The 135,923-nt window shown below is 46.6% G+C and overlaps 45 protein-coding genes across 45 annotated transcripts in view; 19 read left to right on the forward strand and 26 right to left on the reverse strand.

Annotated features, from left to right (window-relative positions):
* Window positions 1–727, reverse strand: part of GLAREA_01901 (PLP-dependent transferase) — a gene marked incomplete at both ends in the record, with an annotated part of 1,760 nt that extends 1,033 nt beyond the window's left edge. Inside the window, 3 exons of the mRNA XM_008089117.1 lie at window positions 1–299; window positions 348–448; window positions 497–727. The exon at window positions 1–299 is cut by the window's left edge and continues 212 nt beyond it. Coding sequence (XP_008087308.1) covers window positions 1–299; window positions 348–448; window positions 497–727 — 631 coding nt within the window. The remainder of the gene's footprint in view (window positions 300–347; window positions 449–496) is intronic.
* Window positions 728–1,402: 675 nt separating this feature from the next.
* GLAREA_01902 (uncharacterized protein) lies at window positions 1,403–7,323 on the reverse strand (the record flags this gene model as incomplete). The annotated part of the gene is made up of 3 exons (XM_008089118.1): window positions 1,403–1,712; window positions 1,765–7,068; window positions 7,118–7,323. 3 exons carry the CDS (start codon window positions 7,321–7,323, stop codon window positions 1,403–1,405), a joined length of 5,820 nt encoding a protein of 1,939 aa, XP_008087309.1.
* A 4,097-nt stretch (window positions 7,324–11,420) lies between these two features.
* On the forward strand, window positions 11,421–13,173 carry GLAREA_01903 ((Trans)glycosidase; the record flags this gene model as incomplete). Its single annotated transcript, XM_008089119.1, has 3 exons — window positions 11,421–11,522; window positions 11,584–12,406; window positions 12,455–13,173. 3 exons carry the CDS (start codon window positions 11,421–11,423, stop codon window positions 13,171–13,173), a joined length of 1,644 nt encoding a protein of 547 aa, XP_008087310.1.
* A 778-nt stretch (window positions 13,174–13,951) lies between these two features.
* GLAREA_01904 (GTPase activation, GAP) lies at window positions 13,952–19,584 on the reverse strand (the record flags this gene model as incomplete). The annotated part of the gene is made up of 8 exons (XM_008089120.1): window positions 13,952–15,083; window positions 15,131–15,226; window positions 15,278–16,222; window positions 17,132–17,288; window positions 17,337–18,930; window positions 18,984–19,232; window positions 19,279–19,412; window positions 19,464–19,584. The coding sequence occupies 8 exons, from the start codon at window positions 19,582–19,584 to the stop codon at window positions 13,952–13,954; spliced, it is 4,428 nt and encodes a 1,475-aa protein (XP_008087311.1).
* A 5,828-nt stretch (window positions 19,585–25,412) lies between these two features.
* On the reverse strand, window positions 25,413–27,070 carry GLAREA_01905 (amino acid permease; the record flags this gene model as incomplete). The annotated part of the gene is made up of 2 exons (XM_008089121.1): window positions 25,413–26,490; window positions 26,538–27,070. The coding sequence occupies 2 exons, from the start codon at window positions 27,068–27,070 to the stop codon at window positions 25,413–25,415; spliced, it is 1,611 nt and encodes a 536-aa protein (XP_008087312.1).
* A 737-nt stretch (window positions 27,071–27,807) lies between these two features.
* Window positions 27,808–28,956, reverse strand: GLAREA_01906 (uncharacterized protein; the record flags this gene model as incomplete). The annotated part of the gene is made up of 3 exons (XM_008089122.1): window positions 27,808–28,028; window positions 28,105–28,782; window positions 28,851–28,956. The coding sequence occupies 3 exons, from the start codon at window positions 28,954–28,956 to the stop codon at window positions 27,808–27,810; spliced, it is 1,005 nt and encodes a 334-aa protein (XP_008087313.1).
* Window positions 28,957–30,277: 1,321 nt separating this feature from the next.
* GLAREA_01907 (uncharacterized protein) lies at window positions 30,278–30,626 on the reverse strand (the record flags this gene model as incomplete). Its single annotated transcript, XM_008089123.1, has 3 exons — window positions 30,278–30,376; window positions 30,441–30,526; window positions 30,596–30,626. The coding sequence occupies 3 exons, from the start codon at window positions 30,624–30,626 to the stop codon at window positions 30,278–30,280; spliced, it is 216 nt and encodes a 71-aa protein (XP_008087314.1).
* A 944-nt stretch (window positions 30,627–31,570) lies between these two features.
* Window positions 31,571–33,256, reverse strand: GLAREA_01908 (uncharacterized protein; the record flags this gene model as incomplete). Its single annotated transcript, XM_008089124.1, has 1 exon — window positions 31,571–33,256. The coding sequence occupies one exon, from the start codon at window positions 33,254–33,256 to the stop codon at window positions 31,571–31,573; it is 1,686 nt and encodes a 561-aa protein (XP_008087315.1).
* A 1,677-nt stretch (window positions 33,257–34,933) lies between these two features.
* On the reverse strand, window positions 34,934–36,017 carry GLAREA_01909 (C2H2 and C2HC zinc finger; the record flags this gene model as incomplete). The annotated part of the gene is made up of 2 exons (XM_008089125.1): window positions 34,934–35,873; window positions 35,911–36,017. 2 exons carry the CDS (start codon window positions 36,015–36,017, stop codon window positions 34,934–34,936), a joined length of 1,047 nt encoding a protein of 348 aa, XP_008087316.1.
* Window positions 36,018–36,704: 687 nt separating this feature from the next.
* On the forward strand, window positions 36,705–37,693 carry GLAREA_01910 (Ankyrin repeat-containing protein; the record flags this gene model as incomplete). Its single annotated transcript, XM_008089126.1, has 2 exons — window positions 36,705–37,245; window positions 37,296–37,693. 2 exons carry the CDS (start codon window positions 36,705–36,707, stop codon window positions 37,691–37,693), a joined length of 939 nt encoding a protein of 312 aa, XP_008087317.1.
* Window positions 37,694–39,152: 1,459 nt separating this feature from the next.
* On the reverse strand, window positions 39,153–41,000 carry GLAREA_01911 (Ferredoxin reductase-like, C-terminal NADP-linked; the record flags this gene model as incomplete). The annotated part of the gene is made up of 1 exon (XM_008089127.1): window positions 39,153–41,000. One exon carries the CDS (start codon window positions 40,998–41,000, stop codon window positions 39,153–39,155), a length of 1,848 nt encoding a protein of 615 aa, XP_008087318.1.
* Window positions 41,001–43,529: 2,529 nt separating this feature from the next.
* Window positions 43,530–44,145, forward strand: GLAREA_01912 (uncharacterized protein; the record flags this gene model as incomplete). The annotated part of the gene is made up of 3 exons (XM_008089128.1): window positions 43,530–43,585; window positions 43,638–43,695; window positions 43,747–44,145. The coding sequence occupies 3 exons, from the start codon at window positions 43,530–43,532 to the stop codon at window positions 44,143–44,145; spliced, it is 513 nt and encodes a 170-aa protein (XP_008087319.1).
* A 360-nt stretch (window positions 44,146–44,505) lies between these two features.
* Window positions 44,506–45,465, reverse strand: GLAREA_01913 (uncharacterized protein; the record flags this gene model as incomplete). Its single annotated transcript, XM_008089129.1, has 2 exons — window positions 44,506–44,955; window positions 45,025–45,465. 2 exons carry the CDS (start codon window positions 45,463–45,465, stop codon window positions 44,506–44,508), a joined length of 891 nt encoding a protein of 296 aa, XP_008087320.1.
* A 1,341-nt stretch (window positions 45,466–46,806) lies between these two features.
* Window positions 46,807–49,770, reverse strand: GLAREA_01914 (RNA-binding, RBD; the record flags this gene model as incomplete). Its single annotated transcript, XM_008089130.1, has 5 exons — window positions 46,807–47,046; window positions 47,105–47,428; window positions 47,479–47,541; window positions 47,589–48,011; window positions 48,058–49,770. 5 exons carry the CDS (start codon window positions 49,768–49,770, stop codon window positions 46,807–46,809), a joined length of 2,763 nt encoding a protein of 920 aa, XP_008087321.1.
* Window positions 49,771–50,675: 905 nt separating this feature from the next.
* Window positions 50,676–51,579, reverse strand: GLAREA_01915 (Arp2/3 complex subunit; the record flags this gene model as incomplete). Its single annotated transcript, XM_008089131.1, has 6 exons — window positions 50,676–50,684; window positions 50,749–50,793; window positions 50,843–50,968; window positions 51,031–51,357; window positions 51,421–51,526; window positions 51,575–51,579. 6 exons carry the CDS (start codon window positions 51,577–51,579, stop codon window positions 50,676–50,678), a joined length of 618 nt encoding a protein of 205 aa, XP_008087322.1.
* Window positions 51,580–52,196: 617 nt separating this feature from the next.
* On the forward strand, window positions 52,197–52,511 carry GLAREA_01916 (uncharacterized protein; the record flags this gene model as incomplete). Its single annotated transcript, XM_008089132.1, has 1 exon — window positions 52,197–52,511. The coding sequence occupies one exon, from the start codon at window positions 52,197–52,199 to the stop codon at window positions 52,509–52,511; it is 315 nt and encodes a 104-aa protein (XP_008087323.1).
* A 1,170-nt stretch (window positions 52,512–53,681) lies between these two features.
* Window positions 53,682–56,837, forward strand: GLAREA_01917 (ARID-like protein; the record flags this gene model as incomplete). Its single annotated transcript, XM_008089133.1, has 1 exon — window positions 53,682–56,837. One exon carries the CDS (start codon window positions 53,682–53,684, stop codon window positions 56,835–56,837), a length of 3,156 nt encoding a protein of 1,051 aa, XP_008087324.1.
* A 591-nt stretch (window positions 56,838–57,428) lies between these two features.
* On the reverse strand, window positions 57,429–57,929 carry GLAREA_01918 (uncharacterized protein; the record flags this gene model as incomplete). Its single annotated transcript, XM_008089134.1, has 2 exons — window positions 57,429–57,506; window positions 57,564–57,929. 2 exons carry the CDS (start codon window positions 57,927–57,929, stop codon window positions 57,429–57,431), a joined length of 444 nt encoding a protein of 147 aa, XP_008087325.1.
* Window positions 57,930–58,311: 382 nt separating this feature from the next.
* On the forward strand, window positions 58,312–59,665 carry GLAREA_01919 (Winged helix DNA-binding protein; the record flags this gene model as incomplete). Its single annotated transcript, XM_008089135.1, has 2 exons — window positions 58,312–58,701; window positions 58,751–59,665. The coding sequence occupies 2 exons, from the start codon at window positions 58,312–58,314 to the stop codon at window positions 59,663–59,665; spliced, it is 1,305 nt and encodes a 434-aa protein (XP_008087326.1).
* A 580-nt stretch (window positions 59,666–60,245) lies between these two features.
* Window positions 60,246–61,316, forward strand: GLAREA_01920 (PUA; the record flags this gene model as incomplete). Its single annotated transcript, XM_008089136.1, has 5 exons — window positions 60,246–60,467; window positions 60,566–60,761; window positions 60,808–60,825; window positions 60,879–60,995; window positions 61,045–61,316. 5 exons carry the CDS (start codon window positions 60,246–60,248, stop codon window positions 61,314–61,316), a joined length of 825 nt encoding a protein of 274 aa, XP_008087327.1.
* Window positions 61,317–61,594: 278 nt separating this feature from the next.
* On the reverse strand, window positions 61,595–62,209 carry GLAREA_01921 (uncharacterized protein; the record flags this gene model as incomplete). The annotated part of the gene is made up of 1 exon (XM_008089137.1): window positions 61,595–62,209. One exon carries the CDS (start codon window positions 62,207–62,209, stop codon window positions 61,595–61,597), a length of 615 nt encoding a protein of 204 aa, XP_008087328.1.
* An 832-nt stretch (window positions 62,210–63,041) lies between these two features.
* GLAREA_01922 (uncharacterized protein) lies at window positions 63,042–63,821 on the reverse strand (the record flags this gene model as incomplete). Its single annotated transcript, XM_008089138.1, has 1 exon — window positions 63,042–63,821. One exon carries the CDS (start codon window positions 63,819–63,821, stop codon window positions 63,042–63,044), a length of 780 nt encoding a protein of 259 aa, XP_008087329.1.
* A 563-nt stretch (window positions 63,822–64,384) lies between these two features.
* GLAREA_01923 (uncharacterized protein) lies at window positions 64,385–64,801 on the reverse strand (the record flags this gene model as incomplete). The annotated part of the gene is made up of 1 exon (XM_008089139.1): window positions 64,385–64,801. The coding sequence occupies one exon, from the start codon at window positions 64,799–64,801 to the stop codon at window positions 64,385–64,387; it is 417 nt and encodes a 138-aa protein (XP_008087330.1).
* Window positions 64,802–65,399: 598 nt separating this feature from the next.
* On the reverse strand, window positions 65,400–66,173 carry GLAREA_01924 (uncharacterized protein; the record flags this gene model as incomplete). Its single annotated transcript, XM_008089140.1, has 1 exon — window positions 65,400–66,173. The coding sequence occupies one exon, from the start codon at window positions 66,171–66,173 to the stop codon at window positions 65,400–65,402; it is 774 nt and encodes a 257-aa protein (XP_008087331.1).
* A 1,147-nt stretch (window positions 66,174–67,320) lies between these two features.
* Window positions 67,321–67,893, forward strand: GLAREA_01925 (uncharacterized protein; the record flags this gene model as incomplete). Its single annotated transcript, XM_008089141.1, has 1 exon — window positions 67,321–67,893. The coding sequence occupies one exon, from the start codon at window positions 67,321–67,323 to the stop codon at window positions 67,891–67,893; it is 573 nt and encodes a 190-aa protein (XP_008087332.1).
* Window positions 67,894–71,733: 3,840 nt separating this feature from the next.
* On the forward strand, window positions 71,734–73,210 carry GLAREA_01926 (uncharacterized protein; the record flags this gene model as incomplete). The annotated part of the gene is made up of 3 exons (XM_008089142.1): window positions 71,734–71,769; window positions 71,851–72,469; window positions 72,522–73,210. The coding sequence occupies 3 exons, from the start codon at window positions 71,734–71,736 to the stop codon at window positions 73,208–73,210; spliced, it is 1,344 nt and encodes a 447-aa protein (XP_008087333.1).
* A 4,742-nt stretch (window positions 73,211–77,952) lies between these two features.
* GLAREA_01927 (Mss4-like protein) lies at window positions 77,953–78,454 on the forward strand (the record flags this gene model as incomplete). Its single annotated transcript, XM_008089143.1, has 2 exons — window positions 77,953–78,166; window positions 78,252–78,454. The coding sequence occupies 2 exons, from the start codon at window positions 77,953–77,955 to the stop codon at window positions 78,452–78,454; spliced, it is 417 nt and encodes a 138-aa protein (XP_008087334.1).
* A 1,080-nt stretch (window positions 78,455–79,534) lies between these two features.
* GLAREA_01928 (WD40 repeat-like protein) lies at window positions 79,535–81,450 on the reverse strand (the record flags this gene model as incomplete). Its single annotated transcript, XM_008089144.1, has 2 exons — window positions 79,535–81,335; window positions 81,392–81,450. The coding sequence occupies 2 exons, from the start codon at window positions 81,448–81,450 to the stop codon at window positions 79,535–79,537; spliced, it is 1,860 nt and encodes a 619-aa protein (XP_008087335.1).
* A 1,369-nt stretch (window positions 81,451–82,819) lies between these two features.
* GLAREA_01929 (MFS general substrate transporter) lies at window positions 82,820–84,965 on the forward strand (the record flags this gene model as incomplete). The annotated part of the gene is made up of 7 exons (XM_008089145.1): window positions 82,820–83,277; window positions 83,328–83,522; window positions 83,571–83,671; window positions 83,723–83,762; window positions 83,813–84,003; window positions 84,052–84,140; window positions 84,195–84,965. The coding sequence occupies 7 exons, from the start codon at window positions 82,820–82,822 to the stop codon at window positions 84,963–84,965; spliced, it is 1,845 nt and encodes a 614-aa protein (XP_008087336.1).
* A 1,041-nt stretch (window positions 84,966–86,006) lies between these two features.
* GLAREA_01930 (DPP6 N-terminal) lies at window positions 86,007–88,304 on the forward strand (the record flags this gene model as incomplete). The annotated part of the gene is made up of 2 exons (XM_008089146.1): window positions 86,007–86,591; window positions 86,637–88,304. The coding sequence occupies 2 exons, from the start codon at window positions 86,007–86,009 to the stop codon at window positions 88,302–88,304; spliced, it is 2,253 nt and encodes a 750-aa protein (XP_008087337.1).
* Window positions 88,305–89,007: 703 nt separating this feature from the next.
* On the forward strand, window positions 89,008–94,866 carry GLAREA_01931 (uncharacterized protein; the record flags this gene model as incomplete). The annotated part of the gene is made up of 2 exons (XM_008089147.1): window positions 89,008–91,912; window positions 91,961–94,866. The coding sequence occupies 2 exons, from the start codon at window positions 89,008–89,010 to the stop codon at window positions 94,864–94,866; spliced, it is 5,811 nt and encodes a 1,936-aa protein (XP_008087338.1).
* A 1,951-nt stretch (window positions 94,867–96,817) lies between these two features.
* On the reverse strand, window positions 96,818–97,336 carry GLAREA_01932 (uncharacterized protein; the record flags this gene model as incomplete). Its single annotated transcript, XM_008089148.1, has 2 exons — window positions 96,818–97,026; window positions 97,156–97,336. The coding sequence occupies 2 exons, from the start codon at window positions 97,334–97,336 to the stop codon at window positions 96,818–96,820; spliced, it is 390 nt and encodes a 129-aa protein (XP_008087339.1).
* Window positions 97,337–98,619: 1,283 nt separating this feature from the next.
* GLAREA_01933 (Sec7) lies at window positions 98,620–103,455 on the reverse strand (the record flags this gene model as incomplete). Its single annotated transcript, XM_008089149.1, has 3 exons — window positions 98,620–98,832; window positions 98,879–100,638; window positions 100,689–103,455. 3 exons carry the CDS (start codon window positions 103,453–103,455, stop codon window positions 98,620–98,622), a joined length of 4,740 nt encoding a protein of 1,579 aa, XP_008087340.1.
* A 4,757-nt stretch (window positions 103,456–108,212) lies between these two features.
* Window positions 108,213–109,300, forward strand: GLAREA_01934 (uncharacterized protein; the record flags this gene model as incomplete). The annotated part of the gene is made up of 4 exons (XM_008089150.1): window positions 108,213–108,353; window positions 108,428–108,515; window positions 108,625–108,780; window positions 108,828–109,300. The coding sequence occupies 4 exons, from the start codon at window positions 108,213–108,215 to the stop codon at window positions 109,298–109,300; spliced, it is 858 nt and encodes a 285-aa protein (XP_008087341.1).
* A 1,318-nt stretch (window positions 109,301–110,618) lies between these two features.
* GLAREA_01935 (uncharacterized protein) lies at window positions 110,619–110,945 on the reverse strand (the record flags this gene model as incomplete). Its single annotated transcript, XM_008089151.1, has 1 exon — window positions 110,619–110,945. The coding sequence occupies one exon, from the start codon at window positions 110,943–110,945 to the stop codon at window positions 110,619–110,621; it is 327 nt and encodes a 108-aa protein (XP_008087342.1).
* A 1,610-nt stretch (window positions 110,946–112,555) lies between these two features.
* Window positions 112,556–114,399, reverse strand: GLAREA_01936 (uncharacterized protein; the record flags this gene model as incomplete). Its single annotated transcript, XM_008089152.1, has 6 exons — window positions 112,556–112,804; window positions 112,856–112,976; window positions 113,140–113,249; window positions 113,306–113,414; window positions 113,464–114,298; window positions 114,357–114,399. 6 exons carry the CDS (start codon window positions 114,397–114,399, stop codon window positions 112,556–112,558), a joined length of 1,467 nt encoding a protein of 488 aa, XP_008087343.1.
* Window positions 114,400–115,240: 841 nt separating this feature from the next.
* On the forward strand, window positions 115,241–116,259 carry GLAREA_01937 (uncharacterized protein; the record flags this gene model as incomplete). Its single annotated transcript, XM_008089153.1, has 2 exons — window positions 115,241–115,820; window positions 115,877–116,259. 2 exons carry the CDS (start codon window positions 115,241–115,243, stop codon window positions 116,257–116,259), a joined length of 963 nt encoding a protein of 320 aa, XP_008087344.1.
* A 221-nt stretch (window positions 116,260–116,480) lies between these two features.
* Window positions 116,481–117,325, reverse strand: GLAREA_01938 (Ankyrin repeat-containing protein; the record flags this gene model as incomplete). The annotated part of the gene is made up of 3 exons (XM_008089154.1): window positions 116,481–116,612; window positions 116,770–116,910; window positions 117,143–117,325. 3 exons carry the CDS (start codon window positions 117,323–117,325, stop codon window positions 116,481–116,483), a joined length of 456 nt encoding a protein of 151 aa, XP_008087345.1.
* A 540-nt stretch (window positions 117,326–117,865) lies between these two features.
* On the reverse strand, window positions 117,866–118,941 carry GLAREA_01939 (ClpP/crotonase; the record flags this gene model as incomplete). The annotated part of the gene is made up of 2 exons (XM_008089155.1): window positions 117,866–118,460; window positions 118,523–118,941. 2 exons carry the CDS (start codon window positions 118,939–118,941, stop codon window positions 117,866–117,868), a joined length of 1,014 nt encoding a protein of 337 aa, XP_008087346.1.
* Window positions 118,942–119,178: 237 nt separating this feature from the next.
* Window positions 119,179–121,288, forward strand: GLAREA_01940 (heterokaryon incompatibility protein; the record flags this gene model as incomplete). Its single annotated transcript, XM_008089156.1, has 2 exons — window positions 119,179–120,543; window positions 120,671–121,288. 2 exons carry the CDS (start codon window positions 119,179–119,181, stop codon window positions 121,286–121,288), a joined length of 1,983 nt encoding a protein of 660 aa, XP_008087347.1.
* Window positions 121,289–123,013: 1,725 nt separating this feature from the next.
* On the reverse strand, window positions 123,014–124,238 carry GLAREA_01941 (uncharacterized protein; the record flags this gene model as incomplete). Its single annotated transcript, XM_008089157.1, has 4 exons — window positions 123,014–123,806; window positions 123,863–124,009; window positions 124,061–124,160; window positions 124,217–124,238. 4 exons carry the CDS (start codon window positions 124,236–124,238, stop codon window positions 123,014–123,016), a joined length of 1,062 nt encoding a protein of 353 aa, XP_008087348.1.
* A 4,110-nt stretch (window positions 124,239–128,348) lies between these two features.
* Window positions 128,349–129,290, forward strand: GLAREA_01942 (uncharacterized protein; the record flags this gene model as incomplete). The annotated part of the gene is made up of 1 exon (XM_008089158.1): window positions 128,349–129,290. The coding sequence occupies one exon, from the start codon at window positions 128,349–128,351 to the stop codon at window positions 129,288–129,290; it is 942 nt and encodes a 313-aa protein (XP_008087349.1).
* A 2,735-nt stretch (window positions 129,291–132,025) lies between these two features.
* Window positions 132,026–133,655, forward strand: GLAREA_01943 (PLP-dependent transferase; the record flags this gene model as incomplete). Its single annotated transcript, XM_008089159.1, has 4 exons — window positions 132,026–132,088; window positions 132,146–132,196; window positions 132,260–132,624; window positions 132,674–133,655. 4 exons carry the CDS (start codon window positions 132,026–132,028, stop codon window positions 133,653–133,655), a joined length of 1,461 nt encoding a protein of 486 aa, XP_008087350.1.
* Window positions 133,656–133,888: 233 nt separating this feature from the next.
* Window positions 133,889–134,755, reverse strand: GLAREA_01944 (HAD-like protein; the record flags this gene model as incomplete). Its single annotated transcript, XM_008089160.1, has 3 exons — window positions 133,889–134,481; window positions 134,530–134,567; window positions 134,622–134,755. 3 exons carry the CDS (start codon window positions 134,753–134,755, stop codon window positions 133,889–133,891), a joined length of 765 nt encoding a protein of 254 aa, XP_008087351.1.
* A 363-nt stretch (window positions 134,756–135,118) lies between these two features.
* Window positions 135,119–135,923, forward strand: part of GLAREA_01945 (uncharacterized protein) — a gene marked incomplete at both ends in the record, with an annotated part of 923 nt that continues 118 nt past the window's right edge. Inside the window, 3 exons of the mRNA XM_008089161.1 lie at window positions 135,119–135,349; window positions 135,407–135,842; window positions 135,911–135,923. The exon at window positions 135,911–135,923 is cut by the window's right edge and continues 118 nt beyond it. Of these exons, the coding sequence (XP_008087352.1) occupies window positions 135,119–135,349; window positions 135,407–135,842; window positions 135,911–135,923 (680 nt within the window). The remainder of the gene's footprint in view (window positions 135,350–135,406; window positions 135,843–135,910) is intronic.

The following is a 135,923-nucleotide window of genomic DNA, read 5'->3' on the forward strand; positions in this document are numbered from 1 at the left end:
CGATGACATCGCCTCTTTTGCAGAAAGCGGGAATGACACTAGAAATCGTAGAGAAGGCTTGGGCGTAGACGATACATCCTTCCGTCCCTAAACAAGAAGCAATGTCTGCCTCCGTCTTCATGTGTACATCTTGAGTGCCGTAGAATTGAGGAGGGCCGCAGGGTCCAACACCATATGTTCGGAGAGTCTGAATAGCTTTCTCTTTGACCTGCTCATTTCCGACGAAATTGTAGAAGTTATAAGATGCGAGGTTTGTAACGGTTCGGCCGTTGGAGAGTCTGGTCTTTGGACCTGAGGGTCTGCTATAGTGTTAGTAGGAATTCCATGGACCCCACACAACATCGTACCCGACAATAACTGGTAGCTTTTCTGCTTCTTCCTTTTCGAATGCCGTTTGAGGCGCAACCAGAGGCTCAGGAGTCCATTCATCCACGAGGTCGTCGATTTCCTAATTTCCAGTCAATTGATGCGCCGCAATTCTCTGGTTCTGACATACCTCTTCCGTCAAGGTTACAAAGTTGCCAGTATGTGTCGCGTAGGATGGCGCAAGCAGATATCGAATGAAAAAGATCACTAAGATCAGTTCAATGGCGGAGCGGACTGGGTCGTCTTGATAGCTGGATTGAATGTACCGGATCAGCATTGCTGACCCAGGTACTTTCTGGAAACGGTTGGTGATCTCGTCGATCGACCTGGCCACGAATTTCTGGGCATCGTGAAACTCCATGTTGTCACTTGGTTTACTAGAGAACGACATGAGATGGCTAAGAATTATGGTATACTCAAAATCCCCTATTGTCTTGGGAGAATCTCGGGGCGGCGCGTCACGAACAAATGCCGACAGCTCCGGACAAAAATCACGTGCTATTATATAGGAAGACAGCCACTCAACAAACCGCCCGTCTGCGCTATTATGCATCCAATATAAACAGCATAATATCGTACATTTAGTAATATACCTACATCATTTAAAATAGAAACTGGCCTACAAGTGCTGATAATTATGGTCGATACTCTTTCTGAAACAGAGACCATCTATAGGTTCCGTCTTATGCACAAAATTCTCCAATTAAGCAGAAACTTCATCACAATATATTTAAAATTGATAACAACAAATAATATACCATTGTAGAACATTTTATTATGATCATGCCGCATAATACAACACAGCCGCGTACCCAGTTGCGAGAATGATACCTTCGCATACTGGATCAGATATGTAATCCCCATAAGAACGCTTATGAGAAAAGAGAAAGAAAAAACATGTCTAAAGCCGTGTACCATGCAAACACCAAAACAATTACTTAGACACCGTCGCCTCCCATCAAGCCAAAAGTCATTGTAATGTACTACGTCCCTCTTATATTATACAGAACCGGCAAGCATCAGATTTCGTGATAGCTTAAAATAATCGAACCTTAGCATTAGAGCCGGCAGAGGTCTGCGCAGCACCACCTGAAGCGGCAGCGCCAGTTCCCGTCTCGTTTCGGCCACGTGTGTCGTTGTTGTTGAGGTTGTTGGGTTGATACAGATCCATTGGGATGCTTTTGATCAAGCTGTCGCTCAACACCTTCTTGCCCGCTACGATCGGGCCCACGATTAACGCGAGTCCAACAATGAGGAGGACAAAGTATAGGATGGCGAAGCGCCAGACACGTCTCTTACGAAGTCTAGATTGCTTCATGGAATAAATTGGAGGACGAATTTGTCGACTAGATTCAGGTTAGTAAGTATGCAAGATACGGTCATGGAAGGGAGATTTACCTAGGACGGAGCCAGAAGAGCATGACGGAGTGAGCAACATCCACCTTTGGAATAGCAATGACAGGCAACATCAGGAACAACAACACATGCCCAAGGACGAAATCACCAGCGAACATTCCAAGTTCCGTGATCTTGCAAAGGAATTCACGAGCTGGTTGGGAGACGGAGTGCCATCCCATAGAGTACCACTTTCCGGTCCAGAATGCAATGTTGGAGGTGTCAGTCTTCATCTCTCTGGTCAAAGCCAGACCGATGATCAGCTTGTAGATAAATCTCTGAATGGCTGTCGCAGCGATCATTCCGAGGAGAGCCTTAGCAAAGACGAATCCTTCCAAGAAGAACATGATCTCAAAGGATACAAGGAGCATGATGACGGAAGTAGCATGGGCGATAGCTGCGAGGACGGAACCGAACTTCTTACAGCACATGCTGAGAACAGGTCCCATACAGCATGCCATTCCGAACATGCCAAGAAGGACACCAGCGTTGACGGCAATTGGGGCAAACGCAACGATCCCAACACGAATGAGAGCAGCAGTTGGCTTCAGGTCAGCATCTGGGTTGTGTTCCTGAGTGACGCCGGTTTGTGCATTGATGAAAAGGTAAGGAATCAAGGTGACGGCGACGATCAAAAGAGGACCAACGATCTCGGCGAAAAAGAGGTTCGAGAATGAAGCCCGGGGAACGTCACCAGACATCTTCGAGGATGGATCTCCCAAGATTTTGCGCTTATAACCTGTGACTCTTGTACGGGACAGACGGCAGTATGCAATCCATGAGGACGAGTGAGAGCGGGAATTTCCACGAGATAGCCATCTCAAGAAATCACGATAATCAATGAAGAAGTCATTCCATGCGAACTGATGAGGATTGTAGATGAATGGCGATGTGCACATGGCTAACAACGTGATCCAGAAGTAGACCAAGGCTGGTTGCCAGATGGTGAGGGTTGCAAACAACAACATCATCAGAGAACGAGCACCCAGGTAAATGGATGGACCCGCAAATCGAGAGTACAAGACACCGAATGGAATACGAGCAGTGGCGAAGCCACGACCTGTACCGATATATCTAGCACCACCGAATGATAGATCCTGCTGAACCGAGTTGGCGTAGATTTGGCAGACAAAAACTTCGAAGAAAGGCGACAAAGAACAGAACTGCTTTCCAAGACGAGTAGCAGCGCGCCAGAATCCACGCTCAGTCAACTCTTGTACCACCAGTGGGACGAAAGATACGACGAAGACGGTCATGATGGAAATAATACAACGCCAAACCCAATCGGTGATAGGTGTAATGTTGGCACATCCGGTAGGGAAAAGCGAATCCGTGATTGGCACGTCTGGGTTGTACTTGCAAATGATGGTCTGGTTGCGAAGAGCACCAAGATTGATCAAGCAGATCATGAACATCTGCACAGACAACATAATGAACATGTTGTTCAAATGGAAACCAGGATGAGCGTAGTAGAAGGACAGGAAGCGATCCAGAGGAAGTTGGGTGCCCAAGTAGTAGTACTCGCGAGAGAGCATCTGCTCTCCCATTCCGGTTCCAATTTTCGTTGTGAAGTTCAAAATAGATCCAAATCCAAGATCACGACCCTTTCCACACTGGTAGTACTCGCAGTGCTTGATGCGACCGCCACGGAGAAGTGCAGTCATACCGGCGTAAATATCTTCGTTGAGATGGAGACCCTTTTGAGCTTTTGAAACACCACCACGAGTTGTCATGAAGGTACCGTTCAAGAAATCAGGATGTCCATAATGAAGTTTTCCACCAATGGTTGCAAGAGTACGAGCAAAGAGAGTACCGAACGTTTGTTCCTTTCCAGCAGCAATATCACCAAGGATACCAATGTTCTCGGAGAAAATGTATTCACGAGCACCAAGAATGGCCACTGGAGCAATCTTTGGGTTGTCGACGCCGGGAGTATATGGAGAGACGTTGTCAGTGGTCATTTCTTCGAATTCAGCGAGGACACTTCGGATCTTCAAACACTCTTCGAGGTAGTTGTCTTGATTGGCATCAATAAGTTGAATGTATTCACCACGGTAGAAAATGATGGCATGATTCTGGTTGTCGGATTTTCCATCACCAAGAATTGGGTTACCGGAAAGCTGAATACGGAACTTTGGTCGTCTCATACCGTTCTCCATGATTTCAGAGTGGCCATCGATGAGGGCAGAATAGAGGCGAGGTTCTTCACCCTCAACGAGTGGAGCTTCTTCATCCAAGTACGCAATCTGGAGATCGGGATAAGCACGGAGCAGGAATTCGGTGTTTTCCATCTCTTCCTTCTTGAATTTGGCATAACGTTGCATGGAAACAACAAGTTTGAACTTGCGGCGGGCCATTCGCTCCAACTCACGTTCAAGCTTATCAGAGTTGCCACCGAACATTTGTACGACCTCGGGGTTCTCTACACGGTAAAGAAGCTTGATGGCTCGACTGTAGTTCATGAAACCAGAGATAGTACGGTAGAGAGTTTGCGATCGCAGAGATGCCCAGATCCGGGTCCTAAGAGTATATTCTGGCGCGGCAGATTTGAAACCGATGCAGTAGAATGGAAGATCATCAATCTTGCTCTTGGCCGTATCCTTTTCATTCTTCTCGTAATCTCCGTTGAATTGGGAAGTCTCATCCGCAAGAATTTTGGTGTCCTTGACGAAGCAGTCCCATTCGTGAGGGTGAAGCTGTTTAAGATATTCCAGAAGAGTGACACGAGAGTAAGGGTCGTCCTCGCGGATAATTTCTCGAAGGGACAGAAGAATCTTCTCGCTGTAGTGGGGAATCATGACGGTGAAGGTTGGCATATTGTCGACCGGAAGAGGCTCTGGAATAGGAGTCGACAAAGACTGAGCGAAGAAAGAAATACGTCGCTCAGCCTCGCTCTGGGCTGGGAAAAACTCTGTTTTGAAAGAATGATCTTCCTGAGAAACGAAGAATGTTGGCGCCCTGAGCGTTCTCTTACCCTCCTGTTCCGAAGGAACCTGATGATATAGAAGTTTTTGGACGTGGTCGATTGCAAGGAGATGTTCTCTGTACATGGAAATGACGATAGCGTTCCAAATTTGGGAAATGAGCACCTTTGGCTTGTACTTGATCTCCATGTCGGTTGTTGCCAGCACCTTTGAGTAGATACGTTTTGGCAGGCGAGAGAAAATATTTCTCCAAGGAGTCCAGATGGAGACTCCGAGGTAGAAAGATCTGGCGACGGAGTACACAGTATTCATAATAATGTACCACAAAAATGTGTCTAGGAAGAAGAGACATAAATCGGTGATGAACATCAGACCCAAGAGAATCTTTGGCTGGTAGGGGCAAAGATATTTCTTGAGGATTGTGTCGCCCATGCAGGTGGAAATCTCCATTGAGGCCAAGATTCGAATAGGATCACGGAAAGACAAGGTCAAGGCAAAGTAGGATTCTGCAAGTTTTGCACCAAAGACAACCACCCAAAGACCGTAAGACATCCACATGTCGTTTCCACTGAGCCGCGGGTAGCTCGCCGTGAATGTCTGACTGGCGACATATTGGCGAGTGTTTCTGGTCAAGTAGCTTCCAAACAACCCGCCAAGTGGCATGACGGAAAAGAAAAGGAATGTAGCCATGGCGATCAAGAACTGTACGATACCGAGGATCAGTGCAATCTTGCCATTCTGTGTATCTGGGATGACGAAGATGTAAACACTGGGTCCAGCATTGATAGCGAGAACAACGATAAGGAACAGCAGTCTTTTAGTGAGATGCTGAGCGCCGGACCATCTGCGGGGAACATAGGACCATTCGGCGAGTGTGGCGGCGATCATGATAAGAGTTGCAACAGTGCCGCCCAATGCGACAGCTGACCATTGTGCAGAGGCAGGAGGCAGGTTATTTCTTTGCTGTTCGTAGCCTCGGACGAGAATTGTTGGGGAGTTCTTAGCGGTATAGAACCAGTATGCGGTGATGTGGATAACCCAAATTCGGTTGAAGTTGACCAACATATGGAACCAGGATCGGGTCTCCTTGTAGGTCTTGAAAAAGACCTTGTTCCATTTGACGTCCTTAAGCTTCAAGAATCGCTCGGCTGGTGGGAAATCTACGAGACGGGTCTTGTCCTCCATCACAATTAATTCAATTCCTTCCGGATACCAGAAAAGCTGGTTGCAATCATCGTAACCGATAATCTTGTTGTGATCTCTTTCACGGCGAACGTACTTGCCCTCGTCAATCTCGTATCCTTGGTCTCTGCAGTACTGGTACAGAGGTGTGATGACTTGATTCAGGTAGGTAAATTCCTCCACAGGCTCTACCAGATTCTGGCAAGCTGGCGAGTTGAGGTAATCATCGGCGCACTTGAAGATGAAGCACAGACACTCTGGCATGAAACGAGTCTGATTGGCTTCACCCCAGCAGAGGAGATAAAGAGCAATTTGACGGACTCGGTCGTGCTGAGACATGCGGTTCATGCGCGTTTTCCATCTGTACTCGGCAGCCTCTAAACTGTTATCACCTTCGAGTTCTTCCAACGTTTGGGCCTCGTTGTGTGGGTCGGTATCGGTCTTCTTCTTGGCTGCTTTTCGCGCCTTGCGAGTCTTGCGAGAACCTTTTCCGAGCTTCATGTTTGCAAACCCGACGGCATCATCGAGATCGAGATGAGCCGCAAAGTACCATTTTCGGTAGTTCGCATTGTCTCCTCCAATGTAATCGGCGTGAAGAGACAATAGGGCTTGATTTGGTGTCATGCGGGATGCACGAGAGTCCAACAAAGTCATCAAATGATCGTACATGTTTCGCATGCTGTCCCGTTGAAATCCAAATTTGGCGGTCAAATCGAGGAAAATGTCCTCTACCTCCTCTTTGGAAAGCGGGATTTGTGCATCGGAAGTCCATGCTGGATAAGGTTCGCGGGATCGCTGTCCGGCTGGAAGAACGTTGTTATAGTCCATACCATAGTTTGGAGTGGATGCTCCAGATGACCGGTTGCCACCATAAGAAACCTGGGATGAAGGAGGTCTATAACCTCGCCCGTCCATTTGACTCTCGTTGTAGCTGTTGTAACGCTCATCACCGCGTCCATAGTAATCCATGTCGGTGGCCCGAGCCATGTCGGATCTCATGGTGAAATCGCTGAAGGTCTCGGAATCTTCCTCCGAGTCCCCTCGACGCTTTGGTTGCGGATGCTGACCAGCAGCAGGCGCTCCCTGGTCATAGTATTGGTCATTGTAATATTCGTCTTGATCCTGACCACCATGCTCTTGACCCTCGTAGTAGCCACCCTCTTGCTGGTACGGGTTGTTGGCGTCCGCATTGTAATATCCCCTGAAATGCTATTAGTTGTGTTCTCAATGTGAGGTTGGGGAAAACGAACGATTCATCGTAATATCCATCACCACCTTGTGGGTGTTGTCCTGGTGGGTGTTGTTGGTCTCCATATCCGTCATTGTTGTCGTAGTATGGTTGTCCGTGATCATCCTGGTAATAGGAATCTGTGTTCCCTTGTTGATGTTGACCGTAGCCTTCATCATAATGGCCTTGAGCGGCCTGGCCCTGAGGCTGCTGTGGGTGTCCCGACATAATTGCGTTCTATCGATATGCCTGAAGGAGACAAGGTCAGCAAGAGTCGTGAAATATTTTTCTTACGATTGGTAGATCGTGGCAATGACAGTCCAACAGCAGGCGGACTGAGAGGAGTACGTACTATTAGTTTGACATTGAATTTGCAATTAGTTTTTGATACGCTGGTATAACAAGGTCGAAAAGACACAAGTCCTGGCTATCCGCAGATGTCGATCGTAAAAAAGCGATTCCTGAAGATGAAAACAACTCGTAACGGCGCTCTGCGAGGGAATTGCGGGAGAACGAGCGGCGTCCCAGATCGCAAAGGTCACGAAAGAACGTACTTGGCGTAATGGCCGGAAGTCGAGGGTTTGTGTACAAGAGACCGAAAGATGGTTGTGGAGGAAGGAAGAGGTGCTTGCGTGTTGCTTGGGTGACAGTCCGTAGCCCCTTCTTGGATGAGCTAGAAAATTATAGCCACTCCCTCGATCGCCTCGAACTCTAATTAGGAGAGAAGGTTGAATACGCAGTGCAATCGAACGAACGTGGTAGAATCAATCGAAAAGACGCAACGAGAAGAGCAAACAAACACTCGCAGCTGGACAGTTCGAGATGTCCTGAAAGCTGGGAGGATGAGGATGTTTGAGATGAATTGGAGGGAGACGGGGAAGAAAAGACAGAAGACGTGGGCGTGGATGGGGGGCGTTTTTCGCTCGCGAGTGCTGTAGCGGAGAGGTGGGTCGTCTCAAGCACGATGAGCGATCTGTGATTGGGTGGGTGCTGCGGTGCGTGGAATGAAGGGGGTTGAGAGGCTTGATCGGGCTTAGCTCTGCTCGAGGATGACCTGGCGACAGGTACGGACAGCTGGGATTCACGGTCGAAGCAGCAGGTGAATGTGTCTACGATGGGTTAAGGGGTAGAGGATCTTGATGCATTGGAGACTTGACAACCACTGCTACAAAGCCACTATCAATCAAGCCTTGCAACGGAACCCAACGGCCGGTTTAGCAACCCACCGGTGTCCACCTCATACTTGAACTTCGCAAGTTTCTCTGCTGTGCTGACACCAGCCAACTCACTCAAAGACACAAGCAGCGGTTCATTGGCCAAGCGGGCATTCAAGATTCCCGTAGGCCGTTTGCTGCATACTTACGGTCGAAGGTAACTCATGAGAGGAGGTGGTTTGAGGTCAAAACCCAATACTACTTTACTCTCAATTCCTTGAATCTACAAAGTACTGCAAATCCGGGCAGATCCCCTTCGCAATGAGCTCATCGAAATGCAACCTCAGAGGGATCATCTACAGCTTACCACAGTTTGTCAATTATTCTATCTTCAGTCCTCGCCACCAGCACAAGCTCTACTACTTCTCCCACTTGGTACCACAGTGCTGTATGTTGTGTCCGGCCGACAACGCATCTCTCGACATCTCTCGAGAATCGTTGGAGTATATAATTCTTAGACAGCGGCAGCGGGGGACTAGCACAACACAAGTTCATTGGCGTAGAAGATCAAGCCGTCAATCGTTAGCTTCATATTTGTTCGCATCGACTCTGAACAACAGCCTTCTTATCCCAAACCTACACCAGTCCCAGCCATGTAGATGCGGATACGACTGGCTGGCTCGAATGAGAGACACTGGCAAATATTTCGTCTTCGCCGTCCCAGCACTCCTTTTCAATAGGATCAGTATCCCCGCTGTCAGATCCTTAGTCGAGCATTCAAACGATGTTTCGTGGGGAACCATTGAGGGATCTGTGTTCTCGCTCTTGCGCTTAAGAACATTCTCTGAGCCATGGGAGCCGTAAGTAAAGGAACGGGAATTTGCCACATCGTAACAATACCAGGCGTCAAATCAACAGAGCCTGCCACTCTCTGAATACCGGCAGTCGAGCAAACGAGTCAGTTTTGGGTGTGGCATTCTACTATTCCACCATCATCATACGACATGCTCGTAATTAGCCGCGGCCACCCTATTCGGTATACATTGTAAACCCAAGCGACTACCGCAGGTACCAAGAATATGCATCCTGTATACAGTACGTACTCTCCGAGTTGCTTTCCGAGTTTTGATACGAGTCGAGATGGTTGGTATGTCAGCGTGCAGATAACCATGCTGCTCACCAATTAATATGTCTTGCTACCAGAAGTCTCCTCGACCAAAGCAACAAAAGATGGATTCCACCCAAAAATCAGGACAAACATCGGGCAAAAGCTGTCGAAATTTGTCGTCGCCATTGATTCCAAAGCTCGCCGTGGTAGTCGTCGACGACGTTCCGGATGGAGTGGCAGAGAGTGGATCTCCCATCGCATCTAATTCATGAATTCGATGATTGCGAAAGCCCCTAAAATAGAATTAGCCTACCTGGCACAGTGGCAACAAAACCACAGCCCCTTATCGGCCCTGTCAGGGCATTCTAGATGACCGCTTATCCAGTTCGCTCAACATTTATGGATGGGCTCAGCGAATCACCGGAAGCAATGAGCTTATGTCCGCGATCCGGGGCGATCTCAAGCTGCAACTAATTCAAGGAGAATAGGGGCACGCACAACCCCTTGTTGAAAGATATGCACAAATCAAGGTAATTTTTTGCCGGATAGGGGTGATTCTAGGAGTTGTGAAATGAGATATACTTTGCCTTGTCCATCCATCAATTGCTTTCAAATCATCTGAACTGACCAGGTGGTTCGGCAGTTTGTCCTGGATACGTCCGGAACCTCGGACCCATTGGACTTTCATCGCTCCGGTCGTCTTGTTTGAAGTCTCGATTCCTTCATGCCGTGAGCCAGCTGGGCCGCAGTCATCCACTTCCTGACACAGCTCTGATACATCAGCGCTGAAGCCGGTATAGAGGCTTTCTCAGCTGCCTTGAATCCTCGAAGAATCTTTGTGATAATTGATTTGGTGCAGTGTGCGAGCTGCCAATTGGTATCGAAAGCCCAAACGGTAAGTTGTTGTGATGAGCTGCTGTGGAAGGAGTGTGATGGAAACAACAGAACAGACGAGGATTTGACAATCTGCTAAACAGTGGAGGCTAGAGTATCGCAGTGAGATCTTTTCTATTTCTCTCCTCTCAGCCGGGCTGGTCCTCACTTAGAATGCAAACGAGCATCCTCATCTCGGTCTCGTTCCCAACACAGTGAGATATTGTTGGCAAAGTCATGGCAACAACCATCTGTAACCATTTTGGGCGACAGCTCTCCAGTCAATCTCCCAGCAACTCTCTCTTGTTTTGAAAAGCGCGTCACGTGCGGCGTGTAATTATTCCTGCTGGCGGCTACATTTCGTACACCGTAGGGCAGTGGAGGGCGTGAGGATCACGACGGGAGGAACGGAGGATCTGCTCACTTCTCATCCACCACGCAGAAAGAGAAACGTCCCACGTCGAGAGATTCCAACATCACCAGTTGTACGACACCAGGATCGACCCAATGCAGAACGTATGATGGGATGATCTGCTGTGTGGCGCACCCAAAGGTGTAAATTTCCTGGAGACAAGATATCACCAGCAAAGCCGTAGTGGCCGTGAAGCTTCTGGCAACGATATCAAGCTCATCCGAGAGAAGCGTCCGTCAAAGTCTTGATCTTCAGCTCCACGCATGTGCATGCTACGATTCACCAGTTGGATCTGAAATGGCTTATTACCTACGGTTGTTTCTGTTGTGATTGCGCGGACAATCCACACAAAGTCTTGGGTGTGGTCCCAAGAGTTGCCCAGCCCATTTCTGGCATCGCTGTCCCTTGGTATTCTTGGGTGCGTCGAAACGAGTCTCCAGATCACGGCCGCCACTCCTTTTGTTTGAACCATATCTCACGGCGCTCTCGCTCTTTCCTCCTGGTTTCTGCATTCCTCAATCTTCTATTTTTGTCATTTCCAACCTCTTCTCCGCCGTCGTGCGATTTCATCTCCACAAACCTCTTCTATACGCTCACTCACTACACTCGTTGACTGGCAATTGCAGCCTCCATTCACGCTGGTTTTCTTAAATTAAACTGATCTCAATTACGACACCAACACTTAAGCGACCATTGCGCGGATTCTGGGGATATCAAGTGATTGTCCATTCCAGTGCTCGCTTTCTATTATCCTTCTCATAATACTCATATCACAACCATGAAGACCTCCGGGCTTGCTTCATTTGCGGCGACGGTGCTCAGCGGGGCTCTCTTCGCTACAGCGGTAGCAGCAGCGGACCTGCCTCCAATCGTCATCAAGGTACGCGACTAAAACCCCACCCTCTTTCAATCATTCTTTTCTCACATGGCTTCTAATATAGGGCTCCCATTTCTTTTACGAGAATGGCACAGAGTTCTTCATCAAGGGAATCGCATATCAACAGGATGTCAGCACCAATGGGTCAACATCAGCAACTGGCAAATTCACAGATCCTCTAGCCGACCAAGCTGGATGTACGCGTGATGTTCCTCTGATTGCTGCCTTGGGAGTAAACACCATCCGAGTCTATGCGATTAACGCCTCCGCGAACCACGACTTCTGCATGAAGTTGCTTGCAGACAACGGCATCTACCTTATTCAGGACCTATCAAACCCGGTCGATTCGATTATTCGAGATGATCCTAAATGGAACACCGAGCTCTTTGCAACCTACGCGGGCGTTGTTGATGCTTTGGCTGGATACACCAACACCCTTGGATTCTTCGCTGGAAATGAGGTTTCCAATGATCGCACCAACACTGATGCCAGTGCTTTCGTCAAGGCTGCCGTCCGTGATATGAAGGCATATATCAAGACCAAGAATTACAGAACCATTGGTGTCGGATATGCTACCAACGATGATGCTGCTATTCGTGATGATTTGGCGTCTTACTTCAACTGTGGAGATGCTTCTGAAGCTATTGATTTCTGGGGATACAACATCTACTCCTGGTGCGGAGATTCCTCTTTCACCGAGTCTGGATTCGATCAACGTACCAAGGAATTCGAGAAGTTCTCTGTCCCAGCTTTCTTTGCTGAGTACGGATGCAACACTGTTCAACCTCGCGTCTTTACTGAAGTTGCGGCCATCTACGGTCCCAACATGACCAATGTCTGGTCAGGTGGTATCATGTATATGTATTTCCAGGAAGCCAACGATTACGGTAATAGCTCTTTTCTAGCAATCACTACGAAATACTGACAAAACCCAGGTATCGTCTCTCTCACAGGAACAACTGCCTCCAAGCTTCCAGATTACACAGCCCTCTCCTCGCAACTAAACGCCGTCCGACCCTCTAACACCGCCTCAGCCGCTTATGTCGTCTCCAACACCGTCGCTTCAGCCTGTCCAGCAACTGGAACCGCCTGGGCAGCGTCCTCCAACCTCCCACCCATCGCCAACGCCCAACTCTGCGAGTGCATGGTCTCTTCGCTCTCCTGCGTCGCCAACTCAGGTCTCACCGGCAATCAAACCGCCGACCTCTTCGACACCGTCTGCGGCCTCGACAAGAACGCCTGCGCCGGCATCTCTGCTAACGGCACCACAGGCGTCTACGGCGCCTATTCCGTCTGCACTGCCTCCCAACAGCTTTCCTTCGCCTTTAACCAATACTACGTCTCCCAGAAATCCGCCAAGACGGCGTGTGATTTCGGCGGAAACGCAAAGGTCCAATCTGGCTCCACCAGCTCTTCGTGCTCGAGTCTCGTTTCCGCTGCTGGTGCCGCGGGAACTGGAACCGTCACCGCGGCGCCTACGGCTGCTGGGGCTTCTGGAGGATCGGGAACTGGATCGTCCGGCGCGTCGACCTCCTCTACATCTAAAGCTGCGGCGGGTATGATTACCGTTCCGGCTTTGAACACAGGACTGCTAAGTTTGGGTGTATATGTGGTTGTTGCGGGCATGGCAGGGATGGGAATGATCTTGTTGTAATCTTAAAAAAGAACTTTGCTATGGATGGAGAGATTTGGGATTTTTAATACTACATTATATGTATTGTATGGGGTTTTTGGATAGCTTTTTTGGCTGATGCATTTTTAGAAGGCGTATTTTAGAATATCCTATTTTGATTCTATTAAATTTGAGAGATTTTTGACTTTGGTGTACTCTATATTGAGTGGTTTTTTATTCTTTGTGCTTTGGGATTGGGGGTTTAGATACCTGAAGGTCTTAGTTTGTTGAAGTTTGGGATGAGAAAATAGATGGGTTTTGTTTCGAAGTATATTTGTGTGGGAGCTATTGATGTGTAATGCTGTAAAGTCTAATCAATATTCATAATGTATTACTTTGAGATATTGTGATACTGTGATTTACGAAATGTAACATATTCTATGAGCATTTAAGTCCTGTGAAGACATGAAACCTACGTGGTGAGCTAAGTTGTTGTGCATTATCTCCTCTAAAACAATACTGTACGGTCGTGGTCGGCAGGAGATAGATCTAAAGTGTACGATCTTCTTGGACTAACAAGAGATTCTAGTGTAGCTACTGATCTGTAGTCAAGGCAGAAAATCCACCGAGAGAGTCTCATCCTGATATAGAGGTGGTATAGTGCGCAAATTATTCATTATTTACCAACCCTACTCAGACGCCTATTCTCCCACTCGAGGTCGAGTTGCCTTCTTTTTCTCAAGAAGAAACTGTAATGTCAATATCTACCATGACTCAAACAACGACCCATCTATCAATCTTATGTTCCCGCTACAAGATCTCAAGGACTCGTCAAATCCAAGAAATCCAACTTCCTAACTACATCCTCCACCTCATCCTTTCCAGGCTCCTTCCCCTTCACACCCCTATCTCTACCCTCATTCCCGCCCACCTCCCCCCTCTTCATCTCCCTCCACCTCTCCCCCACCAACCCCATAATAACCTTCAACGGACTCCCCGGATTCTCCTCCCTAACCCTCCCCAAATGTTCCCTCACAAACTCATTATACTGAGTCCCCCCCTTTCCCTTCCCCTCCCCCACCCCCTCCCTCGGCACCGGTCGAACCTGCACCAAAACCCCCTTACACCCCCCACACCGATGCCGTTTAGTATCAATACTCCGACTATGTCTCTCAAACCCCAGCCCACAATCCCCACACTCCCAGCGAAATTTATACGCAATCTCATACCCATGTTTCGTCGTGACTTCCACGCCCCTCGCCCCAAAGACCCTCGACACTTTCGCCGCCCACTCTTTAAACTCCTTTCCATGCGGTCGATCTTTGATACCACTCACCATGAAATTCGCGAGATGGCAGAACTCATGCGCAACCACATTTAGCAGCCGCTCCTCATCATCGATAACCTTCGACGCGAGTTCGATGGCTGCGTGATGGCGATGTGTGACCCCAGTCGCCGATTTAAGCGTCTCCCGTTTCCAAGTCGCGCGACCAGCTGTGGTGTTGAGTTTGTTGGACCAGATGATTTTGACGCCGCCAGTGGAAGCGGAGAGGGTGGCGATTTGGCCGGCTGTGATTTGAGTGTCTAGTTCTTGGAGAAAGGATTCTGCGAGGGCGTTTTTGGTGTCGGCAAAAGCTTTTTTGGCGGCTTTGGCTGCGCGGTCGGGTTTGGAAGGGCTTTTTTTGCCGGGTGAGAAGAGGAGTTTACCGGGTGTGTCTGAGAGTGGGCGGGTAGGGAGGATAGGTTTTTGAGGTGAGTATTCGTTGTTCCAGTCGTTGATTACGTCGATGTCCCAGAATTCGTTGGAGTCTGGTTTGTGTGGTGAGTCTGGAATTCGGGGTGGGTTTTTGGTTGGTGAGAGGAATTTACTCGGCTTTAAATCAGGACTACTGGGAGGAGTTGTGAATTGCGCTTTCTTGGAGGGTTTCTTAGGCTTGGTTTGTGAGGGAGAGCTGATCGGCTGTTAGATGCGTAACCCTAGACAGATTGGGAAGCTTACAATCGTAGTGTGAAGGGGTCTTCTAAATCTGAGCTGGGTGGTTGAGACTTTTTCTTTGGCAAAGGTTCTTTTCTTGGTATAATTGGCTGTGGTAAACTAGTAGAGAATTAGTCGTGTCATCTTGTACAGAGAATAGGCAAGACTTACAATCGATGTGAAAATTGGTCATCGAGATCTAAACCCAAATCTTCCACCTTCTTCTTCATCACTGGCTCCTTTTTCGTTCTAGTCTCCAAGTCTTCTGGACGTTCCCTGGACGACATCTCATTCCTCCGCTGTTTCTCTGGTTCCCCCATACTCAATTTCTTAATCCTCCCCACCAAATCATCATCCTCACTCTCCTCCCCACCACCCAAATCCTCGGGTGTCTGCTCTCTCACAGGTCTTCTCCCTCTGACCAGTCTTCTGACACTTCTAGGTAGTGTCTTAGCCACCTCTTCCACTTCCTCCTCGCTACTCTCAATAAGAAACACACTCTCATCGTCGCTTACTACAAAATCCGACATCCCATCACTCTCGCTCTCGCTTTCCTCAATCTTCCTTCTTGACTTAATTTTCGCCTTCTCCGGTTGTGTGATTTGAATCTTCTTTGGTCCAGCCACAATCTCTTTTTCCGCAACTAAGAATGTTTTGACGCTTGTCTTGCGAATCGATTGTTCAGAGGAAGAAGCGGTCGTCGCCGTCAGAGGCCGTAATAATGGATTATCCGTTTTCTGTTTAAGAATTCTTTTCCGCGGTTTCGCCTTCTGACTTTCATTTTCGTCGACCTTGTTCTGCGGTTTTTCTTTCCCCCTTCCGGTCGCTTCATTCTCAATTCCATTTTCCTCGCCCACCCCTCCAGCAACCTTTCGCGAATTCGATACGGTCCCAGCGCGCTTCTTTGCATCTCTTCGACCTGTGTTTCTCGAACTCGGTACTATAGCTGTAACCTCCGGAAGCTCATCGCCACTATCTCCTCTCGCTAGCCTAGCCATTATCGATGCTGATAAGTCGTCGTCGTCGCTGTCGCAAATGCTGAGATTGACATCGAAGTTTCGAGGTTCAATATTTACTGGGGTCGGTTGACGGGGTGATGGCGGGGTGCCCCACCCCCTATCAAAATGTTTCTGTATGCGCGACGGAATGTCACCACTTCAAAGAGAAAGTAGGGTATGTCGAAAATTTCCAGTTATTTCATGGCCTTTCTAAACGTCCTTGAGATAGGTCTCAGATGGGCTTGGTGTACCTGAGTTCAATCTTCCGCTTTCAATATTGCAACTCGAGCTCGAATGTGCAAAAAAGCTACATATATAAGTCCAATCTATAAAATGTATTGAATAAACTAAAAATGGCTCCTTTATTCTGAGTGTTACATGCAGTTCTGTCTCGCAACACCACCACACTGGTTGCTAGTCGGTAAATTTCTAGCTTACTAGTTAGAACGCGAGCGTAAAATACTACACTTACTGGGACATATTGATATCACCATGCTCCACAGAAAAAAGCGTCATCGAAGACTGAGCAATAAGATAAGAATCTTTCCATCATGATATTACAGTTAAATCTCGCTCGCTTTCGAGCCAGTCATAGCCACCAATTCCCATCTCATACTCCATGCCGCCGTTATATTCATTCAAAGTGCAAGAATTATTCTCCTAGTCGCCAGCTCAATCGTCATCCATCAATTTTACACAACAAAGTTGGGGAAGTAGGCCAACATGCCATAGCTCCCGGACCAGCCAGCCAAGATAACAGCCGCCCATTCCCAAATAACGAAAGAGCAACAGAAAATCAACTTCTCCAAGCCATATACGAGCGAATTCTCATGAAAACTGCCAAAAAATTCGAGCAAAATAGGAAAGAGAAGAACAAAGGTATAGAACGCAGAACAAAAGCATAATCAATGGCGCGCCTTTCGCTCATCAAGTATCAAATCCTTATAACGCCCTGTCCCCAGGAACTATTTGCGATGTCCCAGCAAGTGGTATTCGAGTTGCAAATCCACGGATTCTGAGAAACTACCAGCCCTTCTTTCTCGCAAATCGTTTGTTTAGTAGAGCGAGAACCTTTGGAACATTGAATTGGACGTATTCGAGATCTAAATCTTCTTGGTTGTCTTTTTGCATCTCGAGAAGATCATCCAGCTTAAGATCGAGCTCTAGCAGCCCACGGTTGCGTCCTGGAAATGTTAGTTTGGAATTGTAACAGATTATAAGGATATACATACCCTTGTAGTGAAGCGAAATAACGAAAGTGCCAGGAAGAGGGCTAGTGAAGTTGAAGTAGATGTTAGCTCTCCTGTTGTCTGGCACATTACTCTTCTGAATGACACCTTCTTTTTCGAGTTGTTGGTGAGTAAATTTATATGGACCGAGGACCTGGTGTTTCTGCTGTTTCCGTCTGGTACCTTCGCTCTGACTGCGGACATTGTGAAGATAGCTTTTGTATGTTTCGAGCTGGCCCACCAAGTACGAATTGTGGTCACGAATTGTCTTAAAGACCTCGTCTAGTTTTTGGGTTTCAACAATCACACCATCCTTGAGAGAGCCAAGGTGCTGCAGCTCTTGCTCAACCTCATCACGGAGAGTACTGAATTGATCGGACTTGTCAATAACTCCAAGCTCTTGTAACTGGCTCAAAAGTTCCATTGCACGTATACCTTTTCGTACCATAACGGCATCATTTCGAGATGTAGCTGCGGCATCAGCAACACGCTCAAGACGAAGTGGTCTCCGTGCAACGGCACTGTTACTGGGTATCGATCTCATGATTTGCACGAACGTTGACTTCGCTTCCATAAAGAAGACTTCTTCTTGGGTGATGTCCAGCGCCGCTGTCAAATCGTCGATAGCGGTCTCCCATTTACTGAATAGCGGTAAATTGATGGCCCTGTTCTCCTTTCGTGGTAACTGGGGAGGGGCTGTTCCTAAATCCGCCAATATCACAGCGAGATGAGAATTATCATCTTTGTTGAGCTCGTTGCTGTGTTTCTCCAACAGGGCATGTGTCGCATAGACTTCGTTCAGAGTAATCGATAACTCCAAGTCCTTTTTCGAAAGAGCAACATAGTTATCCATTTCCAGGCTCTCGTAGAAATCTTGGACCTCGCAGAGATCGAGCATGAACTTGTTCACTCGCTCCTTGTTTTGCTGGATGAAAGGCTGCAATTTGGCCATATATGGTTCCTTGGCGTATGAAGGTTTGTTCGCCAAATTTTGCAGCATTTTCGCGATCAAGGTCAACGTTCGTCTCGGTCTCTCCGCAGGCGTTCCATCGATAAGCATGTATGATTTTGGGGTGACAATTGCAGGATTAATGAAACGTAAGAAAAAGAATCCTCCAATCAATGTGCAGATAACTTGATCGTTAGCATCTGGATATTTGCGCTTCGTGAGACTTCGAATTTGTTTGCATATCCATCTGATACCATATGGTGTCTCTTCCAACCCTTCTATGATTGTACTCAAGAATCCGTTGGCTATCTCCATAAGCATTGTCAATCGAGGCTCGATGATAGCTTGAACCTGGGTATTATCTGCTGCCTGTTCTGCAGTCACTCCTCTCGGTAAAGAAGCTGGAAGACTTCCAGTGTCCGCTTCGATCTGCTCGATCATTCGTTCGTAGACTTTTAATGGGTTGATTTCCAAGTCAAGGTCCTTCAGCTCAATGAGTCCATTGATCCGATCGGCTAAGACAGTCTTCAGATAGCTCTGCCCCGGACCTCTGCGTGTATATGTTGTCATCATGCGTGAGACTGGAGTGTTTGCGCGAAGTAAGGAGGAGTATTCGGGAGTATTGTCAAATTGATAGGTGAGAACAGACTTCAGGGGAGGTTAGCTGATAGCCCAAATTAAAAAGTTGTACATAAAAATACCTGAAACATAGTCAAAAGTAGATGCTCTTCACGACTTTCATATTGATTTCCATAGATTGTGAACATGACGGTTTGGAGCAAAGAGTCGATCTCTGCCATTGTGACAAGACGACAGAGGTGTGCGATATGCCGAGGTTCAGACTGCAAGAGAAATAACAAATTGCCGTATTTCTGGGTCTTTTCGTCGTTCGGAAAGAAACCTTCTTGCAAATCTGATGCGTCCTCCAAATGGCTTGCAACCTCATTTTGCTGCTGTATATTAGCTTTGCGCGTGCACAATTCAGAGCGTGCCTACCTCTTCTAATGCCATTCGATTCTGAATCAACAGTGCTATCCGCGAGTCTAGATATCTAACATCCTTTTCTAACACGAAGTTCTTCTTTGATTGGGAGGAGATTTTCGACTTGAGGTCTCGTAAGATTTTCTGAGCTAGGTACGAGTTAGAATCTATTCAATTCGTATGATTGATGGAGACTCTACCTTTGGCAAGATCATCCTCGATTTCCAAGTCCTTTTCGTTCGCAGACATGGACAGATAGAGTGTTGTCATCGAGTAGCGTTTCGACTGGCGAACAGAACGTCCTCCATCGTGAGAAGACATGGTGTTTTGGCGTGATACCGGTTGGAAGGACGAAGAAGAAGCTGTAGATGCCCTGGACGGGGTTTGAAGCATCACGCTAGTCATTTGAACTCAGCAAGAAATTGAAGGAGGGGTTGTTGTGTTCACTGGAGCTGCAATTCCTATCGACCTAAATCGCTCCACAAGTCCTTGTCGTCCTTGTTGGAACAAAGGACTCAAATTCCACTCGGGACCCAACAACGTCTGACCTGGGCGCGAGCGAATCAATGTCGGTATTTACCCGCTTCTGATGCTATGTTATCTTTGTATTCGATTCATGAGATAGGATGTGAAGAGCGGCTTCGTATTTCGACCAGCGAGCGGCTTGTTTGGATAGCAGATACGACAACGAAGGGATTCCTCTAATTACAACAGGTCTCAGCGACTCGATCTCTGCTGCAGGGCTCCTCGTGGCGTGTGTTAAGATGACGCAGAATGTCTGGCTTCTGGTCGGAAAAAGTTCCGGATGCAGTCGTGGAATTTGGGTTTGGTTTGTAGAGGGGACCAGGCAGGAAGGCTGGAGCGAGATGCGATATGGAGCAGATTGGATGGCGCAAAGGAAGAACAAGCGGCGGATGCAAATGGGTTGCGAAGAGGCTATTTGGAGCTGGAGCTGGAATTTAGTCGAGTGGAAAGAATCAAAGGTTCATCGGACGGAGGTGTAGATGGGGATGCAGGTAAATGAAGACTGAAACACAGCACACAGGGAAGCGGCGATGAGAAGAGGGACCCTCTCCACTTCCCACAGTCCACCAGGTTTACGAAGGAGTGCCAGGGGCAGCCGAGAACCGTTCTTCCCAAAGTTTCCTCCTCGAGACCAAAGGGGCCCCTACCGCACGCACCGCACCGCAACGACAACCTGACAAACAAATAACCGCCGAAAATATTTCCACGTATTTTTGTTTAATTCTATTTCGATTTCTTTCGCAACGCATTATGTTCCGTTTCTGATACAGATACAGAGTAATATTTCTCCGCTCTCAATCGAAGATGCAAGTGCAATTTCAGTGCGCGGGTACGTACTGCTCACATGCAGGTGGTCTCAGACGTTCATGATTACACCTACAGAACTGGCTCGAGCCTACGGTGCGACTTTGACGTCGTATTTCTGCTTCTTTACGACCATTAGGCTCTCCGAACTGAGATGGGAAATGGGACCAGCCGTGCCAGCGACAAGAAATCAACAGTGCTTTGCAGTGGAAAGAGATGGCCAAGACGCCCGCACAGGCATTCGCACGATCCCTCATTCACAATCTGACTCCGATTCTCCTGGACGTTGGTTTGCATCTCTAAATGCCGTACATGCCGCCGTCATGGTTTTGTTCGCGTCAAAGGAATCATATGGCACCGGATTTTCCTCACTAACCTCTTCTCAGAGGCTGTTGGTATCATTTTTCTGTCTACTACCTCGCAGCGAGCTTGGTACCACGGAATATCAGACACGGGCGCTTATGAGAAAAAAACCATCGAACATGAGACGGCAGCAAATCGTCTTTAGAAATTTGCAGACAGAAAGCATTGAAGGACCCGCCACTCAGGTTTGATCTGAAGTTCTTCGCCCGATTCAGGTACCTACCTGTATCACGCTATTAAATTTCGATCAACGACTAAGCAGACCACGGGCGGACTTCCAGAAAGGTCTGATATACAGTACGAATCCGGTTTCTCCAAGACGCGGCCGCATTAAAGCCCAACTATCCATTTTGGGACTGTACCTATTTCTAGTACTAGTAGCCTCAGGGGTTTGTCCGTGAAAGCCGATTACTTGTGCCTGACGGTACTCGTACCAAAAGAGTTAGAGCTAGCTAGCTGTTCGCGAGGGCTGGCAATCGTTTGAGAAGGTAACGAGAAAGAGCGGCGGAAGGAAATGCTTCTGGAATCTGGACACATGACGATTTGCAAGTGCTTTCTGAATTTCAGAGCCACAACCCTCATCTTGAAAACGCTTTCTTTATGGTCAAAACGAAAACAATGCGGGGGAAATCCTTCAAGTGAGGGGGATCTCCAACAATCCACCCACGGACCACTACCGCTGCTGAGAGTTCTTGCTGCGGTGTCTGGAAAGGGTCAACTCGAGGGCAAACGATGAATACCTATTCCCTATCCTAGGTATGTACGGAGCACAAGCTAATACGCGTCGGTGTCGTCCACAGAGATGGGTCCCAGACAACTTGCTTCTCCCGAGATGGCTCATCCTCTCATGTACTTCAACGATGTCGAAAACAGCTTGGGATGCAAACCATCACCGCAATGTAGTACTTTGCGGCACAACATCGCGCACGGCCTTTCTCTTTATCATCATGTGGATGTTTCCAGGTTGTCTTGTCAGGGGTTTAGACCGTTTATCGTGAAGTTTACACCGTCCTCCGTGAAACCCCACTATCTAATTTTCCAAAGAATTTTTGGAGACTTTTACAATCTCGTTCTATGCGAAACATACCAAGACGATCTATCGATACACAGCCTCTCATCACCGCAGGCCTCGGAGAGAGCAGATATGTTGAGCCACCTCAGGTAAGTAGTTGGATCAAGAATTCGCTCTATCTGCTAGTCGATCATAGCCTTTGCAAAATACAACCTATCCGTGTTCCTGTCATGGAACCGAATCTGCGCCTTCCCGCGCTGCAGACTTTGGTGCGTCCCTATGCATGATAAACGCTGGTTTTCTCCATTCTTAGTGACACGCGAGAAGGTCGCCTGCACCTCAGCGTGTAGGCTAAGATAAGTCTGATAACAGGAAAGGTTTTCACGAATCAGATATACCATCCACTATCGCATATCAAGAGATTCCAAGGGCGGTCGCCCATCGTCAACTGATATTCTCTGAATCGATGTGCCATTCGATCCGTTGACCGCTCTTTGGACTCATTTTGCGACATTTTCGCGATTGCCTTTGGATCGTTGCTTTCGTATGAAGTATTTCAATGTCTTGCAACGGTTCGGTTACTCGCAGGAGTATTATTGAGCGTCGATCTACCCCTTCATATGTACGCTCGTACATTTACACCTACGTATCTGATCTTCAGTCAATTTCCAATCGACGTCGTATTGCCTTATGACTTTGACGCCTCTGTTTCGCAGTCAGTTCAAAGGGTTTAGCAGCCAATGAGGCCTCCTTGGACAAAAAATGTGTAATCAGATTTTGACCTCCCCAGTGGGATGAGTTGATTCCCGGAACATGCCGTGCTGTGGCATTGAATGTTTCTGCAACGATGTCATTTTAAGAATGATCTGCGTTGAGCCCCCGTTTGTGGTAAGCACTTTGTGCCATCACTGGTTGATAATTCATTGGCGGGTGTCTTACCCATGAAATTATGAGAACCAATTTCCAAAAGTGCAAAACACAAATGTAAAACAAAACACATTGCAATGGTACGGATATCTGCCAGTTAATTGTTTTCTCACTTGCACAGGTGCTTACTGGAATAGCTTTCACGAATTACTTAAGTTCCTAAAGCTCAAAACGTTCAGCAGTAATGCAGCGGCTCTGTTCATCCCAGTTTCCGTATTTATCCTATCCTAGATTCCTTTCCGCTCATTCGTGAAACATATCCAGAATGCGCTGCGAAAGGCACACTTTGTTTATAACCCCAATGAGACTTGCTAAGAAATAAATTTAACTATATCGCGGATGAAACAGGGAGCGTACAGCAAATATCGCCTGTTTCTAAATGATAGCTGTAGGAGTCCTAAGTATTCTAGAGAGTTCTATCTAAACTACTGCATTCCTCTGCGGAATGTACTATTCATTAAACGCACTTGCAATTTCACTCTCAATTATACTATCATGTCTGATAGATTACCACCCATACCTAGCTGACTGACTGCTTTTTGATTGAGTGAGCTTCCTGATTAGGTACTTTGGAACTTATTGTAAGACAAACTAACGGTATTTGGAAGTTTTCAGAAGACCATCTTTCCACTAAATGGTTGAGCATATGTGGTCAAAGACCAGGTAAAAGGAATCATACGTCGTGAATATAGGAGGAAGAGTCAATCTATGTCTTCCTTCCACAAATTGATCATTTGGCCCATTTCGCCTTCAATTGCTTGGGCTGGAACATTTCCGTGAAGAATAGTAGATATATAACATGTAAGTTGCTACTACAAGAAGATAATAGTACAGTCAAGATGGAGCTCATATGATTGATTACTTGTTCGAGACAATGGGGCGCTTTCTGAGATAACATCTGCATCTGACTTGGTAAATACTCTATCGAGAATTTCCGTTGCAGAAAAATCCTCGATGTCGATGTTTAAACGTGATATATCGTGCCAGTACCAGACAGCGTTCGAAAAATACTATTTCCAAGCTGCTATTACAACATAGAGTAACAACGGGACTTCTTCGTTTTACAGGTTGTAAACACAATCACTTCTCATTGTGAGAGTCACAAAAACACATTTTCAAGTCAAGGTCCCCATTGGCCATGCGGCTTACAAGAGAATCAGGAGAACCTGAAAACAAAGACCCTAGGTCTTGGCCGAGAGGCAGAAGTGTCGTGTTCGTTAGCATCAAACTTCATCAACCCCTTCCATGTAAGAAGGTACGTGATGACTCGTCCACTTATAGAGAGAGGCAGTTTTCACAAGTAATGCTATCACTCTAAAGCAGCATTACTCAAAACTTTCGCCCCTTTATACCAACTACTTTGTATAATATATAAATTCTTGTAAGTTCAAGATAAAATTAAGAAAGGGGTTTTTTCCCACCCGTGGGGAATTTGTTTACTGAGGGGTGTCTGGTTTCAACTACGGATTGTTTGAAACAAGATATTTGTATTAGGACTAGGAGCTTGATATATAGTAAATAAGTGTCTCGAAATATTGAATTTAGTTAATTGTTACGGAAATGGATCCTGACAACACCTGATGATGTGCTAAGCGAAAAGGGAAATTCGAAAACGAAGCGGAGTTTTCCAGATGTAACGTCCTGTATTTCCTAAACCTTACCTTTAATAGCCGTTAAACTTCTTCTTCTCCTTCATTTTTCACTCATTTTCCAAAAAGCTATCCCTCTAACTCCACACCTGCATGTCAGGGGAACAAAAGCTAAGCGAGACCCAAAAATGTTGAAAAAACCAAAAACATACAACAGCAGGTATTCGCTGGTGGTCACCCACCCAACTACTAATCTGCCGATCTAGAGCTTGTGTATGGCAGAGCGGACGGGATGCCCAATGTTCTCTAGTCTATGGTCGTATGTGAAAGCATAACGTATTGTTTTGAAATATATTGGCTGTATATGTACTTTGTCTGGGGATGGCGGTGACTTGCACATTTAGCATAAGTGCGATCAGTGGGACTTCCATCCCTAGAACAGATTGAAGCGGTGATAGCTTGTTTCTAAGACAGAATATTATAGCGAGATTGATAGAGAACTTGAGAGGTGATAGTTGAGTGGTTTGTAGATGTGAGTAACTGTTTTTGTGCATGTAAAAAAGAATCAGCTAACTCGCCACTTGCGCCCTGGTATCTTTGCTGAGAACATAGTTTGCTAGTTGGAAAGAGCCTTCCGAAGATACATAGAAGTTTCAATTGCTTGTTTGCATTAGCATTAGTTTGTTCGGACTTTTGGGCAGAATGGTATCCACAACAATTACAGCTCGAACCCATGACTGCTGGATCTAGGCACGTATGTTGTTCACCACTGGAATAACCCTTGATATAGTTTTAAAAGGCAACTCGCTTTGTAACTGTGAAGCGAGTTTCGGCAGTATAACGGATTAAAATTGTTTGAAACTGGGCCGGGCCTAACAATCAAATTCAACCCGAATTGCGCGAAGTCAGGCCCCGTTTCAAGGTTTCCATCAGAAGTTCTTTGCAAGCCTACGCCAAAGAGCCTGCTTCCTTGGATGTAGACCATCATCAGATCCGGAATATTCCTCCTCAACTGCGGCATCAAGATCAACCCTCCTTCCAGAGTCGAGATCGATTTCGTGCAATCGCCAAAACCGAGTTTTGAAGTAGAATTTATAAGCGAAGTAAATAACAGGGAAAAGCGGGAGAAGAATATACGCATCGACAAATAATCCAGCATCGAAAGGTGCGAAGGTTGTCCAGCCTTGGATGAATGCCAGGAATATGTTCGCGCCCAGTCCGAAATATGCGTTCCATGGATACCAGAGCGATTTGAATGGTAATTGATCAACAGTTCGCCCTTGAGATACCCAAGCTTGTCGGAAGCGAATGTGGGTGAAAGAGATTGATCCCCAAACTAAGAAAGTTGATACACCGCTCAGATTTACGATGTATCCATATGCTGCACTAGCACCTGTGCTTACATTCATCATGGATAGAGCACCGAACAGATTTGTGAAGATGATGGCGAAGATTGGAACGCCTCGCTTGTCTGTGTATCCCAGGAATTTTGGAGCCTTTCCTTCCTGAGCCATGAATAGAATCGTTCGAGAGCCAATATATATCGAACTATTGGTTGCTGAAAGACATGTGGCGAAGATGAAAGCATTCACGAGGTGTACTCCTCCTTCCCAGCCAGCGTTCTGGATCGCAACTGTCATTGGCGATTTCAAAGCTCTGCTACCACCATTGACAAGACCGTCAGCGTTGGAAGGGCATGTTAGACCAAAAAAAAAGGCAGAACCCATGTATATGAACAGGATACGCCAAAATACTTGACGAATTGCCAAAGGAACTGCATGTCGTGGATTTCGAGTTTCTGTAGCAGCAACAGCCACTGATTCTACACCAGCATAGAAGGTTGAGCAGAATACAAAGACCTTTGCAACACCTGGAAACCCGTCGGCAAAGGCTCCGGGGTCATTCCAATAACGAAACCCTAACGCTCCATCTTGGCCTTTCAGACCTCCTGCTGCATACACGATAGCAAAGAGGAAATAAGCTACCAAGCCACCGAGTTTGAGAAGACTGAAAGGGTTAGCATTGAACTTCTCGACCGTTGAGGAACAACCCACGCAAGCCAAAATTCGGCCTCCCCGAATGCCTCAACTCCAAGAAGCTGGAATGCTAGAAACGCAAACCAGAAGAGCAAGAAATATCCCCACAAAGGGACCTTGTCGCTCCAAAAGACGAAAATCGAAGAGACAGCATTATATTCATTAGCCAGGACAGCAGCCCAGATAATGAAGTAATTCCATCCAACCGCCACCCCAAACGCCTTATCAACGAACCGGTCGGCCAGACTTGTGAAAGCTCCTCCCGTCGGATATAAAGTCGTGATCTCTCCCAACGACTGCATGATACTGAAAGCAATTATACCAATCACTCCGAATCCGATCAGCAGAGCCGCTGGTCCACCACTTGAGAGTGCACCTCCGGATCCGACGAGGAGACCAGGTCCTATGATTCCTGCCAGGGCCATCATACTCAGATGTCGAGTTTTGAGACCTCGCTTCACGCCGCTTTCTGGATCGATTTCTTGCGCTCCATTGCCGCGAGCTAGATCCACGTCTGTTCTTCCGTATTGAGGTTTCTGGATGTCCGACATTGTTGCGAACAGAAGCTCAAGTGTTGAAGAAATACGGGGCCGTCAATTGGAGATATATGTTTGAAAAGCTTACCACGTGGGCTCTGCCGCTTCCAAGCCCTTGGTAACTACCGTAGCCTTATCGGCATAAAATCCTTCTAGTAATTGGGTTGTAGAGGGCCACATAACGTAACTGTGGAAGAGTTTGATCGATGATGCTAAAAGTGGGAATGATTTCGCCATAGCCAGTTCGCTTGGCTAGTCAATTAGTGGTGTCACAAGCGAGGAGCGATTTTCGACCATCTTCCCCCTTTAACTATCCTAGTCATAGTTTTAGCGAGTTAATTGATGAGGTTGAAGAATAAAGGAAGTTGGAGTTTGTGTAACTCTTCAAAGATGTCAAGTAATCTATATCGATAGAGATTGAAGTCTGACAGCCATATGCCAGGTCAAGTGGTAGTGGTATGAATACCTGTGTGTTGTGGACACAACTTGGCAGCTACAATTGAATGATCTTGGCTCTGTGGGCGCACATGGGCGTTGTTCTCATGACTAGCCCGAAATTCATGATATGGTAGAAGGCATATAACTTGGCTACCATCTGGCGCAAATACATCGTTGCGATAACGAGTTCTCGTATCTCATTATTTGCTGACCAACACAAATTTTGCAACACTTGCCTAACCACAACTGATTGCTGGCTTGCAACATAAAGTCATAACTTCGTAGCTGTCCCACTGTATGTGTCCAAGGACGGATCAATCAGAACCGTAGGCCTCTTCATAAGCCTCTTCATAATCCTCTCTAGCTTCCTCAAGCTCTTCCTTGTCGCTGCTACTGACAGAGCTGCCAGATCCAGCAGGAGGTGGGTAAGCTTGCTGAGATGGGTAGCCATCTGGTGCATAGCCTCCACCGCCGCCATATCCACCACCATAACCACCTCCATGCCCTCCGCCGCCGCCATGATGGTCATCATCATCTAAAGTAATGTCAGTATCAAACAGTTTAGGATGGAGCACTCTCGAAGAATCTTGGCGGGGATATTCTAGACTTACCCATCGCGTTTGCAATCAAAGCACCACCAATAGCACCGACTGCCAGACCACCAGCAGCTCCCATCATCATCTTCTTATTTGAGTCATCCTTTTTGTCCTTCTTCACGTCCTTGGTGTCTAAAGCTGTTGCCGCACCATATCCTGCAGGCCCAGCCGCGGCTCCGTATCCAGCATCAACGGGAACTGGTCCACCGAAAGCACCACGACTTGAGTCATGGGCGCCTTGATCAACAAAAGGACTTGTTGGTGCTGTCCAGACTACTTTCTGATCACCTCCCATGTATGCCCAACGGCCTCCGTTTGGATCCCAGAGTGGAGTCCACCCGGGTGGTAGAATGGGAGCATGTGGAGCAGGAATGTTTTGTTGAGGAGGCGGTGATTGATATTGATTGTATTGAGGAGCTGGGCTGCCGTATTGCTGAGGAGGTTGGCCATATGGCTGTGCAGCTGGTTGACCGTACTGCTGTTGTGCTGGAGGTCCACTGTATGGTTGGCTACCATACTGCTGTGGAGTTGACGGCGCTTGCCATTGTCCTTGTTGGTTGTATTGACCTGGTGCAGGAGGTGATTGTGCAGGAGAGGGTGCGTATTGATTCTGTTGTTGTTGATGTTGAGGTGGGTACTGTTGATACTGTCCTTGAGGTGGATATTGTTGCTGCTGATTGTAGTCGCCGTATCCTATAGTCCATCATGTTAGCAACGAAGGGTTATTGAAATATGGATTACAGGAATCACAGGTGTAGTACCTCTTGAATGATCTGCTGCTGGCGGTGGTGGTGCTTGAGCTTCAGGCTTCTTTCCACCATCCATAAACCCCGAGAACTCCTTGTTGAGTTTATTGAAGAACGACATGCTGGACAGAGATTGAGGATAGAGATTGAAAAGATCAAGGAACCAACGCAATCGAAAATGAGGAATATTCGGAAGCAAAGAAACGGTGCGGAGGACCACCCTCTAATACCTCAACCTACTACAAGGTGGGATGTGCTTACTAGACCATTGGAAGCACAACAGTAGAGATTGTGGGACACATCGTGTACCCCTCCAAGGTGCATCGGATTCTGCCACAATTGATCTTCTGCTGCATCCGCTGATGGCGTGGGATGCGTAGAAACCATCGCTTGGGCGACTTTTGATACGGTGGGAGTCTCTTGGACTTCTTGAGGTTTTGCTGTGGTACCCACTAGGCGGGTTAGGGGTCCCGGAACACCCTGCAAATCTTCACATTCGACTGGTCAAGCAGCGCTCGAGCGGGCTAGCCAAGCTGCCCTTGGCGGTAAATTAACACACATGTGGTGGCTGACGTACATTATTTATTTCATTTTAACCCCTCATGAGGCTGGTGCCGTCGAAAGGGGGAAAACAGGGTTAGGTGAGTGCTGCTGAATTAGCTTGATGATTGCCGGTACATACAGTATCACAAGAATACGTCGTCCCAAGCGGGAATTCATCCGGATAAAAGGTGCAAGGCACAATTATAGCATAGAAAGAAGATTTTGAAACTTGAGACGTTCGAGACCTCGAGCATGATGCTAACTATTGAACAGACTTGCTTTTAGGTTTCGGCCCGGGCCGATCGTTTCCCATAGCTTCGAATGGTTTGAAGATGTCCGGGTCGTTTGAGACAAGCCTCGACGACAATAATGATAATATCGAATCATGGATGTGGTCAGCAACGGCTATTATTCCACGTGGCTGACCTAGACGTTCCTCGGCGACCATCTCACTATCGCTCTCACACCGATTTCTACATTAGGCTTACCGAGGTGGATCATACAAATCACTTCGGACTCAGGTATCAATGATCCTGTCAGCCCAGGAATAATAAAAACACCCCGAGGGATTCGAATCGTGCTATGTGATACAATCATTAGACGGCTTCGCGTGTTGCAGAAGCTCTGCCAGACGGAAGACTGTTTGCAATACTAAGCTATTGAGTATATTTCTTCTCTACACTGAACCCCAAAACGTCTCCAAACACTATAAGAAAGTTCCAAATGGAAATTACATGGCCAGAGGACCACCCTTCCTTCCACCGAACTCCAAACATATTAAACTATCTAGCAACACACATCGCAACAATCGAAGCAGCATTCACAGGTTTCTCCGCACAACCAACAACAACACAAGGTCATGAGACTATATCGACACCGATTAGCTTCAAACATGGCATTCATAGACGACTAAAGTCATACCAAGTGGTCAGACATCCACGGTCCTTCTTTTCCTTCTCAACGATGACTGTTTGAGGTGGTTGCTGCTGAGCGTACATCTGTTATAGTCAGCGTCTATTGATTTTTTCTTGAGCATTATAGTTGACATGAGAATCTACTTACTTGTTGTTGTTGTCCAGCATAACCTTGGTTGTAGCCTTGCTGAGGATACTGTTGAGGTGGTGGATAGCCATATTGGGCATTAGGATCTGTATTTCTGTAAGAATACAGACGGATGTGATATATTTGTTGTTGTCAAACAAATGTTCGGTACTCACCCTGATATTGTGGTTGTTGCTGGTAATTCATTCTTGCTGTGCTATGACATCGACTACAATCAATCTCCTTGTACTCTGAATAACGTTACAGTAAAACTATGAAAGAACGAAAAGGAAACAGAAGATGAGACGATTTACTTCTCAGCACTTACTAGGTTCACATGTCATGGATATCCAAAATGTCTTCTGGAAGCACATTGCCGGTCCCGCCATAGCCCTCACTAGCGCCCATTTCCACAGCCCCAATGGGCAGCAAAAGCATTGGTAAATTAATAACCCAGACAACAATTGAATCACAAGGGATCTTGTGCCCAATTGAAAAGCACCCAAGAATGCGCCCAGAGTTCTAAATCGCTTGTCCGGTTAGCACGGCAGACGCTCGGCTACGAGAAGGAGATACGAAGAGAACGAGTCTAAGCGCTTATCCTACTTCGTGGATGCTAAGAATAGAAAATTATCACTCATGTTCGAAATATCATATTCGAAGATAGCGCTCGCATCCTCAGATGCAAAATCGTTGACTGTGAACCAACAGAATGCAGTTTGGTTAAGCGAGAATATTCCATCACCGACAAACAACAAAACTCACCCGCTGTGATCATTATCTTCCTGTTATGTTTGGAGTGTCTATTGTAGACTGCTCTCGATAGAATAGCACGGATGCGTCCTAGTCTAGAAAATATATCTTGCCTGTGGTTCGTACTTATTTCATTCCATTTCTACTTTCATATCTAGTCTTGAATCGGCCTGTCTGAAAGCATCCAAATTCAGTTCAGGCAACTGAGCGTAAAGAAATCCTAAGTAGTTGGAAGAAAATAAATTCGCCGATGCACCGTAGAGAAGTGAGCTTAATCGTGAACTTGTTTCAAGAGCCAGATAAAAGCTCAAAAAGGCACTATATTAATGCAACCCCCTCATAATTTATAGCCCTAATAAAGAAATTCTGGTAACACAAACTTGCCATTGTTAAGCATCTTAATGTCTTTTCACAATGAATGAGATATGATAACCCTGTTCTCGTTCTGACCAAATCCGCTGAAGATGTGCCACAAGTTCTATTCCTTCACTGTCCCAGCTAATGGATGCTTCTCTAGAACGCGTCCTCCAGCTTGCTTGCTGGAAATAGTCGTCGAAGATCGCCCAGTTTTTTCTCGACCGCCCAGGCAAAGTCTTTCCAAGATACGTGAATGGTCCTAAAAGCTCAATGGAAATCTGGAAATCCATAACATTGACAACCAGGAAGAAGGTCTGGCCAGCCTCGTTGATAAACACAATTGCCATCGTCAAGCCACTCATGAGAAGTGACTCGATATCGAATTGTATCGCATCAGGCAGTTGTGTCAACTTGTAGCGATCATGCATGAATGAGCTTTCGTGGATGGCATAATGTTTGTACTCATAGCCTTGATTTTTGAGCTCAGCGATGAATATTACGATCTTAAAGGGTCCTTGAAATGGCGACTCATATCTTCCAAGTTGACGTACATAGAAACTCTCCCAGTCTTGATGATTTTCGCGCAGAAGAGACGCTTGCTGACTTTCATTCAAGGACAACAATATGTCCGAATTTGCTCTCATCCATTGTTTTCTTGCGGTGCTGACTCTTCCAAGCCACACACACATCAGTCTGCCGTGTCCCTTTGAAGTATCTGTACAGTGGATGGGTAAAACTACTAACGCAGAAGATCCGTTTTCAGTTTCCCCATCTACATTTTCATTCTCCTCAAGCAGTTCCAAAGGCCGTCCTTGGAAATGGATTCCCTTGTTGGTCATACTATAAGGAGGTCTCTCGTAAGACTGTGAACGCTGTCCACCATCCAGGGTAAGTGGGTGCTCCAATCGTTCGACTCCACCCGAATTTTTGAACGCATTCACAGAAGGTGCCAAAAGTCCTCCGCTAAGATCTTGAGGATCTGCCCATGCAAAGATTGATTCATCGTCGGTTTCTCGCAAGATTTCCAGCTGTAACCTGTGAAATGCTCTAGGTCCTTCACCATATAGAAGAGGCATATTGACCCCAAAGAGTCCCATCAAACTGTAAGCACGATCCTCCTCCCTGGTAGTATATCTACCAGCTGCCCAAGACATCTTGCATGCAACAGATGCGTTGTTATAATCAGACAGGTGTTTAATCCCCGTCGCCAGCTCAATAAGCTTTTCAAGTTTGAGAATCGCATCATTTGCTTGCCAATCATTCCGAGGCCCGATTAAAGTCCACGAAGTGTCAAAAAACCTCAGGTACTTCGGCGCAAGAAGTTCTTGTAAAGTCCAGCCTCTGGTAAACCACTGTGAAGCCATAAACTGTGGTCCACCAGCCTGTATGTCAGAAACCCCGTTGGAAACATCTGAAAGATAGGTGTAGCAAACCCGAGAGTTCCTGTACCATTGAAACATGGAATTGATCGCCTCAGATAACTCAGCGCTGCTGGATTTATCAATACAGCACGAATCAATCCATGCCCAACCCAACCCATCATTTCGAGCTTGGCTACAACACCCTTGAATTTTGGAGAATCCAGGCAACAGATTGCGATCACTTTGTTTCACATCTTGCAAAGTAAGCTCCGTTTCATCCCATCGATGGGATAATATAGCATATGGCGGAACGCTACCAGGTGCAAATTCGACGATATCGAAAGACGAAGTGTTGATGAGTCGCATCGTGAACGGGTTTGACTTGATGGTGTATCTTCCCCCGATAGGCCTTCACTGATGGGCTATGAGTAAATCCGGCATACTCGAAGCATGTGCATACGTGATATGTTTTATCAGCCTGGTTTCTTTGAGCAATAGCGCAGCCTTAACGACAAATGTTGTTTGCTACCAAAAACACTGTACCGTTCCAAGTGATCAGGTGGGTGTCACAATAGCTTATGTAAGGTCCGAGAGGGTGGGATGTCTGGTGATCCCGAACAAAACTGTAGCGTTCCTATCATAAGTAAGTATCGTATAGAATTTTGTTTCTTCTTTTCTGGTTTTAATTCAATTTTTTAAAATGTCAATTCATAAGCGTATCTATAGATTTGTTTTGAAAAGCTATCAATAAATAGCTAATATAGAACGCTGTTTAGATATTAACAAGTGAAACATAGCTTGAAATAATCAGTAAGCTCCAAGTTTCTAGCCCGCTTCATTTCGAATAAGTCGAAGAATAAATCTGGATGACTAACTTGTTTTATCAAGTCATGTCTTCTGTAAATAAGATCTTGGTAAGTCTTGTCTGAAATCGGCGTCATCACACTTACAGCTTTTGCTGGATTGAGCCGCGTAACGGAAAGTATTATACCAGAGTGTTTAGCAGTGAGCACGGAGTTCAGATCGACTAGCATGAGGTAGTCTGGGCTTAGAAGATATTGTTTTTCACAATAGGAAAATGCCACACTGGCCAAATAAGGATACAACTGTTTGGCAACCTCGGAATCTGCAGACAGGTTTGGTGCGTGGAGGAGCGGGTGCGGAATATTCTTTATGCCCATCGCAGACATATTTTGATATGCTCAATGTAATGTAACATATTTGTTTGATTTCTTTATCTCAAGCTATTGCATGAGATACTCCTAGAAAATCAAGCATGCGGAGGATATTGCTTTGAGGTGTCAGCTAGGTAGTCTTACCGAGCAGTTTGCAAAACTCTGTCGATGTCATATGCGAATGGTTGTTACTAGAATTAATAGCAGGGAGTTCATTGGGATTAACCTGCATCGAAAGTCGACTTGAAACTTTTATAGATCGCAGGTACATGTGGTGGAACAGGGATATACACTTCGTGATATCAATTGATCAGCAGGCAAAGACGATGGAACGGCGTACCAACGACATCAATAATACCAAGTGTTGTAAAGTGTATTACACAATAGATATAGAAAGTCACAATGGCGTTATAGAGAAGTCAGTATCAACGACGAAGACAACAGATGGACTGTATCTTTGAAAGGAGAAGTCTTTTTATTTAGCTAGCTTTTTTGGGTTGAAAAAGAGAGATAGACCTAAAGGAGAACAGTAAGGGGGGGTCTTTTTGTATCTTCATATCCGAATTCCTGTCGCCAAAGACGACAGATGACATAGGAAATAGGCGGCCGTAAATAAGCGAACAAAAAGGGGGGTTTGCAAAACATGCCTAACGAAAATTTGGTCGAAAAACACTAGGAGTAAATGAAGGGCAACATCATCAGCGAGAGAAAACAAAGAAGAGACCAAATAACTTCCGCAAAACAACCCGAAGCACGTTGAGGTGCAAGTCCACCCCCGAATACCTCATTCAACCTCCATCTCGAAGCGGAGTTACGCCAATGACCATTCAGCGTAGTTACGCAATCTTTCGCTTGAAGCTCAGCTCTACTAGTAGTGACCTTGACTATTTTGATGTTTTCTAAGATTGTCGCTTCTTAAGAAGTCCTTTCCACAGCCTTCGAAGGTACAAGGGAAACGTTGACCGTTTGGGTTGTGAATCATGCGATGTTGACGGAGATGATCACTCCGAAGAAAGACCTTTCCACACCCTGGGAAGATGCAAGAAAATCTCTGAGCGGTGGGCTGATGTTTCTTAGAGTGACGCCTCTGATCGCTCGCACGACTAAAAGATCGGGAGCAGTGTGGGCAACTGTGTCGAGTTGCAACCGGATTTGTTTGGAGCTGTCCAGGACCCGTAATAGCTGAGATGGATCCGATATCGACGTTAGCAAGTCCCATAGTAGATCCATCCGAGGGGAAAATTTCCGTTCCAGTGCCAAAATCACACAATGATACATGATTTTTGGCAGATGAGGAAGGCAAGTTCATATTGCCTGCGGTAAAGTTTGCATCAGACAAGACCTGCTCAAAGTCGAACGGTGTTTGGTCCCAGGAGCTGTTTAGGCCCTCATTATAAAAGCCGCTCACTTGCATAGAGTCCCCGGAAACATCAGCAATTAGTTGGCTCCGATGAGTTTGAGCCGGTTGCATTGAAGTCTTGTCAACAACATGAAAAGCATCTGCATCTCCGCTGAGACTGGAATCATCATCTGCAAACGCATTGCCGTTGGTGAACTGATCGAACAATTGCTGATCTGTTTCCGCACAGTTTTTGAGGGCTGGATCAAAGACTACCCCGTCCAAAGGCTCGACAGCGTTAGGTGATGCGAGGCTCTGATGACTGAAAGCTAAAGCAGGGGGTACGGTAGCTGTACAGTGTTCACTCCTGAGCGACCGAAGCTGCGATTCTAATTGGGTGATATGATCTTGAATCGCACCAATAAGCAAAACGGAGGGGGCGCATGTGCAGGAGAACTTTGTGAAGGTTCTAGGCATACCGTCAGCTGGAATTTTTTTTTACTCACCTCTCATTGCCATTGTTCGTCCCAGCCAGCTTTTGACAATATTCATTCATCGTGCTGACCTCTTGTGGAGAGAAGCCTTTCGTCTGCGATCTATCTTTCGGACTCATCGTGTGATGAGGGAAGATTCCTTCGTAGAATCGAAGCTGCGTCGAGCGAGTGGGTTTATGAGCCGCTCGTTATGATGGTAAATTGAGAAAGGAAGCAGAAGTAATAACAGTACTGTAAAGTTCCGAATATTATTGAAAATAAGAACAGGGCGTGTGGCAATGTTATGAAAGATCTAGCTGAGAAGAGGGCGCAACGGGGCGCTCTAGAGAACACATCCTATTGGTCGAGGAGATGGTTGTGTCCAGCTCATTGTCACGCACTCATCTTTGAAAATTGCCAGGGACCGAAGCCTGTCTCCTTCTCATTCCTCGTCCAAGGAGATCGCGATTTACTATACGAAATATTCAATCTTGAATTTCGAAAATCTTATTATTTTCGAGATGGCGTTAGACGCCATTGATACCAGCCAATATCGATGTGAAGACTGTGAAAAATTGTTCGCAAAACGCATGCATTACAAGTAAGAATTATTCCAAACATCGAGTCTTTCCTCACACGTGAACAGTCGCCATCGAAAACAACATGATAAGCCCTACAAATGCCTTATTTGCACCGTGGGGTTTGCTCTCAAGAACGATCTTAAGCGTCATCAATCAATAGTACATCTAGCTTTACAGAAACTGAAATGTAGCTTTTCAGGTTGTAAATTCAAAGGAACGACCAGGAAAGACTATTTGTGGAAACATATGAGAGTTAAACACGGGGAAATTGCAACATCTCGACCGAAGTTCGACACGACGGTGGCTAGTAGCTCGCATAAAAGTGAAGAAGTGGAATATTTGGAGGCGATAGGGGAAGAAAATACTGAGAAATTGATGAGAATGGCCAGGCCATATCCAGACTTCAAGTTTGCTCGAGGGGCAAATGCTCTGCAGATAGCGGTAAGTGCGGAAAAATTTAAAAGCGTCCAAGTCCTGTTAGACGCAGGCTTAGATGCATCCCTGAAAGATATGTGGGGAACTTCAGCACTCGATACGGCCATTGAAAAGAAGTTAGTGGAAACAGTTCAACTCATTTTGAGCTACACCTCAGACATATCCAAAAGAATACGTCTGTCTTCAGAAGGGTTACATATCGCTGCTAGATTTGGTCACATGGAAACTGTTAAATGTCTCATTGATGATGGAGCAGATATCAATATGCCGGACCCAACGTTACAGAATGCGCCACTCCATTTGGCTGCTTATAACGGACACTGTTCTGTTATGCAACTTTTGATCTCGAAAGGTTACACATCACACACAATATTTGGAGTAACAGAAAGCTGACAGTATAAGGTGCAAATCTCGAAGCAACAGAGATAAATTCAAAAACGCCATTATGGCGGGCGATTGAGGGATACATAAGATACTCAAAGCTCTGCAATTTAGATGCCATTGCACTACTTCTTGAAGCAGGCGCAAATGTCGAAGCCAGGTCAAATCCTACAACATGGGAGTCACTTCTAGAATATACTGTTAGACTATGTGAACCCCAAGACAAAGCCATAAAAGCTACTAAACTACTCCTCGAATATGGTGCTCGAATATGGTGCTCGAATCGAGGAAAAAGTCTGGCCGTTACTCCCTCCCGATTTGCAGCTGCAATATGCCCACCAACGTTAGTGAACGAGATAGAGATTCGGTCCAGGAAAGCTGTTGTTGCAAATGGGATAAGCCGAGGGCGAGTAAGATGATGAGCTAGTTGCTGCCATGATTCGTTGGTCGGGAGTTATGTTGTAGGAAGATAAGTTGGACAGGAATAAAAATTTCTGGGGGATATTACAAGTCAAATGGACAATTTCGTTAACAAAATTTCCATAGTGTACTTTATTTCATTGGTTCTACGTACTAGTAGAGAAAACGATCGTTTCCACGAGCGGTCGTTTCTAATCTCGTATCAAGCCTAAATCAGTGAAAAGCGTTAGTGTGAAATCAAAGGGGGTCCAGTCAGGTGATACTCCCGTCCACCACTACTCCTCGCACTCAAAAGTTAAAACTCCAGAACAAGAATCAGAGCCACACATTCTGCATCACAACAATAAAAGTAGCTACGCTTTGGAACACTATGGTACTGTCAATTTACAATCTGACTGCCAAATCACACCATTCATCATCGAATCATCACTCCAAACAAGCCACCCAAGCCATCAAACATGACCACAAGAACCCCTAACAAACAACTCTAGAACACCACCCACAAACACCCCAAAACCCCCCTCATCCATCCCACAATCCACCTCCTTTATCCCACTCCCCCCTCTCCTCCACCCCCTCCAAAAATAGATCCCAAACCCTTTATCCCCCCCACCCACCAAAACCAAACAAAGAAACCCCCCAAACCTCAGCCTAAGCCAACTTCCAACAATCCCGATTTCTATTCAAGGAGCTCTAAACCAAGCCAAAAAGCCCAGAACAAAAAACCCCTAATCCTCCATCCCACCCCAACAGACCAAACAAAGAACCCCCTCAAACCCATCGCAAAAACACACACCCCAATCTGCTCCCCATTTTCCAGAAGTTCCAAACCAAGCCCTACCAAACCCTTCCAAACCAAGCCCAGTCCTACCAAGAAACTCCCCCGCCGCTCAAGGCAGCGTATTTCGAATGTCTCACCCCGGGCCCCCATCCCCAAAAAGTAAAATACGTCCACAGTGCACACACACCCTTAATACCAAAAATTATCCTACCGAAAGAGTCAAGACTTGGCGTGTAATTTCAGTTTCATGTACATGATCTCACTTATCTCCTACCCTTTTCCTATATCAAACCCAATTACTCGGATACACACACACACGTAGACACACTTTAATCAAAACCGAAAAACCCATTCACATAAAAACAAAATTTGAAAGTAACAACAAAACATCAGGGTATTTATTCCAAACACGAAAAACGCTAATCTAAAAAAAATACACTAAAAAGTAAAAACTCCAGCAGTAAATGGTCACTCTATATTCCACTCCCTTACAACCATCTAAATTTGATCCCCCTATCCTATCCCGCCAATATATCAAGGCCACACACACAGTATGACATGCTAAAGTATATACATCGAAAAGATTCGTCTGTGTCTCACAAACATCACACCAAGGTTAAATCCCCATTATTAATTACAGATGCCATTTTCCCAAATCCTTTGCTGTCCAAGCTCGTTTACCACGTGAAACTCTCTTCCACGAAATCTACCACGCCGTCTTCTTGCACCTCTCGTACAGCCTCGCGGACGTTATCAGCGAGGCCTCCAGGTCCACAAACGGTCACGCACATGGCGCCCTTCTGCTCCTTGACCTCGTTCTGGAGGAGGAGTTTAACGTTCGGCCGACCGGGCGTCATATCGACGGTGCGCGAGACGGATTGGATCTCGCGCGGGTTCTTGGGACGGGTGACGAAGAGTTTGACGCGGAGGACCTCGCGGCGCTGGGGCATGGCGAGGATGATGTTCATCCAGGGAGCGACCCATTCGAGTTGTTCCGAGTCGCGGATGATCCAGATGAGGGTGATGCGTCGGGTGGCGACGGTCATGTCGTTGAAGCCTTGGAGGAGGTGCTGGACGTAGGAGATTTGGTGGGTGATTCCTGAGGCGCCGGCAAAGAGGACGGCGTGGCCGTAAGAATCGAGAGAGTGGTGACCGGCGTATGGTCCCTCGAGTGCGCCTTTCATCATCAAGGTTTGGGCGCCATGGAGGAAGGCTTTCTCGTAGAGTTTGCGAGTCATACCTGTTTGGGCTTGGATGATGAAGGAGGCATCAGTCATGAGTTCATGCTCGCGAAGAGTACTTTCTGAGGCGCCTTTCTCGCTGATTGGCAGAGCAGTGGCGTTCTTGGGTTTGTGCTGTACCCAGGCGATGGAGAAGGGGTGAGATTCCCAGGGGTTGACACCAGCGAAACGAACGTACGCATGTGTTCCTGGATTTATCTTGACATATTTTGGCATGTGGAAAGTGACTCGAACAGCCTCTCCCGGCATGGCCTCAACACTTGCTCTGGTCCATCCCTCTTTCTTAGCATAGTTGTTCCAGACGATTCTCAAGAAGCGAACACTTCTCTCGATAAGCCAGAGGATAACAATAGCCTCGATCCAAGGAAGTGTTGGGAGGTTGGCGACTTTGCAGTGGATCCAAGTTCCCAAGAATGCGATGAATGCGAGAATGATGTGAACATTCAAGAACGTCTCGTAAAAGGCGTGTCGGATTGGTGAGAGAGCTTGAAGGGCAAGAATGATCATTGCGGTCGTACCAACCGTTCCCCATCCGATGAATGGATCATCGGTGATCATGTGCCACATCCCTGACCATCCAGTTGCGGCATGTTTGACGATGGCCCAGCAGAGAGTGTGTACGATGACCTGCAAGACAATCATTCTGCCGATCCATCGATGGAGAAGGTTGTACGTGTCGAAACTGATTTGCAAGATAGCAATCAGAGGATTGTTGCGTCCGGCAAAGATGATGAGAGGCACCATGTTGACCACGGACATGACTCCCGTTCGTCCTCGAAGTTCTGCAATGACGGACCATTTGTTTTCTCTGCGATAGTCGAGGTAGGCGCAGTAGATGATGTTTCCTGTAATGAACAAGGTGATGAGGATGGTGTGAAATCGAGAAGGAATCGTGCCTAGGTTTCCGGCTTTGGAGAGTCTGATCTCTCTGTTATGTCGCTTCCCTTTCAGTGGTGCGTAAAGCATATGCTTCTTGAATTTCCACCACGCGGCGTATCTGTTGATGGCCCAAAATCGTTGGGCTTCCCCGGATAGTCCCATCGCACCGATATGTCTTGAATGTGCGACTGCTCTCTGTATTAATCGTATCGTCAAAATGAGCACAGCCAGCATGCCCAGACTCATCCACGAAATGTCCTTGAACAGCATGTTCACATTTTGAGAGACGCCATTTAAAGCGGTTGCGTACGGAGCTATCGTCCCAGCGGGGTCGAATTCGGAGGTTGCATTGCCTGTGCTGTTGTCGTGCGACGACACAGTGGTTGCTATCGTGGATTGTTGCATAGCGGTTGTTGTATGTTTGAAAAAATCGGTCGTTCCAGAAAGTTAGAAATCTGGAAGATGTATTAGAGGCGGTCTTTGTCTAAGTGTGATTGGAACACTCTAAGAAATCGGACGAGCAAAGAGAACAAACTCACGAATTGGAGCTTAATAAGTAAATGACAATAACAATGTTCTGAGGATTACTATTGACTCTTGACAAAGAACAGGGAATGAAAGTCGTTCGCAATGAGCATACTGCTTTGTCTCCTGTGTCAAAAGAGCCAGCCGAGTGTGAATCACAAAGGTTACTATTGACAATGAATTGTTTGATGTTGCCCTAGCAAAGGTCTCTTTGGTCCGGATAAGTTGGAAGTGAAAGGAATGTATGTCTCCTGGACTCGAAAGTTGGAATTCAAGTATATTCTGCACCGATTAACGAAAGTGATGGGGTACGAAAAAGAATGATCGTGAACCGTAGTTGACGTCGAGTCCGGCCTGGTGGGAACTCCGACTTTTAAGTTTCGTCGCTCGCCGACGAGGTGGAATAGGCTCGCTCTCGCTCACGAACAGACAACTTCGGACGCCAAATTGCCAATGCTTGTGCAAATCAAGCAACGCGGCGCACCCCGGCGACGAACGATTTCCGCACAAACACCACTCTATTCTTTCCAGAAGAGGAGATGGTCCGTCTTCAGTCGTATGGTCGTCGGGTGGGGAGTCGTTTCCTCTATATGAGATGATAAGAAGTGGAGTGGAGCCAAGCCAGATTGTTTCGAATATAGATCGTATTTCTTAACAGAGCCGTGGTCGCGTTGTAGTAGATTATTTAGATGAAGTGCTTGGACGTGTATCTGCGGAAGCTGAGATTATTTGTTTTGGATTATTTCTGAGTTTCTCGAGTAAAGATTGTCTTCTTTTGGCTGCGCAGCAGCTGTTGTTTTTTCTTTCGCGACTCAACGAGGGTATCAGTTCGACTGTTGGATGAGCAGAGGAGAGAAGATGTCGCACGGCGCAGAAGTCTGCAGCAACAGAATTAATGAAGTCGATGAACTGTAAAGGTACAACCTGGTTCAAGAGAGAGAAGGACAAGTTTTGTTTATGGGGAGCGATGAGAAGTCTCTCGTAGGACGAGGAATGGGGATCTCCACTCATTTTCTGCAACTACCCCCCTAGGGTGGCTGTTGGCCAGCTGGTAGACATGTTCCTCCCAGGGGATCACGACCACCCGTCGATGATGTCGCTGGGACGAATTATGTGTACCAGAGGCGCGTCGCAGCGAATGGAGCGTCGTCGACAGCTCTCGCCGGTTTGACAGCTCAACGGTCATGATGGGCAGAACGTGATGTTTTACGCAGCGGGGCAAGCATGAGGTTGATTTCGCAAACCATTCTACCAGGGTGTGCTCAGGGAAATCGAAGCGGTTGGTTCTGGGCGCTCGTAACGGACCGCAAGCCTATCGGTGCCAGCACGGTTCGGTGGCGGTCACAGGCGCGATGCCGGACTGCATGCATGGGTCCCAGGTCGCAGCCAGGTACAAGCCCAGCAGCGTATTCTGACTGGTGGACTGTTTGAAACGTCGAGGCAAAGACCAGCGGAGAGACCGGTTTGATAGGTGATAATGGAATGTCTCCGCCTCGAATCTATAGCAAGATGAAAAGGGAGAGACGAACCATCTCCGACCAAGCAAGCCCAGGAAAACCACCAGCTGGAAAGCTGCTCGCCAGCTGGGAAACACCATGATGGGGGAGAATGTCACATCTTGGCAAAGGATGATGGGATTCCAGTCACTTGGGTTTTGAGGATCCATCTTCAGGCGGACATCACCCGCAGACTTACATACCCTGTCTGCATCCTCAGACGAAGTTAAATAGATTGATTTCGAATCATTCGATGGTTTAGAACGAAATGCAAACAATACGAAGTCACTTTTGTTAGATTCGGGATGAGGAGTCACGACGGGGGAATCTCACGATGATACGAGGATATTCTTGCAATGATACGAGTAATAAGCTGATCATATCATGAAATGAGGAAGTTGGAGATGGTTTGAGAAAGATGAAGTGGCTTTTCATGGCTTTTCATTGTGGGTGAAGCAAAGCATGCGCCGTTGGGGTACATCCGCATCATTTTGAATACTGATACTTCCGAATACTTCTATCTCGAGTATGACAATGTTGAATTCTTTCTCTGATTTTGAGAAATAAAGAAAGGAGACTCGGCTGTAGATAACAAAGTGCTCGGTTCGCAAAATCAATTCATACGATGGATATATCCACGGAGAACATCTTGAAAAGGGTTACGCGAGAAGACTCTTCATGACAACCACCCAAAATATGTCGTGCGCAGCGGGGCAGGATCGACTCAATCCGATCACATGCACAAAATCCCACACAAAAAGTGCCAAGAGAGTCTCCCGGTAAGCGCGATACAAGTCACGAGTATCGGCGCTTAACAGTCTGTCGGCATCACGGCTTCAAACGGCCTCACTTCAAATTTCGAAGCTCCAATCAACCCAAATCAATCCGGCATTGAACCTTCCCCTCTCACAATATGGGTTCCGGATCTTCAAAACCTGCTACGGCACCTACATCGCACGTATGGACGAGGTAAAACTTCCTCAATTGGCATTATGAGTTGCGCAACTACTGATCCCAGCAGTGATACACCCGTCCGGTTCTCCCCAGATCTCGTCGATTCTCTGCAAAACAGCCCAGAGGTTCGTCCCATCTACCCCCCATAAGGAAGATCACGCTCATGATTGTAATAGTCCGATTCCACACGCGCCAAAACGCTCGAACTCCACATCCAATCGCGCGTCGCCGAGGAGCTCAAAAAACTGCAATCGCGCGCCTCGGCCGATTTCGAAGACACCATCTCCAAGATCTCAGCGCCGGAACCAAAGAAAGACGGTAAATCCGCGGGCGACACGCTCCGGGATCTGGGTAGGGAGGCGGTGCAGAATGATGTGTCGGAGCTGCGGAAGAAACTGGAATCTAGGAAGAAGTTGAGTGAGGTGGATGAGGGCGTGGAGAAGGCGAAGGGGGAGGTGGTTAGGTGTTTGAGGGATAATGATCGGAGACCGTTGGATTGTTGGAGGGAGGTTGAGACGTTTAAGGCGGAGGTTAGGAGGTTGGAGGAGAGTTGGGTGGAGAAGGTTGTTAGGTAGGCGGATGTAATTGGGGTGAGAGGGGGTTAGAAGTGTAGCATATGTGTATTAGAGGTCATTCGATGGTCTTGTCTATTGGAATGAGCGATACTGAAGATGTGGAGCTAAAATGCTGTGTTCATCACTAAATGATCACATACTCTGACTAACTACTGGAAGATCCCATATGGCATTTGTGCAGCTAGGTGTCGGATAAGCATTGATCGAGCACACGTATTCTTTCTTCTTCAGAAAAGAATCCTACGTAATTCTCCGACCACGTGAAAGAAGGTGGGACCCGACAATAACAATATCCTACCCAAATGATATGGTAGCAATTAAGAGACACACTCAAACCTCACACATCAAAAAACACAACTATCAAAAACCATTAAACAAATCAATTTCATACCCCTCATCATCCTGAACCTCCCTATCCCCCATATCTCTCTCCCTCCTCATCTCCTCCCGTCTCCTCAACCCCTCCCCCCTCAACCTCCTCGCCCTACTCTCCCCATCCTCCCACCCCTCTTTCCCCTTCCCCTCCATCAACAACCCCCTAAACCGCGCAATCCTCCCCTCATTCTCCCTAAACCTCGCATTCGCAACCCCCACCAGATCACGCAGCTGCCACTCAGGCACAACACAATAACACACCCCATCCCGTTCCACGCCCACCACACTCTCCATGCCCAACCCCATCGACCGCACGCCCACCATCGGACACCCACTCGTCAGATTCAGCGCGCCGCTTTCGCGGAACCCGGATTGCAGGGCGGCTGTGAGGAGGGTTTGTGCGTGTGTGGGGGAGGAGGTGAGGATATGTAGGATCTGGATAAGCGTCAGCTACTATTATACTTTACCTACCTATTAGATTGATGTTTTAGGGGAGGTATATACCATGGGTTCGAATTTAAAGCGCACGAATCTCACGTCCTCTGCTTTCTTATCTCCTCGTATATCGTCTGATGACCGTAGCATACCGAATTTCTCCGCCCAACTCTCACCCTTAACTAGACTAACAGGGTCGTGAGAGACGTATAACCAACGACCACCCCCTCCCTTCCCTCCTATCCCCGCAATTGTCTTTCTCCCACTATCTCCATCCTGATTTTCTTCGCCCTCATCTCCCCTAGACCCAGCTTTCCTCCCCTCCAAAAACACAGCCACCCTCCCTCCACAACTACTAGTCGTGACCCACCCCTCCCTTCCATTAACCTCATCAATCAGCTCCCGGATGTTAGTATCGATACTGCCTTTCGGCGACAGATCATCGTATTCCTCCGGCGGGACGGAGAGGAGGGATAGGATTTTAGATTTGCGGGCGTGGAAATTGCTCATCTTTGGCGAGTTTAGGTAGGTAAGATTCTTATTTTTGGGCGGGCATGGATCAGGAGGGGGAGTGTAGAAGGGGGAGGAGAGTGTGGTTTGTGATGTCATGTGAAGGATTATTGCAGAGTCACGTTTTTGATCCTGAAGATATCACGGGTGGGGCGAGGGATGAGGAATTAGTGTTTTCTCAACATTTCATGCGCACACCACAGGGCTGAAGGAATGCATGTAAGATTGCATCATCGCCAAATCTCCCTCACATTTCACGAATTTTCGAAATTCATTTCATTCATAATCTCAATCAACTATCTTACAAACAGGTACGCTCACCCAGCCATCCTTCTTCACATATTAATCGCGCCTAGTAGCAAAAACAGATTTTTTTTTGGTCTTGGTGTATGTGGGGAAAAAGGAAAACTCCAATCTATCGTACCAGCATTCTTCCATTCTAAATTACCCGCCCGAGCAAGCAAAAACAAAAGGGTGTTAGCCTTGGTGTTGAAGAGAAATAGAGTGTGACTGTTGTGTGAAAATTTGAATCTGATAATCCGGGATTTTTGGGGGTTGTAGAACAAGATTGTGCCACGGGAATATGTATGTATAATCAATCGTGTCGTATCATGGTATGGGGTGACAAAAGTCACAAAGGAAATCGTGCATGTTGACCTCGACATGGCGACAGATCCGGGCGTTTGGTGAGGTGCGAATGCAAGTCGCCAAGAACCAGGAAATGATGGTGTTCGATGGTATTGTTGGGACGAAAATTAGACAAGGAAAATGGTTTTAATTGAGCATTTGGATGGGGTTTCTTCGAGGCTTTTGATGATGTGCCGAAGCATGTTATCAAGTAGCCAGGAAATATTGTTTTTCTGCGAGATGGCTGTTGAATGCCTTTCGAGGAATTAGCTTCCGGGAAAGAGTACGACGAAATGGTCGGTCGAGGCGGTTGATGAAGTGTTGAAGCAAGATATCAAAGACAGGAAACGAGTGCGAGGTTGTGCAAAGCAATGTTCGAGAACGAGCAATGAACAAGCTGTGAGATGCCGTAGCATTCACAAAGTAGCGGATAGATCGTCAAAATGTGTTGAAATTTTTCTCCATGGTTGGAATGTAATTCGAGGTAGCAAGATTGGTAAGAGTGAGTGCCGAATATACGAGTGTTGCGAAGCTAGGGAAAGAAGAGCTAAATGTTCTGACAAGAATTGGCGAGTCGTAATGAAACATATGTTCAAACCAATGTAGAGTCGTGATCGCAACATTATCGTAACTTCCAATTCGTACGTGTGAGGACATTTCCAACATTGGATATCCAGGACTTCAGCTCCGAAATTCAAAATTGCTATCGAGGCCTTATTGTTCGATGCGCGGGGTCAAGGCGTGGATTAGGACTTTTTCGATAGCAGCCCATTCGGTCTCAGCTACTTCTGCGAGTGTTTGATGTGCCAATCCTGGACGTCTCTGGATGTGCTTTTCGAGGTTGCCGAAAAGTTTGGGAGATTCTTGGGAAGACTGTTGTGTGGCGGCACGTTGAGCGAGAGATAGGACTGGACCGGCTTCTTCGGTGGCTTCGCGGATGATTGCAATGTACCACTATGAGTAGGTTAGTATTTATATGTTATATATATAAGATATTGCAGATAATACTTACCAGGAGGAGATCATTCGGAACACCTGGCTTGGGGCCAATAGTCCAGAGAACCTTCCATTCATATGCGAACGGTGGAACACCAGCCTCAATCGCAAGTCTATCTTCCAAACCCGCAATGTATACAATGTCATCCTTCATGATGGGCGTAAAACCTGGGCATCTCAAAGCAGCTCGGCAGACACGCTTGAGAAGCATGTGAGTCAAGTTGACAGGATCGCGCTCATTGTGTACTCGTTCGACAAGCATAGTAAGCAATTCTTTAGTTGTTTGATGAATCAGGTTGCGGTCTTCGATGGTGATGTATTCAACCATATACCAAGGATACTAGATGTTGTTAGTCAATTTCCGGTGGAGAAGTAAGATAGAATATGTACCTTGAGCAAAGTGCTAATGAGACATTCAAATGGACGTTGAGGACAATCCTTGGAGAATGGTGACTGTTTCAATTAGCACATATTCACATACTAAATCATCGTTGACCTACTCGCTGTGGTGCCTCAACATGCTTGACCAACATGACCAACTCCTCCTTGCTAACAAAACCTTGGAAACCAGAGTTGTACTTGTCGTTCGGATCTCTGGGCGCAATCTCGGGCCTCGCTCCTCTCCAGGTAACGTTCTTAGCCTTCGGAAACAACTCCTTCATCAAGGCCTCCTGGCTTGAAAGCTCAACTTCAACATGACGTTGTCCCAAACGACCACTTCGGCCACCAATTCTATTTCCCTCGAAACGGTTGACAGCTGCAACGGCCTCGTTGAAGTTTACGAATTCAACGTAGCAGTCAAGGGTCTTGCTCGTGACACGTTCCATAACAATGTGAATGGGTTCGTAATCAGTCTCATTGATCAATCTCGCATTACGGCCGAGAAACGCCATCACTTCGGCTCGGTTGACACTGTAGGGGATCTAAAACATTGTCAGTCTAGTCAACTTGGAGCTGGAGTTAACTTACGTTTTTGATCTTGACAACACCCCAGGTATCTACCTTGGCAGTTCTACACATTTCGATGAATGGAAGGTTGTTAAGTAAGAGAGCTTCTTCAACTGAAGGCTTCCGACTACCGTTTGCAGTGAGTGCGCGAAGTGCATTGCTCATGTTATTGACTGGAGCAAGAGAAGTACTACCACTATATGGAGAAGACATGGAAGGTGTAGGACCAAAAGGATCCAAAGATCGAACTGGTGGCGCTGAAGCATACATGCCTTGGCCTTCCGTAATGGGTGACAAGATACCAGATGTGATGCCTCCAGCTGCCAAAAGGTTGATCATCTTTGGGGGGTTATTGTGACGTTTCATGTCTTCCGTCTTGTCGTTTACATCTAATCCTTTCAATGTCTTTGCGATATCCCAGGTTTCGGTATGCCGACGAAGAGTATCACTTGAAAGGCTAACAGTCGATTGTCTGCGACGTGGTCGAATATCAGGTGTTGAAGATTGGTTAGAATTACGCGACGCGGTTCGAATACCACGAGGTTCAGAACTGAATTCGAGATTGAGAGGTTGAGATTGCTCGCCGGGTGTTGGACCTCGAGTAATACTATCACCTTGAGCGGAATGCGAAGAAGGGTTTGCAGAAGCAGTGTCAGCAATAGATCGAGAATGATGCGATAAATTGCTCGAGGTCATGCTCCGATCAGGAGATGAATCTCGAAGAACGTGAGGGCGAACGGGACCACCAGTTCCGGAAGAGTATGAACCGCGGCTGCTATCAGGGTACGTCGAAACGGATACGGCTGCCATGTTAGATTTATGACCTTCACCATTGAACCCGGCTCCCATTCCAGATCTAGCACCATAGGTGAAGTCCTGACCACTGCGTTGTGAGAAATTGCCGTAAGCGAGAGCATTTTGATTTGGAAAGTTGCGGCTGTTCTGCCCAACCTCACCTCGAGCGCCAGTTTCACCTGCATTTCCACCTCGCGCAGGACCGACTTCAGAGGCACCTCTAGCCGCATTGTGCTGAACAAAACTCGGGCCATGGGAGAAAGCAGCACCCAGAGCTGGTGGTTGATGGCCGCGATTCTGACTTTGGTATGCGTTCATAGCAGAGGCAGAAGTGCCGCTATATTGGTATGAGCCTGCTGGCGCTCCAAAGATCGAGTTGTACTGATATCCAGAGCCACTCATTGTGTCTTGTGCAGATCCTGCTTGATTGTTGGAGTAAAAGTGAGCCGACGAAATTTGACTAGGTGCCATTTTATACTGATGTTGAGCGTAGATCTGCCCGTTTGCCGTCAAGTTTGTTTGCGGATTTGTCTTTTGGCCACGACCTTGCGGCTGACCACTGCGCTGGCCATTATACCCAGTTGATGGCGTCGAGGGCATCTGGGGTGACGAGTTCTTCCAGAATTGGGACCCTTGGGGGGAGAATTCCGAAGAAGTTGGGTTGAGAGGTTTCGAAGAAATGCCAGAGACCCCCCCTGACTGGTCACCTTGGTGAAAGTTCTGTTGAGTGAACTGCGCATTTTGGACAGCCTGGTCAGTAGAATTTTGTTGTGGTGCAAATGAATTTGCCATATGGTAGGACATTGGAACCTGGGTTAGGACAGAATCTTGAGAATCATTGCTATCTGTGCTCAGCTGGTTCTGATTCGCAATATACGGCGGAATAGGAGTGTGACCATTATGCCGCTCGCTGGGCAAGTTTCGGAATCTCTGCTTCATTTCTTTGCGCTGCCTTGGCTATGTTTGATAGTGATTTGGTGTTGGGATCGGAGGTTAATATAGAATGACAGAGTTTGCTTCAGAAATATAAAGTGAATCTGTCGGCGGAAAAACACGTTGGACATTCGCTACCTCAACAATCAATTTCGCTTTGGTATTGTTAGCCTAGACTGTACTACTGACAATAGGAAAGTTATTATTTGCATTCGGTTCAGTCCTGATGGATCACATCTCATGCTTTATTCGTTTAGCAAGGCGACGATGGTCAATCAGATTGCGTCACCTGGGAGGCTGCCTTTTCCTTTCTGAATTGTAACTGAGACCGAGTTTTTCCTCCACTGCTCGAAGTTAACACTTCCCCTGACAGTATGATACGGATGGATGAGTACGCTCGTGCGCTTGGTATTGTATTGAAAGGTTAAAGAGATGTTCGTTACAGGAGACCAAATAAAGGTGTTGATATAAACTTTGCCGCGGTGGTATTATGTTCATGCTCACTTTCAAGCTCTGTATCACTATCGAGGCCTAGAACGCATGTTTCATTTCCCAAAACAGTAAACTCGAAGCGAAGACACATGAGAGTAGGATAGCACATCTGGATTTCCCTTAGATGATGCACCCATAGGCAGACACCTCTTAATTAGTTTCAACAAGCGTTAATATGGATTTATGCTTGTTACTGAGGGGATACTTTTGATTGGAAGTGTCAGATGGCTACTTCAAGCGTGCCCAGCTCTTAATAAGCTTAAGGTCAATGTGTGCGACAAACTGGCAGTTCCTCGAGATCAACTCTGTTTTATTCTCCAAACGCCCCGGGTGATCTTGCTACCAATGCCAAACATTGCTTCCTCCGGTAAATCCCTGCTATCAGCTGAGCCCAATTCTTCGGACACTGCTATTGCTCCTTAATCAAACTAACGGGAATAGTCAGTAAAATGTTTCCAGCCTTAGATGGAAAGCTCTATTATTGATCCTTACAGGTGTTAAAAAGGACTCTGCCACGAATCTTGCCCGCGCATTAAGCTGTTCTCTCAGTTAGTACAGCGAAGCTTGATGCAACTCAAGAACATACGAAGAGCTTCATTTCCGAGATTTCCTTATCTACCTCTTCCATAAATTGTATGATGAAGTCCACCAACTTGTGCTTCAGCATTTCTTCGGTGTGAAAGTTCGTGATCAGGAATGAGATATCGTAGCCCTGCACTAATATCAGCAACCTCGTTGTAAACCCGCCACCGTGCCATGGAATTCCTCACGAACCTTGACAGGTTTCCGCCGTAAAATGAAAAATGCCTCCGCTCTCTGGGTTAAGAATCGAGTGAACTTGTGTACTAATATATGCTCGATTTCATCCGCTTGTTTGATCTTGATGCTAATTCGCACACTGTTGATGCTGGGCTCAATAAAGACTCGCTCATTCTCGTTTCGCGCGACCGTCAGCGGATTCAGCAGTACCTCAGGGGATGTCTGCGCTTCGATTTCGGGGACGTTGTGTCTTTCTGAAGTCTGGGATGCGAAGTTGGACAGGCAGAGGGCGGATGTTAGGGAGGATCGCACGCATTGCAGGTAAGGACGGAGGGATTGAGACTATTGATGGTGTTAGAGAATGGGCCGGGAAAAGAATAGACATCCTCTGAGCTTTAGACATACCATCGTGGAAGCTGTTCGTCTTATTCGGCCTCCTACGGTCGTGTCTAGCTGCACCGAGGAATTGGTTGTCGTCAACCCTTGGTGGGGGTTCGTCCGCGCAGCCCACCTGGCAAGGTAATCAAAGCACGTGATTAATAACTTAAACCATATCTACGGCATTTCCTTTAAGACCACCCTCGCCCCGTATTTGCCTGCCTCCCACCTTCTTTTCTCTTTCTATCACTTTCATCTTGCTCTCGTTTGCTCTCGTTGTGTTCTACGTCGACTGGCTCGTTGTTTATTTCTTGTTCATTCCTGCTACTACTCGCCCTGCCGCTGTATCAGCCGAGCCCTCAAATGAAGCCTGTCAGTCAGTCGAGCATGGAACCTGAGATGGAGAAATATCCAGCACGCATCAAGTGATCGCGAGAGCAGTCCTAGAAAACGAACACGCGCTCGACGTCCCATTCCAAAACATCAGCATCATCGTGTCGCAAAGTTGCGACCGCTGGCCAACCTTTGACAGCGGATTCACGGCGAGCTAAGAATGCTGGGGGACCTAAAGCAGCCAGCCCTCTCCCCCGTTCCCGGGTTGGCTGATTCTGGGTTCCAGACCCAATCTTTTGATATATCCGAATACCACTGGGAGCACCACCCGATCAATATACAGAAAATGGCACCGCACTGGGAGGGATGAGATGCGATGCGATGCAGATTCTCAGCCAGGCGAAGATTCGCGGAGCAGCAATCAATTCGTTCTTCTTCCAACGGGGATTGCGGAATCTGGAAAGAGCAATATGGCCATCCTGATTGGGTCGTTTGGCGTTGGGCTGGGAGGACGGGAGGAAGGACAACAGCGGGCAATTTACAAGCGACGTAAAAAGCCAACTCCAGTCACGGACGACGACTACTACTGTACTCACTGCACCGACAGCGACTCCACCGGCTCAGACACGCTTTCGGCATCTCCCCAATCTCTCGACCCGATCCAGCGCTTGGCCACGTTGATTGTTTCTGCGTCTGGCAGTCTGGAAGTGCATCCATCCGTCGGTTTGATCTTGTGCCACTACTCGCCGGCCACGCTGCTTTCTCCAGCATCTGCTCGTGTCTAGCCTGCCTGCACCCGCTTATTTCCGGCTCTTCTTGTGCCGCAATCAGTTTGAGTGTCACGGATTCGCTGGGCGGACAGCCCTATCACTCTGGCAGATCTCTGGTTCTCACCATCGCATCCCTCTACCGTTCGGCACTTACGGACCATCCCCGACCAGGAGATCTGATCGTATCTGCTAGGTTACTAGGTACGTCCTGGTGCTCGGTGCGACTGAGCTTGATGCGCTTCGTTTTTGCCCTTCTTTCCATCTCAACCCCCCTCGTGGAAGATAAGATGAGTGTCAGACACCCACTAATCGTTGGACTGAATAAGTCGACTTCGAATAGAACCGAGGGAGGTGTCATTTACTTGAAATGATTGACGGAATATGTGATAGTGTGCCAAGTTGGATCACTAAATATACGATATTTCGTCAATTGTTTTAAGAAATAATCGTGTCTCGACTGCCACTTATTTTGTCCCCAGCCAAATCCTCGCCTCACCTCACCAGAAACGTGACCGTCACGTTTCATGAGCTGTAACAACCCCAGTTCACTCAGAAATTCAGAGAAGTACCATTGCAGCATCAAACAGCCCGAGCCAACATCAACCATCCTCCGAATTATTGATCGGCACAGTCTTTGACTAGCAAGCAGTGTTAGACAACAGTCCGTCGGTTATTATTCTGCAACGGTATCGCTCCTATCGATAATATATCGTGCTGTTTCGCGGCGCCCGGTCTTAGCCTTGCTTCGAAAAATCATTATTTTTAGTTTTAATTTGGCCCAATCGGGTTAGGATAAATTAAGCGGTTTCCCAGCCCGAGAGTTTCGGCGGTTGCATCTTGCGACCGACCTCATCAGCAGCACGACCAGCGCGTACTGGCTTTAGGTAAGACCTTCCCTTCCATACCTCCTATCAATCTCCTGCTTCCATATGTCTTGTGACGTCTGTTGAACGTCGTCGCGACTCTACTGCATCGTCGAAGACGTTGTTGATGTGCCCGACGGACATTGGGCAATTCCCCTTTGTCTGGTCGCCATCTACCGCGTCAACCTCTCGACTCCATCGCGACCCGCTTCGAGTCGCGCCTGTCCATCTCAATTCCATCGGCCAGCTTCTCTATGGAGGTTCAGATATACTTTACAAAAGCTGACATCTCGTCGCGACCGCAGATGGGCTTCCCACAGACATGAGTGCCTGGATGAACGACGCCGCCGCCGTTCAAAATCACAATGGCGGAGGATTCAACCCTCTCGATTCACACTCATCCGGAGGTATGCTCGACCCTTCAGCGTTTATGAACAACCCGAACTCCTTCGATCCTTCCTCCCAGTTCCAGAACCAGCAACTCCAGCAGCGCATGCAAAATGGTGCCATGCGCAATGGCGCTGGGTCTCCCGGCTTCAATAATCCTCAATATCAGACCAACCAAGTAATACCCTCAAAAAGACCCAGACCACGAGAGGACAGTTTAGGAACTTCTCCAAGACAAGCGCCCGGGATGTTGCCCAATTCCCGTTCACAAACTCCTCAGCAAAATCCATATCCTGGCGGCTTTCCGACAAGTACGCCTCAGCAACATCCTTCTCAAGGGGCGCCATACTCGCATTTACAAAACGGCTCTGCGAATGCGAGTCCATCACCCATAATGGCCAATCAATTACGTCCAGGCGGCGTACCGCAACGAGTGTCCACTGCATCTCCTCATCCCTTTTCCCCAGCAGCTCAGCAATTTCCCCAAGCCTCACCGTCCCAATCAGAGCATGGAGCCAGGGTCGACACACCTCAAAATAATAACCCATATCCCCAAAATCCTAATTTTCCTCAAGGATTCGGCCAAACTTTCACTCCACCGCCTGGTCGAAACTCGGCCCCTCCTCAAAACCCAAATGCCATGGCTACTCCCCAAATGCAGCAGCAGCATATGGCAAATTCACAAATGTACCAACAGGCTCAGCAGCAAGGCCAACCGCGTCCGCAGACTATAGAACAACAGAAAATGCTTTACCAAATGCAGGTGCAGAAACAGATGCAACAGCAAAACCTAATGGCCGCGCAGAGGGGCAATATGCCACCGAATGTAAATCCAATGGCAAGAGCCCAAATGCAAGCAGCGCAGCAAAATGGTCAGCAGTTCCCTGGTATGCGTCCACAGCAACCGCAACAACCTCCAGGCGGCCCAAATCCGGATAACTTCATGAAGAGTTTACAATCCTTCATGGCGCAAAGAAACCTGCGGCTCGACTTGAATCCCGTTGTTGGCGACCGTACTATTCCTCTGATTTCTTTGTATATGACTGTGAGAAAGTACGGTGGGTACAAGAAAGTTACAGCACAGAACGGGTGGGTGCAAATTGCGCAAGCACTGCAATTTCACCCCATGCAGGCGCAAACTGCTGGACAGCAACTCAAGGTACATTATGACAACTACCTAGCTATGTTTGATGAAGCATGGCAGATGAATCAACAACGGCAGAGAGCGGCCATGATGCAACAAAATACCAGCCCTGTTGGGCCTGGTCCTCAAATGTCACCTACCAAGCCGATGAATCCCCAAATAATGCAGCAACAGCAGCAGCAATATATGCAGCAGCAAGCGCTCATGCAGCAACAGCAACTTCAGCAACAACAAATGACGACTTCCGTGAAGCAGATGGGTCAAATACATCAGCAGCAACCGCCGTCAGTCAATGGTTTCTCAACGCCCCAGCCTCCGGGCCAGCCTCGACCTGGACTCACTCAGAGTCATTCTCGGAACAGTCTTTCAAGAAGCATGGGTGGCACCCCTCCGCAAAATGGGACATCTTTTACAATGCCTTCGCCGGTCTCTGCGGTCAAGCCCGGGAGTTTATCTTTGCAGTCACCCCAAGTTGGTGCTGGACTACAGGTTGGAGAGCCGCCTGTATCACGAGAATTCAATTTACCTGATCAGTATGACCCCAAGGTTCGAACACTTGATACTTGGGGTGGAATAAATCTGACATCTCTGGGGAAAATGGGGACGGAACTGATGCATGTAAAACCTGATATTCCTCCTGTGCCGGACTTGGGAGCAATTGATATTCATGCTCTTACCATGAGCTTGCAAAGCGGAATCCACGCAGAGGTTCGGATGGCGCTAGACACCATAGCATCATTGTCTATGGAGCCACGGATACAGATAAATCTACTCTTTTGTGAGGACTTGGTTGAAGTCCTGGTCGATTGTGCTGAAGAGCAGGTCGAATCTCTGGCAGTCAGTGCGCCTGAAGTCTCTGACGTGATGCTCGTTACATCTTACGAGGATGTTTTGCGTGGTTGTCGAGCCGAACAAGATTCTCTGCAAGATATTAATGAATTCGGAACGGTTGAATACGAGCTTGATCGAGCTGTCGATCGTTTGATATGTATAACGACAATATTACGGAATCTTTCGTTCGTCGAATCAAATTATCCTCTCCTTGCCGACGAACCAGTTATCAAATTCTTGTGTGTGGTCATTAGGTACCTTGGAACGCGAAACATGCTTTTACGAACGAACAAAAATACCCTCGACTTCATGAAAGATATTATCATCTTTCTGTCTAATGTTTCTCAAGCCATTGAAGTACCAGGCCGAGAACAAGCTCTGTGTCTCCTGCATTTTCTCCTAGCGTTTGCGCCATGTCCTCCTCCAAACCAGTCAGAAAGGGTCAACTTCCTGCCATACGATCCTGCGATGCATCGATATCTTCCACCGGCAATAGACAGTTTAGCAAAACTGTTAGCCCGTGATGAGCCAAATCGGACACATTACAAAACTATCTTTGCATCAGATGTCGCCTCTTCGCCGCCGTACGACCTACTTACCCGTACATTTGGTCTCTCGATTTCGGCATTGCCGGACGAAAAGAATGATGGGAAGAGAGGTGTGCCTACTTCAAATGTAGAAGCGCGAAAACCGATGATCATGCAAGGAATACTTGCTGCAGAGGTACTATCTAACCTCGCCCCAGGATACGAATCTGGGGTTGCCAAGTCGTGGTTGACTTCTGATGATGGCTTTGCACAAAATTTATCCCGATTGATATTGTCATTGTGTCTTGAAACCACACCTGCGCCGCCAACACACGGACGGGGTGCCCAATTGATTCCTAAAGGAGTCGAGGACGAAAGCTTACACTTTATTGCCATGCGTGGCATCGCAGTTTTGAGGAAACTAGGAGAGAAGAGCAAAGATCCAGATGATCCGGCGGCAAGTATACCACCGAGTGGGCTACCAGCCAAGGAGAATTTGTTGCAAGCATTGCGAATTGCACAGCCAGATAAAAGGGTTCAGGGAGTGTTACGGGCGTTGTGCTCTTATGCCGGGATGGCTACTTTATGATACGGCTTCGGCGTGGGGACACGGAACTCATCATAGGAAAGAAAAGATGGAGGAATATATGTACATGTATACTTCTGGTTCCCATCGTGTACATTTGGATCTTTAGCGTGGTCAGAAAGAAATGGATAGATGTGATTGTAGCTTGGCCGATAATTATTAAGCTGATATTAATATTCTCGTCCAATATATGTATAGTGCTACCGCTGTTTCATCTCGTGGCTATTTTCTTGTTCGTGTGAGAGGCATGATCATTATCAGCTCGCGATAGTGACTTAGTTGTCACGTTTAGATAATATCCACCTAGCGAGATTGTAAACAAATCGTAGCTAGGTTAACAGAATTTACATGTTCTAGACCGTATGGCAAGTTGAATTGCAATTTGAGTTATCATGTAAACTGGAAATATTCAGTCTCGTATTTAATGCATCTCTTTCACTAATAGGTACTCTCCTACGCGTGTGGTTTTACTGTACATAATACGTACGTCGCATATATATATTGATACAACCAACATTTCCTGCCCCGATGGCAAGGCTACTTTTACATACACAGCATATCCTTTTCACTTTTATACAAACCGCCCGCTTCAAATCATAACGTCTCAATCACCTGCTTATACCCCACATTCTGCGCCTCGAAGAACTTTGATATCACAATTCTCTTATGTCCCTATATCGTATTAGCCTCAACCATTTGAAACCCTCCTCTTTCTCTTCATCAACATACCTTCACAACCAGTTGCCCATTACTATTCTTCAACATCACATCCACCTTCTCCTTCCCCTCCTCGCTCAACAGCTCCTGTAAATCGCTGCGCAAGGCCTGGACGTCGCCTTGGATGTTCTTGATCTTGGTTTCGTGCTTGTTGCCGCCGCGTTTGCTGATTTGGTAGACCGGGTATTGGTTTGAGGGGGACAGCAGGACGCGGTAGGGTTTGGTGGAGGCGTTGATTGGGGATGGGGTGGAGGTGGTGGGTTCGGGGGTTGAAGGCGTCGAAGGGGTTGAGTAGGTGCGTGTGTTTGTGGCGCGTAGGAATTGACGGATTGTTGAGGGGCGGGGAAGACTTGATGGTCTGAGGAAGGGGAGAGACATGGTGGGTTGATGGAGGCTTGATGGTTTTCTGGTAGATTGTTAGAAAGTAGTCCTAAGATGTGAGAAGCATCTGATGGAGAAGTTGATGCTTCTTTGGGAAGATTCCTACATTTGGGAATTGTCGGAACAGGAAACAGCCGAAGAATATGTACCTACTTGAGTTGGTGACAATTGACGATTAATTCTAGCTTATTGCAAGGCTTAATGTCGCGAGGCTACAAAAAGTCCAACGAGGTCAACGCGAAGTATTTTACGCTAGCCAATCTTGGACTAGCCTAAGATATTCTGATTTGGCGGGCCGCACACAAAAGCGATATTTCGAGATCGACCCCACTGCGACGACGACTTCCAAATCAAAAAACGACTTGCGCAACTCGCAATCATGGCGGACGCAAGCAGAACCCCCGAGGACGTAGCTACGGATTACGATCTTCTCCCAAAACTAGTCACCCATCTCGATCGCCATTTGATATTCCCTCTCCTCCAGTTTGCCGAAGATGCAGAGGGCTCGCCATCCACTGCGAGAGCGCAGTTCGAGCTGTTGAAAAAGACGAACATGACCGATTTCGTGGCGAGATTATACTGTGTGATGGAAGATATAGATGACCCACCAAAAGAATATGCGACAAAGAGACAGGAGGTTCTAGACAGGCTGGAGAAATATGAGAATGAGAGTCAGCAGATTACAGATCTTCTCGGCAGAGAAGATGTCGTTACTGGTCTGCGAAGTGATAAGTTGGCGAATTTGGAGTTCTTGAAGAAAGAGCATGGTGTGAGTTTTGAAAGGGAGCCCATATGAGCAAGTACTGATATGGTCATAGGTCACTTTGGATATGGTTAACGTTCTTTATGATTTCGGAAACTTCCAATACAGCTGTGGAAATTATGGCGCCGCTTCCGAACTCCTCTACCAATTCCGAGTTCTTTCTACCGACAATGACAAGGTTTCTGCTGCAACATGGGGGAAACTAGCATCTGAGATCCTTACTGGAAACTGGGAGGCAGCTATGGAGGAAGTCCAGAAAGTGAAGGAATCGATCGACACAAAACTCTTCAACAATCCTCTCGCACAACTTACACACCGAACATGGCTCATCCACTGGTGCCTTTTCCCATTTTTCAACTACGAACCTGCCCGCGATACCATTTGCGAACTTTTCTTTTCCGCCCCATTTATCAACACAATCCAAACCGCCTGCCCGTGGATTCTTAGATATCTCACAGCAGCCGTGATCACCAACCGAAGTCGCACACGTAACACCGGCCAGTACCAGAAGCAGCTTAAGGATATTATTCGTATTGTTAAGCAAGAGAACTACGAGTACAGCGACCCGGTCACGGATTTCATTAAGGCTCTATATATCGACTTTGATTTTGAGGAGGCACAAAAGAAGCTTTCAGAAGCCGAGGAGGTTCTCCGTTCCGATTTCTTCCTCCACGCTTCGTCAGATCCATTTGTAGAGGCGGCACGTCATCTCATCTCGGAAAGCTACTGCAAGATTCACCAGCGTATCGATATCAAGGACTTGAGCGCGAGATTAGGTTTGAACCAGGATGAGGGTGAGAAGTGGATTGTCAACTTGATTAGAGATACCCGAGTTGATGCCAAGATCGATTATAAGGAGGGCACAGTAGTGATGAACCACCCACCAAGCAGCGTGTACCAGCAAGTGATTGAGCGGACGAAGGGTGGTTTCTTCAGGACACAAGTCTTGAGTGCTGCAGTTGCAAAATGAAATCGCTCTGTAAGCGATAAACTTTGAAGTTTCTGGGCATGGTCAAGTCGACATGGATGCGGATGGGGATTAGCATGGCCGGCGTTTCGGTTGGGCAAATCAAGCACGCCAAAAGTTATGATGCCCGTAGAGATGAGTTCTCTCATGCTGCAGCTAGATCTGTATCTACATTTTTAATATGGCTGAGCATCGGTGCGATTTGTGTTTAGATAACATAGATGAACGGCTGCTCTGCGTGGCACGCTTTGACGTAGATCAATTTACGACTTTCAAACCCAGTCCTTTGGATGTTAGAAGGTGATTTTGCTATTAAATATTATTTCTCGGCAATGTAGTATGTTGACATGTGCTAATTCTGATGTATAATCATTCGTGTTGTTAGAAGTGCTGTTACATCTATGAAGTGAACGATGAATTATTGATACAGACGACCCACTTTTCTTGATTGGTCAATCTCGATTCGAGCACGACGCGATATAATTGCCCAGGTGCGCGACTTGAACGACTTTCGCCGAGCATCATCACACTACCATATCCTTTTAGGTTCGATTTGTCCTAGCCTTCGCAACGTGGTAAAAATATGCCAAAACGAAAAGCCAAGAATGACACGATTGAAGGAGATGTTGAGACACCTCGCCGATCAAGTCGAACGCCTTCCAAGCAAGTGAAGGCACAATCGACGCCGACAGAAGTATCTCCCCCACCAGCGAAGAAGAGTAAGAAAGGTAAGAGTAGCAAAACGGAAGCAAAAGAGCCAAAAGAAGCGGAAGACCTTGACCTGAAAAAAGATAAGAAAGAAGCAGTAAGTAATTCCTTCACACGCTCCGTTTGGAGACTATGGTTACCCGTATTTTCTGACCTTCTTTTCTGCTTTGGAATTTGTTCCTAATCTGGCTGTAGAAAAATGAAAAAGCATCGAAAGAAAAGGACACAACTCCACCCGCTGTGGAAGATGGGTCTAAAGCCAAAGCTCCATCTGGTGGACGCCAATATTGGCTCATGAAAGCCGAGCCCGAGCCCAGAATGGAGAAGGGTCATGATATTAGTTTCTCAATTGACGACCTTGCTGCAAAATCTGAGCCGGAACCCTGGGATGGTAATGTCTTCATTGCAGTCTGGTTAAAAATGCTAATATGTAGTAGGAATTCGCAACTTTGCTGGTGGGTTATTGTAATGTGTTTGAATTAAATATGCGCGTACTGATTGTGAATAGCGCGAAACAACCTCCGAGCCATGAAAAAGGGTGATCTAGCATTCTTCTACCATTCTAGTTGTAAAGTACCTGCCATTGTTGGGATCATGGAGATTGTTAAGGAACACTCGCCTGATTGTATGTAACGATCCTTTTAACCACAGTCCTTATCTAATTGGCTTTTCAGTATCAGCTCATGACTCTTCGAAGCCATACTACGATCCAAAATCCAGTCCAGATGACCCTAAATGGTCAGTGGTTCATGTCGTTTTCCGCCAAAAACTTGACACCCCTATCACGCTAAAGGAGTTAAAAGACTGGCGAGCAGAAAAGAGCCATCCCTTGCAGAATATGCAGATGTTGGCTCAGTCGAGAATGAGTGTGAGTAAAGTTAGTGCTGCTGAGTGGGAGTTCTTGGTAGGGCAGATGAAGGATAGAGGAGATGTAATTCAGCAATGAAAGAGTTGACTGGACTGTAAAATATAATTAAGGCACTAAATGGACTTCTCGAAGCTAGTTCTAGGTTAGTGTTCGATTTCCCGCAGACTTTTTACTGCTGATTTGAAAAGCAGGGACTAACGATAGTACAAGTTCCGTTGTTCAATCATTGAGGAATTTCACAATAAGAAATGTCACCGTCGTCGTACACATAACGAATCTCCGAATTTCAGGTACATGTCCTTCATTTTCCCTTGTGAAAGATTTCTTCATCCAGCGCACGACTTACCGTTGGACCCTCAAAGCATCCGAGAATTCTGCTTTATCATGTGTGAAAATTTCCGGACGATGGCTTTCGTGGTCATGGCTGCGCTTTCGTCAATCACATCCGTCCAGTCAGAATCCCCCGGGTTAAAAGTCTCATAGATAAGAGTGTAATCTGAGATGAGCTGCAACGAGATCCCGATATTGTCCTGGCCATCCCAGTCCGCTTCCTTGAGATAAATAGTAAGATACTTCTGCGTCTTGACCAACGTATCTATTTCACCCATCTCCAACACACCCGGCAGGACCACGCGGTTTTCAATCGTCACAGGATCTCCCTCTCCTAATCCACCAGACATTACGGCTTCGGACGGATCATAAGCTTTCTTCGCGGGCGAAGGTCCATAGTCATAGAATAACTTCTTGTTTCCAGGTCGCTTGAGTATGAATTGGCGTAGGGGAATGATGAAGCCGAGCCAGCCCGGACAAACGTAGAATTGATGCCATCGGACTGAGGTGATGGAATCAAGGAGTTCAAGTTCTTCGTCATCCCATGTTATTTCTAGGGTTTTGTGTTCTGGTGGAGTGAATGTCCCGTCCTCTGATTTGCTGGAGGATGAGCACTCTGAATCTGTCCTTTTTTCGGGCATTGCGTTTCTTTTTTGTTTTTCGGCACTTTTGATTTTGAGTAGAGATAGCAATTGTGTTCGGTTTTACAGCGTAACAGGCTATATCAGCCTGACGAGCTGAGCGACCTGTCTTATTACGCCACATTTGGCTCTGTTTTCTAAGCTGCCGTAGAACAATGGGCAGCTTCCCCGGTATCTCTTAGTGTTCTGTCCTCTTAGTTTTCAGATTAGTGCTTGACGTTTGTTGTTGCACGTTCATTGAGTCTTCGTTCTTTTCATTGAAAGAAATTTCATTACAATGCACAAAAGTCTGTGGAAGGGTGTCAGAACCCCAAAAATGCAGACGAACACAAAGGAGATCTTTCGTGCTTTGTGTCAATTCTTCCTCGTGTTCATTTCATTCAGGTTCAGCTCATGCAAAATAGCTCGTCATAATTCACTTCTTCAAGCAGGCACATAGTCAGGTGTAGTCAGTTGTTGTTTAATGATATTTGATTTCTTTTTGGGGTGTAACTTCTTATGTCCTGCATAACTTTATAGGGGGGCTTAACCCAACCGACCGCCGAACCTTAACTCCAGGGATTTCCTAACTTTTTTCGTTGTAATTTTATGTCTAGCATAGTATTACAAGTCTAACGTATTGAATAGTAAGTTGTTACCTTAACTCCAGCGATCGCCTCTTCTTTTGGTACAACCTTATATCGGGCATAATGTTACAGTTGAAAACGCAATGGATGGTTACAATCTTGCCACCAGGAATTTCCGTATTTTTGGTGTATTTTATGTCTTGCATAATGTTACAGGTTATAACGTATTTGACGGTTTCTGTGTTATCTCCTGGATTTCCAGGATCTTACCAGCTACGAACACTGTAATTGTCATCACCCTTGTCCCAGCCAAGAGTGAAAGTTCGTACGACATGAGTCCATACGTACTTCAGCGCTCTTTTACCAACCTTTGCTACCTTCTTCGTGGGTGACAACCCTGGTTTTGTTTTGAAGATTGGAAGGATCTTCGGTTCAAATAAACCAGTGACTTGCCTCTTGAATGACTTTTTCTTGGGCCTCCTTTGCAAGGGTTCGGCTGGTGTATGGACCTGTGAAAGCGGACTTGGACCAATTGGTAATGTCTTCCGTGATAACGGGTGCACAGGTCTTTGTGCCCACGAAGGTTCTGATGATGACGATACTAGCATTGGTAATGTACCGAGCTGTGTAGAAACGGGGGGATACGGGAGATGAAAAGCCTCGGCCGACGGGGGTACTGTCATTGTCGGTAGCGAAGCCCCAGACAATGACTGTACTGGCCTCACTGGGCCTACATCCGTTCTCAATCGAAGAACTGGTAAAGTGAATGAAGACCCGTTGGCACGCGTATACAAGCTGCTGTTCATGGCTACCACTGGTATGTTCTTCGAAGAACGCGGCCGTGAGTCCGTAGTCATACTGGGTGGAGTTAAATTCATACTGCTTGTTCTAGTAGCCGCTAACCCCTCAGGAGCTGTGTAACAGGTGCCCATAGTCATACTGCTGGCTCTAGTAGCCACTAACCCCTCGGGAACTGTGTACCAGGAGTCCTGACTGTCAAGCCAAGCAGTCACCGCACTCTCAACCGACTTACGGCTACCTGCCATCTTTTGCGCTAAATGATACTCAGAATCTACGGTGTGTTTGCAAGTTTGTGAAAACTGACTGTCCTTCTGTCCTTTCGGAAGCAGGTTCCGACATTTATAGAAAAAAGCTTACATTACCGGTCTTTGTCTAGAACCTTCTGACTCTTCTGTTTAGACTTATTGGAACAAGGCATCTGTTCCGGAGGCTAGGTTTTTGTTTTCGGCAGCATCTCAACATCCCTCCTTCTCCAGACCTAGATTTCTAATGACGTGTGGTAGATCAACACAAGAGGGTTATTATATACGACTACACAGGTATATCTAACGTTTCTATCGTTATGTTACGTGGTCAGATCAATTGATTTACTTGCCTTTTATCCAGTTGCTCGTTTTTGTACACTTGCTTGAAACTAAACTTATCTGGCTGTTAGTTAACTATGTCCATGCTTTATCGGTTAGAACTTTCTATTTCATTAGGTACGCTTGTTAGAATTAGATTTTTTTTTCAATTTGTTAGTTTCCTGGTTTACTGATATTGACTATTAATATTGACCGAGATACGTTTAACACTTCTGTCTCCTGGCTCAGAATAGACAATCAAAGTCAGCCGTCACCAGACTACCACCATCCAGTACATAGATCTCTGTAGACTCGTCCCACACTTTCCAGAGATTTGATCGTGGATAAGAGCCACCTAGCGAGCTGCCCTTTTGAGTTGGTTGGAAGGCTTTTGGTGGAGGAGTTGGTAGAGGAGGTAGGTTTGCTTTGATTCTTAACTCATTGAGCGCCTTCTTCACTCGTTCCAAGGCCGAAGATGAAGACTCTATTTCAGATGCTTCATGATCTGTATGGTCCTCTTCATTCGCTGGTTCAGGCACTTTGGTAGTCTCTCTTTTAGGGCCTGGCTCTGGTATGCCACGATCAGTAATTTCTCTCAGCTCAAGGCGAGCTATCTTGAGCTTTTGTTCCGAGCTCAGCGAGCTGTAGTGTTCGTCAGTCATATTGTCGAATTCTTGTTGCTTTGTGCTTTTTTTTCCCTACTCGTCTTACCGTGTAAAATTAGTTGGAATCCTTTTGCTTCCTCTTAGTTTAGGGGTTTAATGGAACTCTGGATCTGAAAATGAGTCTTGGTGTTCTTCCCGAATAAAATAGACGATGTTGTGCTGTTCTGGTATGAGTCAACAAAGACACCACCTGAACATAGGACTTCAAATTTCAAGGACAGCATCACTCTTACAAAGGTCATGCTTTCTTGCAAGGCGCACCATTTAGTCATCTTTGTAGAAGGCTTTACCATTGACCCAATTAGTTGTTCTCAGAGAAGGCTTCCCCTATATTGATTTCTTGGTCACGATTTATGCCACGGGATGTGTTTTCCGTTATGGTCGGTGAAATCCCTCGCTCTTTAGACTACACTCTTCTACCGAAAAGTGTTTGCATTTATGGAGATCAATTATTCCGTTGTCACAGATAAGATATTTAGCGAATCTACGTTTAGTGAACAGAAAGAAAATTATCTCTGATAATATCATTGATGAACCATAAATTGGTGTTTGATTATTGTTTCGAGCGTAAAAGCATGTTTTTCTACTTAATATTTTAAGAAGACCCTACCTTGGGGACAGAGGCAAGACAGTACAACCTCATTTCTTCCTTTGACTGAGAACTTGACTCTTGAAAAATAGTATCGAAAATGTTTTCGAGAGAATCTGTATGCGATTTTGAGTAGTCAGTGGCTTCTGACTCGTTGATACCAAATGATGACATGGTATAATTGACTGGAGGAGGTAGCGTGTCTGGGGCTTCTGCTTGCTCTTCGTCGATACCCATCTCCTCATCTGATGAGGAATCTGACGAATTATTTCTTCGAATTGTCAGTTTGGAGGAATGAACATTTGATGCCGGCATAAATTGTGGATGTTTAGATAAATCTCGTGATACCGCCTGCGGTAGTGCACAATCGTCATCAAGGTCACTGTCCGTCCAGCTCTCGTCTTCATCAATCAAGGATAGTCTTTTGGATTCGCTGTTTCTTTCGTCCATGTCTGGTTCTCCCCAAAACTCACCTTCAGGGAAGTCGCTTATTTTCCATGTCCGCCATAAGTCCGAGCGAAGAGCAAGACGACGAGGTTTTTTCTTTTGGAGTAACGATTGTTGCTGCCAGGCCTTTCTGGGACGTTCACGAAGAGGTTGAGGGGCGAGCCATGCTGTAAGGGCTTCTGACCGACAGATCTTTGGGGAATTAAGACCTTGTCCCCGCTTGTATTGCTGCAACCGAGGCAATGATTTGCGGATCGGTGTTGAATGCTTGCTTAGAGCTTTTTGTGCCATATCAGTGCTCTTATATCGCTGAGAACTTGGGTGAGTTGCCATATTTTGGGCTATATGAGGGGATTCTCCAAGGTAAAAAGCTGTAAAAAGAAATTGCTATAACGCGAGTGTCTTGAGCTTGTGGGTTTTCTATGGAGCAATCTTGAAGGACAAGAAATTGACTGAGTCTAATTAAGTGAAAGTTTGCAGCTGATTTAAACACAATGGATTGTTCTTTTTCACTATCTGACTTAGCTACTATATCTTAAGCATTAGAGCTTTATCTTTACGGTTATATCAAAGAGATTTTGTTCGCTTTGTTGTTACAAAGAACAAAAGACTTGTTGAGCTTTGTTCCAAATATATCAACAAAAAGATGAAACAAAGACCCAAAGTCTATATCCAGAGTCAAAGGAGGTGTTGTAACAATGGCGAAAGTTGGCTGAAAAGAGGACTTTCCTCATAGCAATTTCTGATAAAAAGCAGTTCACACCTCAGATCATCCTTATCATTAGACAACTCTATTCTTTCAAACACTCCAAAAATCTCCAAATAAGACGTTCTGCTAAGACGACTATACACGCATTCAAAAAAATTATTTCTACAACAAATCCTAATCATGCCAACCTTATTTGGTGGATCGATACATCTCCGCCACCCTCGCCGGCTATTTTCCAAAGTCAGTAGAACATATGCCTATTGGCGATATAAGCAATCAACAAAGAAAACTCGCTATCAACGTTGGGACAGCGATGACGACGTTAGCGATTCCGATATCTCCTGCATCATGGAGCATAAATAAATTGAGCGAAGAGGCAAGAGTACAAATAGAAATGTATGATGGTATGAGGGAAGGCAAAGACGATTTAGGGCATTAGTTATTTGGTCTTGGTAAGTATAGGAAGGGATTAGAAAGATCAGCTCCTAAGGAGAAATTGTCTGTTGCTTTATATGTATATTGTGTTTTCATAGAGCTTATAAAAGAAAAATTATATATTAAACCTCTATTCTGTCGGAATTAACTTCATAACTCATTTTTACTTGCCCAAAAGTCAATATGTTCAGAGAAACAGTAAATACATAGCCAGAATGAGGGTCAACCCTAAACAACTAGCTTCATGACAAAGAACAGCGAGGTCGACAATTCGTAAGAACAGAAATTTGTATTTTCACCGAAACTTCTACCAGAATATATCTGATTTGCAACACCATGCCAAATCGACGAAGACAAAGTAGACGAAGACAAAGCAAATACATGCGGGGGTTGGCACAGTATCTGGTCTCAATTGAGTCAAAATTTTCAGTACCTCGCTCTCGCCGAGACACAATCACAAACTTTAACCCATGCAAGCCAGTGGTAAGCTCGCCACTTTCTCAAACCTTCAGTATAGAGGAGATGCCCGATGAGCCATCGCCACCACAAAACCCCTATGCGCGTCTACATAAGCTTCTTTACATAAGCGTGTGTAATAATTTCCCGGAATATAAGGAAGAAGTTCTCAAATTGCCCGAATCTTGGCGAGATACACCTTTGAATGCAGCACAAGCATGGAGGAAGTATATGGAGCAGACGGCTCCAGAGTTTTTGGTTGGGAGCAGCGAAGATATTGTAGCAAAATACCAGCAGCAGCAGGGTGCTGCGTTGAAACTCATCGATCAGTCTCCAAGCGGTGATTACATAGACGATGAAACTGTGGTAAGGGATGTCGTAACGAAAAAGCGAAAACGTCTCCATGAGGATGATGGTGACTCTGAAACCCGCAATATTTCAACCAACTTTTGATCAATCTCAGTCGCAACTAAGTTTTCGGGTAGCTAGTATACATGACATACAGATAGACTAAAAGATCACACATAAAAACAAACAAACTTAAAATCAAATCTAAAAATAATCTTCTTCCATCTAGCTTTGTGTTTGTTCGTTCTGACGTGCTAACACTCGTCAGGCCTTGAAAACTCAACAGTAGTTCAATTAGTAAGTTAAGATTATTTTTCTGGTCATTTATAATATACTCATGAATGTAATAAATTTCATAAGTCTGTACCTCATAACCGAGGACAGCAAAATGTATTGCAACTAAGCGGTGAAATAAATAATACTACTACTACCACGTATTCAAAAATGGATTGTTCACCATACCAACTAAGGTATGCAAGTATCGAAACTGGCAGCTGGTTGGAAAACCCAACTTTCAAGTTTTCAAGACCTTCAAAGACAGATTTACTCACAAAGTTAGCAACATCTCATGAAAGATAGTTTCAAGCCGAAACTAGCTTTTATGAATAGACACTTGTAAGAAAGTTCAGAAGACGAAGTTATGCATTAGATTTAAATAAAAATAACTTGCTTCCCAGCCCCAATAAAGAGAGCCTGCGTTACTGTGACGCCTCGTCTTGCGTATTCTGTTGACGTATATTTCGCTTGACTGGAGTCTGGATCCCGAATTAACAAGGCTGGACCTCAAAGCTGACCCGAAGCATCTTTAGATGATTAATCTTTGGAGCTCAAGGTGATATAATTCTATCGAACTTCTCTTCAGACAACAGTCTCCAACACAACAAATTGAATGGTATTATCTTGCCATTGAACTATCTGAATCTGAATAGGTTACCAAAACAGAAAATTCGGCGAGCTTCAGAACTATTAATAAGTTCCCCCAAAGCAATTGATATTAGAGCAACCACAGGCCAAGCGGATACCTCCAACTAGAGTTCAAGAATGAGCTTAATTTGACCTCATATGCCAAAGGCTAGCTTGAAACATAGAGGCTGTACGCAGCACATGACGATCTAAGCGAGGTCCAGGCAGATCCGAAAAGGGGAAGTGGACATGTGGAGATGTTCCACGTGGACTTGAGATTAGAGGGATCTTCGGATCCAGAAGATTTGAAGGAGTTCCATTATTTACTGGATATCAAAACCCCGCGATAGGAGAGTCTCGATTGCACCAACCAGAAATGAGCGTACGCCATCGCCACGCGTTCGACTCCTGGAATTCGCATGCTTTGGGACGTAATGAAATTGATTCTTGTCAATAATGATCTCGAGAACTCAGCTCGTTGAAAAGAATAATATCGAAGACTTTGGATGGAATCTGGTCGTACTCAGCCTCACGGTATATAACGTAGCTATTGCCATGTCGACGTCAAATGATTCGCAACACACTTCGGTGTATGATCAGATCACATCTCCCAGTGGATTTGATAGTGAGCTGTCATAGTGTAGAATCACAACCAAACAATTAATCCCAAACTCTGATAAGCGCAGTATGTGTAAATTAGGCTTTGTATGGGTTGTCCCGTAGAGCGGAGTTCCGTGGACCTGGATTTCCATTTTCGTCCCGTCAAAGCTTGAACGCGTGGTCCTCCACTGCTCATAATAACATGGCGATCTGAACGGATGAATGATGACGAGAAAGAGAGTGTTCGAGTATCATATCATCTTACAAGAGACATTGTCTTTGCTGTCAAGGTGATAAGCCGATGGCTTGGAATGCAGTGCTACACCTGTTGTGTTTGTTCTGACATCCTTTCTCTGTGCGACGCGTACTCGTATAGAACTCCAGTATTGATGACTGAGCGGACCTCGAAATAGAAATGGGTTTATGCCAGAGACCTGGTTGTTACAACACCTCGCAAGCTTTCATAGTCAGTGTCGTGAAGTCTTGAAGCTGTAAAACGGCCATTCTTGTAATACCGAGCGGTTCTTTCAGTATGGATTCGCAACAGATTATGTATGCCCTGTTCAAACAAGCCGCCACTTCCTCGCTTCCTCGCTTCCGCTTCGAATAGGACTCCTATTTCGTCGTTGGTCCGAGATTCGAATTGTCCAATTCCGGCTACCGTTACGCAGTCCATGAGCAACTCCCCTATATTTATTCGTCATCTTATTCTAATTGGTTGTTTGGACCAAAATCCCATTATCCAATGGCTCAAGACCCCTCGCTGACGTAGGAAGAGAGAGGACACCAGATCCGTTTCATGGATTAGGCGCAGGGACCAGCCGCGCTGTCTTCTTGGCCAAACTTTAGATTCGTCCTCTGGAGTCCTTTATCCCTTTAGTTTGCTTGAAGGGCACAGCGAGTCTAGGGTGCGCTGTGAAAAGTTGGTTCCAAGTTGGCAGGTGCAAGGCTCGCGAAGCGAGCGATTGCACCTACTGTAACCCGAGTCAGTTGGCTAGACCAGGATCGTCCACTTGGTCTTCATGTAAATGTATTCTGAGGCCATAGTAACCTTCAAGTGCTCTTTATACGTTGTTGAGTGTATAGTTCATACCTTTGTCTTAGTTACAGATTGTGTATTCCTGTACCTAAATCCTACCGCCATGAGGATGGTGATGTGCTTGATCTTGCGAGGTTGCAGTACCAACTTCAAACCTGCGTCCCCGCGATGCCAAGTCCCCTTTCTTGGGGTTTAGTTTGAGGTCGATAACAACGCTTTTTGCGCTGCTGCAAACTACTGGTCAGAAGGACAGCCACTCCCGCATCGCTTCTCAAAACCTGGCTGGAAGCACGAGCGACGGCACCTGGTAGCTTACCTCCATCCAAAGAGAATGGCTGATGGCTGCCACCGTCCGTAGCTTGTACAGATTAAACCTTGTGCATTTTCCTCGAAGTACATAGCGGATTATTACACCAAAGCCACCATTGTTGTTCCATCATAGGTAAAATCATTGCTTTTGCTCACCAATAAAGGGAGGTCATACTGCCACGAACAACCGTAAATTCATAGCTGGTAGTAGGCTATAGCGCTTTGGCGCTGCTGTACGGCGTTGTTGGATCACTTCAACGCCTCCACGTCTCAAGACACTGATTTGCATCCCCAAAAGGCCGGCGAGTCGAGGCTCAATAACACACTAAACACTTCTCTACGGAGTACGAGTACGCTCCTCCTCTCCAAGCTCCTCCGGTCCTTCGGCACAGTCACATGAATTGACACAAGACAAGCCCCTGACATCTGCTGTGTACCGCAAAGTATACACAAGGACTTGGACAGTCCCAATCACAAACCCCAAGTAATGAGCATCGTCGGCCCAGCTTTCAGAGCCTCAACTCTCCTCAAATAGCACGACGTTGAGATCGCACCAGATCTATGCTAAGCCGGCATCTCGGAAGCCACCAAGACGCGCCAGCTTGGCTGTCGGATAAATTTTGTGGGTGTTTCGTCGAAAATAAATTTCACGCCCCAGGCGCATGGGTACCCATGCCCACGGTGGTATCCAGTTGATTTGTCCAGTGGGGGGCTCATGTACGGTGGCAGCTCATTCCCGACTTCAAGTCATGCAGGATATCGTAGGGGCTTCTGAAGCCTGGATGTTCATAAGGGTTGGCTCCCCTAGTTTTGATCCTCCTGTTGTGATCTTGACATCCTTTCTGCAAGTCTTTCTTTTTGTTTTGACGTCTAGCAAACAATAACGACCTTCTTTACGTACTGCATTGGCTGTTTTCGCCTATTGTCATTGAAATACAGTTAACTTTAACTTTACTCTCCAGCCCTCCCACCATCGTTTTCGAGAGTTTGTAGAGCGCCGGAAAGATCAGGGACCGACAGGCACGCTTTTTGACAAAGCCTTTGGACTGGGAAGATATAAAATTATATCGGCTTGAGAGACAGGAGGCTTCAATATGGCTGTCAAGGCCGAGAATGTGAAATGGGTTGATGTAAGTTTTACTGTTTCCAAATCCTCATTGACTCTATTTGCCTCATTTTACCCTGATGGGTAGTTTACTGATTGTTCTTAGGGTCTCCGGGGTTTTGCTTCTCTTCTTGTTGTCCTCACACACATTGCGAGATCGTGGGACGAAGGTCTCTTCCTACCTGCCGACGCCGAAGGTGCCAAGCCGCGAGTAGCACAATGGCCCATCATCCGGATTATGTTCCAAGGAAGAGTAGGAGTTGCGATATTCTCTTTGGTGACAGGTTACGTTTGTGCTCTGAAACCGATACGACAGTGTAGATCAGGACAGCAAGAATTGATGATGCAGCAACTTGCAAAGAGCGCATTTAGACGAGTACCAAGACTTATGCTTCCTACCACGATCGCTACAATTCTCATCTGGTTCGTTACCCAGTTCGGTGTATTCGAGGTTGCGAATAGGGTGGAAGGCTGGTGGCTCAATTATACTTCGCCGAACATGACACCGTACATTGGACAAGCCGTCATGGATTTGATCTTAAACTGTATCACCACTTGGACGAAGATGTGGAACGTATACGACAAAAACCAGTGGACTTTACTTCCTTTGCTCAAGGGTAGCATGACGGTGTACATGTTCCTGGTGGCTACAGCATATTTGAAACCAAGATTCAGGATGATGGCCGCTTTCGGGTTTTACTTGTACAACTACATCGGCAATGAACGTAAGTCTTGTGTTATTGATCTGCTTCCTGTCACGCATTCTGACAATTTTAGCTGCCTTTGGAATGCAATTCTTCTTTGGTGTCTTCCTTTCCGACCTCTCACAAAGTCCTAGTCACATCGCTTGGTGCCAAGCTCGCAAATGGCCACAAAGATTCCTCGCTCCAATTCTCATACTCATCGGACTTATCCTCGCTTCCTACCCGGAAAATCATGTAGACTGGGTTCACTGGTCCACGAAAATGGGTCACTGGTCTGTATTGATTTTCCCACACGATAACGAAACGCCACGAGCGTACTCTGGACTCGGTCTCAATTTTGTCGCTCTCGGCATCCACTTCTCACCATCCGCGAAGAATTTCCTATCAAACAGATATCTCCTTTACTTTGGAAAAAACTCCTTCGCTGTATACCTTCTCCACGGCAGTCTCCTTCGAACGATTTTGGTATGGATGTATTATGGATTCCAAGTTCCAGCAGATATTATCCATGAAGATGGAAAAAGGGAACCTGGACACAACTTTCCCCCACCTTCAAGGGCACGATTTTGGTGCTGGCTTCCAATTTGGTTCGTCATCTTATACACTGTCGCACATTACTGGACGAAATACGTCGATCCTCTCTGCGCGAAATTGACAGAACGCTGGGTCAAATACACATTCGAAACGCCACAAACCGATCTCTCGGCTGGCGAAAAACCTATTCTTCCACATGCCGTTCAGGTGAGCGAGCTCCCAAAATAAGAAACTTCATGTATTACGCATATTCCTACATCGTCGCGTCCTGGATACACAAGGTCATCATTCAAAGAAAAAGCGTGTCTCTCGATTACCTCGGATAGAGCCAAGGGAAAGGGTACATAACATATTTGCATATAAACTAGGCGTATTGGGTCTTGCGCTGTACAGCGAATGTCATTCCACCGTTCTGATTATCACATCATATATTGTATATAAGCATACTAGCATTGTCATGGCTTCGGAGTTCTCGTTGTTTTTTTGTATAAAGCAGCTTTGCCCTGCAAGCTAGCCATCATATTTCTTTTGTTCGGCATAACACTCATAGGAGTCGGCTTGTAAATACCATTGCTTCTTCAGCATATCATATATGTATATATCCTTGGCACTTGAAGTATCTAATCACATATACCATTTACAACTTCCTTGCATCACTCCTTCCGTGTAACCATCGGTCCCAAAACCCACCGTATGACCGATTCATTCCTCCCCCTCTCGCCCTTGCCAGAAAACGCCAACCCCCTCCCTTCCAACAGCAAGAGCTGAAGAAGCTGAAAAAAATAATCATCCCAAGAACCAACAAGCCAGCCAAGCCAGCATCGAAACCGCCAACAAACATCACTTCCAACTTCGCCTTGCGAAATAAGCGGGTACGACGACCTGGGTGCCGTTGGTACCGTCTTGGCTGGCAGTACTCCCTTTGCCAATCATGGGGAATTTAAATTAAGAAATGGGGACCTATCGATGGTGGTTGGACTCACGTAAATGTTCTGCAGGATTGTTGGGTTGGGTGTTCATGGTCTGTTGTGGAGATTCGTGGGGAGTGGGTGTTGGGATTGGGAGGTTGTTTGGATGCGCTTTGAGGTTGGAGTTCTTGGCTTGTTGGACATGTGAAATTAGCTTACATTTTCATTTCTCTACTTAACTCGCCGTTCTTGGCGGTAAACTTGTACGAAATCACATTTTACTGTTGACTTTTCGGCTCTTCTATTTATGAAATACTCATCGTGTTGAAGTGTGGAGCACGAAAAGCACTTGCGGCGCGAGGGTGCATTATGTACAAACTGACTAGTCAATGATCTCAGTCATTGTCCGCTCAGCAAATGATACTACCGACCTGTGAGTGCCTCAAGTTGAGTTATTCAAGTAAAAACTAATTAAATGTCTTCCTCAAAGAGTCAACGAAGCTGAAGAAGCCCAAGTATATCTCTTTCTGAAAGCGCTTGAGGCGCTTCTGTTACTGATATGATCGGCGTATGAAGTGATGTAATAATCTTTGACGACTTGACACAATCAGATGTGATTAGAAGGTGACAGCACTTACTTTTGATTACATTATATTAAAACTGTGGAACATTGGAAGAGTTCTTGGGCTTTCACTCATCCAAACGTACCACACTCAGCTCCGCCACAAATGAAACCAAGATCCCTCACAGCTACTCCCTTTCACTGCAAATACGTTTGCTCAGTTGAACTTCATAGATTTGACAGCCGTACATAACCTCTGGTATACCACGGCTGATGGATGATGTCGAAGAAACTGCTCTCTTAAAAAAGCATTCTTATGTATAGTTGCGGCTCTTAAAGCTCCAAATATCAAAGCAAGCACGCCCCTTTCTCCTATAATCACGCCTGTATCTGTGGCTTTGACGAAGATCTCCCTTCAAGGGTAGAGTATTGCCTACGAATCAATAGAGATATGATGCAAAATAGCCTACTATCGTGTTAAGCTTGTCATACCAAACCATTCATGCCTCCTCAAGCTCTAGCCAGTCTATAGGAAACTGGCATTCTCGACATCACTTCATTCAAAATGATCCCAGAAATAATTCAGCAGCCGAAGAGTCGTGCCAAGTTTGCAAAGCAGGTCCTCATCGCTTTCAGGAACTCCGTTCTCCACAGGGGTAAAGATGTGTGCCAAATCTTTTAATTGGACGTTCATGCCTATTTTGTCCTTCAGAGCCTATGCGCTTTTACGAAAAAGGAATCTGAATGTTTGTATCGATCCTTTCTGAGACGAAAACCCGGGGAAGATTGTATACTCCTTTTCAGATATTCCTACTTTGCTTTGAACATCTGATTGCCCAACAACCACCCACTTGCAGACAGGAAGAGGAAGATCCATGTAATACACACCGAAATATCAGTGGCGTTGTGTAGCGTAGAAATCACTTCTCTATAAAGCTGCAGCACATGTATGTCTAAGACGCCATTCAGGATGTCGAAATCTCGTTTCAGATGCTTTCATATTTCTAATAAGCTGGCCGTATTGCTGAAGCAAGTCTCGTGAAAACTGGCTTGGAACACAGCGGGGGCTTTCTATTTACCGAATTTTGAACACACGCAGATGGGCTTTTGGATCGTCCTTGTTTAGACTGAAGTGCTTGCCATACGGTAGAAGGAAGATCTGTAACTTTGCGCTGAAGAGATGAGTGTCAACAGTCAAAGTGCCTACGCTATCGACAAGGACTGGTACTGTTATCTTCAATAGAAAGAACTTGATGCTCACATGGACAGTTGATCCCATGTGTTCATCTTTGCTTTGTTTTCATGATTCATCGAAGTCGCAAATTCATGTTGTCATAGCTGCAGTCCTGTCCTGCATAGGAGATTACAATGGTGGAAGTGCAGGAATCAACTATTTTCGATACATTGGAGTAGATGACAATATGCTATGACTAAGATGTGACTGCTTTGGGAAATTTCAAAGTCCTCCTCGGCAGTTTTTGAAGCATGCTTCCTCTTGAATTGTCGCTAGGGTTACCTCGGCTTGGACAGTAGGGAAATGACCTGGTAAAGCGATACTGTGGAGTTAAGATTGCTCTAAAGATGATTATACATTGCCAACCTTACATTGGCCATAGAAAAATCCGCTGTTTAGTTCTATAGAAAAGGTTGGCTATTGAAGAAAGACAAAGGTTGGGCTGTAAGTCGGCTCCACCATCTTGACAATCTCGATGACACGCAGCTAACAAACCCAACCTTGACTAATTGTAGCTCCAATGACTAGTCTACAAATTCCTGAAAGCCCAACTTGGATCCCCTAAAGTATTACATACAAGTAAGCCGAGGAAACCACCGCTTACCAGGCGTGTAAATTAAATGACTTTTCGCTCGCTCGAAAGCGTTGAAGTAGATTAATTTGTCGTTGCAAGCAGCCACTTATAGATCCTATCAAGACCCCAGCGAGGGGTTTTCAAGTCTAGACTCGAAGTATGAATGAAGGGGATTTACACATAGTTTCATAAAAGACGTCATCCGCCCATTGAATCGCAAAAACAAAAGCTGGGAATAATCTCATCTATACAATCTAGCTGAGCCTAGGATGAAGACAGAAATTTTAATGTCGCATTTCTCCGTCAAAAGACAATAACGAAGTTTCACTAAATACAGAAAGACCATCGGTGGCTTAGTGGAGTCTTATTTTGTTTATATCTCTCCAAACAATGGAAATCCACCGAAGAAGGAACCTAGAAAATGCAAATATTACAAAGTCAATTATAAAATGTCCTATCTGAGATGTAGCTTACTTGTACTGCTCTTCAGGGAGCAAAATAACTTGTGAAATCATCTAGAACCGTCTTGAGAAAATCACCTTAGGATAGCTGCGCGTGTGCACCGGAGATAAATCTTGGATGTGTACAGAGTAGATGGCGTGGTAAAAAGAAATATGCCTTTGTGGCAGGAGAAGAGCAGTCATGAGGTGTAGAAAGCAATGCCGCTGGTGCACTGCTTAATATATAAAAGGTGAGAAAGAGCATGAGCTGAGAGATCATAGATGTTTGGTACAAGTACTCAGTCTCTAAGATTTTTCATTGCAGGTCAGACTTCAGCGTCCAATATATTCTCCCAGGAATTTCATCGTAATTCTTCTCACCTAGTCAAAACTTTATGAATTCCATACCTAGCTTTTGCGAATGTCTCGTCTTCGCCGGTGCTGATCATAGCTCGTGTCGTTCTGTGCAAGTCGTGATAGGAAGTGGCATTTAGGATAGCGGGTACGAGAAATGTGTTATGAGAGAAAATCGAGATCATGGTCTGGGAGTTTTGTATTATATTCCAATCACCGCACACCTAATTCTACACAAACAATCCTACACTCAACAACTATTCACACATTTGGTCCCAATCTCACCCACTCACCCACCCACCACAACATCAACTATCCTTCCACGAAAAACAGGAGTGAAGCATATTGCACGAACAAACAAGTTGAAGAAGACAGAGGATGACTTGGTTTGAGCATCTTGGATTGGATGTCCAGCATGGAAGGGTTGTGTAAGATCACTAATCACCTCACCTCACCTAACTATCGCAAATACCCAACTCAATCTCACTCATCCTCTCACTCCCCCTTAATTCCCATTCAAGCATCCCAAATTCCGATTACTCAACACCGCCCAGTCAAATCAGCCCAAACGTTTCGTGCCTACATAGGTAGTAAACGTGAGGCGCAACTCACTTTGTGCCCATATTACCATTTTGGGAAAATAAGAAGTGGAAAGATATGTGATCGTGAAGAGTTGGAGATTTGGAATTTGTAGGAATGGAGATAAGGAGGTAAGGAGTTACGACGGATTTTGAAACTTGAGTCATCGTATATAAAGAGGTTTGGTTCTCTAGATAAAATATAATATCACAATAACAACTTACTTGTCTACTTCCATATCACATCACCACTTCCTCACCCTATCAACACCCATTTCACAAGCACACCACCCACCACCCACCTCCACCCACCCAAAACAATGCCACAATCCTCCTGCCTCTGCACCCACACCGCCATATCCTACGCCCCCACCCCCCTCCTAAAATTCCGCTGCCACTGCCTCGACGAACGGAAACTAACCGGCGCAGCCTTCGCCCTGAACATTCTGTACCCAGACACCTCCCTCACGGTCCTCCGGGGCGAACTAAAAACATGGGCGAAGAGGGTGGATAGTGGGAATGAGATGGTGAATCGTATGTCCCCCCAAACTCCCCAAGCGCGCGAGGGATAAATGGATGAGGAAAGGGGATGGGATGGTGCTGATGATAATGTATCTAGATATGTGCGCGACCTGTGGCTCACTACTGTATCGGTCGTCGAGCGGGTATCCCGGGACGATTGTGATTAAGGCGGGGTGTGTGGATGGGGTGGATGCCGCCGAGGAGTTTGTGCCGGATGTGGAGTTGTTTACGAGGTCGAGGGTGTCGTGGGTGAAGCCTGTGGAGGGGGCGAAGCAGGAGGTTGCTGATTTTACGAGTTGAGTGCGAAGGTGTGGGGGAAGGCGTTGGGAGAAGAAGAGTGTTGGGGTTGAATGGGAAAGAAGGGGTTTGAGTGTTGAGGTTATGTTGATGGTTTGTGGAAATTTCAATGGAGGGAAGATGTAATGAAAATTAAGCATTTCTACTATATTACGAGCCTGTTTAGTGGGATTGCAGAAGGTGTTTGCTCTGTAGTCTTGACAAGGGAACATTACATTTGGGTGATGATTATTTCCCAGTTTATTGAGACCCGGTGAAGCGTTCTTATAAGACGACCTAGAAGAATTGCTGAGTGGCATATTGGAGGGCTAGTAGTGTGAGGTCTATCTTGTGAGGTCAAAATTAAGATGTGCCACTTGATACTGACAGGTCTGGGTTTCACAGTCGAACGACACAGTGGGGTATGATATGGAATCTGTCTAATGAGGTTGAACTGTAGAATAGTCAGCATGTGCATCCCCAGAAAGTAAGACAATTTCGTTCGAAGGATTCAGCATTCAGGAAAAAATTAGAGTTGTTTTTTGGTCTTCAAGGAGTCAAACTCCATTAAGGGTTAAAAAGCTATGATTTGTTCATCATATCGCTGTAAAAATTGGAGGGGAGAAAAAAATATTGCTTACCATTTAATGAATTTGTCGCTTTGAGACAGTCGACATGTACCAGAGTATATAAACCACAACATGACCATGTCGAGACCCCGAAGGCCTTGACGAGCATAAAAGTAGCAGTAGATACTGGCCTAGGAAACCTCCACAATCCTTTTTATGCCGTAACATTTTAGGAATAGGTACAGTATTCCTAGCTCAAGCGCGAAGGTCGATACAAAGATCGCAAGCACGATGAGGTTCATGTCCCGCATGGAATACAGAGTTGCAAGGATTGATCTCGCCTTGTACTCCACCTGGCCTTGCGGGTATCGGAAAGATGGGTGCGTGAGCAAATGCTAGGAAACTAACACATAAGAAGCGAGAAAACGTCTTGAGTAAATCAGTACGGGAATTTCTTGGTCTTTTGGGGTATCTGGGGGCCAATATTCCTAATCCAAATCATTACACCGACGCTACTCGTGTCAATTCTATACACCTAAAACAGCTTGTTGCGTTTTGAACTTCGATATTCCATCTTGTCTAGCTCTTGATCTATGTCCATCACTGTCAAGTCACCATATGTCGTTGAATTCCTTGCCACCAAAGCCAAATTGTTAGATGTTGCCCTAGGTTTTGGCTGCTTGCTGATGGACGGAGTTGATAAGATGATATAGCGATGTTCGCCGAGAACAATTAGTTCCGTTGGTAGATCACCAGAATTTGTTGTTGGGATTTGGTCTATGCCGGAACAGCGTTCGCCTTGAAGATTCACATGGTTCAATCGCACAGCCACGGAGCCCGAAGCGTTATTTAACGCATTCCCAGAAGGTTTGTCGGCGTTCTTGCCTGCGTTCGCACGCCAGTACTTGGAAAGGTTTGGTATCTGGGTATATGTCTGTCCTAGCCAAAACACAATAGATTCATCCAGGATGTTTTTGGAGACAGACGAGGAAATATCCATCACAGATATTTCGCCATGACCAGTTTCCACGTTAGCTTTGCTGCCAAACAAGGCTAGAGATCGACTCGCAGATGGTGTTGATGGGATAAACTTTCCGGGGATTTGAGGGGGACCGCTTTGCTGTGTTTTACGAGCAGCATCGATGAAGCCAGTCAGACTGTATTCCGATATAGCGCCAGTTTTGACACCTTGTGGTCCGAGTAAGCCTTTCGAAGCGCCGGGTCCGGCTCCTTCGATATCCCAGACTCCCCATTCGCCATCCACTAATAGGACAATCACAGCTCTTCCAGCCGCTACCCATTTGGCATCAACGATAGGCTTTCTTCCAAAACCAGTATGTGAACCAATCAACCGAGGTGTCAGTTGATTACTCTTTGGGCTCTCGAATCGGGTGTATAATGAAAGTAGCCATGTGCCTTCTTGGATGACATTCCCTTCGGTACCTTCGTCAGAGGTGGTTGACAGTTTCGCATAGTCATAGATTCGACATGCCCCTTTCTTGTCCGCTACTAATAAGTGACTTGATCGCTGTCCATCCAATGACGGGTTGAATGCTATAGATTTGGCAGGGGATGATAGGTATATCTTTTGAAATGGCTGTAGGTGTGCTTCTGGAGATTTTGTAGAGACTTTGTACATGTACAGTACCCCGCTAACTTCCGGAGTATGTGATGCGACAATGATTTGTGGAGTGCTTCTCGACGAACTAGACGTATTCTCGACTCTAGCGGTCAACGAAATACCAGCAGATGCCTGGCGCGACCCTGTCAAGGATGTGACAGTCTCCCCCCAATTGCCTTTTCCTGCGTAAGCCTCTGTAAAAGATATTCGGAATTCGGATCGATCCTTGCTTATGGGAGATGGTGGTGTTGTTGGTAAAGTTACCAGCTTCAGGCTGCTGTCGGCGCATCCTGCAGCGAAAATTATCTTCTGCTGCAAGGGCTGAAACGCTTGCCAGCTTGCGCCTTCTGCTTTTAGCACTGAACTAGGTAGTGTTGCTAACTGGAGTACGGGTGTCCCAAAGTGTATGTCGAGTGTTTGCAGTATTTCCGGATATTGTATGGATGGATCCAAATCTTCTTCGTCTTCGAACTCCGGCTTATCCTCAAATTTCGGAGGGCCGCCCTCATCATCAGAGTCCAGAGATATCACCGCATTTGTCCGGCCGTTCGTCTTTTCCGCGGTTGTGGGGGTTTCTGACGGTTCCTTGAATGGTCTACCACCTCTCCAGACTATCCTTACCCCGTTTTCATGGCCGTAGAGTATGATGATTGAGTCGTTCGGTGATTTGATTGGGTATACTTTGACAGTGTGTATCCGATGAGGCAATTCATAGCTATTCAAGTCGCATCAGTGACTGAAAAGTGTATTGAATCTCGAGCTCTACAGTACCTCAATTGGACTTTTCTGCCATTCTTCGTGACTCTTGGCTTCGAATAGCTGTTGGCCATTTGATTGAGGCGAGACGAATAAAGGAAGATCGATGGCTATGTGGTGTGGACTCGAGTTGAAATTGAAGGACTTACCTTATTTTTCCATGAGCTTGGTCCAGTTTAGACGCGGGTTTGTTTGGAAGCGCGTCTAGGAGCCTGAAACAGATGCTGTTGTTTCCAGGCCACCAGGCATGAAAAGAGCTGGCCTGTCGGCCAAGGTCAAGCGTGGTCCAAGCTTCACAAGTACTTGAGCCTCATGCTTATCGGTGTGAGTTGCCTATGTCGGACGAGACGGGTACTGGAACGGAATAGGTAGATTAGGTACCGTGTCGATGCTTGCTCAGCAATATTCATATGAGCGCATTGACGGCATCTGCTGCTCGGAGTTTCTGGGACTTTGAGAGAGATTGTGCTTTCTACACCGACAATGTTCTGTACGTACGGAGTACTTGGGGAGTGCTATTACCTACCCTAGGTACTCGTATGTCACTTGCAATCAGCCCTAACCGAATCGTCTGGCGCATTTGCAAGACCGCGACGGGACAGCTTTGACAGGACGGGCAACCGGCTATGCGGCACGATCCATGCCATTTGGAGCAAGAACTCCCCGAAAAAGAAAATCACAGCATCTGGATTCTGGGTGCTGGAGACTGGAGCTCCCCAAGGTAAGCTACTACTGTACCCCGCAGGCTGAATGAATACCACGAAAATGGGGTAGGCGTGATGTTTTTTGCTGCAGAGCGGAACCCTTTGCCAGTAAATATTAAGATATCGTGGACATCAAGCAAGCGGTGATATATTCTAGATGAACCTCAATCCAAAAGCATGTATAGGATAGGATTGGTATAAAAAGAAAGCCGGCGGAAAGACGATTCTTTCCTCGTCTCGCTCGTCAATGCTTTCGCTCGAAAGAGTCGAACAATCTCCTATCCACTTTTCCAGGGGTCGCGATCGACAGCAATAATCGATGTGGATGCGGAATTGCAACCGCCTCGACTGAGCTTAGAGTACTTGTACCGGCTCAAATCACTATCCATAATGACTCCCGTCCCAGTCAGTCACCTTTTCTTTTTGGCTTCTTCTCCGATTCGACTCGACTGCCAAACCCTTATCCCCATCTAACTCCGTCGACGTCTTCGTAAAAGACGACCAACATCGCTCTCTCGTCACCGGAACATTCACTCGTATTTCAACTCACCTTCGCATCTACAGATGACATGTTCCACAGCCAGTCCCACTTTCGTACGTCTAGATCGATACGCGTTTTAAAGTCACACTTTCCCCATCGCCTGTACCACGAACTTCTGCTTGTAACACCTATCGCCCAAGGCATGTCAACGTAGTGGTTATTTCGCGGAAAAAAACCTCTCGAAGTGCAACCAGAATAATGTCGAGCATGGATGATGAAAAGAGGGAAATGGGATCCTCCACCGCGGGTTTTCCGACGCGTACCTCAACGTCAAGGGACCATGTCGAAAAGGAACTTCACATTTCACCAAGGAATTCGCACTCGAGCTCTTCCAGTGATGATTCTAGAGACTCAGATCCTTTGTCGCCTCTGGAACGCGCCTTAACACCAAATCTTTTCACCGAAGCTGAACAAACAGCTCGACCCGATTTGACGCAAACTCAGACAGGAACGTCGTTCGCTACCACCGGCTCGCGTATTCCATCATTCGAAGTAGACTTTACCGAAAACGACCCAGACGATCCAAGGAGCTGGCCATTATGGTACCGTGGTATGATCACTTTCTCGGTGAGCTTCGCGACTTTGGTGGTCGTGATGTATAGTACCAGTTACACCAGCAGCATGCCTGGCATGATGAAGGAGTTTGGCGTAGAGAGGTACTCATTACAGTCCCAGACCTCTTGAAATATCTTACTGATTTTCGAAGTGAGCCTGTGGCCACGCTTGGAGTGACCATGTACTTGCTTGGATTGGCGGTAGGAAGTTTGGTACTGGCACCTTTGAGTGAGATATATGGAAGGAGACCAGTTTACATCGGAGCTCTGGCTGCTTTCTGTCTGTTGGTTTTGCCCTGTGCATTGGCCACTTCGTTGGCGGAGGTACTGGTTGTGCGCTTCTTTGGGTAAGTTCTTCCATTCTACAGATCGTTCTAGAGCTAATAAAATGGCAGTGCTTTGGCAGGTGCTGCAATGATATCTAATTCGCCAGGAACAGTATCGGATATAGTGGATGATAGCCACCGTGCGCTTGCTTTTAGTATATGGTCTATAGGTCAGTAAAAACATTCCTCAGACTCATTGAGACATTCTAATTTTTTTTCAGGCCCTATGAATGGTCCGGTTGTAGGTCCTGTAATCGGAGGGTAAGTTAGCTCATCGATTGATATTCAGAAGACATTCTGACTTGTTGTAGATTCGCAGCAGAATATCTGGGCTGGAGGTGGACGAACTGGATCGTCATGATATTAGCAGGCGTTGCTTGGATGATGTGCGCTATGATTAAAGAGACGTACGCCCCAAGCATCTTGAAGAGGAAAGCAGCAAAAATGCGAAAAGAGACCGGTGACGATAGATACTGGTGTCGATACGACAATCATATGAGCTGTAAAGTCATCATTTTCAATTTTTAGACTCAAGACTGACAACCCATAGTGCTACAGCTCTTCAAGGTCAACTTGTCGAGGCCCTTTGTATTGTCATTTACAGAGCCTATTCTGTGGTTCTGGAATGCTTATATTGCGGTAAGTCATATATTCTCTGGCCGTGTGACCAAAACTGATTCCATGGTTTGCTAGATTATTTACGGCATACTTTATCTTTGTTTCGTGGCATATCCTTTAATTTACAGCGGCGAGCGTGGTTGGTCGCAAGGTTTCACTGGCTTGTCCTTCGTTGGCATCGGTGTTGGTACAATGATTGCAATTGCAACAGAACCATTCGCTCGACGAGTCATCAACTCGCATCCGAAAGACCCAGAAACTGGACGACCCTACCCTGAAGCATCCGTCAGTATCATCTGCTTTGCCTCTTTTTTGTGCCCGATCGGACAGATCTGGTTCTCATGGACCGCTACTCCAGTCACCATTCATTGGATCTGGCCCATTCTAGCAGGCGTTCCTTTTGGCGCTGGAAATTGCCTTGTGTTTATCTACGCTTCGAACTATCTAGCAGGATCATACGGAATTTACGCAGCATCTGCGCTCGCTGGAAACGCGGTGGTTCGATCAGCACTCGGTGGAACCTTGCCACTTGCCGGACCTGCAATGTACAAAGCTCTCACACCACATTGGGCGGGAACACTCTTGGGATTGGTTCAAATCGCCTTGATTCCTATTCCATTCGTGTTTTACAAATGGGGCGATAGAATTAGAGCCAGGAGTCCAATGATCAAACAGATGAGAGAGGACAACGAGAAGGGTCAGAAACGAGCGGCGAGAGCGAAGAGACATCAAGAGAGGTTGGCCTTGGAGAGAGGAGAGATTAAAGGTGATGAAAACGCGGTGATTGATGTGGAAAATAACGCTGTTGAAAAGACAATTGAAGCTAGGGCTTCGGAAAAGTTGTAATAACGGTTTATTAATAGTTAGAGGCTTAGATTTCACAATAGTAATTGATTTAATATATCTGAAATATCTTATCGGACTGCAATTACCTTCCTGATTCCCCAAGAAACATTTGGTATATTCGCCAGATCACAGTAGTTCTATCATCTATGGATCGAGTCTCTTTATGCACCCAAAAGTAAGAAACTAACGTTAGTACCATATCTTCAACGGAGGTAGTCATAACGTGTTACTACGCTAGTCATGATAAACTTTCAAAGCAAGCAGCGACTGACTCAATCACCGCTAGAACAGCCGTTGCGGCGTTGCACGAAGAGCAAAACAGACCTTCAACCGTTGAGGCTAGATCTATCCTTCGCATCCAGCCAAGTCAGCCTTGCAGCGAGGAATTGGGGCGTTGGCTGAGCGCAGCGTTTGAGAAAATTTGAGCTGACAAAGGGAGGTGCGTTACGAGGGAAGAGACATAAGGTCGACTAATATAATCGTGAGCCAATTTGACCTACAGCGACTTCATTATCAGATTATCGAATGTTTGTTGATGAGCTGTTGATGATCTGCTTTCTTCCCGCGACATCAGTTGCGGCTTCCCCTGGCTCTCCACCCGGCACTCAATCGTTGTTTTTCTTAGCGGCGTTCCATCCCGCGGCTCGCTAAAGGCCTGCGCCTGCAAGAAGAACGAACACACAAAATCAACGCCCGCATCCATCCTAAACTTCTTCCCTTTCTCTCCTCCTCACGCGCCTCAATCTACGGTACCCGCCAATCTATTCCTACCGGTGTAGTCATTCCTGCCAATTCCTCGTCTTCAATCCTCCAATATCCGTATATCCAATATACTCAAAGTCATCGCCATAGCTGTGTGATTCGAGTACCCTACACTCAATCCTAAGCCCATTGTTCATTTCTCACCGACAAAACCCCTCCAACAAAGGATATTATTCACGCCCAAGGTCGCACCCAGCTCCAAAGCGACCTCGAAGACCTCGAAACAAGAACGACCACCACATCCTGCTTCAAAGAACCCTTCTGTGACTTTCAGTAGTCATGGCAGCCCCAACGCAGTTTGCATACCGAACCCTGAAGGAGATTGGCATCGTGGATGCTGCGCCTGTCTACGAGCCTTTGCCTGGTTTTTTGAGACCCGAAGGAAACTCGCGTTGCTGTACCTACTCCCCTTGCGGCCGCTATTTTGCCTGGGCTTCAAATGAGGGCGTTACCGTTGTTGACGCATCTGTCGGCCACGTCATCACCAGTCTGCCCACGCCAAACGTGTACGAAATAGGCTTTTCCCCTCGCGGGTCATACATCATCACTTGGGAGCGCCCGTCAAAGGACGAGAACGGTGACGCTGTCAAGAATCTCAAGGTCTGGCACACCGCGGAGGACCTCGCAGATGGTGCCCCAAAAGAGGTCGTGGGCAGATTCGTGCAAAAATCTCAGACTGGTTGGAACCTGCAATACACCTTCGATGAGAGGTACTGTGCCCGAACTGTGACCAACGAGGTTCAGTTTTACGAAAGTGGAAACTTGAGCACTGTTTGGAACAAACTTCGAGCGGAAGGTGTTGCCGATTTTGCCATCTCGCCTGGTAACAACCACTCTATAGCAGTTTTCATTCCGGAACGCAAGGTGAGTCGGAAGTTTTTCTTATCGGTACATGCTAACAAACTGTAGGGTCAACCAGCAGCCGTCAAGGTATTTAATGTGCCGCAATTCACCTCCCCCGTTTCGCAGAAGACCTTTTTCAAAGGCGACAAGGTGCAATTAAAATGGAACCAACTGGGCACGACACTCATCGTCCTGGCGCAAACCGAGGTTGACAAGACAGGCAAGAGTTATTATGGAGAGACTACATTATATGTGCTAAGCGCAAATGGTGGGTTCGATTCCAGAATTACTCTAGACAAAGATGGCCCAATCCATGATGTATCCTGGTCCCCCAACTCGAAAGAATTTGGTGTGATTTACGGATATATGCCAGCCAAGACGACGATCTTCAATCAGAGAGCTGTAGCTACACACACCTTCCCACTTGGACCGAGAAACACGATATTATTCTCTCCAACTGGTAGATTTGTTTTGGTTGCAGGTTTTGGAAATCTTGCTGGTCAAATGGATATTTATGATCTCGAAAAAGATTATAAGAAAATCTGCACTATTGAGGGCGGGAACCCCAGTGTCTGCGAGTGGAGTCCAGATAGTAAATACATCTTGACTGCCACCACAAGCCCACGTCTCCGTGTTGATAACGGGGTGCGCTTGTGGCATGTTGGAGGTGGCATCATGTACAATCAGGATATGGTGGAGTTGTATCATGTCACTTGGAGACCACAATCAGTGGAGCAGGTTGCATCGGGCGATCCATTGCACCCAATTCCAATTCCTCACGCATCGGCTCTAGCTTATCTGGGAACTGTCAAGACACCCTCGAAACCTGCCGGAGCTTACAGGCCACCAGGAGCCCGCGGAACCTCGACCCCTCTCCACTTCAAGCGTGAAGACGAAGGTGGAGCTGCTCATATTGTTAGCAACGGAACTTCCTTGGTTAATTCCAACGGGTTCGGACCTCGGGCCAGACGTCAAGTTCCAGGAGCTGAAGCTGTCGATAATCTTCCACCTGGAACCGCACCGGCTAGTGGACCCCCTGGAGCTGCTGCTGCGGAAGGGGATGAAAATTTGTCCAAGGCTGCGTTGAAGAACAAGAAGAAGCGCGAAGCAAAGAAGGCTAAGGATGCAGAGGCAAAGGCTGCTGGTCTTGGAGCTGCCTCTGAAGGACCGAGTCACGGTGGGGAGCATCGTAGTCCAGAACGCCGAGATCGACGGGAGCATCAGCGTAGCCGTTCCAAGGGGACTCAAGATGTTCGTACTACGTCGCAACAACGATACCGTAGCAACACTGGACAAGGGAGACAGCCGAGTATGCACCAGAACCAACATCAACAATACCAAGGACAAGGTCAAGGGCAAGGTCAAAGAGACTACCAACAGCAGCAAGGGCACCCACAACAGGGTTATCAGCAACAAGGTCAGCATCAAAATCAGAATCAACACCAAGGCAACCGCGAGTATCGCGGAGCGAATGGTGGTGGTGTCTCTCTCCGAGACGTGAACAACTTGTCAATCAACATGCCACCTCAAGCGGCGCCTGAGTTGTCAGTCACGTCTCCAGGCGGCGGAAGTCCCAGTGCGAAGAAGCTTCGAGGGCTACAGAAGAAGATCCGCGCCATTGAGGATTTGGAGATGCGCCTTGCAGGAGGCGAGAAGCTTGAGGATACCCAAATGAAGAAGATCGGTACCAAAGCCTCTGTGCAAGCTGAACTCTCGGCGCTTGATCATGAATAAACCAGGGAATGGAGTTCGTGAGTTTGCGAGACTCTTGCAAGTTGAATGTATCACAGTTGATACTGAGATAGAGGGTATTCGAAGCATGTAGATAATTGGAGCGTTTGATTGCCTGAGTCTGAACTGCTTGGTGTGTGTGTGTGCTATAGGCATAGTGTACCAGTTATCATCCAACTGCTACCTTTCATCTTTATAGGGCAAAGCTTGGGTATCCTCATTTGGAGTTACGCATCAGATTCCACCTTGAAATCAAGGATTTGAGGAAAGTATAGCGAGACATATAGATGCTAGAACTGTTTAATTCCAGCCAAAAAATGCTTATGTTATTCCACCTGTGACTTTTAACTTTTGATATCTTCTAAGCTTAGACTGCAACCTGGAAGGACTTTGAGGACTTTTTTGAGTAATTGGTACTAGCTAGTAATGTAATTGTAGAGCGTAAAGGTTATAGACACTGTTCAAACCCGAATTTTTTTATATTTTGGTTTGATAAATTTGGTGCACGGCGGGTGTCATTTTCAATTTGTCGCGACGCGTCTCCAGGAAAGCGCGAACCAATGCATTTTATCAACAATTCCACTTGCAACGTCACCAGGAGTATGTACACTGACAGAAACGCAAGACGAAAATACTATGGACGCTGAAGATTTTCCCTACCCATTCATGATGCGCCCATGAACATTCATCGTCCACAATCCTAGCTATGGCCTCGGTCATTTCCTTGGGCCTCCATCAGCCTACAGGACTCCAATATGCGATCCAAGAGCACCTGCTACCATCAGACCCCCCTACTACCTCGTACGACTGGCATAATCATCACGATGTGAACGGTGACTCTGTTTTCGACGAGGACGAATTACTGGTTACCCCGCGAAGTGTAATATGGTCGAGAGGAGGGGTGTTTCGGAAATGCTACAAATTCGACCTCGAAAGGGAGGAGGTCAGCCAGGCATTGTTGACTTCTTTTCCAAGCGTTGGACCACTCGAATCGAAATCTACAAAGGATGGAAGTAAGAAGGGAATTTCGAAAAGGTCTGCGGCAATTGTGGTCTTCTTGAAGACGCAGGCGCATGTCTACTTTCTCTCGGGAACCAGCCATGTCATACATCTGCCTTTCGAAGTCGAGCTTGCAATTGCTGCGCCCAATGGGATTATCATACAAAGAAAATTGAGGGTGGACAACCTGATCGCTGCTTCTCTCAAGTTTCCCAAGGTCCCGCCGAATTCATTCGTCGCATCTTCACAACCGCAACCATGGTCTGCCTCAAGCTCGCAGCTTTCCACCTTCTCCATCGCCGACTTTGCAGCTCCCAAGAAGATGTCATTACAGTTCAACTCTACATTGAAGGATTTATGGGATCCGCCAGCTCTGAAGGATGATGCAAAATGGCCACGGCTATTCTCGCTTTCAGATCCTCTCTCGGAATTGGGTCTGGTAGCGGCACAACCCTCGAAATCAGAATTGAAAGGGCAGAGACGGGGTTCGATTAAACTCGCCACCTTAGATATCTCAGAGGAGATACTTCATATAAGCCCACGCGGGGCTTTTGATCAGGGTAGCAGCGACCAACCTTTGGTATTAGCTTTGACATTGAATCGAGAAACAAGCGTTTACACAGTCTGGAAAATGACTTATATTAGCGAGGATACTTTGAGTCAAAAACGCCGTGTTTCGAGTGATCCTTCGAGGCGTCGAAGCTCATTTATGCCAGGTACTGCTACTGGTGCTACCACTCCGGTCATGAACAACCAGGCAACTTTCAGGGAGAGCTTTGGCGGGGCCCCAGGCGCCAAAGGAGGAGCAAAGCAAGCGGATGGGGCCAAAGAGAAGACGGTAGACTTTGTGTCAGCCCTTGATACGGAGTGGAATGGAAGCACCGTCACAAGAAGAAAGTCTCGCCGGGTCAGCTCAATGTTAGCACGCGCAGATTTATCTGCTAACCATGAGCGATCGGCCTTCACTGAGCTGGCAACTGGTCAGCAACATACTTCCAACCGTCGTGGGGAGTCTCTAGGAAGTCAGCATGGTAGAACTAGTCTTGGGGTTTATCCTGGAGTGTCTGGACCAAGTTTGAATCAGCCCCCCCAGTTCGGCCAGAGTCTGAATAGTCTTCTAGAAGCTCCAATTGATGATTTACTAGACGAACTGAGAGCAGGCGGCGATTTTGAGGGCTTTCACAATATGGGCTTGGATGATGATGAATTCGATTCTCTTCGTCAAGAGGTGGTTCTTACCAAAGTCTGCTCTGTTAATGCTGAGCATAGTAATGTTCGATATTCAAGTCAGCATATACCTGCTAAAAGCCAATGCAAGGTCTTTATGCTTACTGCGCCCATGTCTGCTGCAGATGAGAGGCACGGAAATTCTATTGTCATATGCATTCTTGATTCGGATGAACAGAAACTCGTGGTCCTAACCTTACACCGAAAGATTCACACGAGTGTCAACCACGAGAATTCGATTCGCGGTAAGAAACGAGAGAAGGATGTGAATGTTCTGAATCTTGCCCCTGTTGTAAGAGCAAGCGATGTTCTGGACGCATGTCGACTTGATGATGGTCAGATTTCTCGGATCTTGGTTTTAACCAAGACTCCTGACGGATATGGAGAACTTAGTCTACAGGCGCCGTGGAGTTCTCTCATGAAGATCCCACTTCCTGGTAAGTTTACTATCAGTAACATTCGCGACTTGGGTCACGATGCTACACCGCGTGCTCGACGTGAAGGCGGTTTCAAGCGAGTTCTCAGCCAGGGGCCACGAGCTCTTCGCGGTCTTCGAAATTCGAAACCGCATGGCCATGTTGATCTTGTTGACGACGAGGGCAAGCTTCATCAACTTCAGATCCGATTGGAAGCTCAAAATCCCCATGTACGCAAAATCTTGAATCTTTGCAGGGCGGTGCTTCCCGGCCAAGGTGGAGGGGAGAGTGTGGTGGTCGCCTGGTGGAAAGTGATGCAATGGCTCCGATTAGAGTCTATAGAAACTGTGGATGCCGAATGGACTGCACTCGTCATAACACTATTTTCACTCTTTCTGAGCCTTAGCATGGATCCGAGGCAAGGCCGAAATACTGTACACAAGAGGAAGAAATCTCGTGCTCATTTGCGTTCTAGCAGTGGAGTGCATTCTGATACAGAGAGCTGGCAGGAGATGCTAGCGCAGGAATCAACATATGGAGATCCACTGCCAAGCTGGGCGAATAATCCAGCATGGCAATGGCTTGCAGAAGAAAGCAGTTCGGGGAATATGAAAGATAACGACTTGGACCCGGTCTTGTCTTCGCAAAGTGATTTGCAGAGGCACCTGAGGCTTGCTAGAGAATTTGCAACATCGTCTTTTGGAGAGTCGACGGTCAGCAGCGACTTGCCGACTTCTCGAAACAAAGATCCTAATGAGAGGACCGCGAACCTTGTGGATCTTGTGATTGGTCTTCATCTCATTCGTGAGGAAAATAAACTCAATACGATGACGACGGATTCTTTCAGCGTTGGGGTGGCCAATTTAGCACCTATTTTAGGACAGATTGTGAAATGGCTTCGGTGGTTGAATTGGTCAGAATATTACTCTAATGAAGATGCTTCTTTGTTGGATGTGGTCTATGATACTGGTGAGTTTCGTTTCTCGGATATAATATGATATGCTAATCATCCTTCAGCATCGTCCGTTGATCCTCCAATACCAGAGCCTTATGAATGCCCCTCAATATACCAGTGGATTCAAACGTGCTTCACTACTCAGCATGGAGCTGAATTCGTGACCTTACCTGCAATTTTATCTAATCGAGCTCCAACTCTAGCTAGGCAAGCACGACACCTGGAACAATGGACACAGCTTACGCCTAGGACGCTGCTTTTTGAAAAGTTCTTCGCCGTTCTGCGGCCTGATTGGTCATCCGCTCAATTTGTTGAAGCTTTGGCCGAAGCTGGATTGGACACTGTCTTGCTTGAAACATTACCAGAGTCAATTTTGGCACCATTGCGAGAAGCACTGGTTCAATGTCAGATGGAGCCACCAACGACATGGAGTAAGGAGTTGTTAGCTATCGCTGGTCGAGAAGACGTAAATATGCTTCTGACTCCGGGGCAACGACCACGCAACACTCAATCAAGCTTACTCGTTCCATCACATGAATCGAATTTGGATGTGCATACGATATGCTCATCTGCTCTGGATGCAGAACCACCAAAGACTTTTGATGGTGCAACAGAGTTAGAAAGGCAGACTGTGACCCGCGCCATATTCAAAGATGACAGAAGAATGAATGAAGCGACGGGTATATTAAGTACTACAAGACCTGTCGTTGCACGTTGCCAGTCAGAACCAGATTGGTCTGAATCACAATTGTTGGAAGCACAGAAAGTCCACGCTCAGATGTTGGCATATCGAACATTGGCTATTTCATCGGGCAGAGGTCTATTATACTTCAGTGCTAGGACGCCACTTTTGACAGAACGACTTGTGATAAGTGGCTTCAATTTGTCTTGTGTGATGAAACCGGACAACAATACTGTTGCTATTGACAAGACGGCGTTTACCGAGGAGAAAATCGGCTGGGCTTTCTTTCATGCTGGAGTTGCCGCTGGACTGAGCATTTCTCGTGATGCTAAGGGGATCGATACGTCGTGGATTCTGTTCAATAAACCGGTTCAGGACTTGAATAATCGACATGCTGGATTTCTTCTTGCTTTGGGGCTGAATGGTCACTTAAAGTCTGTGGCGAAATGGGTGGCGTTCAAATATTTGACGCCGAAACATACGATGACTTCAATTGGGCTGTTGCTAGGACTTGCTGCGTCGTATATGGGTACTATGGATTCTTTAATTACTCGGCTGTTGTCAGTCCATGTGACTAGGATGTTACCACCAGGGGCAGCTGAGTTAAACCTATCGCCTTTGACACAGACAACTGGTATCATGGGAATAGGATTACTCTATGCCAACACTCAACACCGTCGTATGAGTGAAATCATGGTTTCCGAGATTGAACACATTGACACAGAGACCGAAGAGGAACCTCTTCGAAATGAAGGCTATCGATTAGCTGCTGGTTTCGCTCTCGGTTTTATCAACCTTGGAAAAGGTTCAGATCTCCAGGGACTTCACGACATGCGACTTACTGAGCGGTTACTGGCTCTGGCTGCTGGCAGTAAGAAAGTTGATCTTGTGCATGTGTTCGACAAAGCTACTGCAGCTGCTGTCATGGCCATCGCGCTCATTTTCATGAAATCCGAGAATCAAGTACTAGCGCGGAAGATTGATATACCAGACTCGCTTCTCCAATTCGACTATGTCAGACCCGACATCTTTCTTCTTCGTACACTTGCGAAGAACTTGATACTTTGGAGCAAGATCGAGCCTACTTTCGCATGGATTACGAGAAGTTTGCCGTCAGCCTATCGGCCGAGGAGTTCATTAGAGAAAGTAAAGTTCTTGATCAGTGATGATTTGCCATTCTACGATATTCTTGCGGGATTGTGCTTTAGTATTGGTCTTCGATTCGCAGGGTCAGGATCGTTTGTTGTTCGGGACCTTCTTATCCATTATTTGGATCAGCTTATGCGGATTTGTCGTATTAATGCTGATACCTATGACAAGAAGCTGACACGGGGTACTGTGAGGACGTGTCAGGATCTGGTAGCGTTGAGTTTGGCTACTGTTATGGCTGGTACTGGAGATCTTGTAGTATTCAGACGGTTACGGTCGTTGCATGGTCGTGATGATGATGAGACGCCATATGGAAGTCATCTGGCGGCTCATCTGGCAATTGGTGCATTATTCTTGGGAGGTGGGACCTTCACGTTTGGCACCTCAAACATGGCACTCGCTGCGCTTCTAGTGGCCTTCTACCCAATTTTCCCATCCTCAATCCAAGACAACACATCCCACCTCCAAGCCTTTCGACACTTCTGGGCTCTCGCGGCAGAAGCACGCTGTCTCGTAACCCGCGACATAGACACCAACCAACCAGTCTCCATGCCCATCGAAATAACGCACCTCAACTCCACCCTGACCAAAAAACACACCCCGTGTCTCCTCCCCGAACTCAACCAAATCAAAACACTCCGCACAGCCAGCGACACGCACTGGAACATCGTCCTCGACCTCGCCCAAAACCAAACCCACATCGCCTCCTTCAAATCCACCCAAACAGTCTACGTCCGTCGTCGTCCCGCCCACGACGCCTCCACCTCCCCCTTCACATCCACCCTCCAGGCCCTCAACGACGCAACCCCCTCCTCCGCACACTCCCTACAATGGCTCTTCCGTCTCCCAGCCTTCGCCTCGCTTTCGAAAGCCGAGCAGGCACTCGTCCTGCCGCCTGACCAGGGCGGCGCCAGTGATATCCATGCGGGCACGAAGGAAACGGTCGTTGATGCGAGGCTCGTGCTTGAGAATGCGACGGTGGCGAGTGGGAAGCGCGATCGCCTGCTGGGATTGAGGTTGCTGTTTGAGTGGGCGGAGGGGATGGGGAGGGAGGGGAGGGATATGTTGTGGATTCGGGGCGAGGTGGTTGAGCGGTTGAAGGCGGGGGTTTGGGTTTTGGCTGAGGAGGGACGGTAGGTGTTGTGGGGGAGCGGGTTGGGGGGTGCTAGGAGGAAGGGTTTAGGTGCATCTTTGGGCGTTTGGGGTTGGGTTGGTGTGGTTTGTTGCATTTTGGGAGAGGGGGTAGAAGTTTGGGGTGGGGATATATAGGTTAGTCGGATTAGATTTTATGGGAATGGGAATGAGATGTTGGACTTGATTGAGTTGTCTGCCTGGTTGGGATGAGTCTTGATGATATTCACTAATGCGTTGCAAGACTAACGGGACCCTTGAAGTACAATATCAGAGAAAAGGAGATGCTAACACTCCACCCTTATTAAACATCTCTACGTTGTTACAAGAGACTATATTGTAGATTTACTCAAATAAATCGATACCGCTTGTAGCAGAGCTTTTCTCATATACTACCATGAGGAGGTGTCCAATAGGACTCGTGAGAGGCAGGGAGGGGGTTTGTGGAGATGAAGTGTAGGGTCTTATTTTGGCGTTTGTGAGGATCCGGGTTTTGATTATCTTTGACTTAAAGGATGTTGGATTGTAGGAGGTGGTGTGAAGATTGGGGTTGTATTTGGTTTGATTTGATTTAATATAGATAATTGGATTGATCGAAGGTAAAATGTATACGGGTTTTGATTTACCGATAGCTGATTGCACTTCCACCACACCGTGTTACTTCGCAAATTCCAGGGCTAGGTATAGCAATGATATACCATACCTCCAACCTGTCAACATCCGAAAAATTCTAATAATACATCTTTACTTCATCTTCCTACCCACCTCTTAGATTTATCCAAAGCTGTCCCTTTCCTCACGACTTATCTTATTTCATCACACTTCTACAACCTCATCCCCCCATACCACCTCCGTCCACTCAACTACGTTCTTATCCTATCCTACCCTCTACACTATAAAAACCTTCAGTCCTCAGTTAGCACTCGTCACGAAAGCACCTCATCTCGCGACTTTATCAACGAGCAATACCTTAACCTTATCACAGGCGTTTAGCGCTCGGAAGTGATTTAGGAGAGGGGAAGGTGGTTAAGGATACTAGTTGATAAAACTCATGGTCTCTAAAAGATATATAACGCTTATAAACAAAAGGAAGGGTTTTTTCACCGCTTAAATAATATATAAATAGATATAACAAATATCTAAATCACACTATTACAGGCGTTTCTTAGATATCAACTATCATAACATAGTTAAGAAAAAGATAACCCCCACCGCTACTAAAAATTCCAACGTCTTTATAAGGATAATGATTATTATCAACAAAAAACACTCGATTATTTCCCCTTAAATATATAAAAAAGATATAACGATAATCTAAAACAGACCCATCCCCCCCCTTTCTCACCCATCTCACCCCTCCCAACTACCTTCTCAAACCACCAAAAGATCAACCCCCCACATCACCAAAACAAAACAAAAAACCTGGTTCAAACCCGGTCACGAACTAACAACCTCCTCATCCCTTCTCCTCACTTCCACCGCGGAGGCTTCCTTTATACGCGTAGGCCTGTGCCTGGTAGTGTAATTCTGTTTTTTTCAATATACTGGATTTATGATCTTGATTTTTGTGAAGATGGGTTTAGGTGAGAGGTCGGAGGGGGTGGGAGATGAGGGGGTGGGTTTTGAAGCGAGGTGTGGTGAGAGGGTGCGATTTAAGGTGAATGCATACATTTTCGATAGTGATGGGTAAGAAGATGGGTAAATAGATTTAGAGGAGTTGTCTATGTTATGCAGGACAAGATTACGTATCCAAGCGAGTCAACATCATATGGCAGACTTGACAGATAGTCATCATAGACACAACACACAATCTAAAGATGAATATGCCTTTCAATTAAGAACGTTTCAGTAATTTTCCCGCTCAAAACCTATAATACACATGCGGGGCGCTTCCTCTCAGTACTTGCCCCCTCAAATCCCACGTCCAAATCCTCATTAACCACGATGATAAGACACTCTACATCTTCCCCTTAATCTCCTCCTTCTTTCCCACCGCCTCCCCCTTCAGCTCCGCCGCCTTTCCCTTCGCCTCGCCCGACAACTCCGACGCCTTTCCGCTCATCTCGCCGGCCTTCTCCTTGGCCTCACCGGCTACCTCGTTCGCCTTGGCCTTCATCTCGTTTGTTGACATGCCGGCGGCCTCTTTGACTTTTTGAGTTGCGGTTTCTGAACGTGTTAGCTCGGGACTTAATCAAGTAGCAAGGAAGTGGGAAGGGTAGGAGGAAGAGGATAGTGTGAGAAGAAGGGGAGGTGTAGGGAAAGGGAAAAGTAGGATGAAGAAAAAGGGATACATACGACCAACCTCAATGCCATCAACAATCTTATCCGAAACCGCACGATCAACACCCTTCACGGTATCCTTAACCGCCTCGGTAGCACTCTTGCGCACGACGAACGAGGTCGAGAAAGCTCTTGGAGCGACGGCCGCGAAGCCACGGGTGCGGAGCATTGGCTGGACTCTGGTGAGGAAAGACATTTTTGCGTATTGCTTGGAAAAGGTATTTATTTAAGTTGGAGGCAATTCAATTGAGTTGATTTCTGGACTGTTTGATTCTTTGATTGTTCGAAGAAGAAATGGAAAGAGGAAAGGGGAGGTCAAGCTGGTAAGTGTAAGGTATGGCCTAGACTAGGGTCAAAGCTTGCAAGGGGGGGGAGAGGGAAGCTTCGATGGCTACGTCATGGGCCGCTCGTTTGAGGGGAAGTAGCTCCGGACTACCTGACTATGACCCGGGGGCTGGAGCACATGTCGAGGCTTCTTTCATCTCGTGGTGTATTTTTGATTATTTACCATGTCAAAGATATATTTATTCTCGTTTTTATAAACATTTGATCCCTTAGATAGACTTAAGAAGTTTTAGACGTTAACTGCTTATACTCGGGTTTGGCGGTGACGCTGGGCGGGTTCCAATTGCCATGTTCTGGCCCATGGCATTCTTGCAACGGGCCGTTTCGGAAGCCGGATCCCTAGCCGGGGGAAGCTAGGTGAGTGGATAGGGTAGATACTGTAACTGTACATGTGCAACAAATTATTCTCAAGCATTTTAGGATTTTCGGATCGTGTAATGTGAAAACAAAACAGGAATCAAAAGATTTATAAGATCAAGTATCTACTCCTCATAATGCTATAGTACTGTCAGGGCTACGAAGACGAAACATATATTTATATAACCATCACCAGCTACTCCTCGTCCCATCAACCAATCGATCACTACTATCCTACTGCGTGATAAGATGACTCGCTATTTCCAATATTCATAACTCGTAACGTTGTTTTCGTGCGCCAAGGTCAACTTCGTCAACCTCTATTACATGTTCCTTGAACATTTTCGAGCTAGCGATTCCACTCATGCGATAGATGATAGCTAGTAGACATCACCACAATATATCCACCACCGAATAAAAATAATTGTACAAAAGCAAACAGCGCGGCTGGGTATAGACAATGAACAGAGCACCGCAGAAACCAACTAACACCATCAGTGCAAATGCCCCAATCCTAGCCAATGAAAAAAAGGAAATTCCCATATACAATTGAAAATTGAACCGTAAACAGTTTTCGGCCTGTCAATTAGATGACGAAGCATAACCTCCAAATGCCTGACGCCCGGAATTGCAGACGTTGGAAGTCGTAAGGAATATTTTGTAACAGGCGTGAGACGTATAAACATAAGGCGTAGTGGCGAGTTTTGACTCTTCGAAAATATGCAAACAAAAGAGATGTGATGTATTCCAACAAATTTCCGACACGACTGATTCGATCTATTCGGGGCGAAGGGTTATGTCCCCTTCGTCGTATTCTTCGGCAAGCGCTCTTTCGGCTTCTCGTTCAGCGTAAACTTTTTGCTTACATGCATCAGCGGCCGTCAAGCAATCGATATACGTTCGAAATTTCACAATCTCACGAAGGAGATATGAAGACTTTTTCTCCCAATTCGCCATGGCCTTTTGGGCATTGGGGTGGCGTGGTGTGAACTAGTTGGATTAGCAGAGACCTAAACGCGGCAATGAAGTGACTTACAGCTAAAAGCATGGGACTTCGCAGTTGATTGTGCTTTTGCAACTCTTCCTCAATACCAGCCACGTATGAGCTTAGAGTCTGAAGCTGATCCGCTTCCATCAGATTACTAGCACGCATACTTTGTGTAGGTGGCGACCAGTCCGAGATTGATATCTTGTCCCCTGGTAATCTTGCACGAATGCCTCCTATGCCGTGATCAACACTAGATCTGGATCTCAGAGAACTCTGCATGCTTGGTCTGGCACCGCTCGTTGACGGTCTAGATGCTGTTGAGTCGTTGATAGCAGTGACAAGGGCGTTGTTTACAATACTCTCAGACCAACCATATTCGATGTTGCTGATGCCACCGACTAATGGGTGATTTGATAAGCGTGCACTCCAATAATTGGCTGTCGAGACGAACTCCTTGACAATATCAGGAGTACCGACCTGGAAAAGATGTACCGCTCCAGTTGGTAGGGATAGAGCCCATACATGAGGTCGTGCTTTGGAGTAACCAGGTGATGGGAGAGCACTAGCAATGGTTTGTCTCAACAAGAATGACCCGAGACTCTCTGCGTTCTCTTGCCAATTTCCACCTCCCACGACACCACCAATAGCTTTGCCTTTGGATTTATTGCGCATGCTCTTTGATGAGAAGGAGAAAAGGCTCAGATATCCCTTCTCGACAACAGCAAATACTTCATTCCAGTTGCGATCCTTGGCTTTCTTGCCCAGTGCTTCCAGGTGATGCTTGTGCTTGAGGATCCCTTCCTTTGCCCAAGGTGAACCAGCAAGTTCTAACGATTCGTCTTCGAGCAAGGGAGCGATGCGAACTTCTTCGCGATCACTGCCATTGCTGTTGACGCTGCTAATGGCTTCTTCGCGAATAATCGCTTGGCTCAAGGCATTTGCAAATCCAATAGATTGCTGATAATCGCCCTGGGGATAACTTGAACCAAGAGAATCGACAGACATGGAAGTCTGAGTCTTTCCAAGGGAATACTTGCTCCACGTACTTGAAGAGACGGACGGACTCCACATCGATGACTGATCATCGAGACTGGTACGACTAGAGCCCAGACCTCCATTGCCATACAAACGAGGTCTCGAACGATTCTTAGTTCCCCACTGCCCTTTCCCGACGCGCACAGTTTCTGCGGTCCTTCCACGTGCGTAGTTACTCTGAGCTTCGGAGGGTGATTTGCTCAGCACACTTGGAGTTCGCCGTAAGACGCCGTTAGCAAATACGGCCAGGCTGTTTGTTGATGGTGCTTGGAGGTGAGGTTTTTCTACAGTGGCCCCGAACAGCGGAAGTCGCTCTGCCCGAATGGAATTGAAAAAATCTTTGAGTACAATTTCGACTTGAACCTCCCAAGTACGCAACGTACCATGGAAGGGTGCTTTCACCAGGGGTCCACAATCGTCCATCGGAGTGTCATAGTCCAAAGGTGTTGGCGCGATGCCACCTTCAGAGTCTGACCTGACAGGGGGCTTAAAGGAAGTTCTCCATGATGACGGAGCTTTTTCTACTTCAATCGAAGTTCGTTCTGGCTTCGACAAGGCTTCTCCGGATCTCACGGGATCAAAAGTGGAACTTTTCCCGGGGAGCACTGACGGTCTCGTCTCGAACGCATTTGGAGCGGACTCCGCAACACTTCGTCGAATCGTTGGCATGGTGTTCTTGATAAACTGGCTTCGAGTCATTTTCTGCTCGATATCGGCCATATGTAGATCTGTATTGAGCAGAAGTATTGAGTAGCAAATCGTGTGCACGACATCTATGAGCTGTCAGTAAATCCTGCATCCCCAGACTACGCACAAAACATACCAGTAACTTTGAAGCCATGCTTGGGATTGCACTGGCACCATCGCTGCGCAAACGCATCCAAGATCCGGTCTACCTGTTGGCTCTCCGCTTTCAGTACGAGCTTGCTGCATAGGAGACGCAGAGCGGCCAAGATGTTGATATTGGAAAAATCGTACAGTTCCATATACGCAATTAGGGTTCTCGCACGAACAACACCCTCTTCACCCATCCATGCTGCTGCTCTCTCTTTTTGAATAAAATCCTCATTTCCGTCGTATATCTTCTTAGCTTTCTCACGGTCATTTTCGGTAGGGGTTGTGTCATTCAAGAGTGAGTCGTCTAGCGATCTAATAGCTTCCACTGCGCTGAGTAGTTGCGGAGATGGCGGTGCACTTCCATGCTCGCCCTCAACTTGAACAACAGGTAGACTTGTTGCAGACATATATGGGCCGTCAGTAGAGCCAGAGGATCTTGCAGTTGGAGAGGGCAAGGACAGCTTTGAACCAGCCAAAATGACTTCTTCTTCGTCAGATGAGGGCTCCAACCATACCCGATTCTCCTTTTCTATTGGCTGGGTGTTCCTAGTTGGCGTCAATATCACCCAGTCTGCGTCTTTAGTGCCGTCTGTTTTCACGACTTGCGGTGGCAGAGATTGGGGTGCGATATTGCTCCTTGGCGACTCCAAGATTGGTGACCGGGCAATGGCATCTGACTGAGTGTTCGCTAGCGAAGGCTTCGAATGAGTCCTTTCGTACCCTGCGACAAGTGCCATATCTCGTTTCACCGACGAAGTTGTACTTGTCTGTACAACAGGTGGGGGAACATTAACGCGTACATGTTCCGTCTCTGGGACATCTTTGGTGAACGGACCTGTCTGCGACGCATTACTGCGTCCATCATCGCTAGCATCGTTGAGAAAGGTACCAACAAGGCCGCTTGGGCCAACGCTGAGAAAGGGTTTTTGGACTGAGCTAGAGGATGAAGGGGCGGTACTAGGTGTTCCCCGGGGGTTGGATCGCACAGCTCTAATCGTAGCATTTTTGTCGGGCTCATAGTCCGGGGAAAATCCTCTCGCTGAGCGCTGTAAATCCGGACTCTCATTCATCTGCCTGTCGATGCCTGAATGGCGGTTAGGATCGTTCGGGCTTCTGGCTGGTGTCCGAAGGTATGGGTTCATCACTTTTCGCAGGCTACTGACGGGACTGGGTGCTGTCCGTCCATCCAGCTCGCTTTGAAGCAGCACCGGGGGCGCTGTCAGTGGCGCAGGCATCGGGTCTGGCTCGGCAACAGACTTCTTTCGTCTCCGGAAAAATGAAGAGGACTTTTTACTCAAGACATGTGCATTTTCTTTCGCTGGAAGAGGAGTATCCCGAGGTGGAGGCAGAGATTGAGACTTCATCTGGTTAGCAATGTGGTGAGTTCTGCTACTAGGTCGGTTCGTTGTTTCGGTTGAAGTCGTGGATCCGTGCGAGGGCGGAGGATCTGGGGTGCTAACAGAATTGACGTTGTTTCTCGAACCACCGAATACTCTGCGGAAAAAGCCTGGCCTGTCCTTTGGCGGTTGCGGTGTTAATTGCGATTGGGTTGGCGCGTCTTTCACTTTTCCATATCCTACCAAGGGAGCTGGTGCAGGTTCTCTGATAAATGCTGGCATGGGTGGCAGTTCACGAGTGCTATCATGAAGGCCATAGTCAAGCCTTCCACCGTTCGTCAAGCTCGCAGCCTCCTTTCCCACATATGCGCTTTTGGACGATTTCGTGCTTCTTTTACGCTCCAATCTCTGGAATTCAGGAGTTATTTGTTCTTCAGGTGATGGAGGTTCTCGTGCAGGAGGGATCATCACTGGGGAGGCAGGTCGAAGCCTCCGAGGTCCTCCTGGAATTGTCGGAGTCGGGGCAGCATCGTAATCGTATGTAAAAGCCGGAGCATGCTGTGTGGGCATTGCGGTGATTTGGGAAGTCATTGTAGCCTGACGCTCCATCCCGTAATCAAAGCTCGACGACCGGCCAGCAAGTCCATGAGCCCAACGTTGATTGCTTGTAACTTGAGCGTATCCAAGATCAAAACTATTTGCGCTGCTCCCTTTGCTCCCCTTGCCGCTCCGCGAATGTAGGCCCCTTGGTGGAATAGGTACGGGGGCACGATTCGAAACAAAACTAGCAGTGGCCCCTTCGTTACGAAGACTGTTGATCCTTCCTAGGCCCGATTGAAAGTTCGAACTACTGTTGCTCCTGCGCCCACGCGATGGGCCTGAGTATCGACTCGCGTCGTCGGCCTGCTCATAATCGGAGCTGTATGAATAACTGTGTCCAACCCGACCGCCTCGAGGCGCAAAGTTCGATGTTGTTTGGTATTGTTCCTCGTCGCCAAAGGTGGAATACAGCTGTTCCTCGTCCACGGTCGGCTGCCTGTCGAACGCGTCGCCTTCCTGTCCAAAGGAGAACTGATCCAAAGAGAGTAGCATGTGGTCTACCAGTGAATCGCGAGTGACCTGCCGAGGCGACAATGAAAGATCATGAGAGTCCCGGCTGTGATTACCTCGCACGGTATCACTGTCTTTGCTCGAAGTCGGGTCAATTGGAGTAATGTCATCGAGGAAGGTTTGTCTTTGCGGTTTTAGCGCCTTGTTGACATCGGGGATATTGGAGGTGCTCGACTGAGGGTCTTGGGCGGCAGGCGTTCGAGGCGGCGACCTATCGACTCGTTTCCCTTTATAGCCCGTATCGACATTCAACGACACTCCAAGACGCTTTGTAGATGGCGTTGCCGAATTCTCAAACGACTGCATCATGAAGCTGTAGTCAGGCCAGACCGGGCATAGGATCGAGATTCGCCGTGAGAGGAGGCAATTGCATGCGGCAGTAGACAGAGGACCTGTAATCAATGGTAGCTCCGCGCGCACATCCACTCTCTCTGTCTGTTTTGTCCAGCAATCTTGGTAACAGCGAAGGATGAACCTTAGATTCGCATTGGGCAATCTGGGGACGTAACCTTGCAATCAATGCTTCCTCAGAATAGCGTGCAGCCGGGGTGTCTGACAGGAAACGTAGGAAGATATTGATACTGCCTGCGATCGAAACAACGGGGGACTGGCGACGATTACCGAGTGATTTGGTTTTCGGCCAGGTCGTGGAAACGGTAGAGACTGTGATTGAATGACCGAAGGGTCGGATGTATGAGAGTTGTGCCTCGTGGAATGATGGATGCAGGATTAAGGTTACCACGCTCTGCTGTTTGTCGTGCTGCTAATAAGTTGCCTTTCAAATATGGCGAAGTATTGGAGCTCCAAGACGAAATGATTTGAACGCGTCGACGAGGGCGCTCCCTCTGTATCTGATGGTCTCAGTCTTTGATCCGCGGATGTAGGAAAGATTGCGATGGGGGGATTGCGACTGTCTACCTCGTACGAAAGATGCATGGAGTACGGGTTCGAGGGAAGGGGAGCTAGACTTCGTAGCTAGCGGTTCGAGGTGTGGTGTGGAAGGAGAATTTTAAGTGGAAGCCCGCAGCTGAGTGGAGCTGCGCTTTGAAGAACGAACAACGAGCGAGGCGGCATCTCGGGCTGGCATGGGCTGGTTCCTCGCCCTCGATCCTTCAACAAGACAGTCGAAACGAACATACAAACCAAACATTCGGCAACACATCATTATTACAACTACCTACTTTTCGTTTGTTATACTACTCGATCGTAGACGATCTGCTCTACAACGCATCGTCTTCTATATGCAAGAGAGTTCGCCCCCAAGCATTTGTTGATACCGGAGACAGCTTCAAAAACAGAAGAGGTCTGTGGTTTGTTGTGTCTCGCACGAATGAGTACGAAGTATCAGCTCCACCATCCACGTTTTGCTCACTTCTTATTCTACATCAAGCCGTTTCTGTGCTGGTGGACCAGCTGTCCCGTGCGAGGTATCTCTTTCGCTTTCCTGACCGCTGCGCTCCGATCAGGAAGGAAGCTGTTCATGGAAGCTGTTGATGATCGCTGTCCAACGATTTTATTACATTACCGACGGGAAGAAAGAGGGCAAGATATGCACAGCATTCGAAGTCCTCTCCACGATGAGAAGTCGCAGTTTCAGCGTGAGGATGAGGGTGAGGTACAAACAACTGCGTTACCAACGCCAGACCAGCCTGCGATGACGACCTGCGGGGTCCCGAGCAGGTGTAACTGGCCCAAACAACGGCGCGGGTATCGACGATTGAGGAGACATTCATTGTTCTTCTACGAGTTCAGATCTCCGTCCACCAGCAAGCAGGAGGAGAGTACTGGTCAGAGAAGAGCGGTGTGTTGCATCTCGAACAACTCTCATGGAAGCACAGCATCGCACAGCACAACAACAACACTCCAGAGCCGGTCGTCTAGAATAGCTGCAAACTCCAGTGACAGAAATTGGATTTCAAGATGATGGGTGTCTGCACGGTCCATCGCGTCGGCACAAGGGGCGAATTCTGGAAGGGCAAAAACCAGGGGCCAGGAAGGACAAGACTTTGGTGGTGTTCACAATTCCCAAAATGTCCCAGACAGCGTCCACCAGATCGTGCCAGCGCCAGGAACAGGTCGCTCGCTAAGCTTCAGATTGGTGGAGAAGTGTATGTCCACGTCCTGACTGGTTTGCGATATGCAACCCCTGATGGCCTGCAGCTTCCGCGCCTTCAAAGGTTGAGGGTTCAATTCCTCATCGAGGCCTCCAAGTTGCCTATCCGCTAACCTTATCTGAGGCGCTGCAGAAAACGCAACTGGTCATTGGCTGTGGCCAGCAGCAGCCACACGAACTTGTTTTTGCAAAGAAGAATGTACCCAGATGCGTTGCAATTTCAAATGAGGGTTGAAATCCGCCTTTCTACCTTGGTACTGCCCGAGTAGCGAAGCCACAGTTCGAACCTCAAAAGTACCTCATCAACTGATGTGGCTGATTCTTGAAACCTGTATTCATTTTACTATTCCACAGTTACGGTACTCCGTACATAGGAACCTCCCAGCATTCTTAAAGATCAGGCCATTGTTCAGGATCAAGAATATTTAAATCGCTGCATGAGCTTATGGAACTCGAACACATTTGCATCTCTTCTGTACAGCTAATACTTGAGTATTCATCATGGTTTGACAAATAAGGTAGGAGGCAACAGTTTGGTTCGAGGTTCAGTGTCTGAAGCACGAGTACATGGCAATTACATTTCTTTCTGACAACGACCAATAGGCTTCGGATTACGCGCACCTTCAGCTTTGCATAAACGTTGACAGTAAGGGCCTTTCTTGTAGACTTTAGCCAGATCTATCCGATTGGCCCTTTATCCACTCGTCATATTCACTCATATAATTAACTTAACAGGCTGAGATATAACGGTTTCTCATGTCCATCTTGGACCACACATCCAGCACTCCCTGGCTTCAAACCTAGCACATGTAAGGAGGTACGTTCAATCGATTCTAGCTATTCCCTGTCTAACATTTTTCAGAATTTACACGTAAAGTTTTCTAATTTCTTCACTTTTCTTGAAATTCATTTCTCACTATCTATTTAACGCTAGTCCCATACATGTCAGCTCTGCTAAAATATTACACTTTCGTGGTCATGGCGGGTTTTCGGGGACTCCTGAAGCCTCGAAAAACGTCACTCATCGCGCCTCTGAGGTGCATGTACGAGCGTTTAACGAGTTCATCCGTATTACAGGGGTCTGGATGACTACATTTGGGGAGACAGTATTCCGAGCTATTAGGATATCTGTTGTCTTTCGACAAAGTGTCGAATGAAGCTTTATTATAGATGGGAGGTAAGGCTGCTACATTCAAAGGGAATCCTCCTAAGGACTTCGCTTGACAGATCCCTGATCAGACAATTCCTAGGGCAGATGAGCTCTACCACCCTAAATACCTCGTCGAAATAAGAGGATATCAACAGACAGGCTCGCAACAGTCAAATTAAAGAGTAGCATAGCCTTGTTGTTGTTGTAATCTTACGATCGCTCCAATCATCCTCATTCTCTGATTTTTTTTATTAATTCAAAGTTGACGCAATGCTGACTCCAAGCTAACAAGTGGGTTAGATCCTTCACCAAGTCTACCAAGTAAGACACCCCGGAATCTTGAGTTGTCTTTACATTCTGTGGAATACCTCAAAAGCCTGGAGGGCGTAGCCCTCTGGACTGTAAGTAGTAGGCCCAATTATCCAAGCGGTAAAAGAGGTTTATCTTATACCTCGCCACGAACACGGTCAAAATTAGCAGCCACTGATCGCCTTCACACCTTCAAAAAATTATTAGCTCAAGCTAAGACGACGTCTGGTGAAGCTCGAGCTTTTGATGTTCGGATGGCTGCTACAAGGCGTCCGGCATGTCGTGCATTGAATTGAGTTAATGGAAGTGATATGTGGTTCTTCTCCGAATAAGGCGCTTTCGATCGAGGCGAAATATTGACTAGGGTGAGGTGCGTGTCGACTAAAGCCAGTCTCTGGATCCCAGAGTCTGGAATCACATGAAATAGCTTCAATTCCAGGGTCGTAGAAGGCGTCGAGTGCAGGTGAGTCAAGCCCCCCCCCCACATCTGCTGTCCTGCCGGCAGCCCTTTTAAAGTTGGAAACCTACATTCTGGAGTATGTGCATAAATGCGGCAAAAGAGCAGACGATCGTATAGCTTATTAGAAGGAGCACAAAGCCACATCATTAAGCGCTTTCTCAGCTGGGAGGCTCCTGTCAGCTAGTGAGGGATAGCGTGTGCGAAGTGGGACGCATATGCCTAGATGGGTATCTTCCACTTCTTTTCCCTATGCCGGATCCTTACTAGGACAAGATGGGCTTTTCAGGAGTCTGAAGCCTCAGTCTTTGTGGGTATTTTCTACTTGTAAACGGAAGGATGTTGCGTGCCCTGCGCATGTGTCCTGTCGCTGCTGTATTTTGTTGGGGATTGAAATAGAGTTCACAAGACAAAAGCCTGCATCTATCTAGTAACTTTGCAGGGTTAGAGCTCGTATGCTGCACTGCGCTGTTTCTGTCATAGGTAGTCTCCTGATCTTTGACTTTGTCTGTTCTTGGATTGTGGGATTCTACTAGTTGAAGGAGTTACAACAGGTACAGGTATGCATTACGTTCCCCTAATGGTTCATAATGTTTGCTATGTAAAGGTCACATCCTAAGCTAAGTATTTGGTAATGAGCATATCATTGTCTCTACTCACAAGGTATTCATAGGAAAACCTCCAGATCCTAGAGGACGTTGCAGACGTAAATGCTTCCATGCTACCATCACCAACTCCACCTGTGTCTATGATAGGAATAAAGGAATGATAGTGGACTTGATCATCTATGCTTCCTTGAGGTAATTGACATTATCTGGTGTTACATGGTGTCATGAGATTGTTCTTGGATAAGTACAAATACACATTGATGTTCTTCATTCTTTTCATTCTTTTCAACATCAAATCATCATTAACAACTACCTCTACAACAAAGCCTTTCATACAATCAAAATTTCAATTTTTACTGTATCCCATACATATTCTTATCAACAGGATTGATTCTTCTTTTCTCCTTGTCATCCCCTTTCTTAACCATGTTTATTTCCATAACTCTTCTCACGGCTCTTCTAACCGCTTGGGCTGACGCATCGCCCACCCACGAAGCTTTACACGGCTCCGCCATTTTAGTTCCTAGGGCTAATAAAATCTTGATCGGTTATCGAGTGGTTAGTGCGGTATGTCGAACTGACCTTACTCTCCTCTTAACTGTTGATATCCACCTCACTTATGCTGATAATTGGGATTTTAGGAAGAAGCAGCCGGTATCAATTACAGAGGATTTCTGTACTGGGATGCATCCAAGCCCCATACAACCGGCGCAGGACAATTTGGTGTCGGTAAATCGCTGGCGAACGTAGCTGGAGAATAGGTGACTCCTGGTTCAGCATGGCGTAAGCTCATCACCCACTCTACATCAGTAGGATAGTCCGCTGACTTCACAAATAGATTGCTACGTTCTGGCTGACGAAGACTCGTTTATGGAGGCCCCCAAAGCCATACTCCGTGAACCTGCACGCGAGACTCCTTGGTCGGAGGCGGCAACTGTCGCCACCATTCAAACCATCCCAGCACTCGCAGACGAGGACCCAAGCGAGGTATTGCGTATGGGCCGATGCGGCCCTGGCATGAACGAACTTCTCCTCCCAAAGCTGTGTTGGGAGGTCCAACCAAGACTGCCGGTCCAGGGCCGCTGGGCTTGGAAGCAAAGTGCTATGATACTCTGGCTAAGATGCTTGCTGCCCTCAAGAGAAAGGGTTACGGCGACAACCCCTCGGTGGGCTTCAAGCAATTCGGCGCACATGCCGCACCGAAAAACAAGCGTGATCTGGAGAGCCGGGAGGTTTTGGCACTCTTGAACCCGCGTGGTGGGGATAAAACAAAGGGGAAAAAGGAGAAAACTAAGGAGAAGAATGAGAAGACCAAGGAAAAGACCGGCAAAACAAACAAGACTGATAAGACCGACACGACTGACAAGACCGACAAGACTGATAAGACTGACAGGACTGGTAAAACTGATAAAACCGACAAGACTGATAAGACCGACAAGACTGGTAAAACCGACAAAACCGACAAGTCTGGTAAAGGCGATGCCGCCTTGGGAGAGGAGTGTAGACTCCATTGATGAGTAACGATCATCGATCTGAACACATCATCTCACTATCCATTGCGTTAGATACAGTCATTGAGAGCTCGGAGTGCTGGAGTATCTTGAATTTGGAGGGCTGGGGTTTATGGTTTAGCAATGGAGTCTGGATCGCTTGTAGAATATTGTTATTTTTTGCTTTTAGTGGAATTGAAAATTTGGCATCACCTGTTGAGAGCACTTGGAAGGTTGGAGTTTGTTGATCTCACAAGTCATTAGAGCTGTAGTATTTTTGATCCTTGGTAATATTGTTCATTTCGCTTTATAGTATTGGCTTCCCTATGGAGGAGTCGAAGGGGCACTTTTCGTTCCAAAGGTTTACACACACTCGACGTCGGGAGACGGAAAGTCACAAGGTAGATCTAAGAGGAAATCTTGTCAGTTTGGAACATCTATAAGCCCTGGGTTTATTGTTAACAAACTTTGAAGGTCCAGATAGCCAAGTGGTTAAGTCTTACCTTTGTTAGCAGTTAGATCATATCTTGGAAAGAGTGTTGTCCGGCCGGATTAAGGTCATATTTTGCGGCACCAGACATGCATAGCTGGGATAGTGCAAGGTTGGTGACGAATAGGCCGAATTGAGAATAGTTCGAAACAGATCCCAATTCAACAGTTATACAGTTTTATATCAGAATCCAGATGCTTTTCCCTCGTATAAGGACAAGCAGATAAAGGCACGATCTCTTCACACAGCCTTGGGGGTGACTACTAGGCTATCCAAACTCCTGCAATAGATACCTTCTAGTTAGTATATATATTCTACTGAATGATTACATAGTCCGTGATTTTCGGCTGTTATTGGCACTTCTCCATCTTATCGAGAGACTGTTTTCACTTCTCATTTTCTCACCAAACTCAGTGGCCACTTATTTGAGTTCTGCAAGAGATAAAGAATGTAATGTGTTTGGTTCAATCAAAGTATAGACTCGACGTCCAGCATCAGTTGAGCCTCCTCTCTAATCTACATCCAAACACCCAACTCAAAATGCTAACCCAAAATGCCCAACTCAAAATTATTCGTCACCGGGAAATCGCTTGACACCGCATCGCAGCTACACCTTGGTTTGTGTTGGAATTGCTTGGGCTGAGGTATACCGTCAATGGTCCCTCAATTCGCTGTGTCCGAGGTGATGGCCTGTGGATGGGCCAAGGCGCGTAACCGAAGTCTGGGGATAGCATCGCTTCCAATTCTGGACACCGTCAAGAATTAGTAAAAATCAAGAGCGTAGAAGCTGTTAACTAACAAATCATTTACTCTCGTCAATGCAGCAACGTCCTCGCTCAAGTTTTCCAAATTTTAAATCATCTCGGATCTTGAAAAGTACCACATGACCCAGATGACATCCCATCGCCGGCCCTTCTTCTCCAATGCTATCTCTATCTCCTTGATTCTCATCTCGCAGGTGTTCACAGCCGTGCTCCAAAGAGAAAGATGGGTGTCGTCCAGGACATAGTCTTGGATGTTGCTGGTCAATTGCTCAACCATGGCCGAGAGAGTCTGAAGGAGGGTACTGTGGTGCTTCTGTTCCTGAGAGAGGTTGTTGATCTTTCGAATGGTTCGGACAATGTAAATCGATGTATCGAGGATATCTTTGAGGTCGATTGAAAGCATTGGAAAGGCCATTTCCGACTGTTTGTTTTGTTCTTTTGCAGTTATGACTTTAGTATCAGTAGCTCTTCCGGAGAGTATTGTTGACAGCTAAAGTAATATTGGTATGATGGGTCAAGAGAAGATAAATTGGAAATATGTCTGATAGTGTATGAAAGCAAAAGGAAAGATGAGGAAAAGAAGAGAGGCTGAAAGTGTGTTTGTTGGATTTCAACATTGGAAGACCAGTCCTGAATGTTATATACACGGAGTTGTCCTGCTCTATACTTAGACTGTTTCCCACGTGAATGGCATAGGAAAGACACGACTAGAAAAATTACCTTTGCTTGAAAATCTCTCGGCTTGATCAGACCAGACAACACCAATTTGTTTCCATCTGTGCTCTGCTACCATACTTTTCTTTGGAAAAGTTTCAGCTATTTTCTCCTAACTAACTCTTTTCTGAGCCATTGGCGTCAGTGCTGATGTGGCGGTGCATTTCTTTGAATGAAATACTTCAGCTTTATCTAAGAACCGGCAAGTTTGCAATCTGCAACAACCGTGCTGATGTGGTGGCACACTCTTTCTCAGCTTTCCAACTCAAAGAAGACATTTTTGAGTCACTTGTATCTGTGCTGATGTAGTGATACAACTTATCTGAAAGACTTCAGCCATATAGCTCAAATTATGGAATTCCGGGTTGTTATTATCTGTGCTGGTGGTTCATAAATATATTGGCTTGGAAACTGCTCAGCTGCCCTGATCAAACAACACAAATTCAGGTGGTTTATGACAGTTCTGCTAATTCGGCTGAAGATGCTTCGATATCTGCAAGTATCCGAGACATAGACGAAAGAAACGCGGAAGCTTGAATCATTACGAGGAAACAGCATGACATCTGGCGGGTGGGGCCTGGTACCCCCTGAATGCCAGAGCAGGCAGATTGTCGAATGACATTATTTCAGCTGGGATTGCAAACTGCTCAGAACATAGTGGTCGTGTTCGCGGGCTCTTGGAAAAGATCTGATGGCCTGACGAAGGTTATGATCTTGATGCACACGTTCAAAACGACGCTTTGCATATCTGTCTAATGTTACATCCCTACTGGTAGCTCATTGTCTCGCCTCGCGATGGAGCATAATTAAAGGCAGGTGGAATTTAACGTTTTATTGGTCTGATTGACAGAATATCTTGCATACTATTATCAAGGTAAATAAATGAGATTATGTGAGACTCTACTTTTGAATTCTGATTAGCTTAGCAAGTTCTTAGAATTCTGACTATACTATTATCAACCTATAAACTACCAGGGAGTACTGGAGAGTGCTGCCATCTGTTTTTCCACTGCGAGCCTTGCTAAACCTGTCGCCAATTACTTCCTGGAAATATCAAGTTTTTGCAGGAATGGCAAAAGCAATGGTGATTTTTGTGTTTATGCTGAAATGGGTCAGACGTTGGTTTTTCCAGGAAACCGTTTCTGACAATGATGGCAAAATTGTTAAACATTCGTATTTTCATAAACTCCAAAACTCCACACCGGCATTTGTCCAATTTCTTTGCATCGCATACTAAATGCCTTCTATCTCCTACATATTTTCGACAGCCACAGACCTCACCTGAAAAACATGTCTCTCATCTTTCGGACTCTATGCTCTAAAATCAAACTTTCCTACTCCTTTGCAGACCACTTCAATGCAATAATTTTGCTTTCTCCACTTCTTGTCCAAAGTCACGTACAGTTCCCAAACAGCAATGCCAGGACATTTTCCAGGGTTCAGTTTGAATTGCTCCAATGAGGAGGCTTTATGTCCGGTGCCTTTCTTGCAAACAAAAAGGTGGTGGGCTGCCACCTGATCCCCACTGCTGAAGTTCCAGGTAGTAGTACCAGTCGAATCCTATCAGTTGTAAGTACTTGACTCGATATCAGGGGACATTATCTCGCTTACCTTCCATTGTATGGCACCTGTAGAGGACCCATCGGAAAGACCAAGTTGTGAATCCGTCACAAACACTTTGTCCGATTGTCTAGTGAGATATAGGCGGTGTCCTCGCAGGGTTGCGAGGGCGCTTGTTAGATTGTCAGACCTGGTAATTCTGTGAAAGACCTTTCTTTCCAAAAGGGATACTAGTATCACTTGAAAGGGTTCTTGTTTACATGCCCGTTTTGGAGACAGAATACAAGAAGTTATGCTACATGAAAGTCTTGAAATGAAAAGTGCTCTGAACTTACGAGTCAACCGGAGAAGGGAGAACTCTGATCTCACACTTCGAATACCGCATTCTCAGATAGTTAATTGCATATACCATTGTGCCTCCTCCACCACAGAGAGCAATGACACCCTACAGTTCGTCGTAATTAGTTCCTAACTCAACGTGTGATAAGTAATGATACTTACTGGTGAAGTAGCTTTATGGACAGCCAATTTCTTGAGCTTATGCAGCCCTTGGTCAATTTCAAGCACAAGGGCATCGAGAAATTGTTGGAAGAATGTTACCATAAGGTTACTGTTTCACCATTAGTACCATGAAGAAAATAGTATTGAAGAACCCTGACCTGGGAACTCTCATGGTGTATCCCTCAATTGAAATCCCGCTGGAAGGCAAAATGGCTTTGCTGAGATCGTACTCAACTTGTATTGAAACTTCTGATACGGCATCAGAAGAGTATCGAGCCTCTTCCCACTGAGAGCTTCTGACAATATCTGATGCGATTTTCTCCAATTCGAGAGATTTGCTGCTACCCTCGTAAGTGGAAGAATCCATAACACCAACTTTGAAAGCTTTGTCAATTTTGCAGACGCCAGCGGTGCCACCTGTTAGGTCGTTGTGATAAATAGGAAAGACTTCATCGTCTTTGCCTATCATCAAGGCGGTATCCATTGTGGCTCCCCCAATATCGCAGGTTATTACCCAAGCACTATCGAACACAAATTGGTTCCTGAGATATTCGCAACTGGTTGTGGCCTCTGTTTGTTCCACGATAACCTTGCTTCGTGGTAGCAGACCTTGCAAAACTCTAGACGCGAGCACCCTAAAGTTCCGTTGGATAGGCTCGGTCCATGAGCCTGGTGTTGTGAGATGCCATTCGACATCAAGTATTTCTCGTGTAGTGTTTTCGACATTTTCGATTTCCTCCAAGACGTGATTGCAGAAATGGTGAAGGTAATCCGATATCAACTTGCAGACCTCTACCAAACGGGTGCTATCTGTTCTCGTTGTGGAAAATTCGCCTTTGAAGAGTTCCTGGATCCTTTGCCCGCTTTTACAGCCATCACCGAAGGCAATGACTTTACCATCCTCTTCGTATGCCAGGCGTGTTGGTATCTTACCGATCAGACCCCCTTTAACCAGTGATTTTGGGTCTTTTATGAGTTGAAACCATTCTGCTGCTGAATCAATCTTTTGGTTAGTTTCAGTCAAAACCAAAAACTGCGAAGATGTGCTTACCAGATCCGGTCATACCGAAATCTATAGTGATGATAACTTCCATTTTGATGAAGATGATCAAGTGAGTTGATTGCAGAGGTTCTGTGCTTACTCTTGCATATATTCAGGAAAACCTTCGCTCCTTTCTTGCTGTTGCATAGTCTCACTAGTAGGTTCTCAACCCCAGAACGGGCATTGCTTAACGCCAAATACGATACATCGCGAGGGGCTGAGGCCGAAAGAAAGCGTCCCGAAACATACTTCCCGATGTATTCTCTAGATCATAACTATTGCCCTATGATGTGTGTCGTGGCAATCTCCTCCAAAGTTTGCGTCTCGGATACTTAGCCGAGACAAACGTTACAAACGACTCTTACTGTGGGTTGTGACCTATCTTGAAATCCGATTTCTTGAAGACAACAGTAGTTTGAGCTAAATCTCAGCTAGGAATTGAATGTGCATCGTTTTGATCGACGAGATATTGAGATGTTGCACCAGGAGATCACCTCTGGAAGTTCAAAAGCTGAGAGCAAAGTATGTCCAGAAAGAGGCGTGCGAGATCCAACTCTGGCGAAAGACAGCAGTCGGTGGCTTGCCGAAACCTGGCCTGCTTAAGGTGCCAACGGATGAGGCATTATCATGTGGAATGTTGAGACACTTCCACAACAACAAACGGAAATTCTGCTTTCATCGGGTTTGATTCCTTTGGTCAAATTCTACCAATTTTAAAGCGGTTAATTATACGAGGATATACAAAGAAAGCTGAACCAATCACGGCATATGGAAGAGAGGCGTCGTTCTTTGTTATGGCTTGAAATAAAACTGCATTCCATACCCCAGCTACAGTGGAACTTTTCTTTCAAAAACATTCTCAAGCTCGTTTCGCCCCAAAAACAACTCTCAACATGCAATCGCTCTCGGTGGTGCTTCTGGCAACTCTGCTTCCAACCTTATTGACCATTCTGATCTTAAGTTGCCTTTCGATATACTTGTTTGCCCAGCTCCGGGCCTCCACTTTGAAGGCATCAACGGCAGAAATCCTCCCTGCCGTGGAAGAACCAGAGCCAGAGCAGCTACGAATCGTGGAAATTTTTAACCCAGACAAACGTCATTTTCTGGGATACACACTATTCTTCAAACCTTGGGAAGGAGCACCTTTCAATATAGATAATAGAGAATGGTTTTCCCAACCTATGACGTTTTGGGAGATGGCAACCGACCGGGAATCTTCCATCTCAGACTGGGATGATACTGAAGTGGGCGAGGCTTTAAAAGCTTTAGGTTACGAAGTAATGCCTGCAGCATCAGTTTTAAGCCTCCTCCGAAATCCCAAAAGAAGGAAATGGATTTTGGAGCATGTCATATACGATGTTGTCTTCCGAAGAACTTCTCTCGAAGGAGACCCTCACGAGAGTTATCTCCCATTTACTGTCCAGCAACATGAAGACTTGAGAGCATACTTCGACTCGTTGAAAAACGTAAAGTGTATGTCTCAAAATCCATAGAGCCTTCTAGCTTGGTTCACCACTAATTTTGGTTAGTCTCGCCTGATGTAGCCACCGAACTCGCAAAGCTACCATTCACACTCGCCAGAGCAGAAAACTTGCCGCACGCAAACATCAAAAAACTCATCCATTCCATGAGCATTCTATGTCGACCTTATTCAGATTCGCGTTTCTGGGATCTAGGTACAGATGGTGAATCTTATCTCCGTCACGGTAACATGGTTCGCGATTTGGTTGAGTGGCTGTATGTGCGGATTGTATTTATGATGCAATTCCAAAAGTACGAGTTTCGGTTGCCGGAGAGTACGGAAGAAACGTTTTGCGTGCGAGCCGAAGTATGGACATACATTGACGAAGACGGCACCGTCTTAGAGGAGAAAAGAATATGTCGGCGTGCCATATATATTGATCGTGATTGAGAGAGGTTGGCGCCTGCCAGCTGGCCAGACAAAGGGGCCCATACTAGTCTGAAATGCGGACATGCCGTCGACAGTTTGTGTGGAACGGTTGCATGGGGTTTTGTTTTTATGTCGTCTTCGAATTATTCTGTCGGAATCATATAGTGCTCTACTTAATTTCAAACATCTGTTTTTCTTGACATGAAAAATCTCATTGAAATGCTTATGATGCATACAAGCTGTCATACCGTTTTCCCTCGACCGGGTGCATTCTCAAAAGCTGTTCTCCACCGATCTTCTTGTTTGAATAAAACAACAGCTTCCATCGCGCTTGGTGCGCCGTGCTCTGGGTCGGCCTCTCCTTCTAATAAAGCCTATGCCGATGTTGTGAGCTTTCATTGTCTCAAACATTATTCCCTCTGCATGCTTCCCCCTTCTTCAAGGCCAAGAGCGTTGAGACGAAGCAAAACCAAGAACGTGCAACGAGACGAGGCCTCCAAAGTATGAAACGAGAATAGCGAATGAACTTACTTCAATAACATCTGCTTCACCCTTGAACACGGCACCAGCAAGAGGCGATTGGCCTCTATCGTTCAAAGAATTCGGGTTTGCCCCGTGTTGGAGGAGCAGTCTTACAAGCGGTGCGTGGCCATGGTACGATGCAAGCATGATCTACCACACGTATTAGCTTCCAAGTGCCTCTGCTGGTAACCCATTTGAGATTTTAACTATCGTTCCATCTTAAACGCTCCCTACACATGAACGGACAGACACCAAGATAGTACTAAACTTCAAAATTGCAAAGGGTCACGAATGTTTGGAATGAGCCACATCCTCCCCCAGCAATACCAATGATTGTTTGTGTTCGTTTCCAGGCTTACGACAGAAGAATGTAAACACTCACCAGACTATCCCCCTTTTCGTTGGTCATATTGGCGGGCAAGCCAGCAGGTAAGGCTTGTTCAAAAATATCCACTTGTCCGGTTCGTGCAGCATCGTACATTCTTGTGGCAAAAGCTATGGCTTCTGGTGGGAGTTGCGATGCTGTCGTATTGCCGTTGGTGCCATTTGTACCGTTGGAGGCCATTGCGATATAATGGATTGAATGATATGAGGCTGAATCCGAAGGTGGTTGTTGAGGTCAGAATGTTTCCATGCGGGTGGGTGAGTGTGGGGTAGTTTTAAGATGTCATGCTAGCGAGTGGTGATGCGATTATAGTATGAGTGTCGATCTACAGTGATTGTATAGTTCTTGATGCTACTATGCCGGGTAAATAAAGCACCTCCACGTTAGAGCGGAAAAAGGCCTATTTTTGAATAGATAATCGAGGTATGTAATTCAGCATCTGAGGACATTCACAGCTAATATTATTCACCTTTCACTATTTTGCTTGATCTTTACGTATCGGCCCTGTTTGATATCTCATCGTGGCAAGCCGCTGAACTTATTTACAACACCACAGAACGTTACGTCTTCCCGCTGTCTTCCGCTCTGGTCTCATCCATCGAACTGTCACGCACCGCAAATTTGATCAGGACGTCCAAGTCAAGCTCTTCGACACTTCGAGCGATTTGACTCGTAAACCCAGCTTCTTGAACTCGACGCCCTCACGGTGTGAAGTTCTATTCAGCGCCCTGTGAATATCGGCTTCCGCTTCTCCGCAAATGCTTTCAAAGCCTCGTTCCTATCTTCCGTCTTCACAACGCCATCATACATTGCATTCTCTGCAGCTGCTGGGTTCCCAGGGGAAGTCATCTTTCCGCTTACGGCAAACAACGCACTTCTGACCGCTGTTGGAGCACCCGCACAAATTTCCCCAGCGAGTTTTATCGCTTCTCGAAGCACCTCGTCGCCCGCTCTTTTCATCAGTTGTTCTTGTGCTTCCCCATCTTCCGGTACCACTTCCACTAGACGGTCTGCAATACCGAGAAAATAGGCCTCCGCAGCACTTACTCGCCGGCCAGTGAGGATAAGATCTCGCGCGCGGGATACCCCAATGAGAGCTGGTAGCCGGTATGTACCGCCCGCTCCAGGTATTATACCAAGCCGCGTCTCGGGAAGTGCGACTTGGGCGGTTGACGCAAGCACACGAAAGTGTGTGCACAACCCAAGCTCAAGACCCCCACCCAGGGCAAGAGATGATATCGCACTAATCGTGGGTATTGGTAGATCTGCGAGCTTCGCGAAGGTTTGTCGCAGGTTCGAGAGGAAATCCTGTGTTCTGTTTGCGCCTCAGTAAAGCTGGAAACGTGAAACAAGAGCGTCCCCAGTCGCAGTACGTACTCAGACTCACTCATCCCTTTCCGCTCTTTCAAATCCGCTCCAGCACAGAAACAGGAATCGACCTCACTGGCCAGGATCACCGCACGCGTAGGAGCTTTTGCGTCGACGCCAGCAGCACCTCCGAATCTCTGCTGTTGGGGAACCTCAACGGAGGCCCCAAGGCCAGTTTTCGCAGCAGGGTTTACGCGCTCATACTCGGAGTCGATGTCATGGACGGCATTCCTCAGCTCTTGAAGCAGTTGTCGTGAGATGGCATTTCGTGCTTCTGGTCGCGAGAGGGACAAAATACGGATGCGTCCAGAACTCGGAGCTGGAATGTCGTGGATCTTGACCAAAGACGGAACCTGCGACGAGTACGCTCGTTGAAGATATCTCGACGAAACTCCTGTGGGCCGGGCCAAACTGAAAAGAGCACGCATCTTGCGGTTGCGAGCACTCCTGGCTATGGGTTGCTTTGCGGGATGGTCACAATTCATACCTCGGCTGCTGGTAAGCCACGTGATGGCAGGGACTCTCGGTGGAAGCCACGTGACCCGTGAGATCCTCAGCTGTTCCGTTGCTCGCTCCCGTCTCTTCTTTCTCAGCTGTTTTATTGTTCAGCCGCAATTCTTGCAAGTGCAAGCATTGCGCAACTCTCCAAGCAGTTGCACCAAAGCATGTCTGCAATTCCTTACCACGAGCTTCAGCGCGCCAGAAGAGAAATCAGACTCATCGTCCTCGAAGATGCGCCTAAACTCGCTAAATTAAGGAGTGCTACTCCTCCGCCGCTGAAATGCACCATAATTCACTCGTCCCTTGATGATTTCACTTCCCAGACAACTCCATCTTCTATGTGGCAAGGCTTGAGGCAAAGACCTCACCTCAAATATTTTGCCCTCTCGTACGTCTGGGGCGATCCCGATCCTACCTGCGAACTCGGTATCAACGGTGTTCAGGCGAAGATCACCAAAAGCTTGTCTGACGCACTGCATTCGATTCGAGACCACACTGACTTTCGAGTCATCTGGGCAGACGCAGTTTGTATTAATCAGAACGATAACATCGAGAAGAGCTGGCAGGTTCAGCAAATGACGAGCACATACAAGTATGCAGACAGGGTTATCGCTTGGTTAGGGCCAGCGTCGCCAGACAGTGATCTCGCCATGGCTACTCTGCAGTCAGTACATCGCCAAATAAGAAAGATGAGCTTCAGCAAGGCTAGACGTTATGAGGTGCCCTCTGTATGGGCTCACCGGCAAATGCAGCAGTCGCTAGATAAGTTCTTCTCAAAACGTATTAAGGAATTCGCAGCAATTGCCGAGCTGTGGATCAGGCCATATTGGACGCGGATCTGGATCATCCAAGAGATCGCTGTCTCCCGTAAAACTATTTTTCTCTGCGGCTCAAGTCAAGCTGAAGACGTCGAAGTTGCCCTCCTTGCGATTTCAGAGTTCGCTAGCCTTAAAGTGTACAAGAAAACCGACGAGTCGAAAGCCATGACGATGGGTGACATCTATCTCATCAATCGGCAGCCGGAATTCTTGGTGGTGACAAAGATGGCTGAGCAACTAGAACATCACAATCTTTATCAATTGCTATTTTACGCTCATGGAGGTTCCCATGACTACCAAGCTTTTAATCCTAGAGATTATGTATACGGGCTTCTAGGCTTAGCAACAGACCAGCAGTCGCTAGGTATTGTAGCTGATTATGATAAATCCCCACAGTTGATCTATAAGGATGTTGTCCGGAGAGTAGTCAAATCTGGCTACACTGATATACTCGCGTTGGCTGTTTCGGAAAAGAATATACCAGATCTGCCATCGTGGGTACCAGATTTCTCTAACCTTGGGCATGTCTTCTTCTGCACTTACAACACTGCTCAGATCGAAAAAGCTGAAGACCCACTCGTCCCGTACTTTCCAGTCACTGAGGAGACGGACGGTCTAGCAATACGAGGCTCAACTGTCGGCATTATTACTAAACTAGCACCAGAACCTGATTTCAATGAGGGCGACGGATCTCTTGCCTCGTTGCTGCAAGTATGCGACCTTTTCCCTTGTTCTCTCTTCTAAGCTCTGGCTCCAAGTGGCTGTGAAAGTGTTTCATTCTTAGACACTCCTCTTTCCTCCTGAAACATACAAATATTCATATGCTAACTTCCTGGAGTGGTTAGTAGCCATTGAGATGGAGTTGCTTCTTAATCTAGTCGAGGAACGCGAACATTTCTGGATCAATCCACTTCCGATAGTTCTGGGAACTCCAAGAAGTGTCCAGGATAGGGGACGATTAGCTAGATCTTTGTTTGCCAACATGGATCCTTCAACGGGTATAACCATCAGCGACCCACGTCACGCCGAAATGTATTATCTGATAGTTAGATCTTTCACGAACAACCCCGCAGGATTAGAATCTAGGCTCAACAATGCGGAGAGACTTGGTGATGCCGATGCTATAGCAACGGGAATGTACCTCAGTGGTGTCATGCAGCATGCCCTCAAAGGATGCCGTGTATATCGGCTGGATACTGGTCATATTGGACTGGCGTCCCCGGGATGTCAAGTTGGTGACAAGGTGGTTGAATTTCCCGGGGGTTCATTTCCCTTTGTAATTCGAAAGAATGAGAACGACGTTGCATACCTTCCAAAGCCGGAAAATATAGACGACTCTTCCATTCCCAATTTTGCCATCCAGACCTCCAAACTGGTTGGTATGGCGTTTCTTGATTGGATGCGGTATTGGAAACTTAGTGGTAAGGTAACGGAGGAGCCGTTCATTCTTCGCTAACAACAAGGGTACTCAGCCTAATGTTCCTTCTTAGCTGAGAAATCTTCATGATAGTGATGCTCACTTTGCGGCGATGCCCGAGAATTATTTACTATTATATACACTTCTTAATACTGTTAAACATGGTATTTCTGTGTATTCGTTTCAATCAAAGTATATTTACCACTCCTGGCCATAATACCGCTCACACCACTTCATTGCACAATTGAGATTATAGTCGTCGCCTAGAACCCTAAGCGAGGCCCTCGTCAACCCTAACACTTATGAGTTGAGCGAGCAGATCTCCAAAATAGCCCCGTAGCAGACCCGATGAAGGGTTTCTGCTAATCGAGCGTAGCTTGTAAGTTCTCGTGCCCTGGCATGAAGCCCACCTGCTCGATCTGTATGTTATTAAGAAAAAGCTGCTGCTAAAACAGCGACGCTGAAAATTGCAATTGGGCTCGAGAAATGCATAATAGTGACTAAAGTAAAGGACTGTGTGTATAACATTAATATTCGTCCCGCGAAGGCCAATTCACAATTTCCTTTAGTAATATGGATGGAAGGATAAAAGAGGAGTGAGATAAGATTGATCACTTTATAGAAAACCTGCTATCCTATTCTATTGTCGATGAGTAGAGTGCTAGTTCCCTTCATTGCTTGTAGAAAAAAGATAGGTGAGTGTGAGATCCATCACGAAAGCCCAAATTATCATTCCTAGCAATAGCAACTAACAATTCATTTTAAAAGCCACGCTCAAGCTCTTTGCTTCTGAGCACGAAGGTTTGGAATATGGGGTACTATAAACTAGCAGAAGGAAGAAAACAATTCTCGCTTAATTCTGCCAGGACCTTGTTCCAACTATTGAGTGGCCGAGGAGTACGATAAAGGCATGCCGATACTTATGTGGCATGGCACTTTTGAATATATATTGGTTCCTGTGAGATTTGAGGTACGGTACTATGGGGCACGTTATCATCTTGGTTTGTGTGCCAATCAACAGGTCGAGCAGTCTGGAGTCGATGTAGAGTTCTTAACTTGTCAGGCGAAGGATGTTGAAACAAGCCGCTGGAAAACATGTCACCGACTCGTTTTGAGACCAGGTTGAGGCAAGTGTGAGTCTACCAATCTAGATCTTCAGGTTTTGGATTGGTTGATTGATACCGAGGAGATTGTGTGAGCTGCCTTTTGTGATGAGCCGAGCTGGATTGTCTCTCTTGCTGTTTTCTTTGTCTTATTATTATTATCAGAAACTTAAAAATACTGACGCGAGGCTTCTCTTGTCAGAGACGCCGACATTATTGAATCGGCATCGTAGGTACTTCGAAATAGTTATAAAAGCGCACGCTGCTTAGTTAAATGACATGACCATCGCGTGGTTACAACCTCCGCTACGCAGATTACTTAATTCAAGTTCATTCTTAAGGAATCAGAGACGTCTCCAATAGGCTATATCGTTTAATTTCGTGATTGAATTGTGAGGTTTTGGCCACTCGATTTTACGTGATTGATTCCGTTCACTGATAATTTTCGGGCAAAATTCTGGGGATGCAACTCTTCAAATAAATTATCATTTGATCATAAGGGTATTCGAATCAAATCTGATGGAATGACAAAATGGATCATGAGGAATTCAACCATGTTTGCCCGATTCGGTCAGATCGTAGCTCAAAGGTCGCATAAATACCAAGCTCAGAAATTTTTCTTCTGAATCATGAGGAACACCCACCATTGCATCCACATTAGTCACCCGCTTTTCCCCTGCTCTACATCAACAGCTTCCACATCGCCAGCTTCAGCGGCCCCATGAGGTTTAACAGTCGTAGCTCTTCCTTCCTGGTGAGTCTCCCAGAACCTTTCCTCTAGCTTTTTGCCTCTGAGAGCGCTTGCTAAATCGAAAGGATCAACCACAGTCACGAGCCAATGCCTTTTATCATCGTAGCCTGGACCTTCGACTTCGGTAACACCATCGAGAGCCAGATACACCTTATTGTTACGAGGTAGGTACCGCATTGGGTGATTGAAATTGAGGAGGAAAGTATTAATCATCATCAAAGACCCCTCAAAGACCCAAAAGAACCATTCATACCTCAGCAATGGAGAGAGAGAATTTGGGTCGATTTCACCTTGGAAATTCAGCGAGGAGGCGGTGAAGTACTCGACGGTTCTGAAGGTCGTTCGAATGCCGATTAAGGTGCTGCTGATATAAAGTGTGCGAAGTGGTTGGACTAGGTTATTCGGCACCAAGCCAGCTTTCAAGCATCGTCGGTGGAACGTAATTGCCAGTACCACAAATAGACTTAGCACAACAAGTTGTAGAATGAGTGCGGATTTAAGCAGAGAATGTCCGATCTCTTGCTTCTTCTGTGAGAGTGACGTGTTAGCGACGTATGCAGCACCGTTGCCGTTTAGGGCTTCGATTATTGTAGATATGAATCCGAAGGTCGTCAGGACCCGCCCTGGGTGGATTGGAGAATGGTATGGGACGTAATAAAGAATTCGAGAGAGGATGAAGTAGTTTGCCAGTTCATAGATCGGACTTGAAGAAATATCAGCGAATTTGGGTAAGTTAGTTTTTAAAGGAGCAAGGCTTACGGAGCAGCGTAGATGAACACTAGACTTGCGATGAAGATATTGATGTTTCCATACATGAAAGCGCCTATTTCTCGGAGTATATAGCCAATAACGAATAGAAGTGCCGCCCAAGGGAAAATCCCAGTGACTTTCCAGCACTTGTAACGACTTCGAAAAATATTAGACGAAGACAACTGTGGGGGTATTACAATGACTTACACACACTGATATGTATGCCATATCATAGAGACACCAAAGAGAGTGGCCCAGACAACAGGAGCCCCTTTGTTTGGCGCGTAGAAGTACAAAGAACCTTCGACTATAATCTTGTCAGAGGGTTATCACTAGGCTGGTAATCAAAATGAGAACTCGTACCATATTTTCCATTTTCTGCCATGCCTTCTCTCCCGGGGCTTCAAATTTCAAGCAACAGTTTCGGGATCCGATGAGTACTGTCGTACACTCGTCGCTGTCCCTTTTTGTCCGCTGTTTATTTTGCTGCAATTAGATCTGTGTAGAGAGCGTGAGTTGCGTTATCATGAATGGGATGAAACGACGCCGGGAAGACGTATATACTGTTTTATACATCAAAAACGAAGAATACTCCAGTCATTGAGTTGGAAGTCTTACAATTAAATTATGTCGCGTACGCCCGACAAGGCGAGGAAGCTGAACTAACAGCTAGGCGAAGATGACTTCGAAGCTGGATGCGAAGAACCTTGTAATTGCCTGCCGTGTCTCTTCCACATGCACCAATGAGATGATACAATTGACACAATGGTCAAGGGATTAAATAATCCGAGCTTATTTTCCATACCACCACTACGAAAGTGATATCTTATTATCCCTTGCCTACGAGGGCAGACGACAAGAAATTAAGATACAGCCCCAACTGCGAGTATTGAGTTTCCGACGATAAATCAGTGTTTGATTGTAGAAGGGCTTCCCGCGAGGCGGTATTCCAGGTGTTCAGTAATCCAGTGCCAGAAAATCTCGGCGCCGTAAGACGGGTAGATTTTGCTGCCGATTGTTTGTTGGGTGGCAGCGCATGTGATAAGCCAATTATTTTTGATACAAGTTTGCGAGTGAGGTGTGATACTTTATCTTGTACACCACAGAAGAGAGAGGAGATATCTTGGTATGTCGGCGCTACACTATTGTTATATTGCCACGAAAGCAAACCTACCTAATGCTACAAAAACTTCCATGTCACTTAATGTCGGCTACAGTTCTTGCAGTTTGAAGTGCCTAGATACTTAGTGCGGTATTTGATGACCAGCTCCCACGGCCCCCTCAGATTGATGGTCTAATGTCTAGGTGAGACTGGCTCACGATATTAAGAACAGGTGGGCGCCGGTGGGTTTTCATCACAAACTAAAGCGAGCTAGGCTTCTTTTTCTGATATCCCAACCTCCTGAGCTCAGTTAAGCCATATCCAAAGATCCAACCGTCTAAGTTGTCAAGGGATCACTTCTCGATTTGAGGTAAAGTCCAGACGTTCCACGGCAACTGAGCTTTTGCCCTGTGTTCAGCAGATTCTGGGGTGCGTATGAGTCAGATGACACATTTTATATCTTGTCGACTTAGAGTGGAATCTCTTGTTGGGAACAGAGCCTCGGAAAGGTTGGTCTCAGTTGACTGTGCGGCCGCTCTGGGGGGGTTTAAGAGTGAAAAGAACTCTCGTAGTTTGTTGGAACGATCACAGACGTCAAAAGCTCTGTTGTATCTGGGCTATCCGAGATTGGTTGGAGGGCGACTTAGTCAAAGCTACGCAGCGGAAACCATGGGCCTTGAGCAACGAGCAGTCGTCGACCTGCTGCAGTCGAACCTGTAGAGCTCTCGATCACATATATCGAAACAGATCCACAAGCGTTTCCTGCAGCTTCCAGATATCGCACGGCGATGTACTAACTCATGTCTTCTTTTCTTTCGTTCTCTTCTGATAGCTTTAGCCTACCCTCCTTGTGCCTCGAGCTTTAAGCCAGTGGGGTTTGGCGGCTGATTAATCATGGCCCACCATTACCAGTCCATAATGCTGGACGGCGGCAAATACAACAACGCATTTTCACAACATCCCCAGTTGATCCTATGAGTCTGCTAACGGTGTCGAGACTGACAGAGAAGAAAGTCAATTTAAAAGGACTAAGATGCGCTCAAGCCCCTAAACCGCTTCGCTTTTATATGAAAGACATCTTTCGAAGCATATCGCAACGTCGATTTGGAGTAGTCTTAGTTTTGTATGTATTACGTCGACTTGACGGCTGATTACGAACCTATCGCTTTCTCTCCAGTTTATAGGCCGGCCCCTCTTGTCAGAAACTCGATGTCGGCGTCCAGGGGTGTTCCTGTAACTGGAACTAGCTGTAGGATTAATGAGCTACCAGAACTTACCTCGACAGAACCATGCCAGTCATAGCCAGTCATTGACTGTTTGACAATGATGGCGAAGAATATCGAACACGTCTTCATATATTGGCAAGCGCGAGGTACTGCCGTAGGCCTCCTAGTGCAACCCTCAGCTAGGTAGTCGACGTAGAAGCTGGCTGTGGGACTATTAAGAGCCATCGCAGTGAGAAAGGGGAGGCTGGGTATCGGAAGTTCGACTTATCCTCGTCTTAAGCGGAAAATCCAGCGCCGTGTGCGGAGAGATGGCTCTGCTATAAATGTCCTCGCCATATGCAACAGACTTTACTGCGATGACAAGAAAGTTTAGCGACAAACGCTCCCGAGCTCGTATAGGAGCCTTCCCTGTTATCGGCCAGGCACAAGTCCGCTACTGCGTCCCAAAGATTAGATGTTAGTTCTTGCAACATTTATACTTTCTACGATCTAGTAGTTTACTGTAGCTGAACGCAAGTGTTTTGCATCAGGGAGCTAGACGCATGCCATACCCTCGACACCGACTCTGGCGACTGGGTGTGCGAGTAGCTGCAATAAAATATACATACTTGCAAAACCTGTGGTTTCTGACTCCAGGCCTCAATGCAGTCGCTGGGAGATGGTCACATTCCACATAAGTAGCTCAGCTGACTGGAAGTCGCATTGAAGAGTCGTCGCTTGAATGTGCAAGTCGAAGTTATGTGTCCCGAGACAAAGAGAGGAGGCATCCGTCACGTGCGCGTATGTCGAGGATAATAATTAAGACCGCCAAGACACTAGCTTCAGCAGCATCTCCGTCGTCGTCCCGTTTTTCCTCTTCAGGAACCAGTACTCCGTAACTACCTAGGTAGGTAATTTCATTCATCACCATTTCATGATACCGCTTTGGGACGCGTCGAGAACTCCAATTCCAGAGCTTCTTTCATCCATCAGTTCAAGCGCGCGGCTATTTCGAGAATTCATGATGTTCCAAGATTCTCAAGCCGCGCCCTCCCGTGCCACCCGAAGAGCCTCCTCGCGCCTCTCCTCGCGCCTCTCCTCACCCCTCTCTTTCCGTGGACTTGACCTCACTCAGCCAGCTCATCTCCTAGAGTTGGGGCTTTTACTTCATCTTAGTGTGGCTCCAGCATATTGAACGTCAACCCCTCAATTTCTGGAGTGCGCAGAGGCTTGGTACCGTACAAGACCCTACACCTTACACCCTTTCTCGCGTGGATGGATCTGGTTGCTACGTACGTCTACGAGCACATTATGCAAATGTATTTGCTCGATGGGTCATTTTACATTTCTGCTTCTGCTGCTCGTTGGATTGTCACAATACGTCGGGGCCTCTGACCGTTCGTGAGGCTCGTGGTGTTGGTGGTCGTGGAACGACACCAGCCTCGATTCACGAAGCGTTGGCCCTGGGACTCGGAGTCGTCACAACTGCAACTCGTGGCAATAGACGGTGTACGTCGATTGTTCTTTTGCTGGATCACAGCCCGGCTCGAGCTAGACCTTACAAGGACCTAGGTACCTAGTTATTTGACCAATATTGGACATAACGACCGATTGTTCCTATGCTTGGGTGGATATTGCATCTGGGCGTCTTTCTAGCAATTCGCTTCCAGCGTCTTGCGTTCTCATGCCATTATCGTGCCCTTAGCTTGTTGTGTATTTACTTGAGATTTCACAATCCCGCGCGCATGGACGAGGGGAGGGGTTCGAGTTTTAGCCGTTGAGCTGCACTGCCCCCTAGGATGTCAATCCTTCGAGTTCTCCGCGTGTTCCATAGCCTCGCTCTCCTCATCTCAGTCTTTGACAACAGTGGGCTACCGAGCCTATGATAACTTGCGTTCGGCGTCCCCTGCAGCTGAAATACCCCCGAATGATAGGTGGGCGAAGTACTCCTAGATCTGTCGGTGGTTTGTGCTCTCCTGGGTGATCGTTTCATTTGCATGGCCCGAATTTGTGTGCCAAAATTACGAAAGAAGCAGGACTGCTTCATAGCACAACGGTATCGCACTTCAACTCCTTTGTTTCTATCATCCTATGTTGCACCGTGGCTTCCACCTGCCAATAATCCTTTTCGATAACGGATCCTTCCTCACACAACTTTTAGTTTTCGAGATCACCTCCATTATAAACCATGGCCCACTGGGATTTTCGAAACTCAAATTCGGCGTCTCGCTGGCCAGCACCAGGGATATTTATAAACGTTGAATTTGGTGTTTCTTTCTCTCCAGTAGACAGACCACACATGTCGTCCATGAACTACACTTCTGATGCCATGCGAGAAAGTATGAAGCGCCAACACCAGGAAAATCGAGATGCTCAGTCCTCGAGTTTAGCGCCTCTATGGCAACAATCGAGACTGGAAAGACAGCAACGTCAGCAGCGCCAACAACAGCACCGAGGTTCTCAACGCCCGCAACACAGAGATAATTCGCAGCGATCACGCAGATTGGGAATCGAGACACCAACACCACGCGAAAGAGGTCGTTCGGCTCCTCCTCAAGTAGCGACCACCCCCGTACCTCTATCACCGGATATAGCAAGCCCTGTCTCGTCATTATCGTCCTATGGAAGCGGTGTCGTCAGCATCATGGCACCATCTCTAGTATTAACTCCAACACTGAGAGATCGGCCACTACCTCCATTGCCGTCTCACTTTCGACTGGGAGAAGATGATATGCCATGGTCTACTGATCCATGGTATCGCCATGATGAACAAGAGCCCACTGCAAGGGGCCGTCAACTGGAACAGACACGCAATCAGGGACGCGTGGAAGATCCCCAACGTATAAGAGAGCTAGAAGACTTGCATCTAGCTATGATGACTGTCGATAGCTTGGATCAGGAAGGCTGGCAGAGATGGACGTGGGATAGTTCTGAAGATGTTCCCAAGCCAACACAGCGAGCGCCGACGAGCCTAGGGTGGGCAGTAAGCAGGACTGAGGAAGTACCCGATCTTTATGCCACTGATCACTTGGACCGGGTCGGACACGCTGAGCATGCACCACCACCACCATACGTCGTTTCACAGTATGAGAGTACATATGGAAGAAGACCTCGAAGCGCGTATGCGTGAAAGGTTCTACAGAAGCGCTTTCTGGCACGCTCTCGAGCTCCTCTAATATCGACTTCAATGCGGTGAAGGAGTTCCTTCCGGATTTACATCGAGAATTGAGCACTTATGGCGACTCATACCAACCTCACGGTACTCATGGCTTCAAGAATCGACTATGGCTACGACTTAACCATAATGGATCGCACGAGGACGCATACACTCGCTCGCGGGCCCCTAACCCTACGAAGCCTTTCCTCGAAAATCACAGAGATCGGAAGCAAAGAAGAATATGTGTGAGCACATCAAAGTTCTGATTACTGGCTACTGTAGTATCAAACGCAGACTGCAGGATCTTAAGCGGGCGGCTTTTGACAAAATGACTGTTATTTACAAGTGAATATTCTTTGTACTTCGGTCAGTTATTACACATAATCTTATAAAGATATGGCATTTTCTACATCACATTCCGTTGGCCTTGTTCAAGTGCGGTTGGTCTACTCGTAAAGTTTGAGTCATGCTCGTAACGATTAAACTCCTCACCAATGAAACCGGAAATTATGGCTCAAATTTCTCAAGTAGGCAAACAAATTCTCGTGTCAACAGCCGTACGTTTGCGCGCGTGCGCTCCCCGTGCCGCACGCTTTAATACACCATCTTGACTTCCAATCTCGACTATCGCAGGATTGTTAACCTAGTCTTCATGTACTAAATTGCCTTATGCTGTTCACTGGCGAGGCACATTCAGATTTGACAAAAAGTAGTACACCAAGATCTAGTATCCAAACCCAACAACTTTCATCTCTGTGACAGTAATTGAAACCGTCTCGATTAATAGGAGCGTGTTGTAGCTTTGGTTTCAACAACCAGGAACACCAAACGTTCAGACGAAACTTCGCTGTGCGTGGCAAGGGGTCTCATTGTGGCGTGCCAGTCGATTGACGGCGATCGCTGGTAGGCTGTGGGAGATCGGTGGAGTGGAATGGAGCCCGGTTTCTGGGGATCCGCACAGCCCCGATGGTAACGTTTGCGGAATATTCGATGGTGTTTTGGTCGGTCTTCGGACGATGATGAGAAATTGTGATTTTCAGCTTTGGAAAGGGGGGGGGGGGTGTAAACATCTTTGATGGGTTGAGTGAGGTTGGCGTTGATATGGGGGGAAGAGGATTTCTTTGACTTGTACTTTGTGAACTCAGTCGGTGTTAGATGAAGATTGAGGATTTTTTGACTTCGCTGGTCCAACAAGTTATTCATTCTAACCTGAGAGTAATCTCATCGGAGACATAATATCTAGGAGTGTGTTTTATCTGTTACTATGATGTTGTCAAAAAAGGCAAAGTGAGTGACAAATTTTAAAGGTACGGAGTACGCAATTTAACTCGGTTTCTAGAGTTCCCTTCAGTTTCTAAGTTCTTTTATCGTGTATTGAATGATCTACTAAACCGTACAATGGAGACTTGGCACATGGCTGCGGTCTCATTCAGCTGTACTTGCTAGTTCCAGTATAAGTGTGTATACCTAACGAGCTAAAAGGGTATTCGTGCTTTTAACAGAAACTTTGGAAATCATTAGTAGGTAATCTAAGTTTGAATATTATCTAGCACAGATAGAAGCTCTCCTCAGCATGGAAATCTCGTATTGAAGCCTCAGATGAATGGAGGTAAAAATGGCCGGGGGGAAGCTCAACAGGATAGTTAAACGTATTCTTGCATGTTGGGTAGGATAAATTTGTTGAAATTTGGGCAAGAGATCAAAAAGAAAGTTCAAGAAGTGAATAGTAATTGGAAATAAGTCTTCAACAGTCTTCCGCCAAGTAGGTATAACAGTATAACCCAGTCAAAGTGTCATTTATCGTACTTGGCACTTCAATCAAGCAAAACTATACAGTAACATATAACAGCAAAAATTGCTTGATCGTACTGTGGTATGCAAGACAGTGCTTCCGGAAAAGTGCCAAACTGTCCGACCCTTCATGAATCTGCTAGGCAATGGTTGTAGTCTAAAATTTCCAGCCGGATATCACATCAGACGTATCAATCTCGGCACCTGGTTCACGGAGTCGCCTTGTTACTTCTTTCTACTCCTTTTGTGTCGGTTCAGCGAATCTCGCCACGATGAAGAGATTGGTTCAGAGCTTATCGACACAGCAAGAAGCGGAAGTTCAATTTGATCAATAAGTCCCAGAGATATGGTTGAAGCAGAACATACCTACTTCTTCACCGCGAGAAGCTGATCGAAGAGTGAGCGGGATAGAAGTTATGTACTCTGATGCGGTCAGCATTACCTCCTCGTCGTCCTCCAATGCCGTCGCTCGAAGGCAGAGGCATCGCTGCTTATTCGAGCCCAGCAGACACAATTCTCTGTGATGTTAGGCGTTACAGTCCCAAAAAGCCTTTTGAAAGAGGAAAATATCAACTTGCTGGAAGTTCTTCAACAAATTCCACTACCAAGTGAGTTCGCAAATGAAAGCGAACGAGGGAACGAGTACGCGACGGAGCCGAAATCGGAACTCGGAGTGGGAGTGGTAAGATCCAAAAGCTTTGACCACATCTGATTCGGCACTATCCAGATCCCTGTCGATCCTTCACCGGGTCGAGCAGAAAATAATGGAGGGGCACAGCGCGGGGCGCTAACAAAATGGCTGAAGGCAAGCCCAAAAAGAATTTTTGACTCAATAACCTCTCCGTCTCAAACCCATCTCACCGTCACCAAAAACCATTGTAAACACAACCTCAATTGCAAATCACCAGATCGCAAAAATGGCAGCCAACGGTACCAATGGTGCTAGCACCACCTATGCTCTCCCAAAAACCCACCAGGATGTGCGTTGCCCCTCCAAGCTGACATGCTGAAAATGTAGACTGACCGATATTTGCTAGATGCTGGAGAAGTCGCTGCTCGACACGGATCCAGAGATTGCGGAGATTATGGTATGTCAGGATTTGTCTTTTAAATTGGAAGAATATATTTGCTAATTTCCCTTTCTCTCTCAGAAATTGGAAATCCAACGTCAACGCGAATCCATCATCCTCATCGCCTCCGAAAATGTTACTTCCCGCGCTGTCTTCGATGCGTTGGGATCGCCCATGTCTAACAAATACTCGGAAGGCTACCCCGGTGCCAGATACTACGGTGGAAATCAGCACATCGACGCCATTGAGTTGACCTGCCAGGCTCGTGCCCTTAAAGCTTTCAATGTCACTCCAGACAAATGGGGTGTTAATGTTCAGTGCTTGAGTGGCAGTCCCGCCAACTTGCAGGTCTATCAAGCTATCATGAGACCTCACGATAGACTCATGGGTCTTGACCTTCCTCACGGTGGTCATTTGAGCCACGGCTACCAAACCCCACAGCGGAAGTGAGTGGATTTTGTGCCATACATTGACAGCATACTAAAGAGTAACTAGGATCTCCGCCGTTTCCACATATTTCGAGACGTTCCCATATAGAGTCAACCTCGAGACTGGGATCATTGATTACGAGCAACTGGAGCAGAATGCTCTTATGTACAGACCCAAGGTTCTCGTCGCTGGTACCTCTGCATACTGCCGTCTGATCGACTACAAGCGTATGCGAGAGATCGCTGATCTAGTGGGCGCATATCTCGTTGTTGACATGGCACACATTTCTGGTCTCATTGCCGCCGGCGTCATTCCAAGTCCTTTCGAGTATGCCGATATCGTCACGACAACTACACACAAGTCTCTTCGTGGACCACGTGGTGCCATGATCTTTTTCAGAAAGGGTGTTCGCAAGACCGATGCTAAGACCGGTAAGGAGACTCTGTACGACTTGGAGGGTCCTATCAATTTCTCTGTTTTCCCCGGTCACCAGGGAGGACCTCACAACCACACCATTACCGCTCTTGCCGTTGCTCTCAAGCAAGCCACCACACCAGATTTTAAGGCATACCAAGAGCAGGTTGTCAAAAATGCAAAGGCTCTTGAAGTTGAGTTCAAGAATCTCGGTTACAAGCTGGTCGCTGATGGAACGGATTCTCATATGGTACTTCTTGATCTGCGGCCACAGGCACTCGATGGTGCGCGCGTAGAGGCAGTTCTGGAACAGGTCAATATTGCTTGCAACAAGAACTCCATTCCAGGTGACAAGTCTGCGCTTACGCCATGCGGTATCCGCATCGGTACACCAGCTATGACTTCCCGTGGGTTTGGTGAGGATCACTTCAAGAAGGTCGCAGATTACATTGATCAATGCATCAAGATCTGCAAGGAAGTTCAAGCTGCTCTTCCAAAGCCCGACAACAAGCTAAAGGACTTCAAGGCCAAGGTGGCTGGTGGTGAGGTTGAGAAGATCAGCGCTATGCGCAAGGAGATTGCTTCCTGGGCTGGATCCTTCCCTCTTCCAGTTGAGGGCTGGAGAGCGGAGTAGTTTGCACATGCTTAAACGTTTTTCCTTTGGTTTCTTGGGGCGGGTGCGTTGTGAAAAGCGTCGGGACATTTTGCAGGCGCTCGGTTCTGGCTACTTCAACCAGTCATGATATCACGGAGTTTAATGGGCATTCAACGGTCTATTTACTCGATTTTGAGCATTCAATCATCAGCGATTGACGATATCGTCTCGCTTTAAATCAAATACTATGTATTGACATAATATACCCATTGTCATAGCTTCTTTTCCTCGACCCATTTCTCAATCCCTTTGATAGCTTCATCTACACCCTCAACAACAATAGTTGGCCCTCCACTAGCTAGATCCCCCAACCGATCACTCCAGCCCCCCTTTCCATGATGTCCCTGCCTATCTACCCAAGCCGCTTGCATTCCTGCCGCTCTGGCGCCAACAACATCAAATGGGTTCCCAGTGACCAGCCACACGCTTGCTACATGCTCTTTATTCTCCGGATCTTTGCCCACCTGTTTTAGCAAATAACTGTACACTTTTGGATGTGGCTTATAGACTTTAACCTCCTCAACAGTGATCAATCCCTTGAATACCTCAGAAAACTTGGATAGACTTGGAGACTGGTTTACAGAGCTAGATACCATATCATTGGTACCGTTAGAAAAGACATACGCGTCAATAGTCTCCGAGTTTTTGATGCCCTCTAGAGCAGAAGGAACGTCATCAAACGTCCCTAGGTTATCATAGGCTTTCATCAGATTGGCGATATCCTTGTCTTCAAGCTTCACGCCTGATTCCTTAAGAGCATGAAGCAGTGATGTCCGCGTGATGTCCGAGAATGGTTTATACAGCTCTAAGACATCGAATTAGACGAGCTATTGCGAGGATTTCGCGGACTCACGCATGCTATTCATTCGCCATGTATATTCCAGCTGAAACCTAGATGGAAATCAGAACTCGGGAGTGGGTAGGAGCGTGAGGAGGCTGGCTAACCGTCGCCATAATGCAGATACCTCGGCGGCTTTGTCGTCTCCGAAATGCACGGCGAGTTCTTTGGATATGCTTTCGGTGCTGAGGAGGGTGCCGTAGAGGTCGAATGCCACGACGGTTTTGCTTTTGGAGGTCATGGTCACGTTTCTCTGGGGGTTTTGCTCTTTTTTAGGATAGGGAAGGGAAAGATCTTGGCGATTGACTTGGAGAATCTTCTGGATTTTAATTGTAGGGGAGATGAGTCGAGATGAGTGATAGTTTCGCTGTGAGTGTTGGGGTTTTTGGATGACGCATTCGGTGGGATGGAGTGGAAATAGCGGGGTTGAGTTACTGTACTATGCGGGAAGGGCTGAGAGTTTAGGTTCTATGTAGTTCTTTTTGGGTACATCATTATGTATATAAAATTTGAGTATATATGCAACGACTTATTACCATGATCAAATCTCTTAGACACAACTTGCAAAACACCACCTAATCTTTCGTTCTGTTGAACCGACAAGATGGCGAATCGTCATCATGATGCCGAGATACAAAAGATAGAGGACGCAAACTTCACACTATTCAGAGATTGTCTCTCAGCACCATTAATCGAGAAATCCAGTTCCAAACCCTCTATTAAACAGAAGAAAGTAAGAAGCAATCGAAGTGGGAGGAAAACTGCTATAAAACCTGTAGTGGCGGTGGAGGATAAGTCAGAGGACGATGCTAGCGAATTAGCCGAGTTTGTAGATGTGAGTAACCAGTCAATCACTTACTAAAACTGATAGTAATTCGTTGATTGAGAATAGTACTTAGCAGAGGAGATCTTCACATCTTTACCATCTGATCTCCGGACCTTGACCTACTCAATATGGATCAACACACCCTCACTACACAAGACATACAGCATTCCCCTCCCGGAATCGACAGTCTCGCATGTCATCAATACCATGGCACCATCAGTCATGGACACACTCTCAGCCTACCTCTCAGATCCGCAGCTCGAGACGAATAATATATTAGTCCGAGCATTAAACGCATATACAGAAACATTACTCACAGCACCACCCCCGCCGTCTCTAACCAAAGACAAAGCTTCCGGCTGTGAATTGTGCGAGAGGAGTTGGATACCATTGACATATCACCATCTTATCCCTAGGGAGATGCATCAGAAGGTTTTAAAGCGGGGATGGCACACTGAGGATCAGTTGGGGAATGTTGCTTGGCTTTGTAGGGCGTGTCATAGTATGTACTCTATGTTGATGTTTGGAGATGGCGGATAGCGAAATGTGGTATGCTGACGAGAAACGTAGGTTTTGTGCATAG

Source organism: Glarea lozoyensis (genome assembly GCF_000409485.1).
Source record: "Glarea lozoyensis ATCC 20868 chromosome Unknown GLAREA7, whole genome shotgun sequence".
Taxonomy (NCBI): domain Eukaryota; kingdom Fungi; phylum Ascomycota; class Leotiomycetes; order Helotiales; family Helotiaceae; genus Glarea; species Glarea lozoyensis.